The 126,590-nt window shown below is 45.4% G+C and overlaps 2 protein-coding genes across 8 annotated transcripts in view; one reads left to right on the top strand and one right to left on the bottom strand.

Annotated features, from left to right (window-relative positions):
• The window catches only part of LOC115473910 (arylamine N-acetyltransferase 2-like), a 9,624-nt gene extending 3,774 nt beyond the window's left edge, over window positions 1-5,850 (top strand). For 3 of the 4 annotated variants that reach the window (XM_030209106.1, XM_030209107.1, XM_030209108.1), the window contains exon 2: window positions 3,442-5,850. In XM_030209106.1, coding sequence (XP_030064966.1) covers window positions 3,442-4,278 — 837 coding nt within the window. In that variant the 3' untranslated portion in view covers window positions 4,279-5,850. Of the gene's footprint in view, window positions 1-1,141; window positions 1,288-3,441 lie in introns of all 4 variants that reach the window. The other variant, XM_030209109.1, reaches the window with a different exon arrangement.
• A 35,947-nt stretch (window positions 5,851-41,797) lies between these two features.
• Window positions 41,798-126,379, bottom strand: NFATC2IP (nuclear factor of activated T cells 2 interacting protein). 4 transcript variants are annotated; one of them, XM_030209103.1, is made up of 10 exons: window positions 120,167-120,486; window positions 95,037-95,156; window positions 92,214-92,301; window positions 90,964-91,087; window positions 81,567-81,647; window positions 80,976-81,144; window positions 63,289-63,433; window positions 59,965-60,080; window positions 42,708-42,856; window positions 41,798-42,636 (listed from the first exon to the last, which is right to left on the bottom strand). In XM_030209103.1, the coding sequence occupies exons 1-10, from the start codon at window positions 120,230-120,232 to the stop codon at window positions 42,627-42,629; spliced, it is 1,068 nt and encodes a 355-aa protein (XP_030064963.1). In that variant the 5' UTR covers window positions 120,233-120,486; the 3' UTR covers window positions 41,798-42,626. The 4 variants fall into 4 exon arrangements, 3 of the variants coding, with proteins under 3 accessions (XP_030064963.1, XP_030064964.1, XP_030064965.1); XR_003942775.1 differs by having other exon boundaries at window positions 41,799-42,574; window positions 42,646-42,856; window positions 120,167-120,484; XM_030209104.1 differs by having other exon boundaries at window positions 41,799-42,618; window positions 42,690-42,856; window positions 120,167-120,485.
• Window positions 126,380-126,590: the final 211 nt, after the last annotated feature.

Below are 126,590 nucleotides of genomic sequence, written 5' to 3'. Positions count from 1 at the left end.
ATGGGCATGGATTGGAAGGGCAGGACTCAGGGAGAAGGGAATTGCTGGATAGGGATGAATGGAGGGGACAGATGGGCATGGATGGATATGGATTGCAGAGCAGGCCTCAGGCAGAGAGGGGAAATGCTGGATAGGGAAAAATGGAGGGGCCAGGTGACAGATGAGCATGGATGGGCATGGATTGGAAGGGCAGGACTCAGGGAGAAGGGAATTGCTGGATAGGGATGAATGGAGGGGACAGATGGGCATGGATGGAAATGGATTGCAGGGCAGGCCTCAGGGAGAGAGGGCAATTGCTGGATAGGGAAAAATGGAGGGGCCAGGTGACAGATGAGCATGGATGGGCATGGATTGGAAGGGCAGGACTCAGGGAGAAGGGAATTGCTGGATAGGGATGAATGGAGGGGACAGATGGGCATGGATGGATATGGATTGCAGAGCAGGCCTCAGGCAGAGAGGGGAAATGCTGGATAGGGAAAAATGGAGGGGCCAGGTGACAGATGAGCATGGATGGGCATGGATTGGAAGGGCAGGACTCAGGGAGAGGGGAATTGCTGGATAGGGATGAATGGAGGGGACAGATGGGCATGGATGGATATGGATTGCAGGGCAGGCCTCAGGCAGAGAGGGAAAATGCTGGATAGGGATGAATGGAGGGGGCAGGGGACAGAGGAGCATGGATGGGCACACACACACACACTCTCTATCACACTGTGTCTCACATACACACTTGCACACACTCTCATTCTCACACACACACTCTCTCACAAACACACTCTCTCTCTCACACACTCACACTTTCACTCTGACTCTCACAGTCACTCTCACATACACTCTCCCAAACATACACACTCCGAGGAAAACCTTGCTAGCGCCCGTTTCATTTGTGTCAGAAACGGGCCTTTTTTACTAGTATATATAATAAAGAACCAAGGGCCCCTTTTACTAAACCACACTAGTGATTCTCAGTGTGGAAAATGTGATGCAGCCTATTCAATTTGAATGGGCTTCATCGCATTTGTTGAGTGGGAGTCACTAGTGCGGTTTAAGAGCCCTGAAAAATGCAAAGATGTATTGTACCCAAACTCTTTCTAAAGCTCAGACAGATTGCAAATGTTCAATGAAGTTTCACAACCACCAGGGTCAGCGTTTTTGGTTGTAAAAGGAAAAAGAGGACTCCTTGGCCTTAACACTTGTCCCTGAGGAAAGCGACTGAAACCCGCGGAGTTGGGCGGTTCCAGGGGAAGGCGTATCAGGAACAATGAGAATTCAGTAGTGTTCAGCGAGGTGAGATAAGTGCACAGTTCTTCACCATATATATATATATATATATATTTTTTTTTATTTGTAAGAAGTCTTTTATTGAAAATTTGCAATAAACAATGTACAATAATCATCGCTCTACATTGGAGTGTTTACAATATAGTCTCAGCAAGGTGAAGTCCAAGTAGAACAATGAACTGCTACCGTACAACAGTAAAATATAACGGTAGAAACTTCAACTTTGTATTATTATGTTTTAATAAGGAAACATTCCCCTCCCCCTAACCCTCCTCTCAACAGTCGCCCTTTCCAAAATTAAGACCTACCTAATCCCTCCCACCCCCTGTTTTCTTCCCTGCTTCATGGCTGTCTCACTCTGCATCATACAGATTTTTCCCGTGCATTTATGCTAGTAATTACCTACTGCAGTAGCAAAAAACTGCCATATATCATGCCACTTGTGCAGTTGATGTCTCCTGACTGCCAAGAGTCTTTCCATCTCACACACATGTTTCAGTTTATTGTGCCATCTCTTAACCGACGGGACCCCGTGGTGCTTCCAGTGCTGAGCAATGGTTACTCGTGCAACACACACCGCCTGCCTCAGCAGCTTATGCTGCGCTGCCGGCATGCCCTCTACTTTTACAGCAAAAAGAAACACCGTCGGGGCCCACGGAATGGGCGTTTGTAACCAGCTCTGCAACCTGTTTTGAACCGCTTTCCAGAAAGCTCTCACTTTATGGCAGTTCCACCAGAGGTGCCCCATCGTCCCCCTCATGCCGCATCCCCTCCAGCAGAGACCTGATGTGTTTGGGTATATGCGCTGGAGGCGATCAGGGGTAAGGTACCATCTGTATAGCACCTTCACAGCATTTTCCTTTAGCGGGACATGTGTGGAAACCTTTGTCGCTTCACGTTCTATTCTCTCCCACCCCGGCACATCCAGTGTCACCCCCAGCTCCCTCTCCCAACCTCTCCTATGACATTCATACACAGGGTGCTGCATAGATATATATATATTTTTTAAGTTGGTGTGAGTTTTATAGCACTATGGTGTTGGGAAGCAAAAGAAAATAATGTAAAAAAAAGTTTCCCTATACAATTGTAGAGTAACCCAATGAAAGCATTGTAGCAGCTTCATAGTCTGCAGTAATAGTGGAAAAATATCTGAGGGTACTCTATTTCAAAAAAATATATATGAAACTATATTGGTGAGTCCTGTGACGGAAGTTTTGTACAATATCTGGTGGCTTTCATTTCTGGTTTGTGTGTTTATATATTGGATGTTACCAGAGACATTGATATTATTCATTCGCTTTCTGTTAGTAAAAATGCCTACATTAAGGTAATGACTCGGGGACATTGTAAGTAAATCTGTTTTTGTCCTCTCCTTTCAACTGGCAAGAAACACCATGGAAGATTCAATCTAGAAAGCCATGACACTTCACTCTTTTAAACAGAAATCAGAAGCTTTCCCCCCATTCCAACCAGTTAATTTATTCTTCAATGTACAGAAAAAGTTTAGAGCCAAATCTTATTGAGTAAAGAAAGCAATTCATTGAGAAGGCTCCTCATAGTTTTTGAACTGCAAAGTTTCAGAAATGCATTTACAGAAATTGATTCCAAAGCTGGACCTTTTTCTATAGGTTACTTAGAGGCATATTTTCAAAGCACTTTGGGAGGCTAAGTTCCATAGGTCAGCTCAGGGGGTCTAAGCTGAGGCACGGAGAGAGAGAGAGAATTTTTTTTTTGGGGGGGGGGGGGGGAGGGGACTCTACATTCTGCCTAAAGTTCATAAGTTCTTCAATCTTTAGGGACACTAAGAGGCATATTTTCAAAGCACTTAGCCTCCCAGCTTTGAAAATATGCCTCTTAGTGTCCCTAAAGATTGAAGAACTTATGAACTTTAGGCAGAATGTAGAGTCCCCTCCCCCCCCCCAAAAAAAATTCTCTCTCTCTCTCCGTGCCTCAGCTTAGACCCCCTGACTCAATTAATCCAACAGCAATTTGTTTTGCAAGAATACCTTGATTGTGTATTCCTTAGAACAGGGATCTTATCCAAAGTGCATGTTACATACATGGCAACATTTTAAAACTAAGGAATCACTATGAAACAGATGCTGTTCTTTATTTGTTCAGGAATTTTAATTTTGAGCATCTGATGTTTCTCACCTGCAGAGAATGGACGTATCTCTGTACTTGGACAGGATCAGATACCGTGGCACCACAGACCCATCTCTGGAGACCTTACTAGGATTGCACAAGTGTCATGTCCTCTCTGTACCATTTGAGAGCTTGAGCATTCACTGTGGAGAGAAGATCACACTGGATCCTCCATCTGTTTATGACAAGATTGTGCAGAGGCACCGTGGTGGCTTCTGCTTTGAGAACAATAGTCTATTCTTCTGGCTGTTGAAAGAAATGGGCTACCAGGTCCAGATGGTGTCAGGCCACGTGCAGAACATCTTCACCAAGCGATATGGCCCTCCCAATGATCACATGGTGCTGCTGGTGGACTTGGGTAACCAAAGGTGGATCTGTGATGTTGGCTTTGGTGATGCCTTTAGAACTCCTCTATTACTGGAAGCTGACAAGGAACAGGTTCAAGACAATGGTGTCTTTAAGCTCCAGCAAGATGGAGAGAAGTGGTACCTACAGAGACTCTTGGAAGATGAAGGTACTGGTACACAGGAGTGGACAAGTCTCTATAAATTTACACAGAAGGAACAGAAGCTGGAAGATTTCAGAGGCATGTGCGAATATCACCAAACCTCACCTAGCTCCATTTTCTTCTCCAAGTCCTTCTGTTCCTTGCATGTTCCTGAAGGGAAAGTGACATACATGGGCTGGAGATTGATCATTACCACATTCACTGGGACATCCAGTCAGAAGACCACTATCCAGCTTCCTGAAGAAGAGATTCCCAATGTGCTGAGAGAGCGGTTTGGGATAGTGTTGACCAGCCAACTTATCCCAAAAGATGATGCAATCATTCCGCCTCCTCCCATCTATTAAAGCACAAGTGGACATTGATTATAGCACAAAAAGTAGTTTATAAAAGAGAATTTTTTTTATGTTGAAACATTTTATTGATGACTTGGCATTGAACAATAAACAATCCAAAACAAGTCAGCTTAATTTTACAGAACTATAACAACCCAGAGTACCCCTCCCCATCCCAGATATTGAAATCAAACAGAACATTGCAAGAGGCGTGGTTTTTTATTACCTTTCACCTGTAGTCACACATGAAATCATGAAGTATATCTATAATCCACCCTTTTCCTCCCCCTCTGTTATAATGTGATGAGTTAAATGTTAACTGACAATGAGAAAGAGAATGCACCTTCAAATTGGGGGCAGGGGTTATGAATTCCTCTGTAGAACTTTTGGGGGGGAATCTCAGTCCCTGCCGTCTTGTTCCCTTACCTCCTTTCCCCTACTCATCTATTTCTCTTCTAGCCTTCATGCACTTTGCTTCCTTCAGGCGTCACCCGAGCTGTGAAATATGTAAATGAGTTCATTGGACCAGCGATGTGCACTCAGGTAACATGGGTGTGCAGCTAGCATTGCACCAGTTGTCTCCAAGTGCATGGTGTTCACAAACTAACCTTGCCAAGCAGGCACTCTCGAACAGTATCGGATCTCCATGTAATTTTTATCTACAGCTTTTATCAGAATGAAGCCCAATGAATGTGGTGACTTTGGATGGGATAGAGTTCAGCATAAGGTTCTGAGCACCTGTGGAGATGTGATCCTCTAGTAGTGTCTGCTCAGGCTGTCTGGTTCTGGGATTGGTGATTGATTTGCATGTCCTTGACCTTCCAGGTGTATCAAAAGCTGTTGAGCACATCAATAAAACCATTGCCCCTGCTCTGATTAAAAAGATAGGAGTTTAACTAACCTGTAAGCTGTATTTTGCATTTATTTCCCCTTACATGGCCACTAGACCTCTGCTCTGTGTATGGCCAGGTGGAATAAATGTTGATATTTGGCTTAAATGCTCATTCTGATGCTGGAACAAAAAAGTCACTAATGGTTTAATGTATCCCCTCCTGTTCTAAATGTCCAGCGCACAGGTATGTCAAGGACAGATGACATGCTGGAAAGCAACATGAAAGTGAGAATTTTAGATTCTCCTAAAGGGGTCATGTGGCGTGGTTGCCAGTTCACATGGGAGAAACAAAATTTTCACATGCATTAGCTAAATAGCCTGTTTCAAGGGCTGTGTTGACACATTTTAGTGTTAATCATGATGGTACCAAATGTAGGAGCCTCTGATTTCAGAACCCAGCCACTGAACAGCAGCTTTCCTGGTGCTAATAAGATATTTAAGAGTTCATAGTAAAGTGCAAATTGAGTTATGTAATTTGCTTCTCTGGATTATAGTCATAAACCAGTATAGCTGGAATCATTTAATGCACAAAGCTGCAAATAATGGAAGGTGACAGACGTAGGGAAGGATGTTCTCTGGAGCTGGACACCAGGATCAGGCAATGCTAAACATTTGGGATCCCTTAGGAAAGGAAGGTAGTAGTGGTTGCTGAGGATGGGCAGACTGGATAGGCCACTTGGCCCTTATCTGCTGTCATGATTCTGTGTTTCTGTTTCAACATCTCAGAGGTATAACATAGCATCAATTAGTGGTCAATAAACTTAAGTTTAAACCTAAATAGGTCAGTGAAGTATTACTATCACACCATATGTCAAAAAGGAAACCAAAATAACTTGAACAACCAACAACCCATACACTTCCTCACTATGATCCTACCCACCCCTTATCCTCTCCCTGAATAAGAACAGTGGAGTTAAGTAGACAGCCTTTAACGCCAGCAAAGAAAGCTCAAGGGGAATTAATTGTGAAGATTACCCCATAAAACCTGAACAAGCCCCTAAAGGATTAAAGATTTGGCTATGGGCCCTTGATGCCAGAGACTGAAAATACAACCCCCCAAATGAGTAGAAATGTCTCTGATATTTAAAAATAAAATGTGTATCTCAAAGCTCCATTAAAAGCAAATCATATAGTTTATTCCTCCAATGCCAGTATGTTGGTGCTTCTTGTTAGGCCAATATTGAAGTATACACTTCTTACCCAGAATGCAAGCCTTCATGACCCAAAGTTTTATACTCTTACCTCTAATTCCCAAGGCTGACTGCTGACCCAGAAGAATACCCCCAGGAAGAAATGCAATAACTCATTGAAAGATGCGTTGTAAGTATCTAATTAAAGATCTACAAAACGACTTACCCACAACACATTCCCAGAAAGCATGATAAAAAGTATTAGGAAATGCCCCACACTTAAACAATTAGGGGTGTCAAAACATAAAATTGGCATTCCCTTAGTTCTGCACTATGCACCCAAGTAGGTATACTGCGGACACAGTGTAATAAATCTTTGGAACTCAGTTATGGTGAGGACAAGCACACAACAACCATTTATGCAATAATGAGATTGAAATGGGATTTTCAGAAGGCATATCAAATAGATATTGAAATTTGGAATTCAAGTCACTACTTAACTGAGACGAATCCAGTGAAAAAACATAATGAGAAAGCTGTTGAAAAGCAAAGCGATCAGCAAAATCCATCATCACTGGTCTGGTCTCTGAGATCACTCCCCTGCCATAAGAAAAGGTTGTAAAGTAGTAAGCCCCCTCTCCACCCATCACAGTATCCTAGGATTTTCCATAACCGGTGAAAAAGCTTAAGTTCCCCAGTATGGACAACAGACCACTGCAATGAGGATCAAAGGTCCATAACCAGACAAGATCCATCCACACCACTCTAATCAATCTTATCTGAATATTCTTATGTAAGTTGGGTGGAAGCGACAAATGTTTTGCATGTAAAGCATAAGGTGAAGGGGATGACAGAGAGCCTTCTCCATATTTATTTTATTATTTGTAGCATTTATACCCCGCTCTGTCCCGCTCAATAGCAGGTTCAGTGTGGCTTACAATGTACGGGTACAAAGTATCACAGAGATAATACAATGTATGGGTACAAAGTGTCACAGAGAATAACACAATTGTATAGAGAAGGACAAGAGGAAGAGATGTGGGGGGAAGGATTAAGGTATGTTAATGGTGTGGATTAGGTATAAATTTCCCCTTGGTAAAGCCAATCATATAGATGCCATCGATATAGTTTAAAATCAGGAAAACCCAATCCTCCTAGCTTCCAGTTATCCACAAGATTTTGAAATTTAATTTTTTTTCTTCCCTCCTCACCCCCCCCCCCCCAGCAGAACCTAGATACTACACTATAAAGACTTCTTTCATCTTTTTGAGTTAAATATAGGGCAGTAGTTGTAGAAAATACAACCATTTGGAGAAGACAACCATACTGAAAAGACTGATCCTTCCCATCAAAGACAGCAGGAGATCTGACCACGCTGTAACAAGTTTTTAGAGAATGAAAATAGTATGGTACCATTGGTAGAATATAAGTGAAAAGTGTCAGAGCATAGCTGAATTCCCAAATAGGTAAATGAATCATGTGCCTTCTTCAAGGATCAGCCCAACTCCTCCCATTCACCTCTTTCCAGATTTACCGCTAGGACTTCTGACTTAGAGAGATTTAAATGAAAGCCTGAAAAAATCTAGAAATTCTGACAAGTATCTAACAATGCTGGTAAGGAGGTCTTAGGCTCAATAATGTGGACTAAAAGATTGTCTGCAAATGCAGAGGTTTTAAAACTGTCTATTCCAATTTGTACTCCGCTATGTCCACATTACCCAATATATCCCTAATTAAAAGATCTTTAGTAAGTAGAAACAAGAGCGGGGAAAGAGAACACCCCTGCTTCGTAACCCTAGCTATATAAAAAGTGTCAGAAAGAATTCCATTTACCCAGATTGCTGCAGATGGGGCATGATAAAGAGCCTGAATAGTTGTTAAAAAAAAAAAACAAACCACAGATCTGCAGCACTTGACATAAAAGACCGATGAACTCTGTGAAATGCTTTCTCCGAAACAAAACTGATAAGCAGAGAAGGCACAGACAGAGACTTTACCATCTTTAAAGAAGCCAAATCCTCTTCACAGCCCAGTTTGGCCATTTGGGTAACCTGCAGAGGTTTGATGCTGTAGTGGTGCAGTTGTTGTTACCCAATAAGCAGAGCAGATGAAAAAAAGAAGCAGCCATCTACCAATCCATGGGTTTTCTGTTCAGTCCTCAGGAAACACCGAACCAGTCAGGTTTTCAGGATATCCACAATTAATATACATGAGATAGATTTGTATAGAATGGAGACAGTGCATGTAAATTTATTTGATGCATATTCCCTGTGGATATCCTGAAAACTGGACTGGCTAGGTGAAACCTGAGGACTGGATTGAGAATCTCTGTACTAGTCCAGCTGCAGTAGCAGAGGGCTCAGATAATACAGGCTCAAAACAGCTTCTCCTAAAGTTGCAATCATCTTCACTCACTGGTGCTGCATAGTTCTCCATATGTCTCATGCGAGATGGCATTGCTCGTTTAGGAAATTGAAGAGCAAACTAAGCACTCCATAATGTATGTTCTACATCAGTGATTCCCCCACATCTGTTCTGGCAACACCCACCCACACCCCCTCAGCCAGTTAGGTTTTCAGGATATCCACAAAGAATACAGATTAGAGAAAGCTGCATGCAGCAGAGGCAGTGCATGCAATCGCTCAAGAACATTCATTGCTAATACCCTGAAAACCTGAGGTTGGGAACTATTGCTCTAAATAAATATTTTGATTAGTTATTATGTAACTGATAGGCGTAATTGTTCTGCTGGAGTGGAGCAGTAGCCTAATGGTTATGGGAGTGGGCTGAGAACCATGGAATGAGCCCGCAAGGCCTGAGGAGCCTGCTTCCCCTGAAGCAAATAAGCTGATATGATGTCTCCTTCAGGCATCTAGCAATTTATTTATTTAAAAAATAAATGGGCTGTGATCTAGGGCAAGTCACTTAATCTTCTATTACCTCCTAATATTTAAAACAGTGCATCTTTTCTAGCAAAAAAGGTGCCGGTACTCAAATGCTAGGCCACCCTTCAAGGGTGGGGTGATCACTGAGGGATCCACCCCACAATAGCCAGGCCCTCTGCAACCAGTCACAGAACCTATGACAAGGCAGAATTGGTGTGTAGAGCCTGAGCTCTTTCATTAAAACTTGGGGTCCATGGGTCAATTATAGCAGACAATGGAAAAGGTGCCGGTACTCAAAAAAAGCCCTGATTTAAAACATAAAAAATTAATCTTCCATTGCCTCTGGTACAAATGAAGATTGTAAACCCTCCAGGGATGGGGAAATACCTACTGTACATGTTTGTAACTTACCTTGAGATGCTATAGAAAAGGTGCGAGCGAAATACAAATCCCCCCACCCTTTGTTTTACTTTCAATAGTTTCTTGTTACCGTGGTGTTTTCCCCCACCTGGACCCAAAGATTTTGTCTTAATCTGGCTTTCCTGATCAACACCTTTAAAAAAGGTAGCACAAGAAGCAGTGCATTATGGTATTAATCCTGTTGGATTATTTGTAGTAAATAATTAACAGATTTTAGTACACACAGCTTCAGCTTTAGAAATGTTAATTTCTTTCTTCATCTCTCTCTCATTCACCCCTGAATAATTCACTGCTGAGTCACTTTAAAGTTGAAGTAACAAAACATCTGTTTACTCACAGTTTGCAGTTAGATTATAATCAGACAGGCTTATATATACATATTACTATACATTTGTATTATCAGCTCCTTCCATGTGCTTAGATGGTAATGGATGCTCACACCACCATAGATCCTCTCAGGTTAGGAGAGATCATGAGCTCCATGTGCTCCATGTGCTGCATGTGCTGCATCTAACCCCCACAGGAAGTTGCATAGCTGTGTGACCTCTCTAAGTAATTCACATCAGAGGTCACAGAGTAATCACAGAGAAATAATAGGTGACAGTCAATGCATGTAAAATACAATTACATTCCAACAAACCCCTTCTCATGCATAACTGTCATGCAATTATTTATTCATACAAAGTCCAAGCTTTATACGCAGATTCACAAAATGTTCTCTGGGTAACGGTTTGGTCATGATGTCAGCTGTCATCTCACTGGTGTGACAATAGTGTAGACTGATGACCCCTTCTTTCGCCAACTCTCGCACGTTGTGGTATTTCGTTGCGATGTGCTTGGTGCGTGACTGAACCTTGTCATTCTGTGACAGTCGGATGCAGCTCTGATTATCTTCCATTATCTGGATTGGTCTCTGTTCAGCTATTCCGAAATCCAGCAAAAGTTTTTCAATCCACATCAGTTCTCTGCACGCTTCCGATACAGCCACATATTCAGCTTCTGTAGAAGACAAACTCACAATACTTTGTTTATGACTGGCCCATGAAATTTGTACATTTCCATACATAAACACATATCCACTTGTGGATTTATAATTAGAATGATCCCCTGCCCAATCTGAATCACAGTAACATATTAGTTTTGGATTACTATTGGCTGAAATCTTTAATTTACAATCAATGGTACCCTTTAAATACCTTACCATCCTTTTAACTGCAGTCCAATCTGATTTGGTAGGTGAGCTGACCCTTCTGCTCAAAATTCCTACTGCATTTGCTATATCAGCCCTGTATGTGGTAGCTAGATATAAAAGCTTACCTATGGCTGATCTATATTGGATGTTATCTGGTAAAGGTTCTCTTACTGTTTCATCCTTCAGAAAATCAGTGATCATGGGAGTGCTTACAACTTGGGCATCTTGCATACCTAAACTTTCAATAAGCTCATTTATTTTCTGCTTCTGGCTTAGAAGATAAGAACCATCATTTTGTTTCTCAATTTCTATACCAAGATAGTATGACACATTTCCAAGTTCTTTTATCTCAACATTCTGGTTTAAACACTTTACAATGTCCTTGTACTCTTGCTCACTTTTGCTTGCAATGAGCAGATCATCAACAAAAGCTAAAATGTATGCATATTGTCCATTTCTGCACCTAGTGTACAAACATTTATCTGCTTCACCTTGCTTAAATCCTAAATTTGTCAATATTTCATGCAATTTTTCATTCCAACATTTTGCACTTTGCTTTAATCCATAAAGACCTTTGTTTAATTTACACACTAGCTGTCTTTGTTTTGTATTTATGAAACCTGTTGGCTGTTCCATGTACAAGTCTTCAGTTATATCTCCGTGAAGAAACGCTGTTTTCACATCAATGTGGTTGACTTGCATGCCTTTTGAGACTGCAATGCTCAGAAGTGTTCTGATTGTCGTGTGTTTCACTACAGGTGCAAACACTTCATCAAAATCTTCTCCATATTTTTGAAGATATCCCTTTGCGACTAATCTGGCTTTATACCTTTCCACTTTTCCTTGTGCATTCCTTTTTAACTTGAATACCCATTTGCATCCTATAGCTTTCTTGCCAGGAGGTAATTTTGTAAGAATCCAAGTATTATTTTTATCCAATGCATCAATTTCTTCTTGTGCAGCTTTACGCCATTCAGCAGCTTCTTCTGCTGGCATTTTCTCAATCTCATCCCATGTTAAGGGCTCTTGAGCTTCTGCTGACTTTGTTAGGTAAGACAGTCTTGGGGGTGGAACACCTTTGTTTTCCCTGGATGAGCGTCTGACAACAGGTTGGTCTGACCTTTCCGCATCCTCTAAATCTGAGAGTTCTTCTCCAATTGATTCCCCTTCTCCAACTGTACTGTCTTCTTCAATGATCCTTTCTGTGTCTGCTTCCTCTGCCTGTTCCTCGTTAGATACAGATGAGTTGCTTTCAGACATCTGCCTTGGTATGGCATTTATATACACTGGCATGTCTATTATGGTTCTAGTTTCATATTCTGGATGATAAGGCTCATCTGGGATAATCCAGCCTTTATCAACCCTTTTGTTTTCATCAAAATATGTAACATGTCTTATGCCAACAATGCCAGTTTTCAGATTCAAAATTCTATATCCTTTGTGTCCTGGAGCATAGCCAACTAAAATGCCCCTTTCTGTTGTGGAATCCAGCTTATGCCTTCTTTGCTTTGGTACATGAGCATATGCTGTACTTCCAAATGTTCTTATGTGTGACAGGTTTGGCTTCCTATCATGCCATGTCTCATGTGGTGTGCGCTCAGCGCCTTTAGTTGGCATTCTGTTTTGTAGGTACACTGCTGTGAGAATGGCTTCCCCCCATAGTCTTTTAGGGAGATTGCTATCTGACAGCATACATCTGGTCATTTCCACAAGTGACCTAAATTTTCTCTCTGCAACAGAATTTTGTTCTGGTGTATAAGCTACTGTTGTGATATGCTGAATGCCTTCTTGTTCTAGAAATGTGCGCATGCTTTGTGAAGTGAACTCACCACCATTGTCGGTCTGAAGAACCTTTGGTTTTCTTTCAAATTTATTGCTCACCATGGCTACGTATTTCTTCAGCATGTCTGTGACTTGACTTTTTTCTTTCAGCAAATAGGCCACACAATATCTAGAGAAATCATCCAAGAATATTAGCACAAATCTGTTATTTCCCAATGATGGGATATTAAACGGTCCACATAAGTCACTGTGTATTAAGTCCAGCACTTTATTACTCCTATTTCCTGTGTATGCAGGAAATGAGGGTCTCACACCTTTTTGAGTAACACAGTCTATGCATTTCTCCATTTTACCAGCATCTGCACTTATCTGAATGCCGGTGGCCAGTTGCTTACTGTAAAGATCCTGGATCACCTTAGAATCACGATGTCCCAGGCGGCGATGCCAGATTTCCAGACTACATTTACCATCATTCTTCCTTACTTGCGCCATATGTGAGGCTTCACCTGAAATGTTCAGCTTATAAACATCATTATGCATAAAAGCTTCAGCATACACTTCATCATTTTTAGAGATTGTGCACTTACTATTTTCAAAATGAATCACAAATCCCTTCTTATCTAATGTAGATACACTAAGCATATTGCAAACTGCTTGGGGAATATACAAGACATCACTTACAGGAATTTCTTTAACTTCATTAGACACTTTGCATTTTAAGAATCCAATACCTTTTGCTTGGATCTTAGCAGTCCCTGCGTTTGCAGTTTTAAGAATACCTTCCTCTGGACACATTTCCTGAAAGAAATCTTTACAATTGGTTAAATGGCATGTACTCCCCGAATCCAAAATCCAAGTACTTTCATTTGAATTATTATTTACCATAGTCAAAGATTTTTCTGTCATTAGAAAGCCCTTGTGTTTATCTTTGTCCTTCATACATTTCCTGGTTTGAAAATTCTTTAGTTCCATTGGCTTAGGTGAGCTAGAGGGAGTGTTTTGTGTTTCCTTACACCATTTAGATACATGTCCCTCCTTTCCACATGAGTAGCAAATCAGCTTGCCCTTGGGTGGAGTTTTCTCATAGCTCCGCCTTCCTCTGTTCTTTGCCAAGAAATTTGTTTCATTTCTCTCTGACTTGCTTTGAGAACACATCTCCTCAGAATCATTTATTATGCATTCCTGCCTTAGTTTTGATGTTGCCTGTTCAAAAGATTGCCCTTCAATGGCCTCATTTACAGACCTAAAAACATCAAACTTCTTTGATAGTGAGGTAAAAAGAAATGCTCTTTTCAATGCATCACACATGGGAATTCCAGAAAGTTCTAGCTTTTGAAATGAAGACATAAGATGCATAATGTGATCATTACATTTACTTTTATTACTTAATTTGGTTTCATTCAACTCTGCTAACCAAATTGGTTGCTGCTTTGCATATGTAGTTGCATACATAGTTCTCAGTTTATATAAAATGTCCTTTGGTGTATCTTTTCCCTCCACTAATATGGCTTGTTTCTCTGAGAGAGCTTCCAAAAGCATGCACTTCACATAATAGTTTGCATTGTCCCATTCAGCCATATTTTCAGCTGTTCTGTCTTGGTCTAAGCATATATGTAATCCTTTTGCTCGAAGGAGACATATGAATCTTAGTTCCCACTGCTGATAATTAAACTCAGTTAATTTAGGCACCTTGAGAGAATAGAACAATGGTGAATTTCCTCCCTCAGCCATTTTCTTAGCCTTCTGTCTGCTATGTGGGGGGAGAGAGAGACAGACTGAATCTTTCCTTTAAAACTTAAGAGAAAAATGTGGCCTTTTTTTCTGCCTGGTAATATTTCTCTTCTTTTTCAATTCCTGGCCCTGGGCCCATAACCCTTTTGTTGGATTATTTGTAGTAAATAATTAACAGATTTTAGTACACACAGCTTCAGCTTTAGAAATGTTAATTTCTTTCTTCATCTCTCTCTCATTCACCCCTGAATAATTCACTGCTGAGTCACTTTAAAGTTGAAGTAACAAAACATCTGTTTACTCACAGTTTGCAGTTAGATTATAATCAGACAGGCTTATATATACATATTACTATACATTTGTATTATCAGCTCCTTCCATGTGCTTAGATGGTAATGGATGCTCACACCACCATAGATCCTCTCAGGTTAGGAGAGATCATGAGCTCCATGTGCTCCATGTGCTGCATGTGCTGCATCTAACCCCCACAGGAAGTTGCATAGCTGTGTGACCTCTCTAAGTAATTCACATCAGAGGTCACAGAGTAATCACAGAGAAATAATAGGTGACAGTCAATGCATGTAAAATACAATTACATTCCAACAAATCCAACCTCCTTTCAAGCTAAGACTAAACTCAAAACTCATTTTCCTACATTAGCAGAGTGATTTTAGAACACATGAACCCATGTTAGGATAGGCCCTTCACTTTAACTTCTTCTCCCATGTTGGGATTGAAGGAGTGGAACGCCGGTACTACCTGAATACTACTGAGCAACAGGACAACCTCATGTTTTGTGCCTACTGATGGACTTTTACTTATGCACTCTACCTCTGCTTTTGGCTGTTTGGCCACACCTTATTACTGCACTGGACATTTGTGCCTTATCCAGTTTTACTGTTTACTAACAAGACAAGTTTGCTGTTTACTAATGTACAGACAGAATGCGGGGCTATTAGATATATATATATAGCTTGTAACAGTAGTTTGCAAGGCCTATACAAGACCAGCTTGCACGTAGCAACGCCATCTGAATAGGCGACCTTGGAGGGTGCTGACACCCCCCCTGCATTCCTGAGCCGCACCTTATCTCCTGTGCTAGAAAGGAGCATTGTGTGTGTACAGAACAAGCTGCTAAGTTTCGTTTTTCTTGCCAGTATCATTTCAGTGTTATGACGTGTGTACGTACTGGGACTACAATTTTGTACTGTAAGAACTACAAATGTTTACTGCGCATGACAGGTATGACGTGTAAGGGGCCAAATGCGCAGGCCCAGTAGGGAAGTATAAATGTAAGCGTCAGATGATTTATGACACACAGTGTCCCGAGGCTACTCGGTGCTGTTCACTTGCTAGCAATAAAGTTGCCTTGTTTGGAACCAAAATTCGCCTTTCGTCTCCTGATTTCCCACCTGTTTCATTGGCGACCCAGATGGGACGGAAGTAGAAAGGGGAATCGGATTATATTCTTCCCCTCCCCCACTGCAGTCGGATCGGGTCATCGATTCCCACCCGAGGAGGTGGTGAGTGGCCACCGCTGATTTCAGCGTCCATCTCCCGGAGGAGGGCCGATCCACTCCGCCTGACTGTAGAGGGGGTTGTGTGGCTCCGACAAGGCACCTTTTTCCATTTCAGGGAGAAGCGCACGACGGCGCGGCCTGCGACCCCGGCGGACAGGCGAGTATACTCTACGTAGTGACCGGCCCAGTAAGGACCGAAGAAGAGGCGTGATCACCCTCTTTTAGCCAGTGACTAATACGGACTATTGGTATCCGACTAGGTCCCGAAACTCACTAGGCTCCGGCGACGAAACCGAGCGGCGAACGAACGGGGGGGGTTTCTTGTGGCGTGTGAAAGTGTGTGAGTGGGCTTGCAGTTCCAGGCCGGGCGACCGCGTCCTGGTCAGGCCGAGTGTTGACCCTTCTGTGTCTGGTGGAACGAGACCCCTTACTCCTCCACCTCCCCTTTCCCCCTTTGTCCGTCACCTGTCCTTTGGCACTCAGGTTAGGATGGGCGGGGGTGGGTCTTCACCGTTAGATTTAATGACGGAACACTTTAGCGAAGTGTTCGACCTAGATAAATGTAGCAGGGCCGGGATGATACAGAGATGTCAATTTATGTGGCCAGGGCTAGGAATTGCTGGATGGCCCCCGGAAGGGTCATTCGAGTATGAAAAGGTGGCGGCGGTCATGAATATTGTTATAATTGAGGGAAACCCAGGCTGTCCTGAGGACATTCCATACATAGAAGCGTGGTTGGATGTAGTCCGGGATCCGCCAGCTTGGGCCCAACGGAAGGTAGAAAAGGCCGCCCTTATGTTGGTAAAGCAGAGAAAAGGCCGGAAAACCAAGCTTAGAACCCTGCCGACCCATGCCTTCGCTCTTCAAAGCTCGGCAACCGCTGCCGTCCCGAAGGCCGCAGGGACCGCCCCCATACGGCCTACCGCCCCTAGCACTGAAGCCACTGAGACCACGCCCCCTGCTACCAGAGTTAAGGCAGGAACTACGCCCAGTACTACCAACACACTTTCTAGAAAAAAACCCCCAAAGAAGACCGCAGGGAAAGTTCAGGGTTTGGCCGAGAAGAAGCCTCCAAAAGCCCCGATACTTGCTACGGCGGAAGCATACGAAGACGACATCGCGCCGCCGCCCTATGCTCCTATGTACCCTGACCTTACGGGCCTAGCAGAAGGCCCCGCTGACGCCGAGACTTCCGGGTCAGAGTCGGATGCCGGGGAGACGTCCCACCCAGCCTCACCTGAGTCACCTGGCCTCGCAACCACACGGAAGAGTACACGGGTTGTGAAGAACATTACTCGGTTCCCCCAATCGAGTCCGCAACAGGCCCTTCCGTCCAGCCGGAAAGGGGGAACCTCCCACTTATTCCCAGTCCGACAGTCCACCACCTATACCCCTAACCCGGCAGAGGGGGGGGGCCAGCCCATCGAATCAACAGTCTATAGTCACGTTCCCTTCTCAAGTGCCGATTTGTATAACTGGAAATTCCATGGGCCGTCCTACGACCAGAAACCCGAGCAGCTGATAGAGCTGGTGGAAGGCATTATATACAGCTACAATCCAACTTGGGCCGACCTTAGGCAGTTGAGCGCCCACATCCTGACCTCTGAAGAACGCCGCCTTTTACAACAAAATATGGAGCAAGCCGTCCGGGATGCGAATCCGGCCCATGCCAATTTACAGAACCTACTAGAAACGGAGGCGCCCATCGCTGCCCCCACGTGGGATTACCGAACCGCCGAAGGCCAAACCTTTATCCGCCGATACCAACAGGCGTACCTGGCCGCCTTAAAGAAGGGGAAGCAGAAGGTTACCAACATGGGGAAAATCCACAATGTGGTCCAACAAAAGGACGAGAGTCCAGGGGACTTCCTTGAACGACTTATGGAAGCATTCAGAAGGCACAGCCCGATAAATCCCGAAGACCCTAAGAACCTCCCAACCGTGGTTATGAGTTTTGTTAGCCAGTCAGCACCGGATATACGAAGAAAGCTACAGAGAACGGAGGGGTTCGAAGGGATGAGCCTAAGCCAACTGAAAGCTATAGCTGATCGCGTATTCGGATATCGCGACCAGGAGGAGAAGGTGGAGGCCCGGAAGGAATCGACCAGACGGATGCGGGAGAAGGCAGATGTGTTGGCTACGGTGCTGGAAGAACGAATGAGGTCTAGACCAAAGGGGAGGGGCAGGAGAACAAGAGGAACGCGGTCCCCCATAGGGCGTAACCAGTGTGCAAATTGCCGACAAGAAGGACACTGGTGGGCTGATTGTCCAGAGGAGATACGGGACAACCCGAGAGAAGAGGAATCATGGGACCGGCAGAGAGAGGAGGAGACCGGCGACCGTACGGGGGCCCCTAGGCGAGGCCGTGGGAGGGGCCGAAGAGAGAGAGGACGGGATGACCGGAGGGAATGGCAGATGGCTGTGGACGCTACCCGAGACGGCTCAGCATGAAGAAACCGGGAGGGCAGAGTCCCCACTGACCCTCTGGTGGAAATTCGAGTGGGGACAGAATCTATGAAGGCCTTACTAGACACAGGGGCCCAGCGATCTGTTATCACCACTGCCATAGCCCCAGCCACGAAAGAAACTATACCAATTGTGGGAGCCTCCGGGAAATCCCTTGCGGCCCCCCTCCTCAAAGAGCGCCAAGTCCAGATCGGAGGGACGATGGTGTCCCATCAGTTCATACACATCCCTGGATGCCCGGTCCCCTTGATTGGTCGAGACCTACTCTGTAAGCTCCAGGCCACCTTGAAGTTCAAGACTACGGGTGAAGTGGAAGCTCGCTTTGAAGATCGGCCAGTAACACTTATCTGTCCAGTAAGAGAAGAATGGAGACTACATGTTCCCCCAACTGCGGGATCCGGCGACTGCCGTTACGACCAGAACACCCCTTTCGCCCAGCAGAGGCGGGCCATAATGGATGAAGTGCCTGATGTATGGGCAGAATTGAACCCCGGCGGACTGGCCGTAAACGCTATCCCCATCTGGATTGAGCTCAAACCGAATGCTCAAGTTGTTAACCAAGGACAATACCACATCCCCTATGCAGCCCGGCATAGTATGCACATACATCTACAGAAACTCCTTCAACAGGGAGTCCTTAAACCAATCAGATCCGCATGGAACACCCCATTGTTGCCCGTTAAGAAGCCAGGAACATCCGAGTACAGACCCGTCCAGGACCTGAGGAAAGTCAACAACCAGGTAGCCGACATCGTTGCCCTCGTACCGAACCCATACTCCATCCTGGCCCAAGTGCCATCTCAGACCAAGTGGTACAGTGTCATTGATTTGAAGGACGCCTTCTTCTCCATCCCTCTTGCTGTTGACAGCCAAAAGTTGTTTGCCTTCACGTGGGAAGACTTGCAGACGGGAACCAAGCAGCAATATACATGGACCCGGCTTCCCCAGGGGTTCAAGAACTCCCCCACCCTCTTTGGTGACCAGCTTGCCCAGGACCTGAAAACGTACCAAGACGAGTACGGGCCGGTCGTCCAATACGTGGATGACCTGTTGGTGGCCCGTGAGACGTACACGGACTGTGCAGAAGCCACCCTTTACCTCTTGAAAACCCTGGAAGCCCAGGGGTACCGGGCCAGTCGCAAGAAGGCGCAGATATGCGAGATCGAAGTCGAGTATCTGGGGTTTCGCCTCCGAGAAGGAACCCGAAGGCTCGGTATCCCCCGAACCCAAGCCATCCGCAACCAACCCACTCCTGCAAATAAGAAGGAACTACGGGCACTCCTCGGAGCCGCTGGATATTGCCGCATTTGGATTATCAATTTTGCCATCCTGACCCACAGTTTGTACGCCAAACTGAAAGGACCTGAACTCGAGGGCCAAAATCTCGAGTGGGAGAAACACGAACTGAAAGCCCTTCAGGACCTTAAGGATGCCCTTGCGGCCCCACCAGCGCTCGGACTGCCAGATGTGACTAAGCCGTTCCACTTGTTCATCGACGAAAAGAAGGGATTGGCACTTGGAGTCCTCACCCAACTGGTCGGCACCTGGCAACGCCCTGTAGCATACCTCTCCAAGAGCATGGACAACGTGGCACGAGGATGGCCGGGCTGTCTCCGAAGCATTGCAGCGGCCTGTCTCCTGATACACGAGGCCAATAAACTCACATTCGGCCAAACACTTTTTGTGACCACACCCCACACCATCCGCGGCCTACTCGAGAGCCACGGACCCAGATGGATGACCAACTCCCGATTGGTCAAATACCAAGCCCTCCTGTGCGAGAATCCGGAGGTGCGGATCCTGGACACGACCAACCTCAATCCTGCCACCCTCCTTCCGGCCCCTGAACCACCACTCCACGACTGCGAAGAGGTAATGGCCACTGTGCACTCGAGCAGACCTGACCTGAAGGATCAACCCTGGCAAGGGGGCATCACCCTTTTTACCGATGGAAGCAGCCAGGTGATAGAGGGAATTCGAAGAGCTGGCTATGCGGTGGTATCTGAGGACCATGTGATCGAGGCTATGGCTCTGACACCCGGAACATCAGCCCAGAAAGCGGAGCTAATCGCCCTCACCAGAGCCCTCCTGTGGGCTGAAGGAAAAGTTGTTAACATTTACACCGACTCCAAATACGCTTTCCTCACCCTCCAGGTGCACGGAGCCTTGTACAAGGAGAGGGGATTTTTGACAGCAGAAGGGAAAGGACTTGCAAATGCCGCTGAGATCTGCCAATTACTCGAATCGGTATGGAAGCCGAAGAAGGTGGCTGTGATGCATTGCAGGGCCCACACGGGAAGAACGGACCCTATCGCCCGGGGAAATCAGCGGGCAGACGACGCTGCAAAAAGGGCAAGTCAGCTCCCCTACTCCTCTCACCCTCCTGACCCCGTACTCGTCGTCCAGCTCCCTACGGAGACCCCTATTTACACCCCCCAAGAAACGGAATGGGCCCAACAAGAGGGTCTACAGTCACGCAATGGCTGGTGGATACTACAGGATGGGCGCATATGGATACCCGAAGCCTTGGCCTGGACGGTGGCCAAGGAGGCTCACGACCGCACCCACCTGGGAAGGGACGCCCTGGGGCGCTTACTTGAGAAGACCTACTACATCAACAAACTATCCCTGTGGACCAAAAACGCTTCCAGCCGATGCGCGACTTGTGCCCGGAACAACCCTCGAACGGGGCCCGGCCCTATGCCAGGACATGTTCTCCGAGGCACCAGCCCTTTCCACGTGTGCCAGATTGACTTCACACACATGCCCCCGGCGCGCGGCTACAAAGCTATCCTCGTCGCCGTGTGTACCTACACCGGATGGATTGAAGCCCAGCCTACTAGAACGGAAATGGCTAAAGAAGTTACCTCCCTACTGCTTCATCAAATCCTACCCAGATACGGCCTCCCCAAGCAAATAAATTCTGACAACGGCCCCGCCTTCGCCAGTGAAGTAACACAACAGCTCAGTACCAGACTGGGCCTCGATTGGAAGTTGCATTGTGCCTGGAGACCCCAAAGCAGTGGAGTAGTAGAGAGGGCTAACCGATCCCTGAAGAACCAGCTTGCCAAGCTATGCCAAGAAGCAAAAGCCAAGTGGCCCGACCTGCTCCCCCTGGCCTTGCTGCATCTTAGGTGTACCCCCAAGGCTACAGGCCTTACTCCTTACGAGATGATGTACGCTAGGCCACCACCACTGCCCTCCTTTCCCGACTCCTTGCAGATACAGGGTGAGAGTTCCTTAGTAAAACAGATGAGAGCCTTACACCAGGTAGTGCAAGACATCCAGCAGTACACTGAAAGAGTAGCTCCCTTGGTCCTCACCAATCCGACGCACAGGTTCAGGGTGGGAGACGAGGTATGGGTAAAAGAGTGGGATGAATCTGACTGCCTAAAGCCAAAATGGAAGGGGCCCTCCCTTGTTCTCCTAACGACCTCCACCGCTGTTAAAATTGCAGGAAGCCCAGTGTGGATACATTGGACCCGATTGAAGCCTGCTGCTCCCACTAGCGGCTCCCTGAAGCGTTGGACTGCGCACCAACATCCTGACGCTCCATTACGGCTGACTCTAAGAAAGACGTGAACCACCAGACTCATGCCTGCCCAGCAACAGGAACTCAGTTTCTGGACCCACTGCGTTTTTGGCTCTCTCTTTATCGCAGCCATAATCGTGGGCCTTATCATCTTCTTGCTGCAAAGGCTCGGATACCTTCCACCGCATATATGATGCTGAGCCTACTACTCCTCCTCTGCTCAGTCCCGAGCTATTACCCCTTGAGCCAGAACTGTACTGAATGTTTGCGCCTCGTGCGCCACCGTATAGAGGGAGGATATCACCTAGTCACTACCCTCATTCACCAGACGCAGCCCCCGGAAGGCGGTTGCCAGTTTCTCCCGACTTGTGCCCTCATCACTCCGAATGGCCTCCAACAGTTCCACAGATGCCTCCAAGGAAATCTCACTATCTGTCACAGCCCCACCAAACCAAGATACTACAATGTCACCCTCAGCGTAGGACTCCCTGCGTATGTGGCCGGACCTCCGGGAGTCGAGGGAGATGGCATTCTGTATTACATTAATTCCACTCGTATCCTTGTCGGTGGCATCCAAACTGTAGCAACCCTCACCTTCGACGTCTGTGCCGCCATGGACAAGCACCCTTGGTCTCGCAAGTGTGGTAGCCAGAGTTGGCGAGAGGCATACGTTAAGGACCACAAGTATGTCTGCCCCTTCAGTCCAGACATGAGATGCTGCTCCCCGTGGGTGTGGCTCCCATGCGCCGGCGATACTCGAGCCTCGGGCTGGGACCGAGTATGTGCTTATACGGGAGGAGGATATGCCGGATGCGCCGGCCTGGGCGAATTTCGTCGAGGTTCTGGTAACTATGTGTCCCTAGACTGGCCCATCCGAGGTTACGACATGCCCTGGAGAGGAACGTGGGGCCTCGGCATTGACGGCGGAGGAATGGATCCGTTGACATATATTACCATATATCAGAGTCTCGAAACGAAGCCTCCTACGCACTACCAGACTACTGTTGTCGGCTACCAAGACGTATTTGATGAAATTGCTCGTGCCGAGCAGACCGAGACTAAATTCCCCATTTCCCCAGAAGCCCGAAATATGTTCCTTAATTTGGCTGAAAACATCGCCCTCTCCCTCGGAATTGCCAACTGTTTCGTCTGTGGAGGCACCGACATGGGTGAACAATGGCCCTGGGAAGCGAGAGAGATCCGACAACACACATGGGATGCACTCAACACCACTAACATTACCTTTCCCCAACGGCCGAAGCCGTACGAATGGGCCCTGAGAACAAACATCATAGGTACCCTCTGCGCTAGTCGAGCGCCATCGAAGCGTTACTCTGTACCAGTGGGAGACTCTGCTTGTACGGGGGTTCTTCACTACAATGGCAGCCGGACGACCTGGTGGCAAACGGACAACCTGCCCGCCCCGGAGCCTATCTGGACAGAACCCACCTTGAACATGACATGGACCTACGGAGGGAACGCGTCCCTCAAGTGGGTAGCCCCGGCGGGCTACTACTATATCTGCGGACGCAGGGCCTATGAACAGCTCCCGACCCGCTGGTACGGTACCTGCCTCTTGGGCACGGTCCGACCTAGTTTTTTCCTTCTGCCCATACAAGTTGGCGAAACTTTGGGTATCCCCCTTTACGTGGAAAAGGGGCCTGATAATCCTACTCGACGACGACGGTCTTCCCCACCCGTCAAGCCCAAGGTCCAAATTGGAGACTGGAAAGACAATGAGTGGCCGCCTGAACGCATCATTCATTACTATGGACCGGCCACGTGGGCTGAAGATGGTACATGGGGATACCGCACCCCTATCTACATGCTAAATCGCATTATTCGCCTACAGGCCGTACTCGAAATCCTCACTAACGATTCTGCCCTGGCCCTCAATATCCTAGCTCGACAGAACACTAAGCTCATTACCGCCGTCTACCAAAATCGCTTGGCTCTTGACTACCTCTTAGCCCAGGAGGGCGGGGTGTGTGGCAAGTTTAACCTCAGTAATTGCTGCTTACAGATTGATGACCAGAGCCATGTCATCAGGGAGATAACTGACCGGATGGTCAAGCTAGCCCACGTCCCCGTCCAGACCTGGAACAGTGCCTGGGATTGGACTTCCTCCCTCACCAGCTGGCTCCCAACCTCCGGGAGCCTGCACGGCCTCCTCGTCATGGGTGGCCTGTTCTTGCTGTCTTGCCTAATAATACCTTTGTCTCTCCCCTTAGTTTTCAGGTGTCTCCGCTCCACCATGGAAAGCATCGCTGACCGCCGTGCTGCTGCTCAACTTATGGCTCTCCAGATGTACTCCCCCATCCCCCAGTCTGATGAAGCTGACGATGAAGCACCTTGTGGCTGATGTGCACTTTGAACCCCCTGAGTCACTCAATGGGCCATCACCCTTGTGCCAGCAAAAGACCGGCTACAAAGGGGGGGGGATTCCACTAGGGGCCCTCCGTCTCAACCCCGGCGAAGCGACCAACGGCTGCGCAAGGGCTTAGGGCTCGCTTGTTGCCTCCCTCTCTAACTATCCTTGTCCTTTCTTTCCGTTTCAGGGTTCGTGGAGGTGATACTCTCCACCAGAATGGATGTTCAAGTATCAAAAGGGGGGAATGAAGGAGTGGAACGCCGGTACTACCTGAATACTACTGAGCAACAGGACAACCTCATGTTTTGTGCCTACTGATGGACTTTTACTTATGCACTCTACCTCTGCTTTTGGCTGTTTGGCCACACCTTATTACTGCACTGGACATTTGTGCCTTATCCAGTTTTACTGTTTACTAACAAGACAAGTTTGCTGTTTACTAATGTACAGACAGAATGCGGGGCTATTAGATATATATATATAGCTTGTAACAGTAGTTTGCAAGGCCTATACAAGACCAGCTTGCACGTAGCAACGCCATCTGAATAGGCGACCTTGGAGGGTGCTGACACCCCCCCTGCATTCCTGAGCCGCACCTTATCTCCTGTGCTAGAAAGGAGCATTGTGTGTGTACAGAACAAGCTGCTAAGTTTCGTTTTTCTTGCCAGTATCATTTCAGTGTTATGACGTGTGTACGTACTGGGACTACAATTTTGTACTGTAAGAACTACAAATGTTTACTGCGCATGACAGGTATGACGTGTAAGGGGCCAAATGCGCAGGCCCAGTAGGGAAGTATAAATGTAAGCGTCAGATGATTTATGACACACAGTGTCCCGAGGCTACTCGGTGCTGTTCACTTGCTAGCAATAAAGTTGCCTTGTTTGGAACCAAAATTCGCCTTTCGTCTCCTGATTTCCCACCTGTTTCAGGATGAGGCCTCAAACTTAACCTCTTTGGATGGCAGAAAGCTCGACTTGTTTGTTCATCAAGCTTTAAAAACCTGGATACCCACATCTTAATTTAATCTAACTTTAAAACTTCTATTTCACTGCTTTTACTCAATCAGAGCCTACAGGGCAGATCACAACCAACATATCATCAATAAAAACATATAGTAGGCCCATGACAAAATGATAGCAAAATCAAAATAATCAAGAAGTAAAACATGACATATCCAGCCTTGGAGTCAATCTGTATTATGCACATTAATCTTCAGGGAGCAAGTTAATAAGCCAGGTTTGAGGTGATGGTGGAAAAGCTGGTAGCTATTTACCTCTCTCAGGGTTCCTGGTATCTCATTCCAGAGCCTTGGTGCTTAGCTACTAAATGAAATGGACCTGGGATTACCAAAGATGTGCCCTATTCAGCACATAACATTCTGGCATTTTTATATGCTGTTGTCCTTTTGAATCTGTCTGTATTTAAATTTCACTTTCTTGGGGTACAGCAGTGATACCCTTTGAGCACCTGGTGGACGACTACAAACTTAGGTTGGAAGACCGTTATGCATACTTACAGACTACACACTACATGCAAGGACCCACTTATGTAGGATGTATGAAGAGGGAGGCTCATCCCCTAGAGCTACTGTGTGTCGACTTTAAGACCACATGTGGTTTGATTGCTTCCTTATATCGACACCTAGGAGCCCGGCATAGACCTTCTAATACACATAGAAAGAGGTGGGAACAAGAGTTACAATTCACTCTGCCAGAGAAAAGCTGGGAACAGTTGGAGAAAGGTATATTGAAATCTGTAAGATCAGTAGCTTTGCAGGAGAATGTAGTCAAAGTCTTTTATAGATGGTACCTTAAGCCGATAAGGTTACATCACATGTATCCGTCGGTGACAAGGTTGTGCTGGAGGTTGTGTGGGGAGACAGGAACCATGGGACACATTTGGTGGACCTGTCGTAAGGCGCAGGCATACTGGAGGGGAGTTCAATGTAGGCTTCAAAAATGGGCAGGAGGGTCTGTAAGGTGGCAACCCTTGACTTTTATATTAGAGCAGAGGCCTGATGGTTTAAAGTCACACCAATGGATGTTGGTACAGGGAGCCTTGCATGCAGCCCGGATAAACCTGGCAAAGCATTGGAGGGCTTCGAAGGTCCCCTCACTGACAGAATGGATCACGAAAGTGAAATATATATGTGCGATGGAGATTGATTGCCGAGAAAAGGAGAACCCTTCCCAAACGGGAACAAGTGTGGCTGCCATTTCTGACTGATTGCTAGCTACAATAGATGATTGGTCTGGGAGGGGAGGGAGGGGGTAGGGAGTAAAAGGGGAATTAAGTACGTGGGGGGAGGGTGGGAAGGGTCCTAATAAAATGGCTAAAAAATTTAAGTATACAATGTGTTATTGGGGGTCTGACGATTCTATAAGGTAATTTCAGTTTTTTATTCATTGTTCTGGTTGGCTCACTTGGAATACGATGTTTAGAGCCATGTATAGCATATTATGTTTTATGTTTATTCTGCTCAATAAAGACTTCTAAAAATTAAAAATAAATTTCACTTTCTTGTTGACTTACACCCAGATGTCCCTGAGCAGAGCAGGCGGGGCAGTGCAAGAATATTAAGCAATCTAGGTAAAGTTTGAGCCTCACACTCCCTCAATTAATTTTCAAATCCTGACACCCCTCCAGAGATTATGATAATTAAACTCAATAATCATGATCACCCCAATGTCACCCCTCCCACAATGATCCTGTGAAAACATGTAATTGTACATCAAATGTTTCAGTATTAAACATTATGAGTTAACTAGGCAGGTGCATCTCCTGCCCAGTTAAACCCCACTGCACTGTCCGGCTGCTGATATTCAGTTGTGCCACTGAATACTGCCGCTAACCAGCCATTCCTTAAATGGGGCAGCCTGGAGGGCAGTGTCTCGGCGGAGCCACAATTTAGCCGGTTAACAAAAATATTCAGTCCGCTAACTGGCTATATATAAGTGCACAGAGTTAGCAAAGCAAAAAGGATGTCCTAGCTTTATGTGACAAGTTAACCAGGCACCGGTCTGAATATCGCCCGGTGTAGTTAACTTCTGGGTCAGCGCACATACCTGGATGTTCAATGCTGGGAACTGTGTATGCCCCAGCATTAAATATCTATGGTAGTTCAGCCTCTGGCTGTGAGTGGATTATATGCCACTTACTGCCACAGGCTGAATAATACCCGCTACATTTTTATAAGCACACACAGATAGCAATTTCCAAAAGCCATTTTCCCAGGTATGGAGAAATTAGGTCTTACCTGATAATTTTATTTCCATTAGTCCTTCCCATTATTCTAGAACCTATGCGATAGTTGTATCCATCAACCAGCATGTGGAGATAGAGAACTGAAAACTCAGCTGAGACATAATTCTCTTTGCATGCAGTCCTTCTCAGTATTTACGCAAACAGTAAGGAGAAACTCAGAATAAACATAACAACCTTAAACAACTTGCTAACCTAACACTAACCAAATGACCAAACATGTGTGTACCTCTCTTATCTCTGGACAACTTGTAGAGAACAAGAGATATGCAGGAAGAACCATGCAGTTATTAGACCCACTGCTTCACACTGACTAAACATCTCAAACCTCAGGTGGGCCTCTAGAATAGTAGGAAGGACTAAAGGAAAGAAAATTATCAGATAAGACCTAATTTCTCTTTCCATTACGTAGCTTCCCACTATTCCAGAACCTGTGGGATGTTCGAAAACAATACCCAGAGTGGATGGGATCCTCACGCCGCTGCCCTCAGGACCAAAGCCACAAAACTGGCTTCCAAGCGTGGTGCAACATCCACCCTGTAGTGCTTGGCAAAAATATGCATCATCGACCACGTCACCGCCTTGTAAATATCCGCTGGCGACAGTAAGGTAGTTTCCACCCAGGATGTCACTGTATGCCTCATAGAATGAGCCCGCAAGGCCTGAGGAGCCTGCTTCCCCTGAAGCAAATAAGCTGATATGATAGTCTCCTTCAGCCATCTAGCAATTATTTATTTTAAAAATGTATACACCACCTACAACTTAAGTGGTTTCCAAATCAACATACACAAATTAAAATCATAAAATCACAACACAAATACCTTACAATTTGCGAATATATCAGTGCTACTCCCTCTGTTTCAGCCTAAAACATAGCCATCATTACAAAAAGGCTTCCACAAAAAGCTTAAGTCTTCAGTAGCTTCTTAAATTGCAGCGCACTAGCACATAAACATATCTGACCTGGAAGTGTGTTCCACATCTGAACTCCTGCCACCGAGAGAGTTGAAACTCTCATATCATAATAATGTACTTTTGCCACTAGAGCCAAAGAAAACTACATAGCAGTCTCTGATTTCAATACTCTTAACGGATGGTAAACACGTAATGTCTCCTTCAGTTACAACTGTGGGCTTGAAAGTCATAAGGCCAAACCTCTGTTTACCAAAAAGTGCAGTCTTGTCTGATTTGTGAAACTCATTTGTGACTTCCAGATATCTAAAGAGGACTCTACGTGCTTCGAGAAGCTTCAAGGAAGAATACTGAAGCCTCTTTGTCCTCTCTGCGAAAGGATGGAAGCTCCACAGAATGGGGGAGATGAAATGTTGATGCCACTTTTGGAAGAAAAGAAGGAACCGTGTGCAAAGAGACCCCTACCTCTGAACAGCAAAGAAAGGGCCACCGACAAAAAAGAGCCTTAAGCTCAGAAACCCTACGTGCCAACACAACTGCTACCAAGAACGCTGCCTTTTTTAAAAATTATAACTTTTATTGGCAATCAGCAACCTTACAACATTTATACATTCCAAAACAAAGCCCAAAATACAATAATACAACAAAAACCACTTACCCCCTCCCTCTCTATCACAATGAACAATTCCCCCTCCCTCCCCTCACACATAAACAGCATGAAAAACCCCACCACCCATACAAATATATGTAGTCGTAATTGCTGAGTGACTAAAATGACAGCTCTCCACACTGGTCAGTTAATCAATTTTCATAAAATTTAGGATGTATATAATAGTTGGAGAAAAACCAGGACAATAGCTAGAGTGATAGGTCTTAACTGGACACATAGTCCCTCCCTATCCATCTTACATAGCAACAGTTGCAAAGAAGGTGTGTTGGATTGTTTCCAAGCTGTTGCAAGGGCTATTTTGCTTGCAGTAAAAAAGCTGGACGCTGATTTATGTTCTCTTTTTACTCCAGAGGGTTTGAAGTGCAACAAACAATACTCTGCCTTGGCTGGATAGTGTATTCCAAGTATCTGGTGAATCAAAGCCAATACCCGAATCCAATAAAATTACACTAGGGCAAGACCACCATATATGATACATATCACCTATTATTCCACACTCTCTCCAACTCAGTCCTCAGCCATGCTTCAATATTTTAAAAAGTTTATGAGGAGTGTAATACCACCTAATAGGATTTTATATCCATTTTCTACTAAGTGGCTATAGAGTGGATTCAATAAGTATCCAATGCTTATTTCCCATTGCCTGCTTTCAACAGATGTCCCCATATAGTTCTCCCAACAATCAGTATAGTGTGTCAACGGTGTGCTGAAAAAGAGTAGGGCATCACACAAATGAGTTATATACCCTCTGCCACTGCTTCCCCTCAGCGCGCATTCTAATAGAGTCTTGGATAATCCAAGCTCTCCACTTGTCCTGCATTGGAGAATCCTGAATTTGTCTATATTGAAAAAGGTGGTGTAATGACAACTGATATTCCTCCTGTAATTCGGAGAAGGGTAAAGTTTTCTCTTCTTCCCAAATGTGTCCTAATGTGACGAGTCCTTGCAATTCCCATATAGCAAAAACCAGGTCTAAAGTCCCCAGAGCAAATCCTACTGCAAAGTGTATTGCCAAATGCAGACAGAAGGTTCTATCCAGGAAAAGTTTGCTTGAATTTTATACCATGTCATAAGGGGGTGGCTCACTCTCAAAGGGGCTCTTTTAAAAATCTCCAACAAATGTTGCTTAGGGAGCCACAACACAGCCCAGAGTGCTTCAGTTTTTATCTAGTCTTGTTCTAATTCGACCCATATTTTTCCTGGGTTATGAAGCCACTACATTAATATCTGGAGCAAGGCCATCTGATAATATAGATAAAAAGCTGGAACTCCCATTCCCCCCTTTCTTTTTAGGTTGGCACATCATCCATGAACAGGAGGAGGGTGGTTTTTTTTCCCCAGATATAAGAAAAGGTTCTCCTCCAAAGCTGAACAAAAAAGCCTCTTCAGTATAGGCAAAGGCAGGGCCAAAATTAGATATAAGAGCTTAGGCAAAATCATCATTTTTTACAGCCTGGACTCTACCAAACCATGAGAGGTTTAACCCTTCCCAATTATCAAGGTCCTCAAAAAGTTCTCTCAGCTTCAGGGGAAGTTAGCTTCGTATAGGCCCTCAAGTGTCTTTGTCATATTAATTCCCAGATATCTAATATAACGGGTAGCCCAACGGAAGGGGAAAGAACGCTGTATATAGCATAAGATCTTTCAAGGAGGCCTTCTGGAGTGGCTCAACAGGAGGCTTGCAAGGTTCCACTCTGGACACAACGTATGAAAGGGAAGCCGCAAGTGGTCCATTCCCCATAAGATTCCAATGGTTTACGGGTGAGCTACAAGAGATGTCTTCTGTAGTCAGCCCCTGAAACAGACCAAAGCTGCAACCTGAACTTTTAGAGAACCCTATGCTAATTTTTTCTGAAGACCTGCCTGGAGAAACAATAGGATGCACGCAATCTGAGCAGAGAAGGGAGATAGTCTGCACTCAGAACACCAGCCCTTGAATGTCCTACATACCCTTACATACACCATGGATGTAGAGTGTTTCCAAGCCTGAAGCAAGTTAGCAATGTCTGAATCAGAATAACCTTTTTGTCTCAACCAATCCCTTTCAATGGCCAAGCCGTAAGACAAAGTACTGGACCTTGCTTCAGTAGGCCATATACCTGCAGAAAACAGAGAGGACCCCTGTTCAGCAGTTAAATCAGATCTGCGTACTACTACTACTACTTATCATTTCTAAAGCGCTACTAGATGTACGCAGCGCTGTACACTTGAACATGAAGAGACAGTCCCTGCTCGACAGAGCTTACAATCTAATTAAGACAAACAGGACGAATAAGGGATAAGGACGTACCACAGCCTCTGTGGCCAATCCAGGGACATGAGAATTATTCGACCCCAGGGCAATGTGATCCTTTTCAACATGCGGATTACCATGGGCCAACAAGGGAAGATATACAGTAGATGTCTCCGGCCAGGGCTGCAGTAGGGAATCGATCCCCATTGAGCTCGGTTCTTTCCGATGGCTGAAGAACTTGGGCACTTTGGCATTCCTTTTCATCACCATCAAGTCCAGAAGCACAGAACCTCATCGGGCCACTATCAGTTGAAACCCCTAGCTGGATAGTTCCCATTCTCCCGATTCCAAGGAGTGCCTGCTGAGAAAGTCTGCCTCCACATTCAAGGACCCTGCAATGTGAGCTGCCGACAAGCAGAGATTTTTCTTCACCCAACTCATGAGGGAGGCTGCTTCACCACCATCAGATGACTGCAGATTCTACCTTGTTTAATGACATAATCCACTACTGTTGCACTGTCAGAGAAAACTTGGACTGGGGCCCCCGCTAGAATGGGTGCAAAGTCATATAAGGCATTCCACACACTGCTCTGAGCTCCAAGCGACTTATCAACCAGATGGAACTTGTAATAAGTTCCGGCATCCGTTGTCACCACCTCCCATTGTGTTATCTGAAAGGGAGCTCCGATGGTAAAATTCCTGGGTGACAACCACCACTGCATACTCTGTCAGGCAACCAGTGACCAAGGAAGATGAAGGTTGTACTTCTGTGACACCGGAGACCAGCGGCTGAGAAGAGATTCCTGTAACAGCTGCATATGAGCCCTTGTCCATGGCACCACTTCCATCGCCACCATCACTGACCCCAGAACCTGGACCCATTCCCAGACCATGGGCCTGCCTTGACTGAGGAGAAGACAAATCTGTTGAACCAGCTTGGACCTCCTGTCCTCCATGAGGAAGATCCTCTCCTTTGCTGTGTCAAATAGAACATCCAGATACTCCAGCGTCTGCGATGGAGTTAGTCTGCTCTTCTTGAAATTGTTCGCCCAACCCAACAACTGCAGAAGATGGACAACTTTGATGCATGAATGAGCCAGTCGAGATACGGGTGAACTCTGATTCCCTGGTACCGAAGGAAGGATGCCACCACCACCACAACTTTAGTAAACATTCTTGAGCCGCGGCAAGACCGAAGAGCAAAGCCCTGAACTGGAAATGATGGCCCAGCACTGCAAAAAGTGGAAACCTCGGATGCAGCAGCAGCCATATGGATATCTGCAACTATGCCTCCTTGAGATCAAGGGCTGTCATGAAATTCCTAGCCACCCGCCTGGGGTTACCCCGCAGCCACTTAGAGGGTCTATCCCCAGCACAGCTCAGGTCCACCTGCACCTGCTACTTGTGCTGTACACTAGTACCCTCCTCTCACCGACTGGGTCACAACCGCCTCTGGGCGAGTCTCCCGCTCCCAAATTATCCCCAGTGATTTCTAGGTTATTGGAGGTCACACTCCCAGTGTTCACTCAGTTCCCAGAAAGCACTCTCAGACCCAACACACAAACCACCAGGATTCTTTATCAGTCCAGACAGGTAGCGGCAATAAACAATTACTTATTGTCTTAAAAATTGAACAATAAACAGAAAATGTGCAATCAGCAAACAATAACAGGTAACTGAAACATGGATCAATAATAACACTAACTAAACATTTGTATACTGTCTAAACAGTACCTGGGAAGATCAGGATATATAACTGTTCACAGAGCCTCAGGAATGAGATCTGTCTCTCTTTTCTCCATGGCTAAGACTGAAGCAACAGCCAGCAACTGCAGGGTAATTTGAAACTCCAGGCCAATCAGAGCCTAGTCAACAAGTTTTAAAAGTATACTGCTCACAGTAAGTGAATGATACATACCTGTAGCAGGTGTTCTCCGAGGACAGCAGGCTGATTGTTCTCACGACTGGGTGACGTCCGCGGCAGCCCCCACCAACCGGAAAAAAGCTTCGCGGGACGGTCGGCACGCAGGGCACGCCCACCGCGCATGCGCGGCCGTCTTCCCGCCCGTGCGCGACCGCTCCCGCCAGTTGAATGACTAGCAAAAGATGAAACACACAACTCCAAAGGGGAGGAGGGAGGGTAGGTGAGAACAATCAGCCTGCTGTCCTCGGAGAACACCTGCTACAGGTATGTATCATTCACTTTCTCCGAGGACAAGCAGGCTGCTTGTTCTCACGACTGGGGTATCCCTAGCTCTCAGGCTCACTCAAAACAAGAACCCAGGTCAATTGAACCTCGCAACGGCGAGGGTATAACAGAAAATTGACCTACGAAGAACAACTAACTGAGAGTGCAGCCTGACCAGAATAAATTCGGGTCCTGGAGGGTGGAGTTGGATTTACACCCCAAACAGATTCTGCAGCACCGACTGCCCGAACCGACTGTCGCGTCGGGTATCCTGCTGGAGGCAGTAATGTGATGTGAATGTGTGGACAGATGACCACGTCGCAGCCTTGCAAATCTCTTCAATAGTGGCTGACTTCAAGTGGGCCACCGACGCTGCCATGGCTCTAACACTATGAGCCGTGACATGACCCTCAAGAGCCAGCCCAGCCTGGGCGTAAGTGAAGGAAATGCAATCTGCTAGCCAATTGGAGATGGTGCGTTTCCCGACAGCGACCCCTAGCCTGTTAGGGTCAAAAGAAATAAACAATTGGGCGGACTGTCTGTGGGGCTGTGTCCGCTCCAAGTAGAAGGCCAATGCTCTCTTGCAGTCCAATGTGTGCAACTGATGTTCAGCAGGGCGGGTATGCGGCCTGGGGAAGAATGTTGGCAAGACAATTGACTGGTTAAGATGGAACTCCGACACCACCTTCGGCAGGAACTTTGGGTGGGTGCGGAGCACTACTCTGTTATGATGAAATTTGGTATATGGAGCGTGAGCTACTAGGGCTTGAAGCTCACTGACCCTACGAGCTGAAGTAACTGCCACCAAGAAAATGACCTTCCAGGTCAAGTACTTCAGATGGCAGGTATTCAGTGGCTCAAAAGGAGGTTTCATCAGCTGGGTGAGGACGACGTTGAGATCCCATGACACTGTGGGAGGCTTGATAGGGGGCTTTGACAAGAGCAAGCCTCTCATGAATCGAACTACTAAGGGCTCTCCAGAGATGGCTTTACCTTCCACACGAAAATGGTAAGCACTAATCGCACTAAGGTGATTCCTTACTGAGTTGGTCTTGAGACCAGACTCTGATAAGTGCAGAAGGTATTCAAGCAGGTTCTGTGCAGGACAAGAACGAGGTTCTAGGGCCTTGCTCTCACACCAAACGACAAACCTCCTCCACTTAAAAAAGTAACTCTTTTTAGTGGAATCCTTCCTAGAGGCAAGCAAGACACAGGAGACACCCTCAGACAGACCCAACGCAGCGAAGTCTACGCCCTCAACATCCAGGCCGTGAGAGCCAGGGATTGAAGGTTGGGGTGCAGCAACGCTCTGTCGTTCTGCGAGATGAGAGTCGGAAAACACTCCAATCTCCACGGTTCTTCGGAGGACAACTCCAGAAGAAGAGGAAACCAGATCTGACGAGGCCAAAAGGGCGCGATCAGAATCATGGTGCCGCGGTCTTGCTTGAGCTTCAGTAAGGTCTTCCCCACCAAAGGTATGGGAGGATAAGCATACAGGAGGCCGGTCCCCCAATGAAGGAGAAAGGCATCTGACGCTAGCCTGCCGTGTGTCTGAAGTCTGGAACAGAACAGAGGCAGCTTGTGGTTGGTCCGAGAGGTGAAAAGGTCCACCGAGGGGGTGCCCCACTCTCGGAAGATCTTGCGTACCACTCTGGAATGGAGCGACCACTCGTGCGGTTGCATGACTCTGCTCAGTCTGTCGGCCAGACTGTTGTTTACGCCTGCCAGGTACGTGGCTTGGAGGAGCATGCCAAACTGGCACGCCCAACGCCACAGCCCGACGGCTTCCTGACACAGGGGGCGAGATCCGGTGCCCCCCTGCTTGTTGACGTAATACATTGCAACCTGATTGTCTGTCCGAATTTGGATAATTTGGCAGGACAGCCGATCTCTGAAAGCCTTCAGCGCGTTCCAGATCGCTCGGAGCTCCAGGAGGTTGATCTGCAGATCCTTTTCCTGGAGGGACCACAGACCCTGGGTGTGAAGCCCATCGACATGAGCTCCCCAACCCAGGCGAGATGCATCCGTCGTCAGCACCTTTGTGGGCTGCGGAATTTGGAATGGACGTCCCAGGGTCAAATTGGTCCGGATGGTCCACCAGAGCAGTGAAGTGCGGCAACTGGTGGAGAGGCGGATGACATCTTCTAGATTCCCGGTGGCTTGGAACCACTGGGAAGCTAGGGTCCATTGAGCAGATCTCATGTGAAGACGAGCCATGGGAGTCACATGAACTGTGGAGGCCATATGACCCAGAAGTCTCAACATCTGCCGAGCTGTGACCTGCTGAGACGCTCTGGTCTGCGAAGCGAGGGACAGGAGGTTGTTGGCCCTCGCTTCGGGAAGGAAGGCCTGAGCCGTCTGGGTATTCAGCAGAGCTCCTATGAATTCCAGAGACTGGGTTGGCTGGAGATGGGACTTTGGGTAATTTATCACAAACCCCAGCAGCTCCAGGAGTTGAATAGTGCACTGCATGGACCGGAGGGCTCCTGCCTCCGAGGTGTTCTTGACCAGCCAATCGTCGAGATATGGGAACACGTGCACTCCCAGCCTGCGTAGGTACGCCGCCACCACCACGAGGCACTTTGTAAACACTCGTGGGGCGGAGGCGAGCCCAAAGGGCAGCACACAGTACTGAAAGTGTCGTGCGCCCAGGCGGAATCTGAGATACTGTCTGTGAGCTGGCAGTATCGGGATGTGAGTATATGCATCCTTTAAATCCAGGGAACATAGCCAATCGTTTTTCTGAATCATTGGTAGAAGGGTGCCCAAGGAAAGCATCCTGAACTTTTCTTTGACCAGGAATTTGTTCAGGCCTCTCAGGTCTAGGATGGGACGCATCCCCCCTGTTTTCTTTTCCACAAGGAAGTACCTGGAATAGAATCCCTGCCCTTCCTGCCTGGGTGGTACGGGCTCGACCGCATTGGCGCTGAGAAGGGCGGAGAGTTCCTCTGCAAGTACCTGCTTGTGATGGGAGCTGAAGGATTGAGCTCCCGGAGGACAATTTGGAGGCAGGGAGGTCAAATTCAGGGCGTATCCGCACCGCACTATTTGGAGAACCCACTGGTCGGAGGTTATGAGAGGCCACCTTTGGTGAAAATATTTTAACCTCCCCCCGACCGGCAGATCGTCCGGTACGGACACTTTGAGGGCGGCTATGTTCCCGTGGATCCAGTCAAAAGCCCGTCCCTGGCTTTTGCTGTGGAGGCGCAGGGGGCTGCTTAGGCGCACGCTGTTGACGGGAACGAGCGCGCTGGGGCTGTCCCTGTGCCTGACGAGGCCTTCGGGCCGGCTGGTTGTACCTACGCTTTGCAAAAGAATAGGGTGCAGCCTGCCGGGCCCGGGAAAAACGTCCACCTGCTGAGGTGGATGCTGAAGGCGCCCAGTGGGAGAGCTTGTCGAGAGCGGTTTCCCGCTGATGCAGTTGGTCCACCATCTGCTCGACCTTCTCACCAAAAATGTTATCCCCCCGGCAAGGGACGTCGGCCAGTCTCTGCTGGGTGCGGTTGTCCAGGTCAGAGGCACGCAGCCATGAGAGCCTGCGCATCACTATACTTTGGGCCGCAGCACGAGATGCCACGTCACAGGTGTCATAGATACCCCTGGACAGGAACTTTCTGCACGCCTTCAGCTGCCTGACCACCTCCTGATAAGGCCTGGACTGCTCCGGCGGGAGCTTCTCGACCAGGTCCGCCAGTTGTTGCACATAGGTCCGCATGTGAATGCTCATATAGAGCAGGTATGACTGGATGCGGGTCACGAGCAAGGAGGATTGGTAGGCCTTCCTCCCAAACGAGTCCAGAGTGCGAGACTCCCGCCCCGGGGGCGCCGAGGCGGTATCCCTCGAACTCCGTGCCCTCTTGAGAGCAGAATCCACGACCGCCGAGTCATGGGGCAATTGGGGCCGCATTAACTCTGGGTCGGAGTGGATCCTGTATTGGGACTCTGCTTTCTTGGGAATGGTGGGGTTAGTTAACGGTCGCACCCAGTTCCGAAGCAGTGTCTCCTTGAGGACATTGTGCAGCGGCACCGTGGAGGACTCTCTAGGTGGCGATGGATAGTCGAGGACCTCGAGCATCTCGGCCCTCGGCTCTTCCACAGAGACCACGGGGAAGGGAATGCTGATAGACATATCCCGCACAAAGGAGGCAAAGGAGAGGCTCTCGGGGGGTGAGAGCTTCCTCTCCGGTGAAGGCGTGGGGTCCGAGGGAAGGCCCGTAGACTCCTCTGAGGAGAAATATCTAGGGTCCTCCTCTTCCCCCCACGAGTCCTCATCCTCGGTATCGGACATAAGCTCATGTAGCTGAGTCCTGAACCGGGCCCGGCTCGACGTCGAGGCACCGAGGTCTCGGTGTCGTCGAGCGGTGGACTCCCGCGCCGGCGGGGACGGAGCTCCCTCCATCGACGTCGACTCCACCTGCGTGGCGGTCGAGACCGGCGCCGCAAGCGGCGGCGGTGTCGACGGCCCCGGCGCCGGGCTAGAGCTCACCGGCGCCACAGACATCGGCGCCGAGGGCGCAAGCACCCCCGGCGCCGGCACAGCCTGGCGCATCAGCCCTTCCAGGATCCCCGGAAGGATGGCTCTGAGGCACTCGTCCAGGCCCGCTGCCGGGAAAGGCGGTGGGGCCGGTAGGGGTGTCGGTGCCAGAAGCTGATGGGGGCCAGGAGACGGCACCGAGGTGCCGGAACCCTGACGCGTCGGTACCTCCACGACCGACGGGGACCTCTCCTCTCGACGATGACGCTTCGGCGCCGCCTCCTCTCCGATGTCCGGATGCACCGAGGGCGACCGGTGACGACGCTTCTTGTCTTTCTTCCGATGCGCGTCACCGGTGCCGGGAGGTATGGAGGAGGAGGAGGACGATCCCCCTCGGTCCCGGGGAGCCGGGTCAGACAGGGTTCGGTCCCGAGGGCCACGGGCTGAGGGAGTGACCGGGGCCGACTGCCCACGCGGCCGCTCACCTCTACCCTCGCCAGCGGACCGGCGGGCCGACGGGACCTGTTCTCCTGGGGTCGATGCCATCGGTGCCGATGTCTCGGGCATCGATACCGGTACCGAAGGACCGGGCGTCGATACCGATGCCGTCGAGGTCGACGTCGAGGGGCCGGCGCAAGTTCCAAAAAGACGGTCCCGCAGAACTTGCCTCGCAACCTGAGTCCGTTTCCGGAGACCGAGACACAGGGAACACGACTTGATATTGTGCTCCGGCCCGAGGCACTGGAGGCACCAAGCGTGGGTGTCGGTCTGCGAGATCGGCCGGCCGCAGCGACCACACTTTTTAAATCCACTCGGGACCCTTGAGGACATCGACGGAAAAATCGCGTCGGCGAAGTCAAAGTCGTCAATGGTGGCTGAAATCACACCACGAAAAGGAAAACGACCGTGCGGCACTAGGCCGCAACGCGGCGTCCCCGCTGGAAGCGAGGGAAAAAGGGAGCGCGTGCTCCACACGCGCAGGGTTTCTTTTTTTTTTTTTTTTTTTAAAAAGAAACCGGACGGTAACTAAACAAAGTTAAACAAAGAAAAAGCACGATCCGCGTAAACGCGATCGAAATCCGGCGGCTGAATCAGAGAGAGCGGCGAGGCACAACTCTCTCCAGACGCGGAAAAAAAGGAACTGGCGGGAGCGGTCGCGCACGGGCAGACGGCCGCGCATGCGCGGTGGGCGTGCCCTGCGTGCCGACCGTCCCGCGAAGCTTTTTTCCGGTTGGTGGGGGCTGCCGCGGACGTCACCCAGTCGTGAGAACAAGCAGCCTGCTTGTCCTCGGAGAACTGTAGATTCACTTCTTCACTGAGTGAAACTGAAAGAGGGCATTCACTTTTCTAGAACAGCTTTAACATAAAACATGCACCACTTGCTGGCAAACAAGGTTTAATAAAGGTAATTTTACAGGCTTAAAACACACTGTTTGTCACAAGGGCGGTGAGAAATTATCCCACTTGAACTGAGGTTATGACTGCTCTTAGTGTCTCTATACAAAAACATTACATTTGGAGGCAGCGATTTAGACCTTTGAGATCTAAGACCAGATGAAAGGCGCCTTCCTTCTTTGGGACAGTGAAGTAGACAAAGTATCTGCCTTGTCCCTGTTTGGCCTGGAGCACCAGCAAGGAATCTATGGTAGCCTGAACCGCCTTGACATGGAGACTGCAAGAAGTAACAAGGACACTGCAAGAAGAAAGGAGCAACTGGGCAAAAGAATTCCAACTTGTAACCTTCTGTAAGAAAATAACTCACTGGTCTGACATGATTTTGGCCCACTCCTCCAAAAACCGCTGAAGATGTCCTCCCACTGGAGGAAGAGAAGAGTGGACTAGCCTCGCATCATTGCATAGCTCTGGAGGCATTAGGCACTCTAGCTTATTTCCTGTCCACATGAACGGAAGACTGCCATGCCTGAAAGTGGGCCTTCCGACCATATTGCTGATGACCAAGCTGATACCGTCTGCTGTCTCTCGAAATTGAGATTGAAATCCCCTGAAGATGGCTGACCAGAGGCTTTCGACTTATCCTCTGGCAATTGCTGTGGCTTAGTTTCCCCCAGTTCTTTCACCAAGTTACTGAGATCTTCTCCAAACAGACACTTGCCCCCAAAGTGACTTTGACATTGCATCCACTGCCCAACGCCACAACCAGAGCTGCACACATCCTGTGACAGCCAAAGAAATACCATGGGCCATAACCCATAACATGTCATAAATAGCATCTGCCAAGTATGCCAACCCCTTGTCCAGCTGGGCATTATTGTGCCAGTCTTGCGCTGCCGACCACTGATGCCACTTCTGGCACACTCTTGCCACAAACGAGCTGCATACTGTTGCTTGAAGGCCCAAAGAGGCCACTTCAAAGGTTTGCTTCAATGAGCCTTCTAGCTTCCTATCCTGTAGGTCTTTTAGGGCAATGCCCCCTTCCAATGGCAAAGTGATCTTAGTCACTGTTGTAACCAGGGAGTCCACCTTGGGAAGCTACAATTAATCTTAGAGGCAAGCCATGGCTCTTCCCACTCTCAATCCCATGTCTGGTGAGACCCATTCTGCTGTAATCAGGTCCTGAATGTCTGGATTCATTGGGAAGGCCTTAGAAGGACCTCTAAGGCCCCTCAGGATCAACAAAGATGGAACTTCTGATGCTGAAGCAGATAAAGCACTGCCAGTGCCTCAGAAATAAGAGTACTGAGCTTCTCTTTATGAAACAACCTCAGTACTTTCAGATCATCCCCCTCCTCAAGATGGCTCCTCTGAATAGACCAAAGACACATCAGATAAGGAGGGAGAAGAAGATATAGCCTCATCTGCCCACCCCTGGGGGTCTAAATGAGATCTCTTAGGAGCTGGAGGGGCAGCATGGTGAGATACTGAAGCACCTTACTTCAACTCTGTCCCTGCTGCAGTAAATGGGCCTGGTGTAAGAGCAATATAAACTCCAGAGAAAACAAAGATCCAAAAGCAGCTGAATTCTCTGTCAAGCCCTGAGGCTGTAAAATGGTGGCTATGCTCCATGCATGATCATACAGAGGCTGCTCCTCACTGCCAACTAGCCCCAACAAAATGGCGCCCGTTCCCGTGCTCTCCTGCATCAAACTGCGCACCAACCTTGCTGGAGAGCCCAAAGACCTCATCATATTCAGATGCTAAGCCAAATATCAAGATGTGCTGCCACCGACCGTTTCTTCCACATCCTACAGGACATGGCTTATACACACTGCAACACCCCAACGCCAGCCAATGGGTCCCACTGCAGGAACATCAGGAGTCACCATACATCCCGACTGTCACAAGCTCAGCACAACATGTCCTAAGGGGTGAGTTAGGATCCTTCCACGGCACCAAATAGAACTTGCAGCCCTCCAAGCGGCTGAGTCAAATTTTAATCAGACTGACCACTGCCAGCTGCTCCCCCCAAGCTCACAATCTCCACAAGTCTTACCCTAGATGAGAAAGGCTCAGGACTGATGCTCTGTCCCATGCTCTCCAGCAAACCTCTTTCCTTTTCTATTTTTTTTAGGTTGTTGTGCAGGAAAAAGAGAGCTCCACAGGAACAGGGGGAAGTGACGGGAGGGAAGAAGTAAATTTGTGGGGCACCAGAGACATGGATCTGAAGACCTCCAAATATGACTCTACAGACTCAAGCCACCTACAAAGCTCAGCTGGGGGCCAGCTGACCAACTGGACCAGGAGCAAAGCACTCAGAACCAGAGTGTGAAAAGCGTGTCCATCTACCTGCTGGAGATAGAAAATACTGAGGAGTTGGACTGGATGCCAAGAAAGATATGTCTTAGCTCAGTTTTCAGTTCTTTATTTCCACCTGCTGGTTGATAGACACAACTATCCCACAGATTCTGGAATAGTGGGAAGCTACATAATAGAAAAGGCTATTTCAAAACTTGCCTACCCTCTGTGTCGGTAAAAGTACCAGCTGGTGTAGCTCTTTTGAGTTTGTGTGGCTGTTAGGACCTTCTTGTTTTGACATTAGCTGCTCTTTGCCTCCTTCAAAGAAGCTGCTGCTCTACATGACCACCTAGTCTGTCTTATGGTTAAGCTGACCCTGAGGGAAGGCATCCCTGCAACCAACTGCCTTACAGTGAAATCAGTATTTAAGAATACCACCACAAAATACCTATCTATACAACATCAATTAGTTTATTAATACAAAATCACAACAAACCAGAAATACACACACACACACAAAAGGAAAAATGTCCAGAATCTTATTTACAGAGGTAAAAACTATAATCTATATAGATCCCCCAATTCCTGCAGAGATAAACATTTCAAACAGGGCAAAGTGAACACTATCCACATATTTACAAAAGAGAGAAGTCCTAAATAGCAATCAAATCCTAGGAGTGACACCTGCATCACACACTAGTTAACTACTTGAATTGGCAGGAGGTAAACATGCACTCATCTAGACTTGAACCCACACCTTCTCTGTTTCTGCTGTCAATCTGGGGAAAGAGATCATCCTCAGAGCCTGTTCACACTCCATTGCTCTATGAGGAGACTGTCATCCCATAGTCTTCAGGAAGGGTTGGATCTTCTCTTTCCTCACTGCAGCAGTGCAAATGATTCCCTCCAATGACTATGAGGTATGATGAGGCAGAGGGAGGTAGGGCTGTAGCCTTTCTCTGTTCACGGCATATATCCAGTTCCAAACATTAAGTACCAACAGGATTAGACCCAGATTTGCAGCCTTTCTCTGTTCACGGCATATATCCAGTTCCAAACATTAAGTACCAACAGGATTAGACCCAGATTTCAATGATGTCTTCGTGCTCCATACCGAGCTCTGCTGGGGTTTTCCTACCAGTCAGCTTATGGCCTTCGAAAAGGAATGTGACCTTACGGTCCTGCAACCCCATGGCCTGCTTATACCGATCCATGAGCATCTTCAGTGGGTCTGTCTGCAAAGTTAGATAAACACATTCAAAGTCAGACTATGTAACGACCAGCCACAAATCAGATGTTCAGACAGAAGAAAAGCACAGTCCTGACAGCCCAATACATGAAAAATATCTTCCCATGCAAAATATCTTCATACAATTATAAAAGAAAGTAGTGGGCTACTAATCTAAGTCATGCAGAAGTCTCACCAGCAACTATTTTCACAAAAGGATACAACCCTGTGATCGGCTTCTATACATCCATGCGGGTCCAGTTGTAGTTTCATAACATAAAAGATAGGTTTTATAATTGTATACAGATATTTTGCATGTGTTGGGCTGTCAGGACTGTGTTAATTATTACTCCTGCTGAGTTAAAAGATTGTTTTTAGACTATTTAATTTTGATTTATCAGACAGAAGAAAAGTGCAGAATATAAAAATTCAATTAAACCACATAACACATATTCAGCCAGGGAATAAATCATGCCTTCGATTGCTTGTTTTATTAATGGAAAACAATCTTGTGCTCAGTATTGTTCTTTCTAGCTGACAATGCAGTAGTTTGAAGGATCGTATACCGTATTACTTGTGAAATAGTAGTATTCATAGAAACCTTTGGGAAGATGTAATGCTCTCTATCTCCTCGCAACTTGCTGTTTAAGGACAAAAGTTAACAGAGCCAGTGTGCGATTAGCATTTGTTCAAAGCGCCTTCTCGCCCACCAAGGCATCGCTAATCCAGCATTATTACCACAGAGGCTACTCAAAAGCAAAGGACATTGTATTACTGGAGGATCAGGGAAAACTAGCTTCAAGGAATATAGGCACATCCACATCTTGTTCCTCTATAAAAAACTGAACTACAAAACATGAGAGGTTCTGCTTGTCAGGCAGAAATAGTCAGTGAAGGCAGCCAGTAACGATGAAGGTTGAAGGGAGGAAGCTGCAGCAGGAACATAATACTCCTCATTTTTATAGAGCTACAGGATGAATGCAGTACAGTACAGTGGTTATAAATATTCAGCTGGAGTATGTCTCTACTGCAAGGTGCTTACAGAAGTGATCTCAGAAACTATAGATCTGAGCTAAATGTCAGGCAAAATAGTGGAAACCATCATAAAGCGAATGCTACATACCTGTAGAAGGTATTCTCCGAGGACAGCAGGCTGATTGTTCTCACTGATGGGTTGACGTCCTCGGCAGCCCCCTTCATCGGAAAGTTTACTAGCAAAGGCCTTTGCTAGTCCTCGCGCGCCCATGCGCACCGCGCATGCGCGGCCGTCTTCCCGCCCGAAACCGGCTCGAGCCGGCCAGTCCAGTAAGTAGCAAGACAATACATTTCAAGGGAAGAAGCAACTCCAAAGGGGAGGCGGGCGGGTTTGTGAGAACAATCAGCCTGCTGTCCTCGGAGAATACCTTCTACAGGTATGTAGCATTCACTTTCTCCGAGGACAAGCAGGCTGCTTGTTCTCACTGATGGGGTATCCCTAGCCCCCAGGCTCACTCAAAACAACAACCATGGTCAATTGGGCCTCGCAACGGCGAGGACATTAAAGAGATTGACCTAAAAAATTTACCAACTAACTGAGAGTGCAGCCTGGAACAGAACAAACAGGGCCCTCGGGGGGTGGAGTTGGATCCTAAAGCCCAAACAGGTTCTGAAGAACTGACTGCCCGAACCGACTGTCGCGTCGGGTATCCTGCTGCAGGCAGTAATGAGATGTGAATGTGTGGACAGATGACCACGTCGCAGCTTTGCAAATTTCTTCAATAGAGGCTGACTTCAAGTGGGCTACCGACGCAGCCATGGCTCTAACATTATGAGCCGTGACATGACCCTCAAGAGCCAGCCCCGCCTGGGCGTAAGTGAAGGAAATGCAATCTGCTAGCCAATTGGATATGGTGCGTTTCCCTACAGCCACTCCCCTCCTATTGGGATCAAAAGAAACAAACAATTGGGCGGACTGTCTGTGGGGCTGTGTCCGCTCCAGGTAGAAGGCCAATGCTCTCTTGCAGTCCAATGTGTGCAGCTGACGTTCAGCAGGGCAGGAATGAGGACGGGGAAAAAATGTTGGCAAGACAATTGACTGGTTCAGATGGAACTCCGACACGACCTTTGGCAAGAACTTAGGGTGAGTGCGGAGGACTACTCTGTTATGATGAAATTTGGTGTAAGGGGCCTGGGCTACCAGGGCCTGAAGCTCACTGACTCTACGAGCTGAAGTAACTGCCACCAAGAAAATGACCTTCCAGGTCAAGTACTTCAGATGGCAGGAATTCAGTGGCTCAAAAGGAGGTTTCATCAGCTGGGTGAGAACGACATTGAGATCCCATGACACTGTAGGAGGCTTGACAGGGGGCTTTGACAAAAACAAACCTCTCATGAAGCGAACAACTAAAGGCTGTCCTGAGATCGGCTTACCTTCCACACGGTAATGGTATGCACTGATTGCACTAAGGTGAACCCTTACAGAGTTGGTCTTGAGACCAGACTCAGACAAGTGCAGAAGGTATTCAAGCAGGGTCCGTGTAGGACAAGAGCGAGGATCTAGGGCCTTGCTGTCACACCAGACGGCAAACCTCCTCCAATGGAAGAAGTGGAGTCTTTCCTGGAAGCAAGCAAGATGCGGGAGACACCCTCTGACAGACCCAAAGAGGCAAAGTCTACGCCCTCAACATCCAGGCCGTGAGAGCCAGAGACTGGAGGTTGGGATGCAGAAGCGCCCCCTCGTCCTGTGTGATGAGGGTCGGAAAACACTCCAATCTCCACGGTTCTTCGGAGGATAACTCCAGAAGAAGAGGGAACCAGATCTGACGCGGCCAAAAAGGAGCAATCAGAATCATGGTGCCTCGGTCTTGCTTGAGTTTCAACAAAGTCTTCCCCACCAGAGGGATGGGAGGATAAGCAGGCCCTCCCCCCAATCCAGGAGGAAGGCATCCGATGCTAGTCTGCCGGAGGCCTGAAGCCTGGAACAGAACTGAGGGACTTTGTGGTTCACTCGAGATGCGAAGAGATCCACCAAGGGGGTGCCCCACGCTTGGAAGATCTGGCGCACCACTCGGGAGTTGAGCGACCACTCGTGAGGTTGCATAATCCTGCTCAGTCTGTCGGCCAGACTGTTGTTTACGCCTGCCAGATATGTGGCTTGGAGCACCATGCCGTGACGGCGAGCCCAGAGCCACAGGGGGCAAGATCCGGTGCCCCCCTGCTTGTTGACATAATACATGGCAACCTGGTTGTCTGTCTGAATTTGGATAATTTGGTGGGACAGCCGATCTCTGAAAGCCTTCAGAGCGTTCCAGATCGCTCGCAACTCCAGAAGATTGATCTGTAGATCGCGTTCTTGGAGGGACCAACTTCCTTGGGTGTGAAGCCCATCGACATGAGCTCCCCACCCCAGGAGAGACGCATCCGTGGTCAGCACTTTTTGTGGCTGAGGAACTTGGAAGGGACGTCCCAGAGTCAAATTGGAGCAAATCGTCCACCAATACAGGGATTTGAGAAAACTCGTGGACAGGTGGATCACGTCCTCTAGACCCCCAGCGGCCTGATACCACTGGGAGGCTAGGGTCCATTGAGCAGATCTCATGTGAAGGCGGGCCATGGGAGTCACATGAACTGTGGAGGCCATGTGGCCCAGCAATCTCAACATCTGCCGAGCTGTGATCTGCTGGGACGCACGCACCCGCGAGACGAGGGACAACAAGTTGTTGGCTCTCGCCTCTGGGAAATAGGCGCGAGCAGTCCGAGAATCCAGCAGGGCTCCTATGAATTCGAGTTTCTGCACTGGGAGAAGATGGGACTTTGGGTAATTTATCACAAACCCCAGTAGCTCCAGGAGGCGAATAGTCATCTGCATGGACTGCAGGGCTCCTGCCTCGGATGTGTTCTTCACCAGCCAATCGTCGAGATATGGGAACACGTGCACCCCCAGCCTGCGAAGTGCCGCTGCTACCACAGCTAGGCACTTTGTGAACACCCTGGGCGCAGAGGCGAGCCCAAAGGGTAGCACACAGTACTGGAAGTGGCGTGTGCCCAACTGAAATCGCAGATACTGTCTGTGAGCTGGCAGTATCGGGATGTGTGTGTAGGCATCCTTCAAGTCCAGAGAGCATAGCCAATCGTTTTGCTGAATCATGGGGAGAAGGGTGCCCAGGGAAAGCATCCTGAACTTTTCTTTTACGAGATATTTGTTCAGGGCCCTTAGGTCTAGGATGGGACGCATCCCCCCTGTTTTCTTTTCCACAAGGAAGTACCTGGAATAGAATCCCAGCCCTTCTTGCCCGGATGGCACGGGCTCGACCGCATTGGCGCTGAGAAGGGCGGAGAGTTCCTCTGCAAGTACCTGCTTGTGTTGGAAGCTGTAAGACTGAGCTCCCGGTGGACAATTTGGAGGTTTTGATGCCAAATTGAGGGTGTATCCCTGCCGGACTATTTGCAGAACCCACTGATCGGAGGTTATGAGAGGCCACCTTTGGTGAAAAGCTTTCAACCTCCCCCCGACCGGCAGGTCGCCCGGCACTGACACTTGGATGTCGGCTATGCTCTGCTGGAGCCAGTCAAAAGCTTGCCCCTTGCTTTTGCTGGGGAGCCGCGGGGCCTTGCTGAGGCGCACGCTGCTGACGAGAGCGAGCGCGCTGGGGCTTAGCCTGGGCCGCAGGCTGTCGGGAAGGAGGATTGTACCTACGCTTACCAGAAGCATAGGGACCAGTCTTCCTTCCCCCGAAAAATCTTCTACCTGTAGAGGTAGAGGCTGAAGGCTGCCGGCGGGAGAACTTGTCGAATGCGGTGTCCCGCTGGTGGAGAGACTCTACCACCTGCTCGACTTTTTCTCCAAAAATGTTGTCCGCTCGGCAAGGCGAGTCCGCAATCCGCTGCTGGAGTCTATTCTCCAGGTCGGCGGCACGCAGCCATGAGAGCCTGCGCATCACCACACCTTGAGCAGCGGCCCTGGACGCAACATCAAAAGTGTCATAAACTCCTCTGGCCAGGAATTTTCTGCACGCCTTCAGCTGCCTGACCACCTCCTGAAAAGGCTTGGCTTGCTCAGGGGGAAGAGCATCAATCAAGCCCGCCAACTGCCGCACATTGTTCCGCATGTGTATGCTCGTGTAGAGCTGGTAAGACTGGATCTTGGCCACGAGCATAGAAGAATGGTAGGCCTTCCTCCCAAAGGAGTCTAAGGTTCTAGGGTCCTTGCCCGGGGGCGCCGAAGCATGCTCCCTAGGACTCTTAGCCTTCTTTAGGGCCAGATCCACAACTCCAGAGTCATGAGGCAACTGAGTGCGCATCAGCTCTGGGTCCCCATGGATCCGGTACTGGGACTCGATCTTCTTGGGAATGTGGGGATTACTTAGTGGCTTGGTCCAGTTCGCAAGCAATGTCTTTTTCAGGACATGGTGCAAGGGAACAGTGGACGCTTCCTTAGGTGGAGAAGGATAGTCCAGGAGCTCAAACATTTCAGCCCTGGGCTCGTCCTCCACAACCACCGGGAAGGGGATGGCCGTAGACATCTCCCGGACAAAGGAAGCAAAAGACAGACTCTCGGGAGGAGAAAGCTGTCTCTCAGGAGAGGGAGTGGGATCAGAAGGAAGACCCTCAGACTCCTCGTCAGAGAAATATCTGGGGTCCTCCTCTTCCTCCCACGAGGCCTCACCCTCGGTGTCAGACACAAGTTCACGGACCTGTGTCTGCAACCTCGCCCTGCTCGACTCGGTGGAACCCCGTCCACGGTGGGGGCGTCGAGAGGTAGACTCCCTCGCCCGCATCGGCGAAGCTCCCTCCGCCGACGTAGTCGGGGAGCCTTCCTGGGAGGTGGCCGCGGTCGGCACCGCAAGCGGTACCGACGTCGGGGACCTCAACCTGGGCGATGGGCCAGCCGGCGCCACGCTCGACGGTACCGGAGGCGCAAGCACCGCCGGTACCGGAGGGGTAGGGCGCAACAGCTCTCCCAGAATCTCTGGGAGAACGGCCCGGAGGCTCTCGTTTAGAGCGGCTGCAGAGAAAGGCTGAGAGGCCGATGCAGGCGTCGACGTCAGAACCTGTTCCGGGCGAGGAGGCTGTTCCGGGCTGTCCAGAGTGGAGCGCATCGACACCTCCTGAACAGAGGGTGAGCGGTCCTCTCGGTGCCGATGCCTGCTGGGTGCCGAATCCCTCGGCGACCCAGAGCTCTCGGTGCCGACATGGGGAGGAGACCGGTGTCGATGCTTCTTCGATTTCTTCCGAAGCATGTCACCGGAGCTCCCCGGCACCGACGAGGAGGACGTAGAATCCATCCGTCGCTTCCTCGGGGCCGAGACCGAAGAGGGTCGATCCCGGGGGGGCTGTACCGCAGGAGCCCTCAGGGTAGGAGGAGACCCACCCGAAGGCTCACCGCCACCAGCAGGGGAATGGACAGCCCTCACCTGCACTCCTGACGATGCACCTCCGTCCGACGACATCAGCAGACGAAGTCTCGGTACCACCGACGTCGATACAGTCGCCCGATGCCTCGGCGCCGATGCAGAGGTCCGATGCCTCGATGTAGTCGATGGAGCGGCAGCCAAGGAAGATGGTCCGGACGCTGACGACGTCGATGCACTCGATGCCTCCGGTGCCGATGCCGACGAAGAGCCCGAGAACAAAACGTTCCACTGGGCTAATCTCGCTACCTGAGTCCGCCTTTGTAACAGGGAACACAGACTGCAGTTCTGAGGGCGGTGCTGGGCCCCTAGACACTGAAGACACGCAGAGTGCCTATCAGTGAGCGAGATTACCCGGGCGCACTGGGTGCACTTCTTGAAGCCGCTGGAAGGCTTCGATGTCATGGGCGGAAAAATTACGCCGGCGAAATCAAAAGCCGAAATGGCGAAAATTGAAGCACCAAAATTTAGAGGGAGAAAAATCTCGACCGAGGCCAAAAGAGGCCTACCCCGACAACGAAAGAAAACTTACGGGGCAAGAACTGAGAAATACGGGAAGGGCAGAAAACCCGAAAGTGTCTTCCGGAACACTACCGGAGCGCTTCCCGAACTTTTACAAGGAAAAAAGGACAAAAACACGTCGAAAAGGACGCGCGAGGTCGACTCTCTGGGGCACGAACGGCGTAACACGACCGTACCGAGTGCGGACGAAAGAAGACTGGCCGGCTCGAGCCGGTTTCGGGCGGGAAGACGGCCGCGCATGCGCGGTGCGCATGGGCGCGCGAGGACTAGCAAAGGCCTTTGCTAGTAAACTTTCCGATGAAGGGGGCTGCCGAGGACGTCAACCCATCAGTGAGAACAAGCAGCCTGCTTGTCCTCGGAGAAAGAACAAATACAGATAGTTATGACTTAATGGGACTGAGTCAAGGGAAGGCTTGCCTCACCAGTCTGCTAATTTTTTGAAGGTATGAATAAACACGTGACTAAAGGTGAGCCAGTTAACAGTATATCTGGATTTTTATTTTATTTAGAAAGCATTTAAATAAAAGTCCTCATGACAGACTCCTGAGGAAATTAAAAAGTCGATGTTCTACTGTGGACTGGAAACTGGTTAAAAGATGGAAAACAAAGAATGGGCTAAATGATTAACTGTCTTAATAGAGAAAGGTGAACAGTAGAATGCCCCAAGAATCTGTACTGGGACTAGTGCTTTTCAAGTCTGGTTTACGCCTTCCACCAGCCTTATTCTTGTCATCAGGGCTCATTGACAATCCTCTGTGGCTGTGGCCCAAGCGCCTTCTACCAAGGTAAAACAGTTGGTGTTCTTTCATAGAAACGCTTAACCCATCTGCCCATCCATGCCATCTACTCTCCCTTTCACTCCCTTAGAGATCCTATGTAACTGTCCCAAGCTTTCTTAAATTCAGATACAGTTTTCGTCTGCCCACCTCCACCAGGAGGCCATTCCACGAATTCACCACCCATTTCGTGAAGAAGTAATTTCTCAGATTACTTCTGAGGCCCAGATGCACTAAACTTAACGAGCCAAGTACTAAACCCTAGCATGCACCAAATGCCATTTCCCGATCACGGTAGCAGCTAACCAAAATGGAATGCAAATCATTATAATGAGCTGCAGTACCATTGCAAGGCTATTATAATGATATGCACTAACGTTTACCGATTCCCCTTATGGTGGAAACCCTAACGTGAGGTCTGCACCTCTCGTTAGGCAGGGGCTGCTGTGGGAAAGGGAAAAAAAAAAAGATGCGCGTCTGTGCCTAACATTGACGTCCTTCAAGGACGTCCCTGATGAGCACTGCTGTCCTTTTTCCCTTCCGACGCCCCCCCGCCCGAGGTTGCTGCCGCTCCCCCTCCCCCCTGCATTGAAAGAGCTTTCCGCAGCCCCAGCCCCCCCCCCGCCCGAGGCCACCACTGCTGCTCCCCCCTCTCTTGAAATGACAGCTTTCCCGCCATCCTCTGCACCCTCGCCCCTGCCCCTGAGGTCGTCGCTGCCACCGCCCCCTCCGTCTGCCACCGGGCCCTCACAGCGCCTCTCACCCTGTGTGAAGGCGCTGCACCGGCCGCAGCAGGCAACAGCTGATTGCTTGACTTCAGGACTTCCCTTCTTTCCTCCATGGCCCGCCCTCGTCTGACGTAAGTTACCTACATAAGTTACTTACGTCAGATGAGGGCGGGCCAAGGAGGAAAGAAGGGAAGTCCCGAAGCCAAGCGATCAGCTGTTGCCTGCTGCGGCCAGTGCAGCGCCTTCACACAGGGGTGAGAGGTGCTGTGAGGGCCAGGTGGCAGATGGAGGGGGGAGCGGCGGCGGCGACGACCTCGGGGGCGGGGCCACGGGGGTGCAGAGGATGGTGTGGAAGCTGTCATTTCAAGAGAGGGGGGAGCGGCGGCGACCTCAGGGGGTCGGGGCTGCAGAAAGCTCTTTTAATGCAGGGGGGAGCGGCGGCGACCTCGGGCGAAGGCCATCTATAAAGGCCGTCCATAGGCACATCGTTTTTTTTTGTTTGTTTTATTTTTTGACGTCCTTGGCATGCGCAGAGCAGCCAGCATAACGCTTGGCTGCTCTGCGCGTGCTCTACCGGCCGATTCTCCGACCGTTTTACGAGGGATTAGAGAATGCAAGTGAACTGCAATAAGCTCTTTTGCATTCCCTTTACTACTATTACTACTTAACATTTCTAAAGCGCTACTAGGGTTACGCAGCGCTGTACAATTTAACATAGTAGGACAGTCCCTGCTCAAAGAGCTTACAATCTAAAGGACACGTGAACAGTCAGTCTGATAGGGGCAGTCAAATTGGGGCAGTCTGGATTTCCTGAAAGAGTTAGGTGCCGAACGCAGCATTGAAGAGGTGGGCTTTAAGCAAAGACTTGAAGATGGGCAGGGAGGGGGCTTGGCGTAAGGGCTTGGGAAGGTTGTTCCAAGCATAGGGTGAGGCGAGGCAGAATGAGCGGAGCCTGGAGTTGGCAGTGGTGGAGAAGGGTAATGAGAGGAGGGATTTGTCCTGTGAACGGAGGTTTCGGGCGGGAACGTAAGGGGAGATGAGGGTAGAGAAGTAGTGAGGGGCAGCAGACTGAGTGCATTTGTAGGTAAGAAGGAGAAGCTTGAACTGAATGCGGTATCTGATTGGAAGCCAGTGAAGTGACCTGAGGAGAGGGGTGATATGAGTATATCGGTTCTGGCGGAATATAAGACGTGCAGCAGAGTTCTGAACAGATTGAAGGGGGGATAGGTGGCTAAGTGGGAGGCCGGTGAGGAGTAAGTTGCAGTAGTCAAAGCGAGAGGTAATGAGAGCGTGGACGAGAGTTCAGGTGATGTGTTCAGAGAGGAAAGGGTGAATTTTGCTGATGTTAAAGAGGTAGAAGTGACAGGTCTTGGCTATCTGCTGGATATGCGCAGAGAAGAAGAGGGAGGAGTCAAAGATGACTCCGAGGTTGCGGGCAGATGAGACGGGGAGGATGAGGGTGTTATCAACTGAGATAGAAAGTGGAGGAAGAGGAGAAGCGGGTTTTGGTGGAAAGACGATGAGCTCGGTCTTGGACATGTTCAGTTTCAGGTGGCGGTTGGACATCCAGGCAGCAATGTCGGATAAGCAGGCTGATACCATTGCCTGGGTCTCCACGGTGATGTCTGGTGTGGAGAGATACAGCTGGGTGTCATCAGCATAGAGATGATACTGGAAACCATGAGATGAGATCAGGGAGCCCAGGGAAGAGGTGTAGATTGGGAAGAGAAGGGGTCCAAGGACAGACCCCTGGGGAACACCAACAGATAGCGGGATGGGGTGGAGGAGGATCCATGAGAGTGGACTCTGAAGGTGCGGTGGGAGAGATAGGAGGAGAACCAGGAGAGGACAGAGCCCTGGAACCCAAATGAGGACAGTGTGGCAAGAAGTAAATCATGATTGACAGTGTCAAAAGCGGCGGATAGATCGAGGAGGATGAGGATGGAGTAGTGGCCTCTGGATTTGGCAAGGAACAAGTCATTACAGACTTTAGAGAGTGCTGTTTCTGTCGAGTGTAGAGGGCGAAAACCGGATTGAAGTGGATCGAGGATAGCATGAGAGGAGAGAAAATCAAGGCAGCAGCTGTGAACGGCACGCTCAAGTATTTTGGAGAGGAAGGGTAGGAGGGAGATGGGGCGGTAGTTGGAGGGACAGGTAGGGTCAAGTGATGGTTTTTTGAGGAGAGGTGTGACTACGGCGTGCTTGAAGGTGTCAGGGACAGTTGCAGTGGAGAGAGGTTGAGGATATGACAGATGGCGGGGGTGACAGTATGAGAGATGATGTTAAGTAGGTTGGTGGGGATGGGATCAGAAGAGCAGGTGGTGGATTTCGAGGAGGAAAGAAGGCGAGCGGTTTCCTCCTCGGTGATGTCGGGAAAGGAGGAGAAGGAGGCCTGGTTTGATTGGTTGAGGGAGAGGGTTGAAGGTTGAAGAGGAGGAGATTGCTTGGTAGTGAACTCAAGGTTGATCTTTTGCACCTTGTCGCGGACGTAATCGGCCAGTGATTGAGGAGAGAGCGAGGGGGGGTGGGAGCGGAGGGCACTTTGAGGAGGGAGTTAAGGGTGGCGAAGAAATGGCGGGGGTTGGAGCTTTCTTTGATGCATTGCCGTTCCTTACCAATTCGCTATGGAATTTGGTAGGGAACGGCTCTAACGACGACTTTAGTGCATCTGGCTCTGAGTCTGTCCTCTTTTACCTTTATCCTATGCCCCCTCATTCCAGAGTTTCCTTTCAATTAAAAGAATCGCCTCCTGTGCATTTATGCCACATAGGAATTTAAATGCCTTTATCATATCTCTCCTTGTCCGCCTTTGTTCCAAAATATACATATTGAGATCTTTAAGTCTATCCCCATACACTTGATGACGAAGACCACTGACCATTTTAGTAGCCGCCCTCTGGATCAAATCTATCCTGTTTATATCTTTTTGAAGGTGCGGTCTTCAGGACAGTATACAACATTCTAAATGAGGTCTCACCAGAGTCCTATACAGGGGCATCAGCTCCTCCTTTTTCCTACTGGCCATTCATCTCCCTATGGATCCTTCTAGTTTTGGGCGCTGTCTTTTCTACCTGTTTTGCCCACTCCTCTATTGTGCACAAAGTTCTTCATCCCCTAAAGTTACTGTTCACTCAGGTTTTTGCAGCCCAAATGCATGACCCTGAATATTTTAGCATTAAAGCTTAACTGCCAAATTCCAGACATTCCTTAAGCTTCACTAGGTCCTTCCTCATCCACACCATCAGGGGTGTCTAACCTATTGCAGATTTTTGTATCATCTGCAAAGAGGCAAACCTTGCCAGACAGCTCGTCAGAAATATTGCTTACAAAAATGTTAAAAAGAATCGGCCCAAGTCCCGAACCTTGTGGCACACAATTGGTAACATTCTTTTTCCTCAGAGTTTACCACTACTCTCTGTCACCTTTCACTCAACTAGTTCCTACTACTACTTATCATTTCTATAGTGCTACTAGACGTACGCAGCGCTGTACACTTGAACATGAAGAGAAAGTCCGTGCTCGACAAAGCTTACACTCTAATTAGGACAAACAGGACAAGCAAGAGATAAGGGAGTATTAAAGTGAGGATGATAAAATAAGGGTTCTGAACAAGTGAATAAGGGTTAGGAGTTAAAAGCAGCATCAAAAAGGTGGATTTTTAGCTTAGATTTGAAGATGGTCAGAGATGGAGCTTGACGTACCGGCTCAGGAAGTCTATTCCAGGCATATGGTGCAGCAAGATAAAAGGAACGGAGTTAGCAGTGGAGGAGAAGGGTGCAGATAAGAGACATTTACCCAGTGAATGGAGTTCCCGGGGAGGAATGTAGGGAGAGATGAGAGAGTAGAGAGGTACTGAGGAGCTGCAGAGTGAATGCACTTATAGGTCAATAAGAGGAGTTTGAACTGTATGCGGAAACGGATAGGAAGCCAGTGAAGTGACTTGAGAAGAGGGCTAATATAAGCATAACGACACTGGCGGAATATTAGTCATGCAGCAGAATTTTGAACAGATTGACGAGGAGAGAGATGGCTAAGTGGGAGACCTGTGAGAAGCAAGTTGCAATAGTCTAAGCGAGAGGTGATAAGAGTGTGGATGAGGATTCTGGTGGTGTGCTCAGAAAGGAAAGTGTGTATTTTGGTGATATTAGAGAGAAAGAAACGAGAGGTTTTAGCAGTCTGTTGAATATGTGCAGAGAAGGAGAGGGAGGAGTTGAAGTTGACCCCAAGGTTACGAGCTGATGAGACAGGAAGGATCAGAGTGTTAGCCACAGAAATAGAGAATGGGGGAGGAGGAGAGGTTGGTTTAGGGGGAAAGATAAGAAGCTCAGTCTTAGTCATGTTTAGTTTCAGATGGCACTGAGACATCCAGGCAGCAATGTCAGACAGGCAGGCTGATACTTTGCCTGGATTTCGGCTGAGATTTGTGATGTGGAGAGGTAGATCTGGGAGTCATTAGCGTAAAGATGATACTGAAAACCATGGGATGAGATCAGAGTACCAAGGGAAGAGGTATAGATGGAGAAAAGAAGAGGTCCCAGGACAGATCCCTGAGGTACACCAACTGACAGTGGGATAGAAGTAGAGGAGGATCCACTAGAGTATACACTAAAGGTACGCTGGGAGAGATAAGAAGAAAACCAGGAAAGAACGGAGCCCTAACCTAGTAAGTCACTTTGGGGCCCATACTGAGGGCACTCAGTTTATTTATTAGTCATCTATGTTGAACCGTGTCAAAGACTTTATTAAAATCTAAATACACCACATCTAGAGCTCTCCCTTGATCCAACTCTCTGGTCACCCAATCAAAGAAATTAATCAGATTTGTCCAGTGCATTTTATCTAGCAAAAAAGGTGCCGGTACTCAAATGCTAGGCCACCCTTCAGGGGTGGGGTGATCACTGAAGGACCCACCCCACAATAACCAGGGCCCCTGCAACCAGTCACAGAATCTATGACAAGGAAGAATTGGTGTATAGAGCCTGAGCTCTTCCATTAAAACTTGCAATCCATGGGTCAATTTTAGCAGACAATGAAAAAGGTGCCGGTACTCAGTACCCCCAAGTACCCTCTCAAAAAAAGCCCTGGATTTGTCTGACAAGACATGCCTCTAGTGAAACCATGTTGCCTCGGGTCCTGTAATCCACTGGACTCCAAAAGCATTACTATTTTCTGCTTTAAAGGTGTTTCCATTAATTTAAACTAATATGGGTTCCAAAAAACAAGGCAAGCGATCTGCAAAATCCAATATGGGAAAGAAAGCCAGCAGATCAATATAACTTCAGAAAGATTTTATTGAAGATACCGTATATAAACAAACTGCCTGACACAGGCCGTGTTTCGCCCACCAAGGGCTGCGTCAGGGGCTACAATAAACAAATAAATCAAATTTTAATAGATAAAACATGAAATATAAAACACCATACAACCATATTGTCACATATATCTATGAATAAACAAATAAATTATATATAAGGTATAAAACAATATACGTCCATAATAGAATATAAAACATAAATAGTTATTTAGTGTACCTAGAGAGTGTAAATAGTAATTCACCATCACATTTGGTAAATGAATGACATTATTTTATTTGATTTCGCTTTTTACATATGATCTTAGATGATTCCTTATGACATTACACTAAGAGGGTGTTGTTCATCTCCACATTTTGTCAGTCTGGGTAGTATAAAATGTAGTGGTGATCTGACACACTATTTTCAGCAATTCACTATTACATTTGGCAAATCAATGATACTATATTATTGTATTTGTTTTTTTCATTTTTTTCAATTTTTATTCTTTGGTCAATTGTTTCAGGGATCTGCTGTATGAGCTGGTTTTTTCGTCTATTATGCATTACAAGTGAGTAACCTCTTCATTGCATATGATAATTGGGTATTTTATTTTTATTATTTTTTTATTATTATATTTTTATTTCTCATCACTTTTGGTTTTTGTGTTTTCATTTATTATTTTTCTGGTACCACATATTTTTAATGTAATTGGTACAACATTTTTGTTTGATTGTACTCATTTATATATTCATTATTTCTTTTTTTTTATAGTTCCTTTCAGAAGGTTTCAAATTAGGTATATGTCCTCCCACTATTCCATTCTACAATTTTATTTGCTAGTTTGTTATATTGAATGAGATATATATATATATATATATATATATATATATATATATATATATATGTATTCTGTATTTTTCTAAATATATATTTTTACATATTTATATATATTCAAGTTGTAATGCTTATATCAGTGCCCATGCTTTGTTGTTTTTTATAAATATTTTTTTATATGTATACTAGTGGGAAAGGCCCGTTTCTGGTGGTGATGAAACGGGCCCTAGCCAGCACCGGACTCCCTTCCCCTCCCCTTACGCTTGTCTCCCTGGTGGTCTAGAGGTACCTGTTCAGTCGGGGCAGGAAAGAAAGAGCCCCCTCTTTCCTGCTCGTAGCAGTGCTGCTTGGTTCCTTGCTGCATCGTGTTGGAGTCTGGCTGTCGGCGTTTAAAAATGGCCGCCGTGAGTTCAAGTCTCGCGATGCAGCTTCAACTCTCGGCGGCCATTTTGATTCGCCGAGAGCCGGACTCAGACACGATGCAGCCGGGCAGCTAGCAGCACCGCTGCGGGCAGGATAGCGGGGTTTCCTTCGTTCCTGCCTGAGCGAACAGGTACCGCTAGACCACCAGGGATATTGGCGTAAGGGGATGGGAGGTGACAGGGGGGTGGGAAGGTGTTGAGGGGAAGAGTGTGTTACCGGGGGCGGGCCGGTACCTTCCAAGGTGCGGGGCGATGTGTTGAAAGGGGCCGGGGTGCTGGTCACGTCGGCGTTTGCAGCTGGGATTTGTTGGAAGGGGAAGAGTAGGGAAACACTGCTCTCCGTTCGTTGATTTGCTTTTTTTCGTGTCCCGCCCTTGACGTCATCACGTGTGACGTGAGGGCGGGGCCTGGCGACATGGTGAGTGTTGTGGCTTCACCACCATGAAGTTACGAACCTGTGTGTGAGTGCCTGCAGTGACGTCAGTGTCCTCAGAACGTTGAGGGTGCGTTTTATTATAGTAGATATTTATTTTTTATGTATATGTTGATATTTTTAACTAGTTAATTTAACTAATTGTCATATTACATATCACGTATAATACTTTTTTTATATACATATACAAATTTTTGATATTTTATAGCGTGTTTTGTGATGTGCTTATTTATTTATGTGCACCAAGTGCCTTTTCTGGTACACTCTCTATGTACATTAAATAACTATTTATTTATGTTTTATATTCTATTATGGACGTATATTGTTTTATACCTTATATATAATGTATTTGTTTATTCATAGACATATGTGACAATATGGTTGTATGGTGTTTTATATTTCATGTTTTATCTATTAAAATTTGATTTATTTGTTTATTGTAGCCCCTGACGCAGCCCTTGGTGGGCGAAACACTGCCTGTGTCGGGCAATTTGTTTATATACGGTATCTTCAATAAAATCTTTCTGATGTTATATTGATCTGCTGGCTTTCTTTCCCAACTAAGACGGGTTTACACGTTTAAAGTCCTGAGACCATATAGGATAAATGGGTCCCTTCTATGATGCAGTCCAGGCACTTTAATATCAGTTGATTGCCAAAATACGGGCAAAGGGAATGCGCTTATTGTGATGAGGTTAGTAACCAGGTCTCCAATAAGAAGCAGCAGCATCCGAAACTACAATACCCAGAACCCCTTGGGAGACAAAAGGAGAAAGGCAGGCCAGACAACCCAGAGTGGACCCTTAGCAAGGATAGGTGGGGAAGTAGCTCAGGAAAAGGTGGGCCCTTTACCCCATTCACATTAGAAGGAGCAGGAGGGAAGAAGCCCAATTTCCTTGGCTGCGAAAGGAGTATATAAGTCCACCCACCTGTGAGGAGAGCAGGGAGGATTTTCTGAAAGCTCTCAGAAACGCAGAGGCAGAGAAAGCCAGATCAGTGGAGAGCAAATCTATGGAATACGTGGAGGAGGAAAAAGACCTACCCCCAGAACAGACAACAATGGATTGGGAAAATATAAATCCAGAGAATTCCAGCATGTAAAGGCACAGTGGGAGGCCACAGAAGGATTTTTGCTGTGGAGTGGGGGGTGATCTGCCATTTGAATGCACAGATGACCTTTCCGAGTTAAACCGGCTGAACTGTTAATGAAAAAGTATAGTGTGGAGAACTGGTAACAAGGCCTCCAAGGGGCCCCCTTTTGGGGAGGGGGGAAGGAATCCTTAGGGGAAAACCTTATGAACTGAAAAAGAGAAAGTGCTCCTTGAGAGGATTGTTTGGGAACTGTGTTTTTCCTTTTCTTATACGTGCCGATAGTTGCTCAAGCCAATCTGAAACATTTCAGCAACTGGAATCTACCTAAGACCAGCCTATCTGTGAAAGCCAACTTCAGAAATTCCACATATTACCTACAGTCCTTCCTAATAAAATATCCATAGACCTTTTTTTAGACTCTCTTAACCTTTCCCTATTTCTTCTTACACTGTTCCTTCTATCCTATTTCATGTAATTGTATAACAACTGGTCTGGCTACAGCCTTATCAGTACATTGTAAGCCACTTTCAGTCTGCATACATATGGAAAAGAGTGGGGTATAAATGTGCATAAATAAATAAATAAAATCAGTTAAAACTGCCAGTACTCTCCAAAGCATTCTTACCCTGCGGATGGTAAGGGCAAGGTGTGATTGCTTCTCATTTCCCTGTACTCGCAAACTGATACTCTCTCCTGCTGATCCATTCTCCTGTTCATTGGACCCCGACAGCACCACACAATCTGGAAGGAGACGGAAAAGCAATACTGACTCAATTCACTTAGACCTACACTTATCACTAACTTTAATCCTCAGTCAGAGCTGAGACATATGCGGAAAGAAGATTTTGAGAGTAATTAGGTTGCGCCAAAAAGTATGCGTAGTGCAAGCTGGGGTATACTTGGGTGCAGAGTTTGGTTGAGCCGTGAATACACATGTTGTGTGTGCATACTTTTACACCTGCTCTCAAGCAGGCATAATATTTGCACCTTTAAACTAGGTTTGATTTCAGTGAATTTGTGCACGTAGTTTATAAAGACACATAAGCAGTTATGTGTCTTTATTTATAAAACAGATAAAAACTTGCCCAGGTTATAAAATTATCTTTATATGTGCAGAGACCTTTTGTTTTGCCAGTAAGACTTTCTTTATCTTGCAATCCTTGAAATGACAGGCAGATGACAGCCTAAATCTTTTCTGTTAGGGCTAGGCTGTAGATCAGCACCTATCAAACTTTCTGCAGCAGTGACCCCATTATCACAGTCATGGAAAACACATGACCCCCCTGGAGGTACAAGTCGATGACGTTTCTGTTTACAGCTCCTCCAGGTCGCAACCCCAAATTCAGGTTTTGAAACTCCATTTGGGGTCGTAACCCACAGTTTAGAAAGCTCTGCGGTAGATCTTGTTCTAATCATTACAACACTAACTCAAAATAAGACTCAGAAGCATATGGATAAGTTCCTTTCTTTTAGTCCCAACAGATCAGTCCAGAACTTGTGGGTATGCCCATCGATCAACAGATGGAGACAGAAAAAGTGGTTCCTAGAACACTCAGAATTTCAAATGACAAAGCAATGGAGCTGTATCTATGAGTGCATAAACAAGAAACATTGAATACTTTAGAAAGAAGGCAGTGAGAATATCAAGGTCCTTCAGAAATCAAAGCTATGGAAGCTGCCTGATAAAGAGGCAAGACATTGAATGATGGAACTGAAGTGATACAGAATTCATCACATAATGCAGTATGTGACGAAGGCTCCTGACAAGAAGCACTGGATAATGCTCCACTAGAACATGGATTTGATAAGACCCTTTCCATGTGAAAACACGAAATGTCATTGACCTCTCTCTTTAAAAACACCAAAACAAAGAAGCTTAGAAATCTGTCTCAAACTCTCATGGGAAGAATGTGCTCTTGGCATTCATTCAACAAGATACAACCACAAAAGAAAGTCTAGTGTGAAGACAGAAAAGGGTGGGCTTCTGGACTGATCTGTTGGGACTAAAGGAAAGAAAATGTATCAGGTAAGACATACTTTTCCTTTCCTAGAATCCCACAGATGGTCCAGAACTTGTGGGATATAGCAAAGCAGCTCCCAAATAGGAACCAAAGAAGCTCAGCCCAAAATAGAGAGATGGCTCAATCACTTGTAAAACAAATTACAGTGGAAAAGAAACAGCACAGATACCAAGATGGTGTAGCATTGTAGACAGACGCAAAACCACAGGAGAGCTGGAGAGGACAAAGGAAATCAGATGAGGGGCTGAGCCTCCCAGGCACAAGCAATCAATAATGGGAGATGGCAGACATACTGCAATTATAAAGTAAATCTAAGAGTGCCAGATAGAAGCAGTCAGTGAGAGTGAATCTGGAAGCAACTGAGACTGTGATGCTAATGTCCAGTGGCAACTGAGAAGTGAAGCAGAGCTTCTAGAGAAAGAGACTGAACCCCAGTCAAGAGCAGAGGAGGGAGAGATTCAGAAACCTATGTTTATTCCTCTTGGTGTGATATCCTTGCTATTGCAGAAATATCACTAGGCTCAGCTAGTATCCAGTTCTGAAACTGGTCCAGGAGCTGGCCTCAGAAAGACACTTCAACCCCCCAAAACCTCTCCTGGGTAAAAAGGAAGTGGTAAGAAAGTGACTTGACACCACCAAGTATTTCCCAGGCCATTTCCTTCTGCTGCAAGATGGCATGGAGAAGGTAAAGCAACTCCATCAATAACAAGATGAAGAAGTCAGACATGTAAGTAGGAACATAACCGATTCTGAGATAAGAACCTCTGCTTTTGAGAGGATATGGCAGAGACTAATTGCTTAGGCTAAAGCAGAGCTTAAAAAGCCAGATAAAGTAAAGTGTATTTAGTCAAGCTAAATACAGTTGATTTTGAAAGGCCAAGTACAGCGGAGTCTGTGAGCATGGTGGTAAGTGCTCCTCCCCCACATGGCCACGTGGTAAGAGTACTCTTACCACATGACCATTTTTTTTAGGGGGGCTTTTTACCTGCTGTGGTAAAAAGGGCCTTGGTGCACGGGAAAGACAACCCCTGCTGCTACTGCAGGGCCTTTTCCCCACAGCTTAAAAAAATGACCCCTAAGTGTTCTAAGGGCTGCATGATACTCTACAGGGGCAAATCACCAAGAACTACTTTCATTCTCTTTCTCCATCCACTAGTTGATGGGCGTAACCGAAATATTCTGGACTGATCTGTGGGACACTAAAGCATTCCCAGTATCCTCTGGGAGTTATAAATTTATAAAATTCTGTACTCTCATTGTACTGTTTTGTGCTCTAACTGTTTCTTTTGGACACAGTATGGGGCTCATTTTCAAAGCCTTCCAAAGTTCCATAGAAACCTATGGAACTTTGGAAGGCTAAGTGCTTTGAAATTATGCCTCCATAAGGACTAGCCCCAGGTTTGGTAGAAATGATTTCTGTATGGATCTGTTATTTTACCTGATGGTTGTTTACCAAATTAAATCTTACTTTTCTTGTTCACCATTTCCAACTGTTTGTTAAACTCTTCAGTTTATTAGCTCTATGTCTGTGACTGTTCAGCGGTCCCAAAATTGTTTTTTTTAGATTTGGTCTGTAGGTGAATTTCTCAGAACTGTGTGAGCCCTGGGTTTTGTGAAGGTCTCAATTTCCCTGGAAACCACTAAGGAATAGCTTGCAGGGTGGAGTTCTTGGCCATTTGATGAGCTGGTGATTACCAGTTTAAGGGCATCTGTGCAAGCATACGTGAACCTTGAGAAGTGCTTTGTGGGACCGTCCAAGTATCTGTGGGGTTAACCCTGAACGGGAACAGAAGTAATGCTAAAGGTACTAGATATATCCTACTAATAATGTTGACACAGAGATGCTCACAGTAGAGAGAAGAATAGTACAGGTATTTGAGCATCTAGGCTCAGAAGGGGAGAGGACTGTCATATTTAATGCATCTTACCAATAATGTCAGCCACAGTGAGTTTCAGGGCTTGAGGGCTCTTGCTGACAGGCAGTTCCTCATCTCGCAGCAGGAGGAGGATTTGGCCAGGATCTACTTGTAGCTTCAACGCCATTTCATCCACAAGCTTCTGCAAAGGGTCAGACTGCAGAAGCAGGGAAAGGACACAAAGTCAGCTGAAGTGTGTGAGAAAAAGGAATACGGTTGAGTGCAAGGAAAACAAATGTCACAGATACAGAAGGATCACTAAACATGACGATCCATTAGATTTCTAGGATTGCATCTTGGGAGATTATCAATACATAAACCCACCCATGTATAGGGAACAACCTGTCTAAAACACATGGTTATAAACAAAATTCCATGCTTCATGGTTACAATAATATTTATTTTACCACTGTAACACATTAAACTGAACAAAACCATCTTGTACAATCCAAGAACTGCTGAACTTCATAATTCTCTAATCGTTAGTCCAGGGGTTCTCAAGGCAGCCCTCAGAACACAACCAAGCCAGTCAGGTTTTTAGGATACCCACAATGAAAATGTATGAGATAGATTTGCATGTAGTGGAGGCAATGCATGCAAATTTCTCTCATACAAATTCATTGTGGGTATCTTGAAAACCAGACTGACTTGGTGTATTCCAAGGAATGGGTTGAGAACCCGTGCCTTAATCCATTTCCATTTTGGCTATAAAGACTCCATCACGAAACACAACTTTATCTTCCAGCCAATCCAGGTTCTACATTAAAGAGTATCAAGGCTCCAGGGGGTCCTCTTTCAGACTACAAGAAGCGTGCACACATCTAAACTCACATCTCTTCCTCAAATTGACAGTGTAATATTTACTAATTAATAGTGCTCAGCACAAGATATGCTACAAAGGCACGTTATAAAACCTCTCAGCTCTAACCCTCGTCGTCTCTTCGCCACCCTTAACTCCCTCCTCAAAGTGCCCTCCGCTCCCATCCCCCCATCACTGGCTGACTACTTCTGCGACAAGGTGCAAATGATCAACCTCGAATTCACCACCAAGCCCCCTCCTCCTCTTCACCCTTTAACCCACTCCCTCAACCGACCAACCCAGGCCTCCTTCTCCTCTTTTCCTGTTATCACCGAGGAGGAAACCGCCCACCTTCTTTCCTCCTTGAAATGCACCACCTGTTCTTCTGATCCCATCTCCACCAACTTACTTAACACCATCTCTCCTACTGTCATCCCCCCCAATCTGTCATATCCTTAACCTCTCTCTCTCCACTGCAACTGTCCCTGACACCTTCAAGCATGCTGTAGTCACACCACTCCTCAAAAAACCTTCACTAGACCCTACCCTACCCTCTAACTACGCCCCATTTCCCTCCTGCCCTTCCTCTCCAAGATACTGGAATGCACCGTCCACAGCCGTTGCCTTGATTTTCTCTCCTCTCATGCCATCCTCGACCCGCTTCAATCTGGCTTTCACCCTCTACACTCGACAGAAATGGCACTATCTAAAGTCTGTAATGTCCTGTTCCTTGCCAAATCCAAGGATCATTACGCCATCCTCATCCTCCTCAACCTATCCGCCGCTTTTGACACTGTCAATCACAACTTGCTTCTTGCCACACTGTCCTCATTTGGATTCCAGGGCTCTGTCCTCTCCTGGTTCTCCTCTTATCTCTCCAACCGTACCTTCAGAGTACACTCTCAAGGATCTTTCTCCACACCCATCCCGCTCTCTGTTGGAGTTCCTCAGGGTGTCCTTGGACCCCTTCTTTTTTCAATCTACACCTCTTCCCTGGGTTCGCTGATCGCATCTCATGGTTTTCAATATCATCTTTATGCTGACGACACCCAGCTTTATCTCTCCACTCCAGACATCACTTCGGAAACCCAGGCCAAAGTATCGGCCTGCTTATCCGACATTGCTGCCTGGATGTCTAACCGCCACCTGAAACTGAACATGGCCAAGACCGAGCTTATTGTCTTTCCACCCAAACCTACTTCTCCTCTCCCTCCACTCTCTATCTCAGTTGATAACACCCTCATCCTCCCCGTCTCATCTGCCCGCAACCTCAGAGTCATCTTCGACTCCTCCCTCTCCTTCTCTGCGCATATCCAGCAGATAGCCAAGACCCGTCGCTTCTTTCTCTACATCAGCAAAATTCGCCCCTTCCTCTCTGAGCACACCACACGAACACTCGTCCACTCTCTCATTACCTCTCGCCTTGACTACTGCAACCTACTCCTCACTGGCCTCCCACTTAGCCATATATCCCCCCTTCAATCCGTTCAGATCGCTGCTGCTCATCTTATCTTCCGTCAGAACCGAAATGCCCATATCACCCCTCTCCTCAAGTCACTTTACTGGCTCCCGATCAGGTACCGAATACAATTCAAGCTTCTCCTACTTACCTACAAATGCACTCGATCTGCAGCCCCTCACTACCTCTCTATCCTCATCTCCCCTTACGTTCCTACTCGAAACCTTTGCTCTCAGGTCAAATCCCTCCTCTCAGTACTCTTCTCCACCACCCAACTCCAGGCTCCGCCCTTTCTGCCTCGCCTCACCCTATGCTTGGAATAAACTCCCTGAACCCATACGCCAAGCCCCTCCCTGCCCACCTTCAAATCCTTACTCAAAGCCCACCTCTTCAACGTCGCCTTCGGCACATAACCACTATACCTCCAATTCAAGATATCTAGACTGCCCCAACTTGACATTTCATCCTTTAGATTGTAAGCTCCTTTTGAGCAGGGACTGTCCTTTTTTGTGAAACTGTACAGCGCTGTGTAACCCTAGTAGCGCTTTAGAAATGTTAAGTAGTAGTAAAACCATAACTCTTAAAGTTACGGTGCACAATTATGAAATACTGCTACACACTTCATAGAATAGACAAAACTGGAAGAAAAGAATTGTCTTGCAGTCAATATCCTACAACAGGCAGACTTTACTACTATTCTTACATTTCTGTTATTTACTGACATTGTTTCAAGTTCTTTTGAACTATCTTTTAGATAGCTGAAGTCTGGCTGTGAACAGGACAGCTGCATAGACACAAACATTCAACTAATTGGGGGAATAGTCTTCTTTGTTTCTTTGGCATGTCTTTCAGAAAAGTTGTAGATTTAAAAACGTTGACGTTTTCTTTTTGTTAATATTCTCACTTTTCTTTACGCCTTTTTTTTTTTTTGGAGAGTGTCAAGTGCAGCCAAGTGTACTGACAACAGTGGGCACCAACACTTAAATTATGACTGGATACTCAATGCTGGGCCATGTCCAATACAAGCCGACTGAATTTCGGTTTTGGTGCCAAAACTGGCTCAAAATCCTATTTCCTGCCCAGAGGTGGCTACTGACCCAGTCGGTGGGGGAAGTGTGCTAGTGTACAGCACAGGCAGCAGATGCAAGCTAAACTGTGCTGGGGATAAACCCTAAGTGGCTGTGGGGTAACACCAGGCAGGTGGCTAGGTGTTTTGTGACACTAGGACTTGGTAAACTGATTATAAAACCAACAGAAAAAGGTAGTTCTTGTGGTCATTGTTGACTGTGTTTATTATGTATTAGAATATGTAACATATGTAAGCTAAATGATGATGTCTTTTAGGTGTCCTGTAACTCTAGGGGATAGTTATTAAGGTGAAGGTTAGGGAGAAATTAGACCTAATCTGGAGGGACTAAAGGAAAGCAAATTAGCGGGTAAGGTCTATTTTCTCCTTCCTTAGTGTCTCTCTGGACCGGCCCAGAATGTGACTGATGGGAAGTAACAAAGCAGGACGACAATGGGAGGGACCCTAACAGCCTCGCTGTTAAAACATGTGCCCCGAAAACAACTTGCTGACGACTCAGAAGGTCTAATTGATAGTACTTAGAAAAGGAACGCAAGGAAGACCAAGTCGCCGCCCTACAAATGTCCTCCGGAGGCACCAGACAATGCTCTGCCCAAGAAGTTGCCTGACCTCTGGTAGAGTGAGCCTTAACTCCTTCCAGAACAGCTTTTCCAGAAAGAAGGTAAGCTGATGCAATCATTTCTTTAAGCCAACGAGAAATAGTGGGCATAGAAGCCATAAGCCCTTTGCGTGAACCTCCAATGAGAATAAAGTCATGACGGAAAAATTGTAAGCCACATTGAGCTTGCAAATAGGTGGGAAAATGTGGGATACAAATGCAACAAATAAATAAATAAATAAACAAACGATCAGACTGACAAATCTCCTCCGTAGACTTGACATAATGCTTCAGAACTCTTTTGACATCCAAATGCTTCAAAAGACGCTGCTCCTCCGACCCGGAGAAAGAACCTAGCACAGGCAACACCACTGGCTGAGATAAATGAAAATGAGTCAATACCTTGGACAGAAAAGGAGGAACTGGTCTTGAAACCACTTGATCTGAGCTGAATTCCAAGAATGGAGGCCTACACGAAAAAGCCTGTAACTCGGAAACTCTCCTAGATGAGGCAATAGCCACTAAAAACAATGCCTTCACGGTTAAGTCCTTCAAAGTACAAGAAGATAAAGGCTCAAAGTGAGGCTTGGTAAGAACCGAGAGTACCAAATTAAGATCCCAGAGGGGAAAAGAACAGCGAGGCAGAGGACGCAGAAGGTTAACCCCTTTTAAAAAATGGAGCACATCTGGATGGTTATCCAGTGGTCTCCCTTGAACACGACCTTGAAAACATGACAAAGATGCAATCTGCACTTTAAGAGAAGTCAAAACAAGATCTTTGTTGAAACCACGCCGCAGAACATCTAAAATTTGCGAAAGGGAACTATCCCGAGCGCCTCACACCAGGCCTCAAAAATCCTCCAGGTCCGAACATAATTCAAAGAGGTAGGATGCCGACGAGAACGAAGCATAATAGCAATTACGTTAGTGGAGTATCCTTTCTTTGTCAGTCTCGCCCGCTCAAGAGCCAGGCCGTAAGACAGAATCGACCCGGATCTGGATGAAACACCGGGCCCTGAGCCAAAAGATCCTGCCTGATCACAAGCCTGAATGGCTCCTCTATTAGAAGCCGCTGAAGATCGGTGTACCATGGTTTGCGAGGCCAATCCAGTGCCACCAAGATCAGACGGCCCCTGTGCATCTCAACTTTCTGAAGTAGACGCCCTATCAACGGCCAGGGAGGTAAGGCATAAAGAAGACCGGTCGGCTAGGGTTGAAGAAGAGCATCTACCCACTACGTCTTGGGGTCTTTATGATGACTGAAGAACAGAGGAAATTTTGCATTGAGAGCGGAAGCTGCTCTGCCAAAGGAACTGGACAAATAGCCCAAAGGTCGCGAAGTCTGCGTAGAGTGTCCCTGACATCCCTGGTCTTGAGCCAAGAACGGCAGGGAGAATCCACGAACGCGTCTGACAAAGGACGAGCAAACTCTTAAGGTGTACCCATCACGAATAACTTCTAGAACCCACTGGTCTGAAGTAATTTGGGCCCACCTCCCATAAAACTGCGCCAACCGAGCTCCTACCTGAACCGGAGGCTGGGCCTGCAAACCTTCATTGCTGAGGACGGGAAGAAGATGAGAAAGAACTTCCTGTTTCCCGACTGCCTCTGCAAGCACCCCGAAAGGAGTGGGTCCTCTGAAAAAACTTGGAACGTTGAAACGGAACTACTCTGCCTGGTCTATACTGACGAAAATCACGGCCCCTACCATGGCCGGTAAAAACACCACGTCCGGACCCCCTGGGACGATCCTCAGGAAGCCTCGGAACTTTAGCCTCACCCAGGCTACGCAGCAGCTTGTCCAACTCATCACCAAAGAGAAAAGAACCCTTAAAAGGAAATTTACTAAGCTTAGACTTAGAGGCCGCATTCGCAGACCAGCCACGAAGCCAAAGAGAGTGATGGGCCGCCACAAAGAGCCATAGACTTAGAAGAGGCCCAAAGCAAGTCGTAAAGAGCATCCACCAAAAAGGCCAAACCCATTTCCAACTTCACCACTTCGGCATCTATCGTTGAAAAATCATCAGAGGAACGGTCCAAGACCTTTTCAGACCAAAGAAAACAGGCTTTTGCTACCAAAGAACCACAAATAGCAGCCTGCACTGCCAGAGCAGAAACATCAAAACCATTCTTTAACAAGGATTCTATATGGCAATCCTGGACATCCCTCAAAGCTGTCCTGCCATCCACGGAAACCGTATTTCGTTTAGTGACTGTGGACACTATGGCATCCACCACTGGAGGGCGTAAAAGATCCTTGTCTGAATCCGGAACAGGATAAAGCCTGACCATGGATCTGGCAAGACAAAAGGCAGAATCCGGCACCTCCCACTGTGCCTGAATGATGACCCTAATATCCTGATGCATAGGAAAAGTCTTACCTGGCCTACGAATACCTTTCACCAGTAAATCCACCTTTCTGGATTCCGCCACCGGAGTCTCTTGCTCCTCAAAATGGAAGGTAGTGGAAACCAGAGAAATAAGCTCCTACAGGTCATCTTTATGAAAAATTCTCACCACTGAAGGATCCTCTCCCACAGGGAGAGGTTTCACACCATCTTCCAGTTGACTGAGGTCCTCAGGAAAACGACCTTCCAAAAAAACCTCTGTCTCCTCCAAGGACAGCATTTCTTGGTCCAAATCAGAAGAAAAAAAACCCTCTTCTAATTGCCAAAACTGCCTGGGCCGCTTAGCAGCTGCTGCTTAAACCTCCTGAGACCTCTTCACTGAAGCTTCTCCTGGAGCAGCTTTGTGCAATAAAAAAAGCATGGTACATTTGTGCCACAAATTCAGGCGGGAAACCACCTTCACCCGCTGAGGAAACAGGAGTCTGAGGCCGTGCTGGTAGAGAGACCGGTAAAGCAGGCAGGGATGCAGCATTTAGAAGGGAAGACAAAATGGCGGTGTTTCCCGCCGAAATCGGAGCTGCCAGCGAGGCTGACCCGACTGCACTCAAAACCACCGAATCGGACACCCCCCCGCCAATGGCACTGACATCTTTACAGCCCCTGCTCCGACGAAGCATCTACTGCGGTGCAAAACTTACAAGCACCGCTCAAGCCAATTCCCCGCCGCTGACAGACTGAACAGTGGCGGAGCTTCTCTGCCATCATGTCTGCTTAAACCAACCGCAAACCCAAACAGGAGCCAGAAAAAAACAACAGAAAACCGTCATGGAGAAAAACCAGAAGCTGTCTTACTCGTTTTTAAAGAGATAGTAAAGGGCAGAGAACCAGAATCAAAGCTTGTCTTATATTCTTTTTTTTTTTTTCGTGGCTGCCTTTCCCTGCCTCTAAAGCTCTTCCACTGAAGAGCTTGAGGAAACCGCCTTTCTGTGCTGAGATTTTTTTTTCAAGCACAGCTTAAAAGAATACCAGGGAGGACATGGGGGGAGGAGGCCTCTAAATAACAGGCTTTTTTTTTAAAATTTTCGGATGCACAGAAAAAACAAATTTACCCAAAGCAAGATATTAAAACCAACTAAAAGAATTACAGAAAGAAATAGAAAAAAATACAAGGAATGAGACTGAAGGGCTCACCACCTTCCACCTGCTGGAGACTAAGATTACTGGATCTTTCTCTAGTTGGCAAGGGCTCTTATTGGCTCTCTTTAGAGTCACAGTTTTTTTCTCAGTCTCCACCTGCTGGAAGGCATGCACAACCCATCAGTCACATTCTGGGCCAGTCCGGAGGGATGCTAAGGAAACAGCACGTTTATATAAGTCACTGAGGAATACACAACTAGATGAAAAACATGCCATTATTATGTACAGAGAATATCACAGCTTGTAGCAAACACTGCTAGCCTGATGATCCTGGGCTGCATCTTAAATGGACTGGGCATTAAAACGTCATCTCCCCCTTACCCAAAGTAGTCCCAATTATAATCCTCTCCTTGCCCTCAAAAGCCACTCCTTCCTCCACATGCCTCCTCAGTCCTACTTTAGAAATCCCTAGTGTCTAGGAATTCTGGAGCAGGAGCGATCCCTAGTCACTCTTGCCCCCATCAGCAGATTTAAAATAGTACCTGTGACCCCTAGCAGTAATCTTGCAGCACTACTGCTTGGGGTCAAGCTGCCATACATGGGATCAGTCCTGCCCCAAAATGTTGACACTTGGAATCTTTACAGGTAGGCATGGAGAGGAGGCCTACGGGAGAGTGTGGAATCTTTGGAGAAAGTGGAGCTCTTTGGTGGTTAGGTGGGGTTTGTGATAGGGGAAGATGAAGCTTTTAATATCTGACCCCTTAAAGATGAAGCTTGGAAGCATAGGGCTGCGGGCAACCAGCACGTTGCTCCTGGACAGTATGAATAAAACAGTTTGTGAGGTTATTGTAAGCTACGTTATTCATGTTCAGCTGGAGTCACTAATTTCAAAGGGGACACATAAAGCTCTGTATAAACAGAACGATAGAGAACTGGACCACTAGCCCTTTTTGGAGCTCTACTGCAATGGCACAGCAAGCAAGAGATGTTAACTATCAATGCATTAGTGCATATACATATAATCATTGTAGGTGCAGGACAGGAAGTCATTTTTTAACCAAATTTGCCAATGATAGCATTTAAAAAGCTAGAGGTGTAAAAAAAGTGAAGATAAAATTCCTTAACGACCAAGGCATAGAAATTTTTTGCTGAGCAGAGGGTTGTAATTTTCAAACAGGCCAATTCAACCAGGGAAATAGCTGTTTATCCAAGTAAATGGCTTTGAAAACTGCCCTTGTGGAGGATAATTTAATAACAGAAACCCCACGCAGTCAAGAAACATAGGCGCATGTATATGCCGGTAAGAGAGGTGCAGATATGTGTTTTTTTAAAAAATACAGGCTTAAGTGCCAAACCTGTACCTGTTCTGCCTATTTTTCACCAGTAGAACACCTATGCACATAGGGTTAAATTCTATAAATGATGCCTAAAAAAATCCACACTGAACCCCCCCCCCCCCCCACCCGCGTAAGCGGAATTCTATAAGCTACGTCTAAAGTAAGGCATGGTTTACAGAATACATGCTTAAGTAGAAAGTTGCGCATACATTTAGGTGTGGCCATTTGCACCAACATAAATTTACTTGCAGAGCACCATTATTTTGTAATTATGCACATAACTCGAAGCCATACCCCCCGTTCTGCCCCCAAACGCCCATGATCCTCCCATATCCATGCCTACTTTTTTGAACCACATGTAAATTTAATGTATTGGTCCCAATTAAATCTAATTAGTGCCAATAATTGCTTCTTAAAGAGCCAATTATTGGCATTAATTTGCTTGTTATTCAATTAAATTGCACTCACAATTTTTGGCAACCTTTACAGAATCAGGGGGATAAAGGGCAAGTTTATAAATGGGCATCCACATTTACACATCACTTTGCGTGCATAACTGTATAGAATACTGGCACTTTCACGGATAAGTGTACGCTTAAGTGTGTAAGTGGCAGCAGAACACCTAAGCGTTATTCTCTAAGGATGCATGTAAGGGACACAATGCATAACTGCAAGGGGGGAGTTCACATTGGCAGAGCATGAGAGGGACTTTGGCTGTGCTGCCACTTACAGAATGCTGTCAGTTATGTGCGCCCTTGCCACATGGTCTATGGCTGGTGTAACTGTGGCCGCCTAAATGTAAGGCTTGATGATACCATAACAGAATCTGGGTGCCCAGATGCTGCTACAGAATAGGTTCTCACCACGTAGCGTTGGGACACCTAGAGTCACCCACTTTGCCCCTATATTGTATAATTTAGCCAATATGATTTCTCTGTGCCTACCTTCAAGCATGTATACCTTGGGCAACTGTAGATGAGCCTACTTTACCACATAAACTGCCAGATTCTATACATCGTGCCTTAATTTCCATGTGGAAATAGAAGCGTATTCTATAACAATGCACATAACTTAATAGGTTAACTAGCTAATCAGCGCTATCAATTGGATGTTAACAAGCAATTATCAGCACTAACTGGCATTAAGATTTACATGCAGAACTCGCTAAGCATATGAGGGTAAATTCTAAGTCAAAAGTTGAAAAGGGGGCATAGCCATAGGCGGGCCGTGGGTGTTTCTAAAATCTATGCACATTGTTATAGAATACACCCGCTCTGCACCTAATTTATGTGTCAGGATTTACGTCAAGTAAAACGTGGCGTAAACGGCTGTGACTAAATTTGGTTGCGTGGAGAGGCGATTGGTGTAATTCTATATCTTCTGTGCGGAAATTTAAGCCTATTCTATAAAATTTAGGTGTACTTTAGAGAATAGGCCTAGGCATATTTTTTTTCTGCATGGAATTTTCAGGCGCCATATATACAATCTAGCCCAAAGGGAGAAATTCTATCGATGGCACCCAATGTTAGGCACCAAAAAACTAATTCTATAACAGCAGAGTTGGGTGCCAAATCTGTTCTAGAATACTATCATAGGGCCGCACATGCCAAACTTTAGGTGCCACCACTTACACATGGTTGGCATAAATGCTGGCTCCTAAAATCAGCAGTTGGGCACATAACTGCAATTATCCTATAAAGCGCGCACAAAAATAGAAAGCCCCTAGCATGCCCATACTCCTCCCACAATAACACCCCCTTTGCAGTTTTGTGAGAGAGCAGTTAGGCGCTCAGTTTACAGAAATAGGGATGTAAGTCAGTTTTGTGCGCAACTGCTAATTATGTTAATTAGTGCTTGTTAACGCCAATTATTGTTACTCATCTCCAATTAAGTGCCAATTAGCTAATTATGTTATGCGAGTAGCCGACCCTATTCAATAACTGGGTGCGCATTTGAACACCTAACTCTAGGCAACATTTATAGAATTTGAGGGAAAATGCTGTTCTGCATGCTCAAATCTCTTATAAAATTAACTTTTAAAGAGCCTGATTTTATAACAGGATGTTGACATGTGAAGTCCAAAAAGGCCAGTATATTACTTTATAAATCAGGCTCCCAGAATCAACCCCAAAAGCACATAAATGCCAATGCACACATTTACATCTACTCTGAAGCAGGTGCAAACATGTAAGGTAATAAAAGGGCACCTGGTTTGAGAGGGCAAGTAGGTGCCTATTTAGATGTTTATCTGTCTTTATAAAATACTAGCGCAAGCGGCAGAAAGCACACCTACCTTGCAGGCACAGACACTTTCACTTGCTCTGCATAAATTAGCGTATTTTACAGTAGAGACACATACTTGCCCTCCCTATATGCATCTATCTGTAAAGCACAATAGCCCAGGCGCTTGTAGTTAAATGCTGGATTTCATACAATTCCAACCAGAGGTAGCTACTATACTTCATAGACCTCCATATACTCCAGTAATAATAGACAGTGTGAGCCGGTAAACCTCAGTAACAATGCACTGTGTTAAGTCGTCCTATACATAGTGTCTTATTTATTACAGTGGTTTCTGGCCACCACTACCACCCTATGCTATTATCTTACAAATTTTCATTCAACTATTTAAACCACTTTATACTTTTCATAACAGTATACTCATCTTTAAAGTAAAATTATGTATCATACCTGATAATTTTCTTTCCCTTAATCATAGCCGATCAATCCATAGACTGGTGGGTTGTGTCCATCTACCAGCAGGTGGAGATAGAGAGCAATCTTTTGCCTCCCTATATGTGGTCATGTGCTGCCGGAAATTCCCCAGTATGTGGATATCAAAGCTCCATCCGCAGGACTCAGCACTTAGAGAATTACACCCACAAAGGGACACTCTGCCCAGCTCACCACCGCCGAAGCGGGGGAGGGGAAATATTCCAGCGCACCACCGCCGGGGCGGTGGGCAGGAAACCACACCCGCCAACGCGGGGGGAACTGGCTTATCCTGCTACCGCAACCGCGGGAGGAGCTGGCTTACCCTAACACCGCCGAAGCGGGAGGGATACAAAGCTACCCTATAGCTGCCCGAAGCGGGAGGGAGCGCCGGCATAATTTAGTTATCAATCCAGCCACCGCCGAAACGGGGGGAGAGGAAGCAGCAGCTCACTGTAACACAAAATCGTCTCAACTCGAAGAGACTTCAATTGGAAGAACTTGAACACGAAGTTTTCGTGAACAGGAAATGAAGACTGAACTTGGAGTGGAGGAGTGGCCTAGTGGTTAGGGTGGTGGACTTTGGTCCTGGGGAACTGAGTTCGATTCCCACTTCAGGCACAGGCAGCTCCTTGTGACTCTGGGCAAGTCACTTAACCCTCCATTGCCCCATGTAAGCTGCATTGAGCCTGCCATGAGTGGGAAAGCGCGGGGTACAAATGTAATTAAAAAAAAAAAAACCTGAAATATAACCAGAACACAAACAATACAGATATCTGGGAGGGGCTATGGATTGATCGGCTATGATTAAGGGAAAGAAAATGATCAGGTATGATACATAATTTTACCTTCCCTATCATCAAGCCGATCAATCCATAGACTGGTGGGATGTACCAAAGCAGTACTCACCCAGGGCGGGACATGGAAATCCCTGAACGCAACACTGAAGCCCCAAACTGGGCCTCGGCCCGAGCAGCCACATCCAAGCGGTAATGTCGTGAGAAGGTATGAGCCAACGACCAAGTAGCCGCTCTGCAAATCTCTTCCAAGAAGACAGATCTGGACTCCGCCATCGAGGCTGCTTGTGCTCTAGTAGAGTGTGCCTTCAGCTGAATAGGCGGAATCTTCCCTGCCGCCACATAAGCTGCCACGATTGTCTCCTTGACCCAACGTGCCACCGTAGGCTTAGATGCCTGCAGACCCTTACAAGGGCCTGCGAACAGCACGAACAGGTGATCCGACTTCTGGAAATCATTGGTCACTTCCAAGTATCTGATGATGACCCGTCTAACATCCAGGTATTTGAGTGCAGGGTACTCCTCTGGGTAATCCTCCCTACGAAAGGAGGGTAGGTAAAGCTGCTGATTCACATGGAATCGAGAAACAATCTTGGGCAGGAAGGAAGGCACTGGGCGAATCGATACTCCTGCCTCAGTGAATCGCAGGAACGGCTCTCTACACGAGAGCGCCTGGAGCTCGGAAACTCTTTTGGCTGATGTGATAGCCACCAGGAAAACCGCTTTCAACGTCAGATCCTTCAGCGATGCCCTTGGCAAGGGCTCGAAGGGCAGCTTCTGCAAGGTCCATAGCACCAGATTGAGATTCCACGTAGGCACTATCGAGTGCAGAGGGGGGCGCAGGTGATTAACTCCTTTGAGAAAGCGTACCACATCTGGCTGTGGAGCCAGGGAAGCCCCCTTCCGACAACTCCTGAAGCAAGCTAGAGCTGCCACCTGGACTTTCAGCGAACTGAGCGACAGGCCTTTCTCCAGCCCCTCTTGCAGGAGCGCTAACACTGAAGATATTGGAGCAGTGAAGGGCGATACAGAGCCTGCCTCGCACCACGATGCAAAGGTATGCCAAACCCTGGCATAAGTGGTAGAAGTAGAGCGCTTCCTCGCTCTCAGCATAGTGGCGATGACCTTGTCTGAGAAGCCCTTCTTCCTCAGCCGCTTCCGCTCAAGAGCCAGGCCGTAAGACCAAAGGGGGAGGGATCCTCCATCACCACGGGACCCTGATGTAAGAGGTCCCGCTCCGCTGGCAGCCGGAGAGGGCCGTCCACCGAGAGTCTGACTAAGTCCGCATACCAGGGACGTCTGGGCCAATCCAGATCCACCAGGCTCACCCGGCCCGGATGCTTTGCCACCCGGCCTAGCACCCTGCCCATCATGGGCCAGGGCGGAAACACGTAGAGAAGCTCCTGTGCCGGCCACTGCTGGAGAAGAGCATCGACTCCCAGAGATCGAGGGTCCCGTCCTCTGCTGAAAAAAATGCGGCACTTGGCAATTGGCCGAGGACGCCATCAGATCCAGGCTCGGCCGGCCCCAGCGTTTCGTGATGTCCAAGAACGCCCGAGCAGACAGTTGCCACTCTCCGGGATCCAAGGTATGGCGACTGAGAAAGTCCGCCTTGACATTCATGACTCCCGCAATGTGGGCCGCCGACAGCTGTTCCAGATTCGCTTCCGCCCACAGGCATAGCCTCATGGCCTCCTTGGCTAGAGGGGCGCTCCTGGTACCTCCCTGGTGATTGACATAGGCCACAGCCGTGGCATTGTCCGACAGGACCAACACAGGCCTCAGCACCAGTACCGGGAGAAACTCTAGAAGCGCCAACCGAATGGCTCGGAGTTCCAGGAGGTTGATGGACCATTTCGTCTCTGCAGGAGACCAGAGCCCCTGCCCTGTCCGTCCCAGGCAGTGGGCTCCCCAACCCGTCAAGCAGGCGTCCGTCGTGACGACAACCCACTCCGGGGTCGTAAGAGGTATTCCTGCGGACAGCTTGCCTGGCCTCAGCCACCAGCTCAGCGCCTTTCGCACCGCTGGATCCAAAGGAAGGCGTATGGCGTAATCCTCCGAGACTGGAGTCCACTGCCGCAGAAGAGAGTGCTGTAGTGGTCTCATATGAGTCCTGGCCCAGGGCACTACCTCCATCGTGGCCGTCATGGAGCCCAACAGCTGCACATAGTCCCAAGCTCGAAGAGTAGGAGGCGGCTAGGAATTGGTCCACCTGGGTCCGAAGCTTGACGCTCCGGTTGTCTGGCAGGAACACTCTGCCCACTTGGGTGTCGAATTGAACTCCCAGATACTCCAGGGACTGAGTCGGGCGCAGCTGGCTTTTCTCCCAGTTGATGACCCATCCCAGGGAGCTCAGAAGAGCAATGACCCTGTCTGTAGCTCTCCCGCACTCCACATAGGAAGGGGCTCGGATCAGCCAGTTGTCCAGATAGGGATGGACTTGCACTCCCTCCTTGCGGAGGTAGGCCGCGATGACCACCATTACTTTGGAGAAGGTCCGCGGAGCTGTAGCCAACCCGAACGGGAGGGCTCTGAACTGGAAGTGTCGGCCCAGTACTGCAAAACGCAGAAAGCTGATGAGGCGGCCAGATGGGAATATGTAGGTAAGCTTCCTTGATGTCCAGGGAGGCCAGGAATTGTCCCTTTTTCACCGCAGCTATTACGGAGCGGAGGGTCTCCATACAGAAGTGCCGAACTTTCAAGGCCCGATTGACTCCCTTGAGGTCGAGAATAGGCCGAGCAGAGCCTTCTTTCTTTGGCACCACAAAGTAAATGGAGTAACGCCCCTTGCCAAGCTGCTCTACTGGCACCGGGACCACCGCGCCCAGGCGGATCAGGTTGTTCAAAGTCTGCTGCACGGCAGCTGCTTTGACCTGGGACTTGCAAGGAGAGTTTACAAACCCGTCTCTTAGGGGTCGGCAGAACTCTAGCTTGTAGCCGTCTCTGATGACTTCCAGAACCCAAGCGTCTGAAGTTACCCTGGTCCACTCGCCCAGAAACGAGGACAACCTTCCTCCTATCTGCACTGGGCCATGGACCAGGTCCCCGTCATTGGGTACGCGACCCTGGGGGCGGGCCGGAGGACGAACCTCCGGGACGGCGGTCCCTGCGAAAGGAATGCTGCTTGGGGGAGAAGTTCCGTTTGAAGGAAGCGGAGGCAGAGGAGGCCGACTTGCCCGGGCGATACCGACGGGCTTCCTGGAATCGACCCTTAGAGGAACCAGGACGGGCACTGCCGGCCCGAGTCCTGACCTCCGGCAACCTCTTGCCCTTGGACGTGCCGAGCTCCGTCACGATCTTGTCCAGCTCTTCCCCAAAGAGCAGCTTGCCTTTAAAAGGCAACTTGGCTAGGCGAGATTTAGAGGCATGGTCAGCAGACCAGTGCTTAAGCCAGAGCCACCGCCGCGCAGAGACCGTCTGAGCCATACCTTTGGCCGAGGCTCTCAATACATCATACAGCAAGTCTGCCAAGTAGGCCAAACCCGACTCCAGGGTCGGCCATTCCGCCCTCCAGGAAGGATCCGAGGGGGAAGCCCGCTGCAAAACAGTCAGGCACGCCCTAGCCACGTAGGAGCCACAAACGGAGGCTTGCAAACTCAGAGCGGCCGCCTCAAAGGACGACTTTAAGGCTGCCTCCATTCTCCTGTCCTGAGCGTCCTTCAGGGCAGTGCCACCTTCCACCGGCAGCGCCGTTTTCTTAGTCACGGCACTGATTAAGGAATCTACCGTGGGCCAGACAAAGGCTTCCCGTTCCCCCTCAGGCAAGGGGTACAGTTGGGACATAGCCCTGGCTACTTTCAGGCTCGCTTCAGGGGCATCCCATTGCGCTGAAATTAAGGTCTGCATGGCTTCATGAACGTGGAAGGTTCTAGGCGGGCGCTTCGTTCCCAGTATAATGGCGAAGCCAGTAGAGGCTGAGAGAGGGCCTTCTTCCGGAGAGGCAATCTTCAAAATGCTCATGACCTGCACAAGCAGGTTGGGCAAATCCTCTGAGCGAAAAAGCCGCGCAGCAGAGGGGTCGTCCGCTCCATCTGAGCGAGGATCAGTCTCTTCCATACAGTCTGCTAAGGATCTCTGGGAGAACTCAGACATGCTGCCGTCATTCACACCACAGGAGACCGAGTCCCCCGGGGGTGGAAAATCCACCCGAGGGCGCTTAAACATAGAGGCCTCACCACCCCTATCAGAGAGGTGAGCAGGGGCAGTGTTCTGCATAAGAAAGGCCTGATGCAGCAGCAAAATGAACTCAGGGGAGAAACCTCCCAGTCTGTGCATTTCTGCAGCCTGTGCCGCGGCCCTAGAGGCGCCCTCCATCTGCGCTCCCAGGAGCGGGGGAGAGGCGTGTTGCGCGTCCAAAATGGCTTCTGGCGCGAACTCCGAGATGGAGCTGCGCGGGAAGAATGGCACTTTAATTTTGCCGACTTTTTACCGTCGCCCGAGTCAAGGATGACCAAGCTGTTAACGTCTCCCCCCTCGAGGGCGGCCCAAGAAGACGCCGTCCGAGCAGCGTGGCCGGTCACGATCGGAAGGGCAGCCAGCGGGGGATGGGCGCCTAAGGCGGGAAAGGCCGCCGCACCGGAGGAAAAACCGGGGAACTCTCCCGGCTCCAAAAGGGCGCCCAAAAAAGTCGACTCTACCTTCGAGTCCCCCGCTTCCCCGCTAGGCGCGCGAACGCGTTCCGGGGTGCGTCTTTTCGCGCCCTTGCCTTCCGAGGCCATAGCCACGTGGAGACCGTTCGGGGAACCCCCTGCCCGCTAGTAAAAGGTAAAAATTACCTGCTTCTTCCTCCAAGCAGCGACGACTTGTTCCAGTGAGCAGCTGCAAATGGATGTCCTTTTTGAACGTTTTTAAAATTTTTTTTTTTTTTTTTTTTTTTTTTTAAACGGAGCCAGCGGGAGGGGGGAGAAAAAGAGGGACCTGGCACCACCAGGTTTGCACTTGCTCACGAAGAGCCCTCAACCCTAGGTACTCAACAAAACCTAAACAATTAGGCTTGAAGACCTAGCCAGAGCTGCTGCTGTGCGACCACACACCAGCTGAGATAGAGAACATACTGGGGAATTTCCGGCAGCACATGACCACATATAGGGAGGCAAAAGATTGCTCTCTATCTCCACTTGCTGGTAGATGGACACAACCCACCAGTCTATGGATTGATCGGCTTGATGATAGGGAAAGTATTATGTTAAATCTAGTCGGCTCAGGGGCCTCTTCCAACACGGCACATGTTTCGCTATGTAGCTTTATCAAGGAAGACCCCTAAACAATAGCCTCCCATCAAATCATCCTGCCGACTTTCACAAATGGAGTAATTTGCTCGTAACTCACCATAGTCTGCCGTGTAACATACACAGTTACGTGTATAAACAAATACAATCTACAGCCAGATGTGGAATGTACAGTGATCATTTTGTAGTCAACATACCATCTGAAGACTAATACGGAAGAGACTGGACCGCCTGCGCACTTTGATGGTGATCTCTTGTGACACATTTGCATCGACAAAGATAACATCACCGTCACTCTCCTCCTGCGAGGATGACTTACGTGGCGACATGACCTTATCCAGATCCTTCAATGTCTGATCCACTGCCCTATGCAATAAAAATTAAAAACAAAAAAACCCCACTGTCAGCACTCAAGAACAAGAACACTCTCACCCACTTGCCTATGCAACTGTAAGCAAAGATACTATTCGTTCTCAGGAACAGAACCTGTCACCCCCTAGCCTCTGTAATCAAAGCACAACTCTTGCCAGTTTTTAGAGAGAGGAACTATCTCAACTAAGCCACAGTCAGCTCTTAAATACAAGTACCCTCTCACTGTAAATTTATTTTACTGACTTATTTTAAAAACTAACTCACTGTATCATACAATTCACAGCAACTACAAATAAAACAGGTATAGGACTCCTCTCACCCAACAATGTGTGTAAATATGCTTGTCAGTTCTCAAGGACTGAAGGGAAGGTTGGAGAGGGACAGGACACTCCCAATGCAGCTTCTGGGATACAGACCTGATTTTCTGATAGGCTCGTCCATGCTTCTTTTTGGGTGTCTCTGACAATGGAGGCGGTGAAGGGGACTTATCTCGAACCCTAGGAAAAGTATTAAAATAGGAAAATACTCATGACACACAGGAGGAAAAGGTATGGCACAACAATTACAGCAAAAAAAGTTGACCAAGTTGGCTCTTACCTTTCCTTAGCATAAAAACACTGATGGAACAGTCAAACCAATAAAAAAAAAATATGGACAGCTCAGAAATACAGGATGGCTGAGTTTTTATTTCACTGTTGCTTTAGGGATTTCTTGTGCAGAATTTTTTCCTGCATAGTATAAAAATCATAAAGTTCCAAAAATCTGTATCTACAATAGTCTAATTCATATTGTTTATGTGAAGCGGAGGCAGGGTTGTGATGTACGTGCGGAGCATGTGTAAATTTGTGTGTGGACATCTGCATGCTTTTGGGGTTGGTTCTGGGATCCTCCTTTTTGGACTTCACACATAGGGTAATTTTGTAAGAGAACATCTATCAAGTTCTTCTATTCAATATAAATATCACATTAATTTATGGCATCCCCTTTCCATGTGAAATGTCCATTTAAAAGGTCACCTCTGCCTGGAGGAACCATAGTAGTCAGGTCAAGTCCTACTTCCCACCTTGGGTTCTCTCTTTCTTGCTGGAGTCCTGAAATTAAGCATTCTTGATTAAAAAAGGGCACACTGTAGATGATAAATACAAAGCAGGGGAAAGGCATAATAGACTAAAACAAAAAGTCATAGTCTTGGGATGGAAAAATTCTGGACTCCCACACCTAAATGTCAATACTTTGAACTACTCCAAGGGAGGAACAATGTATAGTCCAATGCTGTAATCTTCTGTTAGGCCATCGAATAGTGGAGAGGGACAAAGAGACACTGACTATGAGAAGGAAAAGAAGATTAGCAGGAGGAGAAAGTGGCTTCAGAGATGAAGAACTGAGTGGGAAGAGCAACTTGCTGCAGAGACAGCAGCAGGGCTTGTAGGGAAGACTGAAGGGGAAAGAGGCTGAATAGATGGAAGGAAAAGGAGAATGGAGAGGGAGTGAAGTAAAGCTGAGAAGTAAGTAAAAATGCCCCAAAAAAATGAAAGGGAAAAAAGAGCTAATAATATAAAATTACCCTCTTTAATAAATTAACAGGACCTCTATGTAAGAAGTTCGAATAGGCTTCCAGAACCAGCTCTAATAGCATACAAATGGCCTAAAAGGCTGCATTCCGTTTCACCCGAACATCCAATGGATTACACTGCACCAAAGAATGCAGCGACAACCAAGTGCCTGTCTTACGTATTTCCTTTGGTAAAACCAAACTAAACTGTGCCCAAGATGGTACCTGCACCCTGGTGAAATGTGCTCATAGCCCAACGTGACCCTGAGCAATGTATGCTGATACAACAATCCCTTTAATCCACCAGGCCACAGCCACCTTCGAGGCTGCTCATCATTCCTGGGCCAACTGTACTGCACAAAAAAATGATCAGACCTACAGAAATCTCCTACCTAAAAAGGATTCTACAGAACCCTACATAGCTCCGAAGGGTCCTACGCACATATAAGCAATGGAATTCTTCTAAGTCACTGTGACCCTTCATGTCTCAAAACTAACAACATTAAGACCATATGATTAACATGAAAAAGAAATGCTGCTTTTTACAAGGAAGGTACCAGCTGAATCACCACTCAGTCCTCCATCATCACCAAGAAAGGTTCCTGACAAGACAGGACTTGCAACTCCAAGATCCTCCTTCCCAGCTTATCATCTCCAGAAACACTGCCTTCAGCATTAGGTCCTTTAAAGAAGTGTTTTGAAGTGGTTCACTAAGGCGGAGATGATAAGATTAAGGTTCCATGGAGGCATTAGCGGATGCCAAGGAGGCCATAGATGTCTCACATCTCAAAAAACAAATTCACCATCTGACAAGAGACTACCTTGAATAGAACCCTAAAAAATGCTATGGCCATCACCTAAATCCATAAGGAAATCAATGCTAACACCCTATAAAAAGGCTAGAAGTTCAGGAAGAAATGCCCCAAAGAAACAAAGGCCATGATTCTGACACATCTCAAAGATCTTCCACATTCAGCCATAAGTTTGAAAAGTGGAACCTTCCTCAACTGTAACAAAGTTACAATCACACGGTTACAACAGCCTCTTTTCCAATGCCTTGCTGTTTAAAGAGCTCAGCTTTAAGACTGAATGACAATGCATCCCGCATCTGGATTAGTCCTTGAAAGAAGACAACCCCAGCTGCCAGGATCAGCAACAGGCTTTCCATTTTCAGCCTGATGAGATCCAAATACTATGGCCTCCTTAGTCAATCTGGGGCCACTAAGATTGTGAAGCCCAGGTGGCACACTGCCCTCCGAATTACTCTGCCCATGAGCGACCATGGTGGAAACACATACAGCATTTCTTTCCAAGGCTACTACTGCATAAAAGCGTCTAGACCCTCTGAGCAATGTTCCTTCTTTTGGCTGAAGAATTTGGACACTTGACTTTTCTACAGCTGCCATGAAATCTATGATCAGACTTCCACACCGCTGAACAATGTGGAAGAATGCCAAGTTCACCAACCACCACTTTACATCACATTTCAGCTCAAGAAATCTGCCTGCATATTTTCCCAGGGCCGCTGAGAGACTGAGCTGGGCCCGGGGCAAGGCCGCCCCCGGGGCCCCCCCAATCGCTACCACTGTCGCCTCCCTCTCCTGCTCTCAGGCCGCCGGCGCCGCAGTCCTCAGTCTCCACTCGTCCACCCCCAGCCCCCTTCCGTCCGCCACCAGGCCCCCTGCATTCAAATCGGCAGCGCCTCACCTCCGTGTGAAAGCGGCAGATTGCCTCCCTTCATGCCCTTCCTATGTCCCGCCTTCGCGGAAACAGGAAGTTACATCAGACGAGGGCGGGACACAGTGAGGGAAGGCCCAAAGGGAGGTGATCTGCCACTTTCACATGGAGGTGAGGCGCTGCTGATTTGAATGCAGGGAGCCCGGTGGTGAACGGAGGGAGGTTGTCAACAAAGCCGAGGGCAGACAGGTGAGACCGGGGACTGCAGCGCCAGCAGCCTGACAGCATGAGAAGGAGACAGACCCCAGCGCCGGACCCTCCTTGGAGGCCCAGGCCCGGGGAATTTTGTCCCCCCTGCCCCTCCCTCTCGGCGGCCCTGCATTTTCCACTTTGGCCACATGGACTGACAATAATGCCGTGAAGCGTTCCTCTGCCCAGCACAAGGGAGAGCCCATTTTCTCTGGGATGTGATGCTCTTCATGCCACCCATTTCTTTATTTAAACCTCCTGAAAAAGCTTTATTACTATTATTATTACAATCATATATCCCCCAATTACCAACCAGTTCAGGGACCCTTTTACAAAGCGGCGGTAAACCCAATGCGGGCTTACCGCTCGCTAAAAAGGAACTACTGCTGGGCTACCGCAGCAGCCCAGCAGTACTTCCTACCCCCATTGTAGCACCGGTGTGTAATTGGGCAGTGCTGTGTATTGCCCGGTTACCACCAGGTTAGCACGGGAGCCCTTACTGCCATCTCAATGGGTAGCGGTAAGGGCTCCCCCCCTCCCAAAATGGACATGTGGCAAGTGCTTTACTTGTCACACGGCCATTTCCTGCAGAAAAGCAAGACCTACCTTTTACCCGCTGTGGTAAAAGGGGGCCTTGGCACGTGTCAAAAATACGTGCTGCCAGCACAGGCCCCCTTTTGCCGCAGCTTTATAAAAGGGGCCCTCAGTGTGGGTTACAATCCAAGACACTGAAGCTTTATTCAAGAAGTTACATACCAAATGAAACAGAATATATCAAATACAATAAAATCATAACAGTAATCATTCATGGTTATAATACTTTGTAAAAAGAAAGGTTTTCAACAATTTTCGAAATAGTTTATATTATCCAGTTGCCTAAGAGAAAGAGACAACTTGTTCCAAAAAGTTGCGACTTGATAAGAAAAAGACGCCTTAAGGGGGACAAAAAGCCTTTATTTGTTTAACAGCAGGAAAAGCAAGTGAATAATAATTTCTAGCTGCTCTTAAACCATTTCCGTTTAAAAACGAGACATGATCTGACAGATATGCTGTCAGATATGTGTCAGCACCTTAAATTCTAATCTGGCCTGCATCGGTAGCCAGTGTGGTTGTTTTATCAATGAAGGAATGGGATAATGTTTATGTGCCACAAAAAGGACTCATACGACCGCATTCTGTACCCTTTGCAACTTACCGTTTAGATTCTTCATACAACCAATATATGAAGTTACAATAGTGCAACTGAGAAAGAATTAAAGATTTGTACTATCAAACGGAACATCTCCTGATCAGAAAGTTTACGAATAGACCTCAATTTTCTGAGAAGATGAAAAGAATTCTTCACTACTTTATTGACCCAGTAGCTTAAGGAAAATTAACAATCCATTTCCACTCCTAGAATCTTGGAAACAGTAACTTCAAGATCTCCCAGTACAAATACAGGACTAGATCTTATCAAGTCCTGTGGGCCAACCCATAAAAATTTAGTTTCATCCTTGTTCAACTTTAGCTTAAAAGCTTAAACCCATGTTTCTACCGTTGATAAACAGCAGAGAAGATTTTGTTCATGAAGCAAATTTCCTGGTGTAAATGGAACAACAGAAATGTCTGCATGGATGTAAAACTGCAGTTTAAGTTTTTCCAAATGGCAAGCTAAGGGTTGCATTAATATATTAAATAGAGATATATATAGTACATAAGTAATGCCATACTGGGAAAAGACCAAGGGTCCATCGAGCCCAGCATCCTGTCCACGACAGCAGCCAATCCAGGCCAAGGGCACCTGGCAAGCTTCCCAAACGTACAAACATTCTATACATGTTATTCCTGGAATTTTGGATTTTTCCAAGTCCGTTTAGTAGTGGTTTATGGACTTGTCCTTTAGGAAACCGTCCAACCCCTTTTTAAACTCTGCTAAGCTAACCACCTTCACCACTTTCTCCGGCAACGAATTCCAGAGTTTAATTACACGTTGGGTGAAGAAAAATTTTCTCCGATTTGTTTTAAATTTACTACACTGTAGTTTCATCGCATGCCCCCTAGTCCTAGTATTTTTGGAAAGCGTGAACAGAAGCTTCACATCCACCTGTTCCACTCCACTCATTATTTTATATACCTCTATCATGTCTCCCCTCAGCCGTCTCTTCTCCAAGCTGTATAGCCCTAGCCTCCTTAGTCTTTCTTCATAGGGAAGTCGTCCCACCCTGCTATCATTTTAGTCGCCCTTCGCTGCACCTTTTCCAATTCTACTATATCTTTCTTGAGATGCGGCGACCAGAATTGAACACAATACTCAAGGTGCGGTCGCACCATGGAGCGATACAACGGCATTATAACATCCTCACACCTGTTTTCCATACCTTTCCTAATAATACCCAACATTGTATTCGCTTTCCTAGCCACAGCAGCACACTGAGCAGAAGGTTTCAGTGTGTTATCGACGACGACACCCAGATCCCTTTCTTGGTCCGTAACTCCTAACGTGGAACCTTGCATGACGTAGCTATAATTCGGGTTCTTTTTTCCCACATGCATCACCTTGCACTTGCTCACATTAAACATCATCTGCCATTTAGCCGCCCAGTCTCCCAGTCTCGTAAGGTCCTCTTGTAATTTTTCACAATCCTGTCGCGATTTAACGACTTTGAATAACTTTGTGTCATCAACAAATTTAATTACCTCGCTAGTTACTCCCATCTCTAAATCATTTATAAATATATTAAAAAGCAGCGGTCCTAGCACGGACCGCTGAGGAACCCCACTAACCTTCTCCATTGTGAATACTGCCCATTTAACCCCACTCTCTGTTTCCTATCCTTCAACCAGTTTTTAATCCACAATAGGACATTTCCTCCTATCCCATGACCCTCCAATTTCCTCTGTAGCCTTTCATGAGGTACCTTGTCAAACGCCTTTTGAAAATCCAGCTACACAATATCAGCCGACTCCCCTTTGTCCACATGTTTGTTCACTCCTTCAAAGAATTGAAGTAAATTGGTCATGCAAGATTTCCCCACACAAAAGCCATGCTGACTTGGTCTCAGTAATCCATGTCCTTGGATGTGCTCTGTAATTTCTCTTAATTGTTAGATCAGTTCAAGCTTTCCGAGGAACTTTAAATGAACAGTGGACCCTGATGCAGAGCAGTTGCTTGAAATACAATTGTATCGATTATTGCGCGATATATTTTTGAAATAAGTACTATTTTATACCTTAATAATGATACACTTGTGGTGACTTTCCAAACATATTTGATTTTATATTTTTGAATAAAGATATTTTTAATAAATATAATTAAAATGTTTTGTGATTCTATGGACCAAAGTATTAAAATGCCGAAACTACTGTTTGCTATATTTGGCCTAGAAATACTTCTGATGGCCCATTAGAAATATGAATACAATTTTTTGAGGTTATAGCATTGGTGATTACAATTTTTCCTCAAATTTTGGATTTTTTTGATTGACAGATCTGTATTGTGTTGACATCATGTTTATCATGTTAGAGGAATGTTTTTAATATACTCTATTAAAATGTTTCATTTGTATATTATGATGTATCATTTGTATGATTGTTTTACTGTGCTGTTTTAATATGCATATTTCTGACACTGGATCACGTTATTCCTATTATTAGGATTCAATTTGCCTGTATCCCAGTTTACCTCATTTTTGTATTTATGCTTACATTTGGTCATTTTTACTATTGTTTTGCTGATAACAAAATAAGTTTTATGTCAAACTGTATCTGCTGTACACCATCTTGGGAGAATCTCTTCATAAAGGCAGTTTAAATCAATAACCCATTATACAGGTGATGACTGCCTCTCAACTGAGGGGCAAGAGACTGCCTGCACTGGATCTGCACTATTAGAGCACAATGAATTTTGCACTGGAATACTCTGTTTGCGATCTGTGCTGGTCTGTCACGATGACTGTGTTGACAGAGGAAGAAACTGTTCTGAACAGTCCAGCTGAAGTCTCTTCGATAGTGAACAAGTCTAGGCTTCGAAGTGCTTTAAGCGACATCTTCACTAAGATGTTTGCACTTCCCTGGTGCTTTAAAAAAGAACTGTCAAGGATTCCTTATCCTCAGAATTTAAAGGACAGCTTTACTTTGGGCCTGGAAACCTCCAAGAAGTTTTATACAAATTTAAACAACAGGTACTGCATCTTTGTGGCTGAACTGCGCAGGGAGGAAGGGGCATCTAACGCTGAGGAGATGGTGCTGAAATATGCAGCTTCAATTAATCTCTGTGCAGAGAATGCCCTACTTGTTTTCTCCTTCTGAGCAAGTCAGAGTCTTTTCTCTTCTTCAGAGCGATTTCAGAGCCTGTTCTGGCAGCCTTTCCTGTCTCGTGGAAACATCCTTCCACAATGCTTGTAGTCAGCTTGATTATAGTCCGGGCCTAGACAAATTAGGCACTTGCTGAAGTTCTAGATCTCTCTCCAACACAGGCAAGAATAGAACCCTGATTTTGGATGGGACATTGCCATAAAATAACAAAAACTAATAAAATAACTTATTTCCTTAAAGAAAAAGATGAAAAATATGAGGCAAAAAAAAAAACTCTTAACAATGAGACAGTTGTATTTTCAAATCCATTTGGCAGAGCAGAAAAAAAAAAACCTGAGGGACTAAGATCACTGCACATGGGAAGAGCTGCACATGCTCAGAAATTTATACCAGTTCTGAACTCTGGGCAAGCTGTTCCATCTTGGTGCTGTCAGGTGACACCAACTGATTATGTGCCTGATCAATCCTGTTTGCCAGTGGAAAAGTCTGGTGGAAGCGGAACTCTTTACAATGATTCTTTCTGCATATATTCACACACCTCAATTCTGTAGTAGGATCCTAATATGTAATATGTATTTTTAGATGTGGGAGCTTCATTTCAGCGATTTGAATGTGAAGCACTTACAAAAATCCGGATATTTTTTCTTTTGTAAGCGATAGGTGTAAAAAAGATGTGTCACACAAGAGTCTGAGAAAATTCAGTAAAATCTTTGCAGCAGCATGGAGAACGTTAGCTTTGCTCAGATGATCAGATCTTTTTTTAAGTTTTTAATCCAGCAGAAAACCCTACTGCAACCTAAACATACATTGGCTTATTAGGACTTTATATTTGTCAATTCCACATGGAGGATTTTGAGACTTCAATTATATAACAGCTGTGTTCAAAGATTAAAAAAAAAAAAAAAAAAAGCCTGCACAACAAATAAGAAAACCTACAGTAAAATAAAAAACTCATATCATTAGGATTTTATGAGCTACTCATGTTGGCTTACTGCATTTTTAGCAGACTGGTTCCCCAGACATCCCAGGAGAGCAATGGGGTATCCTAGGGGGTACTGCTGGACTTCATATAAATGCTCCCAGGTACACATCTCACCATTGCTCACTTATCTTATCTGTGGAGCCCTCCAAAATCTACCCAAATCCCACTACCCCCCAACTGTACACCACTACAATAGCCCTTATGAGTGAAAGGGGCACCTATATGTAGATACAGTGGGTTTCTGGTGAGTTTTGGAGGGCTCACAGTTTCTACCACAAGTATAACAGATAAGGGGGAGGTATGGGCCTGGGACCATCTGTCTACAGTGCACTGTACCCATCACTATACTACTCCAAGTACCTGCATGCTGGATCTGGCTATAACATCTGAGGCTGTCATAGATGCTAGTGAGTACTATTTTTATTCACATTTTTGGGGGGTGGGAGGGGTCAGTGACCAGTGGGGAAATAAGCGGGGGGGTCACCCCTGATTCCTTCCACTGGTCACCTGGTCATTTAGGGCACCTTTTTGTGGCTTATTCATTACAAAAACAGGTCTACATCAAAAACGTGAACTTTTTGCTCTAGACGTTTTTATTTTGCTCCATTATGGCTATAAAACATTCAGGTGAAAGGCATGCCCTATTCCGCCTGTATCTTGCCTTTCAAATGCCCCAACACACTCCCTTGTGATTCGGACACATTGATAAATGTCTGCAAAGTAGGTTTCAAAAATACAGATTTGGACGTTTTGAGAAGAAATCCATCTAAAGGGTGCTTTATGACACTTTTTGGACGTTTCTCTCTTTCAAAAATGAGCCCCTAGGTTTGTTTTTAGTTTGTTGGAACATATAGACAAAGGAAAAACATGGAAGGGAAGACAAAGACAATAACATAGAGAGATACATATGACTCAGAGAGGGAAGACAGCCCTCAAAAAAGCCACCTATCAGCAGAGTGAAGCAGCCACACGATTCATTCAAAGAAAGAAGAAAGCTCTCTGGGTAAAGCACCTCTCTGCAGGTCCTCAATCCACCTTCCCCCTTACACACACTTACAGTTCTGTCCTAGTTCCCTTTTGTCCAAGTTCCTCTTCGGAGTCTGACAGTATACATACTGCTTCCATGGAGACCTGATTTTCAAAGGACTCTGGGCAGGAGCCAAACCCATCGCTGTCTAAATCTTAAGAATGAAAAGAAATTAGTTATCCTTTAGCACTGATGCACACACAGACAATTCTATCAATGTACATTTGTCATGGCTGTGCAAAGTGGGAGAAAAGAAGAAGTATGAGGAAGGATCAAAATATTTAGGGTAACGCAATAGGGAAGGGAATTGAGACTTGATATACCGCCTTTCTGTGGTTTTTGCAACTACATTCAAAGCGGTTTACATAGTATATACAGGTACTTATTTTTATCTGGGGCAATAGAGGGTTAAATTACTTGCCCCGAGTCACAAGGAACTGCAGTGGGAATCGAACCCAGCTCCCCAGGATCAAAGGCCACTGCAGTAACCACTAGGCTACTCCTCCGCATGACATAAGTCATTCATAAGCCACCTACTTCTGCACATTGTTGCTGCTTCTTGCCTTCTCAATTACAGGCTGACCAAATTTTGGTTTTGGTGCCAAAACTGGCCCAAAACCTGGATTCAGCTATGTTTTGGACAAGAATGCAGGCTCATTTTTGGATGAAACCAAGATCCCCCCCCCCCAACACAAGGTGAAACAACTTTCTACTCTCTGCTCCACCCCCCTCCCCCAGACAAAAAGTACAACCACTCTCCCTAGACCAAAAGCAGGTACCCTTACACTATCTGTAGGCCATCCCCAGGCCTACCTTAGAAGCCCTGGCATAAGCAGGAACAACTGGTGATCGCTCCTGCCCTGAGGACACCAGATCACTAGGGCTTCTAAGGTAGGCCTGGGGAGGGCGGTGGCTTTTGATTGGAGGGGGTGGGGGTGTTAACTGGTCTTGAAACTGTCTGGCAAATTTTGGCTGCACATTCAGTTTCAGCTGAACCCAAAAACCTCAGTTTTGGTCGCCTTTTATGCTCGATTATATAGATTGTATGTCTCTGTGCATGTAAGCTCCTTTGGTTACAGGGGCCAGTGAAAAACTGTATGTACTCAAGTTCCCTCTGATTACAGGGGCTGTAAAAAACTGAATGCAGGGGTTCCTCCCCCCCCCCCCCCCCCCCCCGATTACAGGAAAAATGGGGTGTTGTAGCGGGAGACAATGTGCAGAGCTGATCAATCTTGAGGAATCTGTGCTTACTGTTTGGACGTGGGACATCCTTCTCTTACCTTCTGGCCCCTGCACCTTCTTTAGCTGCTCTGTGAGTTCTCCCTGCTCTTTTGGATTATCCGAGTACAGCTTCAAGCTGCTGCTGACCTGAAACCGTAGTTGAAATTTAACTTGAGACTGCACATACCACCCTTCAACAAAGCCAACAGAGCGGTTTATAATAAAAAAACAATTGAAAGGAAATCAAAATGAAAATCACATTTCTAGATAAAAAGAAACAACAAAAAAATACAAACAGATAAAGCAAAATACAAAGTGACAGAGATCAGGAAACTGTATGACTTTTGCCCCATACATCAAAGACCTCTGATGCCACCCTTCCTCTTTCTCTTCCTTCTAATCTCCCTAGCTCTAACTCTACTGTTCCCCGGGCCTCCCTTGGCAATTTCACCCCTGTAGCCTATTGGACTTAGTAAGCTTGGAGGAAGTGACATAAAACTGAAGGAATGGCTGTTTAGACCAGGAGCTCAGTGCAGTTTCCCCCCATCTTTAATTGGTATTAAGTGAGTAGTTCGAGTTTACCTGCAAGTCGGGCTGACAGTGACTTTGAAATGCTTGGAGAAATTTAAATTTGCATCAGCCAATGAAGATACTCAGGGTTCATCAGCAGTCAAGGCTCCCACAGCGGGAATGGTGGTGCCTGTGCGCTTGGACTCCAAGGAGGATGACCTTGTGACGCCTGCTGCCAGTGATGGAAAGGTGACGAAGCAGGATGTGGCACACTGGACTTAGTAACCTCATGGCCCTTATGAAACCCTCTGGTTCTCCTCTTGATCCTGTCCCCCCCACCCCCCCACACACACACAAGGTTTCTTAAGAAGGGATGGTCTGTCCTGTTTCAAATTTTGCTAGAGTTGAAAAAAATCCAGTTTACAGCAAGGTGTTATGCCTTCAGTCTGGAAGTCAGCTGTTGTCAGGCTACTGTCAAAAAAGCCCACTATTGACCATTCTAACTCTTTAAAGGTTTAGTCTGATTGCCATGCTGCCTTTCCTGGCAAAACATACTGAGAAAGAGGTATTCCAGCAACATACCCACTTTTGAGATGCCAAAAAATCTCTTCACCATCTTAGTCTGGTTTTTGGGAGGGCCACAATACAAAGACTGCTCTCCTAAATGATCTTGTCTGTCATCTGGATGCTGGTATAGTTATCCTTTTGATACAGTTAGACAAGTCAACTTTTGACACAATTCATCACTCACTACTTCTGTCCAAACTTTGCAAGACTGACCTTAAGGGTACCGTTCTTAATTGGCCTTGCCTCTACTTTTCCCTGTGCATTTTTCAAGTTTCCTTTAAAGATTCCTTTTCTAGCCCTCTCCCATGTTCCTGTGGAGTACCACAGGGTTCTATTCTGGCTTCCACTCTGTTTAATATCTACCTTGCTCCTTTAGCTACCCTAGCTCAAGATTTAAGCATCTTTCTCTATATCTACGCTGATGATTTTCAGCTTCTGATACCTGGGACCAAGTTTTACAGAATCTCTCTCAAGTAACTCAGAGCATATCTCTTCCTGGTTCAAGTAACAAATTGTTTCACAGTCCACATAAATGTGAGGCTGTTTGGTTTTCTCTCTGTTATATCTCTCTCCCCCTTCCAGCTGTTTTTCAACAGTGTCCATTAAAAATTCCATCGTTATTAGGCATCATCCTCAATTCTGAGCTTTCCTTCTCCCTTTTTATCTCTTAAGATTGTTGAAAAATATTTCTTTGCCCTGAGAAAGATTCACTCTCTGAAACCTTATCTGGACATACGAGCACTCTGCACTTTGATTCATGCCTTGGTTTTAAATCATTTGGCTTTCTGCAATTCACTCGCTTGGTCTTCTTGCCTACTAATTTTGTCACCTTCAGCTTATTCAAAATTCCTATGGGGAAGCTTCTTCATAATGCTAGAAGACATGATAATGTTTCCCCATTTTGAACACTGGTTCCCTGTAGTTTATCAGATTTGATTCAAGATACTACTACTAGCTCACCATGCTTATTACTTCAGTGCACCTTTATTTCTGGCCTCCCTCCTAATACCTTATCAACCATCTCATTCTCTTACGTAGGTGAACACACATTTGCTGTTGGTCCCCATTGTCCCTCATCTGTGGCTTGACTGCTCCTGTGAAGCAGCTTTTTGTTGCTTAGCTCCCTCTCTTCAGGGAGTGGAGGAGTAGCCTAGTGGTTAGTGAAATGGACTTTGATCCTGGGGAACTGAGTTCAATTCCCACTGCAGCTCCTTGTGACTCTGCGCAAGTCACTCAACCCTCCATTGCCCCTGGTACAAAATAAGTACCTGAATATATGTAAACCACTTTGAATGTAGTTGCAAAAAACCTCAGAAAGGCGGTATATCAAGTCCCATTTCCCTTTCCCTCTTTGGAATGCCCCTGATCTTTGTGCTCTATCAGTTCATCTTAAGACCTGGCTCGTTAAACAGGCCTCTGTTTCCATTATACTCCGAGGCGGCCCCTTTTCCTTTTCCCACTACCTAGTTGATTGCAGGTACATGTCTAGTTTTATTGTGTGCAAGGATTTTTATTGTTGGGCTATTCACATATTCTCTCCTTGTGTACCTGTCTTGTGCTTTGTCGCGGTTATCAGGTTTTCTGTTCCATTTTACAATTTGGTACATAAACTGCATTGATGTTCAAGGATGATTTGATGGTATACAACATGTACAAATAAACAAACATAAAATAAGACAGATTAAAAAGGGAAATTTAAATGTAAAAGAAATAATAAACACTACATAGAAAGCCTTTCCAAAATAATGAGGGGTGAGAAGAGGAAAATCAGTACCCTAGGGGGGCCGTTGTAACAAAGCCATTACCTTGTTGGAGTAGACTGGGACAAGGGTGATTTTAGTGGTGCTGGTGATCCTTTGGCGCTTGGGACGTGGAGCACCTTTTGGTTGCAAAATCTCCACGTCACTGTCACTGTTCTCTGTTTCCTGCAGGGCAGGAGAGGGAGGTGGAAGAAGAACAGAAAGAAAGAAAGAAAGAAAGAAAGAAAGAAAGAAAGAAAGAAAGAAAGAAAGAAAGACCATTACAGACAGCAATATGGGCTGTATAAATGCCAAAAGCGCTCCTGGTTTTATACTGTCACTGAAGGTTCTTTCATGATGCCTATTACAGTATCATTTGTATTCTGCACAATTGTTTTACAGTGCTATTTAATGTGTATATTTCTGATACTGTATCATGTGAGTCCTATTCAATGTACCATCTCCAAGTTTAGCTCATTTAATGTATTTATATTTTATTATTGTTAAGCTGTGAACAAATTTGTAAGTTGTGTGTCAAGCTGCACCTGCTGTACACTGCCTTGGGTGAATTTCTTCATATAGGCAGTTAATAAATAAATCAGATGCAAGAAATGAGCCAAGAGGTCCTCTCCAATCCCTCTCTCCCTCCCACTATAAAATCTTAAAGGTGGAATTTTACTTAATAAATAAGGGGATGACTTATCCCTATTTCAGACTTAGGAAATTTCCCAGCAAAACTGTGTTGACTAATGGGAATACAGTTTATTTGTATACCAAGTGTTAAAAAAAAGCTGTCAAGAGAATCCATATACAGAAAAGCCTTCAAGATTGTTTTAGGCAGGACTCTGCTACTTGGCATTTAATACATCAAGTGTAGGCACTCCAGTCCTTAAAGAATTCAAATTAGCCAGGATTTCCAGATAACCCTAATGAATATGCATGAGATTATTTGCATACACTAGAGACTGGGGAAGCAAATCCTGGCCAGTTTGTAGTCCTTGAAGGTTGGCATACCCACAACAATAAATACATCAGCAACTTCATTGCATTATAAATCAAAGTCATGCATTAAATTAAATTAAATTCCTTTTCAGGCATGCAAGGACTCTGTTAACATCAGTAACATCAGGAATAAGGAGGAGATTCACTAAGCTTACCAAACTGTGGGTTGGGACCCCAAATGGGGCCACAAAACCTTCATTTGTGGTCCCGACCTGGGTGGTCTCTCCATAGGAGCATCATTATTCTGCATCCCTGGGGGAGGATCACACAATTTTATTTGGCTGTGATCCTGGGGTCACAGCCACAAAGAGATTGACAAGCACTGTCATAGAGCATGGTCATAAAGTGACAGCAGTACTGTCTAGGAGTAAAAAGCCAAAAATATTTGTCCACACTTCATTCACCACTCTTGTCACATCTAACTATGTTCTAAAATATTTGTACACCCCTACCACATAGGAGATAGGGGAAATGGAAATGCCTTAATGGGGCATTTCCACAACAAAATATTTTTTCCTACCTAAGCAATCTCCCTTTCCCTTAAGGACAATTGGTACAATAGTGGCACCTCAGATAGCAAACAACACCTTTCTCTTATGCGGAGTCACTAATAATCCCTCCTCACTGGACAAAAGAGCAAGATGTGAAGGGAAAGGTAGGAGCATTGAGAAATGGAGTTTCATATGAGCTGCAAAACAGCTCCATTTTTGTCCAACCTATCTTTCAGGACAGCCTCCTAGACACTCCCAACAAGAAATAATGTACCAGAACAAGTTGTCACAGTATGAGGTGCTAGGAGGATAGCCTCAGATGTAACACCCGAAAATACAGTATTTCTTCATGAAAGGGTGGAAGATGCACAGAACAAACTCTCACAGTTGATGGAGAATATAAAAATGGTATCAGAATTCAATAAAAGTCTTGGATAAGCACAGAGAATCCCTCGTGGAAAAAAACAAATAGTAAAGAAACACTGGGGATTTGGTCTAGCTAAGGGATGGGCAAACTCGGTTCTCAATGGCCGCAACCCAGTTGGGTTTTCAGGATTTCCCCAATGAATATGCAAGATATTTATTTGCATACAATGGAGGCAATGCATGCAAACTGATCTCATGCATATTCACTGGGGAAATCCTGAAGGACCGACTGGGTTGCAGCCCGTGAGGACCAAGATTGCTCAACTCTGGCCTAGCTAAGGGATGGGCAAACTCGGTTCTCAATGGCCGCAACCCAGTTGGGTTTTCAGGATTTCCCCAATGAATATGCAAGATATTTATTTGCATACAATGGAGGCAATGCATGCAAACTGATCTCATGCATATTCACTGGGGAAATCCTGAAGGCCCGACTGGGTTGCAGCCCGTGAGGACCAAGATTGCTCAACTCTGGTCTAGTTATTGGTCTGCTTGGAGTAGAAATTACAACCCCAAACAGCAAGTTGCACAGAACGGTGGTACAACCCTAAATAAAGAGTGTTTAATTTTTTTTTTTTTTTTTGGTTTACTATGGGCTTCTTTTCCAAAGCCACACTAGCAATTCCCACGCGGCAAATGAGAGGAAGTCCATTCAATTCCTATGGGCTTCCTCTCATTTGCTGCAGAGGAATTGCTAGTGCGGCTTTGTAAAAGAAGCCCTATATAAGACATTATAGGGAATAGGACTTGATATACCGCCCTTCTGTGGTGTTTGCAACTACATTCAAAGCGGTTTACAAAGCATATACAGGTACTTATTTGTACCTGAGGAAAAGAAGGGTTAAGTGACTATGGACTGGCAATTTGTTATTTGATGAAATGTTTTATTCTCGCAGTACCTACTAGATCTTTTAGAAACACTAATTTAACATAAGAACAAGGGGTAGGAAAAGACTTAAACAACTGGAAAATTTGTTTTCTTTTCAGTCTGCAAAGTTTGGTAGGGAAATTCTTTTGTATGTTATTAACTGCCATTGATTATAGGAATTTTAGATGTCAAATTAAAACATATTTATTTTGAAAATCCTTATTAGAGAAGGATTAGATCTGTTTTTATATCAGGTCATTTTTATAATTCCGACTCTACATACTGTACTTAGATTATGTATAATGTATGGGGTTTTTTTGTGACTTTTGTAATTCCTGGTTATAGCCAGTTTTTCTCTTTCTGATTGTTATCCAAGGTGTACTGTAGAATGTAAGATAAATTGTTATGTTATGACTGCATTGGCATTTTAAGAAGGTATTGAGGTAATCTGCATGGGCAATGTTAAATAGTAGTAGTAGTAGTAGTAGTTACAGTCCTAAACAGCACTGATGTGACTGCATTGGGCTTCTAAGTTTCAAGTTTATTAAAATTTGATATACCACCACAGAGAAAACACCATAAGAGCGGTTTGCATAATAAAAATATAAGAAAGTATTAGAGGTTTAACTCAAGGCAGTGTACAGCAGGTTCAGTTTGACACACAATTTACAATTTTGTTCACAGCATATAACAATAATAAAATGATCAAATATAAACACAGATACAATCAAAATGGTCATATTTTAGATTTAATTTGTGTAGATACTAGGAATATTAATCAAGGTACAGATGTGAATACAATAAGGCAGGTTCCTTGGTCAGATCACTTTTTGATAAATTTTAATGTGGAGTTTTTTTTAGTAGTAAGACGAGGGAGAAACCTGTAAATTATTATGGGCTTCTTTTACAAAGCCACGCTAGCAATTCCTGCGTGGCAAATGAGAGGAAGCCCATAGGAATTGAACGGGCTTCCTCTCACTTACCGCAACGAGAATCAGTAGCGCGGCTTTGTAAGAGGTGGAAGGACTATGAATCAACTACCCTGAAACAGGTAAATTGGTATGGATAGATTCATTAAGTGTTGAAGGTATCGTCGATAAATGCAATATGGCTTTATTAGAAGCCTTGGATGAGGTAGCGCCTTTTACAAAAATGTTGTAGAAAGAGGAGTTAATGAAAATGTACACAAATGTGAGCACGAATGGAGAAAATATCCATGAAGAGTAACTTTAGAGAATTACCATTTAAAGCTTCAACAATATAATACAGCAGCACTGAATGCAAAGAAGGAATTTTTCAATAAGCTGATTGAGGCTGCTCCATCCCAATCTAAGGATTTATTCACAATAGAGCACAAACTAAGTATTTTAGAAAGCAGTAGTTGGTGAACAGCTGTCCTGTAATGATATTGCGATAGGATTCAATATGAAAACACAAGTAATCAATAAAGAGTTGGAAACATTACTGTTACCTAATGAGATTGTATGTATGTTATCTGAGGGTGAGCAGTGGACTCTGTTTTCTAAAATTAGTACCTCTTGGATTAAGGATCTTTGTAATAGGATTAAAACTTCTCACTGTGTTTTTGATTGTCAGCAAAAAAACAAAAAAGGTAGAAGGTACCAAAGCAACAAATCCAAAGAACAGAAGTCCCAAAGACAAACAGTAAAAATGTTCCAAACTGATTATTTTCCGAAAGTAAATACAGGCAGAATCCAACATGGGCCGTGTTTCGGCATGCTAGCCTTCATCAGGGGTCTTGTAATGCACCGATAAATATTCAACTGTGAACTTTGTCCTGTAAAGTACCGATAAATATTCAACTGTGAAGTTTGTCACTTTTCACATAAGTTCAACAGGATTGGAACAGGCAAAACACTGCACACGCTTAAATGAGAAATTCTCCAAGCTCAATACTAGCGTTGCATCTGACATCCAATGTTCAAAGGCTATCAGAAAATAAACAGTTTGAGAACATTTTTACTGTTTGTCTTTAGGACTTGTGGCTTTGGTGCCTTCCACCTTTTTTGGGTTTCGCTGCAGCTTTCTTGTGAAAGTTTTTATCTTTTGGTTTTTTGATTAGTGTCAACCATTGATGGTGAAAGCTTTGAAGGAGATATCCTTGGTGCCCCCTTGTGCTCTGAACATACTTCTGAAGGACTTCATAGAAAAATATCTAAAAAAAAGGTTTCAAAAATACTGATTTGGATGTTTTTGTGAGAAAACTGTCCAAATGCTGCTTTATGCCACTTTTTAGATGCTTTTCTCTTTCAAAAATGAGCCCCTAGGTGTGACTGTTGAATCTACTCTTATGATGAGAGATCATGTGAAGAAAATGGTGAAGAGCATTTTTTATAAATTGAGAATTGTGAGGTATTTGAGAGAGCTCATTTCTAAAGAAAATTTCAGAATTTTAGTACAAAGTGTTATAATACCACGTTTTGATTATTGTAACAGTTTATTGACACAGGTACCAAAGAAAGAATTAAGGGCTTTACAGTTGGTGCAAAATGCAACTGTTATGGTTCTAAGTGGTTTGTCCAGATTTGATCACATAACTGGAGTATTAGACAATCTACAATGGCTACCAATTGAATTTAGGATTAGGTATAAGATTTTATTGTTGTTTTTTTAAGGTTTTGATGAATGTAATGCCTTCTGTAATTGCAGCAACTTTTCATTTAAGTACATAAGTATTGCCATACTAGGATAGACCGAAGGTCCATCAAGCCCAGCATCCTGTTTCCAACAGTGGCCAAACCAGGTCACAAGTACCTGGCAAGATCCCAAAACAGTACATTTTATGCTAATTATCTTAGAAATAAGCAGTGGATTTTCCCCAAGTCCATTTTAATAATGGCTTATGGACTTTTCTTTTAGGAAGCTATCCAAACCTTTTTTAAACCCTGCTAAGCTAACTGCTTTTACTATATTCTCTGGCAAAGAATTCCAGAGTTTAAATACACGTTGAGTGAAGAAATATTTTCTCTGATTTGTTTTAAATTTACTATTTTGAAGTTTCATTGCGTTTCCCCTAATCCTAATATTTTTGGAAAGTGTAAACAAGCGATTCACGTCTACCCGTTCCACTCCATTCATTACTTTATAAACCTTTATCGTATCTCCCCTCAGCCGTCTTTTCTCCAAGCTGAAGAGACCTAGCCGTTTCAGCCTTTCCTCATAGGGAAGTCGCCCCATCCCCTTTATCATTTTTGTTGCCCTTCTCTATACCTTTTCTAATTCCACTATATCTTTTTTGAGATGCAGTGACCAGAATTGCACACAATACTCGAGGTGCAATCTCACCATGGAGCAATATAAAGGCATTATATAATGTCCTCATTTCTGTTTTCCATTCCTTTCATAATAATAACTAACATTCTATTTGCTTTCTTAGCCACCGTCGCACACTGAGCAGAAGGTTTCAACGTATCATCAATGATGATACCTAGATCCATTTCCTCCTAATGTGGAACCTTGGATTACATAGCTACAAGTTTGGCTTCCTCTTTACCATTTGGATGCCCAGTCTCCCAGTCTTGTAAGGGCCTCTTATAATTTTTCACAGTCCTCTCGCGATTTAACAACATTGAATAACTCTGTGTTGTCAGCAAATTTTATTACCTCACTAGTTATTCCCATCTCTAGATCATTTATAAATATGTTTAAAAGCAGCAGTCCCAGCAAAGACCCCCTGGGGAACCCCACTATCTACCCTTCTCCATTGAGAATAATGTCCATTTAACCCTACTCTCTGTTTTCTATCTTTTAACCAGTTTTTAATCCACAATAGGACATTTCCTCCTATCCCATGACTCTTCAATTTCCTCTGCAGTCTTTCATGAGGTACTTTCTCAAATGCCTTTTGAAAATCCAGATACACAATATCGACTGGCTCACCTTTATCCACACGTTTGTTCACCCCTTCATAGAAATGTAATAGATTGGCGAGACAAGATTTCCCCTTCACTAAATCCATGTTGGCTTTGTCTCAATAATCTATGCTTTTGAATATGCTCTGTAATTTTGACGTCCGGCTCACCGGTCTATAATTTCCCGGATCACCCCTGGAATCTTTTTTTTTTTTTTTAAATCAGTGTTAAATTGGCCACCCTCTAATCTTCCAATACCAGGCTTGATTTTAAAGATAAATTACATATTACTATAGTTCTGCAAGTTCATTTTTCAATTCTATCAGTACTCTGGGATGAATGCCATCAGGTTCAGGCGATTTGCTACTCTTCAATTTGTCAAATTGCCCCATTACATCTTCCAAGTTTATAGAAATTTCATTCAGTTTCTCTGACTCGTCAGCTTTGAATACCATTTCTGGCACCGGTATCTCTCCCAAGTTTTCCTCGGTGAAGACCGAAGCAAAGAATTCATTTAATCTCTCCACTATGGCTTTGTCTTCCCTGAGTGCCCCTTTTATCCTTCGGTCATCTAGCGGTCCAACTGATTCTTTTGCCGGCTTCTTGATTTAATATACCTAAAAAAAATTTTACTATGTGTTTTTGCCTCCAACACAATCTTTTTATCAAAGTTCCACTTTGCCTTCCTTATCAATGTTTTGCATTTGACTTGACAATCCTTATGCTGTTTCTTACTATTTTCAGTCGGATCCTTCTTCCATTTTCTGAAGGATTTTCTTTTAGGTCTAATAGATTCCTTCACCTCATTTTTTAACCATGAAGACTGTCATTTAGTCTTCCTGCCTCCTTGTTTAATACGTGGAACATTTGGCCTGGGCTTCTAGGATGGTATTTTTAAACAGCATCCACGCCCGATGTAAATGTTTGATATTCGCAGCTGCTCCTCCACGTTTTTTTTTCACCGTTCTTCTCATTTTATCATGGTCTCCTTTTTGAAAGTTAAATGCTAATGTATTGGATTTCCTATGTGTATCTACTCCAAAGCCAAGAGGCCCCAGCACCATTGCCTCCTGCACCAGATCATGCGCTCCACTAAGGACTAGATCTAGAATTTTTCCCCTTGTTGGCTCCTGTACCAGCTGCTCCATAAAGCAGTCCTTGATTTCGTCAAGGAATTTTACCTCCCTAGCATGCCCTGTTACATTTACCCAGTCAATATCGGGGTAATTGAAATCACCCACTATTATTGTGTTTCCCAGTTTGTTAGTCTCCCTAATTTCTGACAACATTTCTACAGATCTGTCTGTTCATTCTGGCCAGGTGGACGGTAGTACACTCCTATCATTATCCTTTTCCCCTTTACACATAGGGATTCCAAGATGTGTTTTGTTTCCTGCAGAATTGTCAATCTATTTGATTCAAGGTCCTTCTTAACATACAATGCTACCCCCTCCACCAATTCGATCCACCCTGTCACTACGATATAATTTGTACCCTGGTATGACAGTATCCCACTAGTTATCCTCCTTCTAGAAGGTCTCAGAGATGCCTATTATATCTAATTTTTCATATAGTGCAACATATTCTAACTCTCTCATCTTATTTGTTATGCTTCTAGCATTCGCATATAGACATTTCAAACTATGTTTGCTGTTTCGATTTATTTATTTTATTTATTTACTAGTAAAAAAGCCCCGTTTCTGATGCAAATGAAACGGGGGCTAGCAAGGTTTTCTTCTGTGTGCATGTGGGAGTGTGTGTGTCCCTGCCCTCTGCCCTCTCTCCCTTCCCCTGTGCTGTCTGTCCTCTCCCCCCTCGGAGTTCAGTCCTTCAGTGTAAAGTTTCCTGCTGTGCTGTGTTTGTGTTACAGAGATAGTGAGGGCTTCTGCCCTCTCTCCCCTCCCCCCTCTGAGTCCTTCACTGTTACAGAGAGAGCGATTTGATTTTGTGCTTTGCTGTGTTTTCCTTCACTGTTTGTGTTACAGAGAGAGCGAGGGCGGGGCAGACACTCATGGGGAAACCGGATATCTCTCCCCCTTCACACTTCCGGCTGGAGGCTTCATTTAGAACGTTGGTGGTGCCTTTTATATATAGAGATTGCATTTGTATCCCACATTAGCCCACCTTTTTGCAGGCTCAATGTGGCTTACAATGTATCGTATTTGGTGGTAATGGATTAGAACATAATCACTTATTGTTACATAGAGATTTTGAGTAACATGGTAGAAGTTTAAAACAAGCAGAGATAATAAAATAATTACATATTGTTACATAGAGAATTTGAGTAACATGTTAGAAGTTTAGAACAAACAGATATTATAAAAATAGGTCTGTGTAAGGTAAAGGAGATGCATGCATTTATATTTGTTGTTCTGTGTGGTATGCCTTATTAAAAAGATGGGTCTTCAGTGATATTCGGAAGTTTGTTAGTTCGTCGATCTTTCTCAGGTTGTGCGGCAGTGCGTTCCATAGCTTGGCACTCAGGTAGTTAAAGTTTGCTGCGTGCGTAAGTTTGTATTTTAGACCTTTGCAGCTTGGGAGATGAAGATTAAGGAATGTGCTGGCTGATCTTTTGGTATTCCTAGCCGGTAAGTCTATCAGGTCTGACATATAGGCTGGGGCATCTCCATGGATGATTTTGTGAACTAGAGTACAAACCTTGAACGTGATGCGTTCTTTGAGTGGGAGCCAGTGCAACTTTTCTTGCAGTGGTTTAGCACTTTCATATTTCGCTTTTCCGAATACAAGTCTGGCTGCGGTGTTCTGGGCTGTCTGAAGTTTCTTGATTGTCTGCTCTTTACATCCGGCGTAGAGTGCATTACAGTAGTCTAGGTGACTGAGCACCATTGATTGTACCAGGTTACGGAAGACTGTCATTGGGAAGAAATGTTTTGCTCAGCAGTTGGCAGTATTAACTTGCAATCTTTTGTCTGCTTTTTCTTTAAAGACACGTGGTCTACCATGGTCTCTATTGCAACCTCGCTATCAGGATACCCTATCTTCCCTGTTTTGGTAATATCTTTGAAAGATACCTTGTTCCGAACCATGCACTTTTGAACGACTGTCGGCCTTCACTCAGGTTCTAGTTTAAAAGCTGCTCTATCTCTTTTTAAAATTCTGATGCCAGCAGCCTGATCCCACCCTGGTTAAGGTGGAGGTCATCATTCTGGAATAGGTTCCCCCTTCCCCAGGATGTTGCCTAGTTCCTTACAAATCTAAAACCCTCCTTCCTGCACCACCACCAACTAGATATCTAAGGTCAGCTTCATTGAATGTATTAGATGTACCCTTTTTTTAGGTTATCCGTTTAGAGGAATACAGGTTTTCAATTTTTTTTACATCATTGGGCCCAGTTTGTGGAACAGTCAGCCTTTACCACTGAGGTTAATTACAAAGTTAGATCAATTTAAAAAGGCTTTAAAAACATATTGGTATCAAAGCACGTTTCAGCAAAGTTATTTGAAAGGCCCATGATATTGAGGAATTGAAGAAGTACAGTATTGTTTTCAGAGTTATTGTGTTTTGACAGTGATGTATGTGGTTGTATAGTGTTATATGTATGATTTGTACCTATAATTGTAAACCACTTAGAATTGTAGATTATGCAGTCTATAAATTTTAAGACATAAATAAATACATTTGGTATAGGACAGAAAAGATAAGTAAATGGGAGTATCAGTGTGCTAGTATACACGGTCATGCAGTGTATCGCAGCCAACACCTGATGTGCCATAATGCTTGTACTAAGAGTTGCATAATAAATTAAGAATTATAGGTGTCTCTGAAAAGAATATGAGGAATCAATAACTGTAGTTGAAGGGGTAAAGCATTCTAGAGAGTAAGGCATATGACACTAAAGGCTCGAGTGCAAATAAAGTCATAGCATACTTGCTGAAGACAGGGGATATGTAGCAGATTAGACTGACATGACCACAGGGTCCTAGAGGGATTATATGCAATTAAATATCTAACGAGATAAAGTGGACTACCTAAGTGATAGATTTTATGAATAAGGGTAAGGATTTTAAAAGAGACTTGATATGTTACAGGGAGCCAGTGTTCCTGTCTGGGGAGAGGTGTAACATGGTCATATATTTTTCAAGCCTGTCAGCAATTTTATAGCCATATTCGGGACTAATTGGAGTCAATGCTGTTCTGAGAGATTTATCCCATGTACAAGGCTGTTACAGTAATTTAAATTCCAAGATGGTTGAGTTAAGTTGCCTGGAGGGACCATGATTAAAATCACAACTTTAATGACCTTGGGAGACTGGATTTAATTGGCTAACAGTTGGATTAATTTTGATGGCTCAGGGGAATGATTACAAAACAAGCCATGGAAAAGAGCCTGGTGTTTGATTAAGTACTGATCTTATAAGAATGAATGCTGAAGCCCTAAAATAGTTCCATTTGATTGATGCGATGTCCTCACCTGGACCTTTGATGCTGTGGGTTTGTTCTAGCTGTTGCCTATGATTCAGCCTAGGTATTGGGTTCTTCCTTATTCCAGGAAGCATTTGACCATGTCAGATGGTAATTTAATAACAGGGCACCTTAATACAGTAGAAAAATGCTTATTTTATAGTTAGCTATGATTCTTTTATAAAATCCTAGCACAAATCCTGCAGAAATAGCAGGCCTAAATCTTATCATGTGAAGCACATGTGTAAATCACATCTCTGTTGAAGTTCCTCCCCTGAACACACCTACTCATCAAATAATGCGCCGGCTTATGCTGCACATATTTTTTAGATGTGATTTAATTTTTATAAGAAGCCAAAAAGTTGTACAAAATTACCTTGATAAGGCTAGATTTACTAAAAGACACTAATGCCATTAATGCACATAGGGGCCCTTTTACAACACTGAGGTAAAGCTACCACAGCGTTGGCGTGCGACAATTTGGCACTACCGTAGGAACCGGTGGTAGTACTGCCCCCACCGCATGCCATTTCCAGCACGATAGGAAATTTTCTTATTTTTAACACCGGGGGGGGGGGGGGGGGGGGGGGGGCTTACCCGGCGGTAACTGGGCAGCACCATGAGCAGCCTGATTACTGCCAGGTTAGAGCGGAATCCCTTACCGCCTCCTATTTGGCTCCCCCGGGAAACTGCTGTGTGGCAAGTGTGTACTTACCACACAGCCATTTCCTTTTCTCTGTAAAAGAAGCCTTGGCACGCAGCAAATCCATGTGCCGGCAACACCACAGGCCCCCTTTTAATATAGCTTGGTAAAATGGGCCCATAATTAGGAACCGGGTCCCCTAGGGTAAACAAACATTTAAGTGTGTTAGTAAGCACTTAGGGCATCTTTTACTAAGGCGCACTCACGTTTTATGTGCGCGCTAAAATTGTGGGCGTGCTAAACGTTAGAGACACCCATAGAAATGCACTGGCATCTCTAACGTTTAGCGCGCATGTGCCTTAGTAAAAGGCCCCCTAAAGTAGCAGTGCCTTTCAATAAATCTAGGGTCCAAGAAAACAGCAAGGCAAACGATCTGCAAACTCCAAGATGGAAGGACAAAAAAAGCAGATCAATCAAAGAAAATAGTTTATTGAATGACAACCAAATAAACAAATCAGCCCGACACTGGCTGTGTTTCGCCCAACAGGGCTGCGTCAGGGGAGTTATGGAAGTCTAAAATCATGAATCTTCCAAAATGCAGTAAAAAACAGCATGAACCGAATGAATCATAAAAGATAGTGACGTGAATACCGTCCTGAACCTTCACAATTCTAGAATGATGAAAAACTAACGGTATTCACTTCTTTGATTGATCTGCTTTTTTTGTCCTTTCATTTCAAGGAATCTAGCCCATAATCTGAAACAGATAAGTTATCTATTTAAAGTTATCCCTGCCATTTCTGCAGTCCAACTTGGACATCTAAGTTATCCATTTTGTGGAAGAGTATCATTGTTCTAAGGTTAACTTTAAGCCCCCACCCCTTGCTTGTCCCAAATCCTGCTCAATTTTAAAACAGGTAACTATGGCCATTTAGGGGGAAAGGGAATTGGGACTTGATATACCGCCTTTCTGAGGTTTTTTTTGCGACTACATTCAAAGAGGTTTACATATATTCAGGTACTTATTTTGTACCAGGGGCAATGGAGGGTTAAGTGACTTGCCCAGAGTCATAAGGAGCTGCAGTGGGAATCGAACTCAGTTCCCCAGGATCAAAGTCCACTGCACAAACCACTAGGCTACTCCTCCACTCTAGCAATCTAATTACTCAGCCAAAGTTATTCATACAAGTGTCAATTTTTGACACATATGAACAAAAACAAAACATTTCTATGGTCACTACCACTGACAGCATAAGTACTTCTGAATAGTGACATGAGTGTGTTTTATCATTTCTTGTAGGTACAATTGTGTGTGAGCAAGAGCGCATAGATATGTCAGTGCATGTACTGCTACTGCATATGTTAGAGAATGTTAAAATGAGATCTATGTGGTAAACAGTGGTGAAATATTGCAATACAAGTGATTGCACAGGAGAGGAAGGATAGACAACCCAACACTTTTATAACATGGCTATTATGGACCAATGTAGCTGGGAAAATATCTACAACAGTAGTGTTACTACTCAGGAAGCACTTAAATCTGGGAGAATGGAGTAGTCTGCTACAAAGACAGGCTGAAGTACTCCTCATTTTACCTCACTATACAAAGGATTCATAGCGTCTGCTGCTTTTCTTAGGGAAATCAGTACGCATATCTACTATAATAATTTGCACCTTCAACGTTCTGAAGCTGACTCCGTGGCAGACTGCAGTGAAGGGTTCGTAACTCTGTATCCATCTCTCTCTGTCCCACCCTCGCGTCAAAACGTGATGACGTCAAGGGTGGAACAGTGAGAGGGAAGGGAACGCTGCAGAGTTGCTAAGCAAAGGAACGCGACGTCGAGGGAACTCTGTATAGCTGCCAGCCCCCGCGCCTCCCTCCCTCTCTATCTCTGCCCTCCAAGCACGACTTGTCCTCCAGCAGCCCCTCGCCTTCGTAAGTGCTGGCTGTATTTTAAAAATTCTTACCTTGGGGTGCGGCGTCCACAGTGAAGGCGAGCGGCGCTTCACACTGCCTTCGCATGTGTCTCAACTCTGCCTCTGATCCCGCCCTTCCGGAAACAGGAAATGAGGCCGGGACCAGAGGCAGAGCTGAGACACATGCGAAGGCAGTGTGAAGCGCCGCTCGCCTTCACTGTGGACGCTGCACCCCAAGGTAAGAATTTTTAAAATACAGCCAGCACTTATGAAGGCGAGGGGCTGCTGGAGGACAGGTTGTGCTTGGAGGGCAGAGAGAGAGAGAGGGAGAGAGGCGCGGGGGCATGGAAGTTGGAGGAGAGGGGGGTGTAGACCTCGGAGGGAGGGGGCATCCTGCAAGTCGAAGGGGAGGGGGGTCGTCATGGGGGTGTGGAACTCGAATGAGAATGGGGGCATGGAACTCTGAGGGGAGGGAGGGGATCCCGGAACTCAAAGGGGAGGGGGGAGGGGTACTGGAACAAAGGGGAGGCGGGGAGGGGGGTCCTGGAACTCAAAGGGGAGGGGATCCTGGAACTCAAAGGGGGAGAAGGGGTCCTGGAACTCAGGGGGTCCTGGATATGGGTGGATGGAGGAGAGGCCAGGGGACAATGCAGAGTTGATGCATATGTAGGGGGGAGGGCAAGGGACAGAGGAGAATTGCTGCACCACGATGGATGGAGGGGCCAGGGGAGAGATGCTGCACATGGATAGATGAAGGAGGTAGGGTACAGAGGACGTTTGCTGCATATGGATGAATGCAGGGGAGACAGCATAGTTGGTGCAGACGGGACACACACTACACTCTCCCACTCACACAGACACACACATTCTGTCTCTCTCTGACACACACTCTTTCTCTCTGACACATACTCACTCTCTGACACATACTCATTAACTCTCTCTCACACATACTAACAGTTCCCTTAAAAACATAATTGCCATTAGAGGATAACCTTGCTAGCACCCGTTTCATTTCTTTCAGAAACGGGCCTTTTTTTTACTAGTAATGGTATAAAAGCAGTCCTGGCAAAGCGTCAGGAGAGGTGTATGGGTTTGTTAGTGTTGCCACCATACCAATTTTGGGGTATCACATTTATTTATTTATTGCATTTGTATCCCACATTTCCCCACCTCTTTGCAGGCTCAATGTGGCTTACAATACATCATGAATAGTGGAAATATATAATAAGATAAACAATTAGTATTATGGAAGGATCTTGGGTAACATGATTACGAAAAAGTATGATATTAGTATAACAAGCAAATATAATAAGACAATACTGGATATATGTAGAGGAGTTCACATTTGTTGATCTTTGTGGTATGCCTTGTTAAAGAGATGGGTCTTCAGTAGTTTGCGGAAGTTAGTTCATAGATTGTTTTTAAGTTGTGCGGCAGCGCGTTCCAGAATTGTGTACTCAGGTAGGAAAAGGTTGACGCATGCATTAGTTTGTATTTTAGACCTTTACAGTTAGGGAAGTGAAGGTTGAGGAATGTGCCGGATGATTTTTTAGCATCCCTGGGTGGTAAGTCTATCAGGTCTGACATGCAGGCAGGGGCATCTCCGTGAATGATTTTGTGGACTAGGGTACATATTTTGAACGTGATGCGTTCTTTAAGTGGGAGCCGGTGTAGCTTTTCTCGTAGGGGTTTTGCACTTTCATATTTTGTTTTACCGAATATGAGTCTAGCTGCAGAGTTCTGGGCTGTCTGAAGTTTCTTGATTATTTGCTCTTTGCAGCCAGCGTAGAGTGCGTTGCAGTAGTCTAGATGACTGAGTACCATTGATTGTACCAGGTTACGGAAGACAGTACTTGGGAAGAAAGGTCTTACTCTTTTTAATTTCCACATTGAGTGGAACATTTTCTTGGTTGAGTTTTTCGCGTGATTTTCAAGTGTTAAGTGTCTATCAATGGTAACTCCAAGAATTTTTAGGGTGTCCGAAATTGGAAGATTCAATTTTGGTGTGTTAATGGTGGTGAATTTGTTCGTGTTATGTTGAGAGGTGAGAACGTGGTACGGGCGGTTAGCTTGACGGAGTTTAAAAAGGGGTTAGATAGATTCCTAAAGGACAAGTCCATAGACCGCTATTAAATGGACTGGAAAAATTCCTCATTTTTAGGTATAACTTGTCTGGAATGTTTTTACGTTTGGGGAGCGTGCCAGGTGCCCTTGACCTGGATTGGCCACTGTCGGTGACAGGATGCTGGGCTAGATGGACCTTTGGTCTTTCCCAGTATGGCACTACTTATGTACTTATGTACTTATATTAGGCACTGGGTTTTTTCTGCATTGAGTTTCAGCTGAAATGCATCGCCCATGAATGCATGATATATAGACTTTGGTTGATGGCATTGGAGATTTCCTTTAAATCTTGTTTAAATGGGATGTAGATCGTTACGTCGTCTGCGTATATGTATGGATTGAGGTTTTGGTTTGATAGTAGTTTGGCCAAGGGTATCGTCATTAAGTTGAATAAGGTCGGTGAGAGGAGGGATCCCTGTGGAACTCCGCATTCAGGTATCCATGTGGCTGATGTAGTCGAATTAGATGTCATTTGATATGAGCGTGCGGTTAGGAACCCCTTGAACCAATTGAGAACGTTGCCTCCAATTCCGAAGTACTCGAGGATATGTAGTAGTATTCCATGATCAACCATGTCAAAGGCGCTGGACATGTCAAATTGTAGACGTAGTATGTTTTTGCCAGTTGCGATCATTTGTTTGAATTTTGTCATTAGAGTAACTAGTACTGTTTCAGTACTGTGGTTGGACCGAAATCCTGACTGGGAGTCGTGTAGTATTGAGAATTTGTTTAAACAGTTTGTAAGTTGTTTGGTCACCATTCCTTCCGTTATTTTGATTATTAAGGGAATGGATGCTACTGGCCTGTAGTTGGTTAGTTCACTAGCACTTTCCTTTGTGTCTTTGGGTATGGGGGTGAGTAGAATGTTTCCTTTCTCCTTCGGGAAGAGTCCATTTTGTAACATATAGTTCAAGTGGTTCGTTAGAGCTGTTATAAACTGTTGAGGGGCAGATGCCATTAGGTTGTTTGGAAATATATATAATTTGCAATGAGATCTGGCAAATCTTTTGAGCGTTTGGGAGATGGGATCTTCCGATAATATCTCGAAGTTGGTCCAGGTTCTGTCTGCTGGGTATACACCAGGGTCTGGGTCTAGACAGTCAAGGAGTTCGGCGTAGTCAATGGTGCTGACAGGTATTTTAAGTCGTAATTGTACGATTTTCTCATTGAAGTATTTCGCGAGATTGTCTACTCCTGGTGTATCTTTGTTGTTGGTTGTGACTGGTGTGATATCAAATAGCTTATTCACGAGTTGGAAGAGTTTGTGTGTGTCTTTGTAGTTTGGTCCAATTTCAGTTTTGTAATATAATCTTTTGGTTTGTCTTATGGTGTATTTATATTTTCTTTGAAGTTGTTTCCTGGCGTTAAGTGTAGGGTCGTCTTTCTTTTTATTCCACGTTCGTTCTAACCTTCTAACTTGTGTTTTAAGTTTTTTCAGTTCTTCATTGAACCATGGTGTTGATCTCTTTCTGGGTGAGGTTCTGATTTGAATTGGGGCAATTTTGTCTAATATTGAACTACATCTATCGTCCCATTCTAGCAGGAATTGGTTTGTGTCTGCCTTCAGGTGGCAATCTCTAATGTTTATTCCCCAACTGTGCTAATCTCTGGTCCCCTCAACTCCCTGCCCCAGCAATCTCTAGCCTCACTTGGCTTCACCCTACATTAACAGGAGCTGAGCAGTGGTTCACATCGCTTATGCCTCTTTTGCAACTTGACTGTATTCTCACAGTTAGTCGTGGAGTGCCTCACAGATCTTGTGGAACCAGCTGGCACAACACAATTAAAACCATAAGTCTGCAGCTAGACAAGAGGCTGGATATGAGCATGAAGTGCTGCTATTTTTTTGCTGGTCCAGAGCGAGGAGGTGGGCTGGGAATAAACATCAGCACTGGGCAGGGTATGGTTGCCTATTTACCAAGTCACACTAATCCAGTCTGTGTTTTTCCACTGCAAGCCTGGTATTGCAGCTCTGATTATCATAGAGAAATAAATAGAATAAAAATTATAACTCCATTCATGACGCAGGCCAAAAACAGGATCTGGGGTGCATTTGTAGTCCTGTGGTAGGAGATGGATTGGGAATCAGCAACTGTGCTGAGAGCACCAGAAATAGACAACACTGGTAAGAGGATACCAGAAGTCAGCTGGTTTTAGAGGGGCAGGAAATAGGACCTGACTGCGAGAGTATGGGACATGAAGCAGAATGTCCTTTTATGATCTGTGTAAAAGGTTGTAACTCACACTGAGCTAATTCTAAAAAAGACAAACCAAATCCAATCAAATCCAAAATACGATGGCTAAGGGGAGCTGGGGCACTATTCTCCCTGGTGGGTGGGGAGAACACACATAATCCCATTCTATACTCTCAGCTATAGAAAGGAGACTATATAATAGTAACAGGCTTCCCACAGCCGCCCTGGGGATCCTAAAGCCAGCTGTATTTTCAGGATATCCACAAGGAAAATGCATAAGATAAATTTACATGCGTGTACAAATTGCTCTACACATTTACTGCACAGAGCCTAAAAACTGCTTAACCTGTCTCACCAATTTGCAATATAAGAGAATTTAACCAACTTGGGGGGGGGGGGGGGGGCACTAGAGAACGGTTAAAGAATAGCAGCATGATTAAGGAGCTCCTCACCTCCATGGCTTAATAACACGATTTAACCTTCTTTTTCTACAAGTAAGAAGTGTATATTTGCTTAATAACACTTCATTAATGGCTACTAGCAAACAATCGAAGAGTGAGTCGACTCTTACAATGGGTTCCAGCTCTAAACGATCAAAACCGGATCTATCATCGCCAGAGAAAGTTACAAGAGACAAGCCTGACGTCGTTGCTACTTTTGCTTTAATAACGGAGCAACTTACCTCGATAACCGGAATGCTCAATGAGAATTCTTCAGATGTAAAATTTATCAAGGCAAAGGTGGCTCGCATCAATGCGCTTCTTGATTTGTTTGAAGGAAGAATGGATCAGTTAGAACAACACCTTAGCTGCATGGAAGATCAGGCCCTAGTATTTCAACGTGCTACTAAAATGGTGCAGGATATGCAACTAGCCATGGGCGATGCAGGGAATCAACAGCATTGGAACAATATCTGTCTGCTAGGTCTTCTGGAGCATTCAGAGGGGGAAAATCCCATTAAATTTCTTGAGGAATTTATCCCAAAGCTACTGAAGATCTCTTTTCAGCATTCTTTTGAAACAGAAAGAGCACACAGAATTGCATCTGGTAATTTTTCTTGCAGGAAAACGCCACGCCCTATTATAATGAAAATCCTTCATTTTCTTCAAGTCTCAACAGAATATTAAGTGGAATGGTAATCACCTTCAAATTTTTACCGGACTTCACAAAAAATACAGTAGATCTTTGAAGGAAATTTCTAAATCTTCGTCCTCATCTGAGGGCTTTCAATGCCCGATTTGGTCTTTTAAGCCCTGCTCGTATGAAGGTGAAGCATCTTGAAATCACAAAAATTTTTACTGATCCTGTTATTTTGGAAAAATATATTACTGAACACGAAGGGGCCCGTATGCAAACAACTACGTGACTCATGTAAAGCCGTTTTGTAATCTTTTTCATGAGATGGTATATGTGTGTGTATTATGTATACCATGAACTGTAAGTAGTTGTGCACTTATATTTGAAGGTTAATAGTAGCTAACATTTCTCTTTTAGGGAGGGGGATGAGTTTTTCTTTTTCATCTCCATTCACACTCTCACCTCCGGGAGACTCCTAAGGGAGATTCAGACTCTTTTATTGTCATTTTTACACCATGCCTACTGCTATGCGGGAAAATGTAGGATACATGTAATAAATAAATAAACTGTTCTGTTTTTATTTTTCTTTGTGTTAATGTAATATCCTATACAATGCAACAGTGTTTGACGTCATTTGGGTGCCTTACTGCAAACGTATATCCTCTATCTTACTATAATGAGTAATCATATGAAGTGTATCTCTCTTAATGTCAAAGGTATACTGAATCCCATAAAAAGGAAAAAAATCTTGTCCTATTTACAGTCTTTTTCTATATCAGTTGCTTTTTTACAAGAGACACATTTATCTGCTTTAGAATCTGTAAAATTGAAATCTAAATGGTTTACTTGTTGTATTTTTCTCTCCTAGTCTTAAAATGAAGAATGGTGTTGCTATTTTATTGGCTAGAGACTTGCAATTTTCTCTTACTAACCATCACACAGACTCAGAAGGCAGATGGATTATTTTGGTGTTGAATATTCAAAATGTTACTTATGCATTTATTAATGTGTATGGTCCTAATCTTGATTGCCCACAATTTTTCACGGACCTATCTCACCAGATTTCACTTCTTACTGTTGATCACATCATTATGGGAGGAGATATGAATATTCCTATAGACTATGTTCTTGATAGAAAATCAACAGTTAAATATAAAGTTACCAATTCTTACAAAGCTCTTCATGATCTAATAGCCCAATATGGCCTGATTGACGCTTGGAGATTGCTTCATCCGGACACACTGGATTATATGTTTTTCTCCAATCCTCATAAATCTTACTCAAGGTTGGACTATTGGTTTCTCTCTAAATCACTTATTGACACTTTGTCTACCTCATCTATTGAACCAATACATATTTCTGATCATGCTGCTATTACGTGTTCTCTGAATATTAATTCTGTGATGCAGAAATCCACAATGTGGCACTTTAATTCATCTCTATTAAAGGAAGAAGCCTTTCTTCAGAAAATCACAGATCATACGGCAACGTTCTTTGAACTGAATAACACCACAGATGTTTCTCCCTTAACAATATGGGACTCATATAAGGCATATATCCGAGGAGCCATTATTGCTCATTCCGCATTTATTCACAAGCAACGTAAGAATGAGATACTCCAACTTGAAAAAGAAATATCTTTGTCTGAACATCAGTATATGTTATCTGGTCTGGCGGAGGATCTTAGTAAACTTCAGAATCTCAAATTTAACTTTAATAAAATACTCTCTGCTCAATCTGCTGTTTACTTTGCTGGAATGAATAAAATTGGTAGAATCTTGGCCAACTATCTGAAAGGAGCAAAGGTACTGTATTGACTAAGCAAAAAGACATTTTAAACTATTTTTTGGATTTTTATAAGGACATATATTCTTCTCAGCATAATGTCTCTTCTGAACAAATGAGCTCTTTTTTACACTCTTTACAAGGCCCAAAACTTGATATGCAATCTCTCTCCAATCTGGATGCTGATATCTCCATACAGGAACTCAAAAAAGCAATTTCTTCATTGAAACTCAGAAAATCCCTGGTAATGATGGCTTTACTATAGAATATTATAAAACATTTGCTTCTATATTAATGCCTAGGTTATTACATTTATATAATCATTGTATTAATAACAAAGAGTGTTCTCCCTCTATGTCAGAAGCTGTAACTATTCTCTTAGAAAAACCAGGAAGGGATCCTCTTTTGGCCGGTAATTACCGTCCTATATCTTTGTTAAATTATGACTGTAAAATATTTGCAAAGTAACAGAGAGAGGGAACCAAGTACAGAAAAAGTCCCAGCAAAAAAAAAAGCACAAAGGGCCTTTAAAAACGAAAGGGAACAACGTTCTTTCATCAAAAAAAACCTTTTTAATAGTGAACTTTGATTGAAAGAACACCTGACATGGGCCGTGTTTCGGTGCTACCGCACCTGCGTCAGGGGTCACACCAATGACAAAGGAGGCTTCAAAAGACTAATTTCAAAAGGATGATGATTTCCAAAATTGTGTGATGTGTTCCTCCAAATAAAATGCAAAGCTCACACACATCAACAGTGTAAGTTCACTATTAAAAAGTCTTTTTTGATGAAAGAACGTTGTTCCCTTTCGTTTTTAAAGGCCCTTTGTGCTTTTTTTTCCCTGTAAAATATTTGCAAAAGTATTGGCTAATAGGTTAACATCAGTAATTGGTCATTTAATTGCTCCTGAACAAAATGGTTTTGTGCCTAATAGATATGACTCAGACAATTCTAGAGTTTTTAGTCATATATTACACTTGTCTAAACAACTTGACATTCCAACTTGTGTAATTTCTTTAGATGCTGAAAGGGCGTTCATGCTGAATGGCCATTTTTATTCCAAGTTTTGAAATGGTTTAACTTTGGTAACCATTTTGTTGATATGGTATCTGCTTTGTATTCATCACCGACTACTAATTTTGATAAATTCTTCACTTTCAGACTCGTTTCCTCTCTATAGAGGCACTAGGCAAGGATGCCCCTTATCACCTTTACTATTCCTCCTGGCATTAGAACCTCTTCTCATAGCTATTAAAAGTCAGTCAGAAATCCAGGGTGTTCCTGTTGGGAATACTTCAATTAAACTTTCTGCGTATGCAGATGATATCCTTCTGTATATCTGTAATCCAGAAACATCTCTTCCTTTTCTATCCAACTTGTTGGAACACTTTGGTTCTCTTTCTGGATATAAAGTTAATTGGTCAAAAACTGAATTAATGCCCTTGAACATACATTGTAATAAATCACACATAACAGCCTGCCCTATAAGATGGTGTCCAACTCAAATTAAATACCTAGGAGCATTTTTTGGGGTCTCTTGGGAATACACAATCAAAATCAATATGGATTTACTTTTAAAAAATACTCGAGACACCTGTACTATATGGTCTCCCTTGCATCTTAGTTGGTGGGGGAGAATTGAGACCATAAAAATGGTCATTGCTCCACGTATTCTGTATATAATGAGTATGCTTCCATTCCAATTTCCCAAGTCCTTTTTTAAGGTTTTAGATAATATTATTTCTTCTTTTCTATGGAAAAATAAGCCTGCTAGAATTTCACATGCCACGCCATTTAGGAGGTTTGAAATTGCCAGACTTCTTTTTATATCAACAGGCATTTTTACTAAAAGGAGTAGTGGCATGGCTTAATTGTTCTAGTGTGCCTGCTCCTGTATGGCTTCTTTTGGAACAAAAGATGGCTCATCCTCTTTCATTAGACTTTCTACCTTTATTGTCATCCTCTGCCATAGTTACCTCATGGCCCATTATTAATGACACTCTTAAGGATCTTATTTTTTTTAGATTCTACTTGTGAAATATCCTTGTCCTCTTCTCAGATGGCATCACTTTGGAGCAATGCTCACATAAAAATTGGTTCTTCTTTTATTTGGAAGGAGTGGATTTCCTGTGGAATATATTGTATAATTGATCTGTGTTCTCGCACTAATATTATCTCTTTTAAAGAGCTAATGCAAAAATTTCACCTGCCTAATACTCAATATTTTAGGAATCTACAATTGAAGTCTGCACTTGCCAAATGGCTGAGGAAGTATTATAATGCACAATTAAACCCTGGCATTTTTCATATATTTGACTCTATAACTAAAACAAAGGGAATAGCCTCACGATTTTATTCTGTACTCCTACCATCTAGTCACTCGAAAATTGTGGCTCTTCAAGATATATGGACAAGGGACACTAATCATGCCATGTCTGATAAGTTATGGAAATGGTTTTGGATTAAATCTATGAAACCTATTGCTTCTGCGCCTATATTGCAATCTCTTTTCTTACTTTCACATAAAGCATTATTGACCCCAGTTAAACAACATAAGGTGGATTCTACATCTTCAAATTTGTGCTGGTCTTGTGATGGAGATATAGGTACATTAGAGCATATGTACTTTTCTTGCCTGGATCTTCTGAATTTCTGGTTATCAGTTTGGGACAGAATTTGTGCAAAGAAAAGCTACGAGAATGGTATGGGATTTGCGTTACAAGACGTATGAGACTTGCTGAACTAAACATGTATACTCTGGAGGAAAGGAGAAACAGGGGTGATATGATACAGACGTTCAAATATTTGAAAGGTATTAATCCGCAAACGAACCTTTTCCGGAGATGGGAAGATGGTAGAACGAGAGGACATGAAATGAGATTGAAGGGGGGCAGACTCAAAAAAATGTCAGGAAGTATTTTTTCACGGAGAGAGTAGTGAATGCTTGGAATGCCCTCCCGCGGGAGGTGGTGGAAATGAAAACGGTAACGGAATTCAAACATGCGTGGGATAAGCATAAAGGAATCCTGTGCAGAAGGAATGGATCCTCAGGAGCTTAGTCAAGATCGGGAGACGGGGCTGGTGTTAGGGAGGCGGGGATAGTGCTGGGAAGACTAGTACGGTCTGTGCCAGAGCCAGTGGTTGGGAGGCGGGCGGGGATAGTGCTGGGCAGACTTATACGGTCTGTGCCCTGAAGAGCACAGGTACAAATCTAAGTAGGGTATACACAAAAAGTAGCACATATGAGTTATCTTGTTGGGCAGACTGGATGGACCGTGCAGGTCTTTTTCTGCCGTCATCTACTATGTTACTATTTGAATCTCCCTCTTTCATTCCATGTTATAGTTTTTTGTTCTGCAGGGTTAAAACAAGCAGGAGTTAAGTGTAACTATAAATTATTGATGCACTATTAGCGGTAGCAATTTCTACTATTATAAAAAATTGGAAAAATCATAAACTGGTTTCTTTTTGATTTAGGTGTGCTACTGTATGTATGACTTTTAAATATGAAAGAATACTAGCTGAACGTACCAATTCTTTACAGGTATTTCATAAAACGTGGGAACAAGTAGCCAAATTTTGTCAAATTTCAACTGTGAATAACTCCTTGATAAGTAAACCTGTTTTGTTCTTCTTTAACCGTCTGTAATGACATTCTATATTTAAGGATATTGCATTGTATAGAAATTTTTATGACATCCTGGTTAGGACTATGTTTTTTTTTTATTTGTATATTTTTTGAAAACTTAATAAATACATTCGAACTTTAAAAAAAATTAACAAACCTGAAACCCCCCCCCCCCCCCCCCACTGTCTTTGAGGCTCCCAATCCAAGATTGGGAAACCCCTTATAGTCACACGCTGGTTTAAACTAGGCCTGGTTTTAATCCACTTCATGCTCGGCCTTGTAGTTTCCAACTTTTCTGAACACAGAAGCAGAAACTACAATTTCCAAGCTGCACCACGATACAATCAGACCTCCAGTAATTCATCAACCTGTTCTAGATTATGCAATTTATACCATAAAAGGAACACAAACCTACTCAAACCATAAAGCTATCTGAACCCCAGTCCCAATAGGGTAACTACAGTAAGACCCTTGTTCGACTGAAACCACCACACACACACATTATGCATTGTGGGCTTTGTAGTCTTTTTTTGCTGCTTCCGGAGGATTTTAACACTACAAATCCCAGAATGCAAGACGCAACTATTCCAATAACAGAAGCTCGTCCCCTCAGACAGGACCAACGTTTTCCCGCCAGAGGAATTACACGGCAGTCACAATTCGTTTTCTCGCCACATTCGCAACTGCCTCAGCATCTAGAACTTAGGGTCGTCATGCCAGACACATTACCTCCCCTCTCTCACTCTCACCTGCTCCGCCATCGCGCACTGTAACAGCCTTAGAGACTCTACTTTCTTGACGTCACAAGGTCCCATTCATCATGACGCTATTTCCTGTTCTTCCTTCATTGGTGAAGAACGGGGAACGCTACTACCACAAAAGACGTTACCGTGTGCAGGGAAGGGGTGGATTGTGAAGGGTGATGTCACTGGTAAGTCATTTTCCAGCCAGTGTTACCGATTCCAAACTGAACTAGTTTTGAAGGCCGGCGACGGGAAATTTTTAGCATTGGTGGGTTGCGATTTTACTTTCTTGCAGTGTGTGCGGGGTTTTTTTGGGTGGGGGAGAGGGGGCAATATCAACGATTTGACCAGTGAGCGTGCTAACCTGAACCTTCAGTTTTGTTCTTTCGGATGTCTCTCTCTGAATTCCAAGCCGTCATCCTACTCTCCAATAGTTTCAAGCCTCGTTCTGGGGCTCCGGACCTCGTTGCATTCTAAGTCTCATTCTAATCCAGTAGCTTTTCTCAGTGCTTTCCAGGCCTCACTCTGAGTCTGGCGCCACCAAGGAGGTTTAATACACAGGCGACCAAGTGACGTCAAAATGTTAAAACCAATTGGGTCAGTCTCAATTTTCTCTTCCCCGGGCAGCCGTTATCGCTGTACTCTCAAAACAAAGCAAGCAAACCTTTGAGTTGCTGAAACCACGATGTCGCACTTTATTGTTAGTAGCATTTGTATTTAATGAATCTCACTTATATTTTCAAACATGCCGACTCGTGCAGTATACGGATGTACACAGAAGTATAATAATGGAATATACTCTTCATAGAGCAGTGATTTGTTATAAATCATAATCAGTGTTCATTTGGGGGGGCTAGTTATAGGGACACCCTAGCACATGTTATACGCGTGCAGAGATTTTTTTTCTCCATTATGAAGATCAGGTGCGCAACATTCAGAGTTTCTAATCTGTTTATTTATGACATTTATCAGTGCTTTTCTTATAGGAAAAAATGTACCTGTACTAATTATGAGCCTGGTCACCAGCTATGGTTCCGCCCCTATAGTAGCTACACCCCTTATACCAGCCATAGTTTATAATTGAAAATGCTATACCAGTATAGTAGAAAAAAATAACTTTTGATTTTTTTCATTATAAATAATTTCTGTAAGCTGTTACAGGTCCAGTATACCCAGTGCAAAATCAGACAGCAGATGTAAATTTTCAAATTGGACCGCAACCTTACACTTGAGAGCCAAGTGAACTCCACAACAAAGAAAATGTTCCACTCAATGTGGAAACTTAAACGCGTATAACCTTTCTTCCTGAGGGAAATATTCCGTAACCTAATACAATCAATGGTACTAAGCCATGCAGACTATTGCAACGGAATCTATGCGGGATGTAAAGAACTCACAAAGAAACTCCAGACCACTCAAAACACAGCAACCAGGCTGATATTTGGTAAAACAAGATTCGAAAGTGCCAAACCCCTCCGAGAAAAACTGCATTGGCTCCCAATCAAAGAACGTATTACCTTCAAAATCTGCACCCTGGTCCACAAAATTATCTATGGCGAAGTCCCAGGCTACATGACAGACCTCATAGATCTACCAACCAGAAACACAACCAGACCATCACGAACATACCTAAACCTCCACTACAAAGCAACCTACACATCCAGCTTCTCCTATATAAGCACACAACTATAAAACTTACTGTCAAAAGCTGTGAAAACAACCTACGGCCATCTAAACTTTAGGAAATCACTAAAAACCAACCTGTTCAAAAAGGCATACCCTACCAACCCAACATAAATACCTACACTCTGCAACACAGCAAAACCAAAGCTCGTAGTGGATACTGTATAACCTCTCCTCTCTTCGATCCCCATTGTGCCTGAACCTTAATCGACCACAATATCACCATGTATTTGTTTCTCTACTGGACTTGGCGAACGCCTTTACGGTACTATGTAAGCCACATTGAGCCTGCAAATAGGAAAATGTGGGATACAAATGAAACAAACAAATAAATAAATATTACAAACACTAAAATGAAAATAAAATGATTTTTCTAACTTTGTTGTCTGGTGACTTTGTTTTTCTGATCATGTTAGTCCCAGTCTCTGTTTCTGCTGCTCTCTATCTGTTCCCTTAACTATGTTTCTAGGGCTTCCTTTCCATTTATTTCTTTACTTTCCTCCTTTCTTCTTCATTTCTAGCCCTACATCCATAGGTAAAAGCTGGGTCCTCCACAGACTTGACTGGAGGAGGTATAGAGTGAATCCAGCTTTTATTTTCTTCATCCATGTACAGTTTTTCTCTTCTTTTGCCTTTCCCTCATGTCCATCAGTATGCATATCCTTCCTATTCTTCCCTCCCCTCCATCCATAGGCATCTCCTTCCTCTCTCTTCCCTCCCATCCATCCATGGCCAGCATTTTTCCTCTCCCCCTCCATGTCCAGCATTTCTCCTCTCTCCTCCCCTCCATCCATGTTCATCTCACTTCCTCTCTCTTCCCTCCCCTCTATCCATGTCCAGCATTTCTCCTCTCCCCCTCCCCTCCATCCATGTTCATCTCACTTCCTCCTCTTCATCCATGTCCAGCATTTCAACTCTCTCCTCTCCCCTTCATCCATGTGCATCTCCTTCCTCTGTCTTCCCTCCATCCATGTCCAGAATTTTCCCTCTCTCCCCTAAATCCATGTGCATCTCCTCCTCTGTCTTCCCTCCTCTCCATTCATGTCCAGAATTTCTCCTCTCCCCCTCCACTCCATCCATGTGCATCTACTTCCTCTATCTTCCCTCCCTTCCATGTCCAGTATTTCTCCTCTCTCCCCCTCCATTTGTGTGCATCTTCTTCCTGTCTTTCCTTCCCTCCAACATTTCTTCTCTTCCCTGCCCTCCACTCCATCCATGTCCAGCATTTCTCCTCTCTCTCCTCCGTGTGCATCTCCTCCTCTGTCTTCCTTCTCCTCCATCCATGTCTAGCATTTCTCCTGCCCTCCCATCCATCCATGTCCAGCAACTCTCCTCTCTTCCCTGCCCTCCCCTCCCTGTTCAGCGATTCTTTGCCCCTATCCTTCCCTCCGATCCATGTCCAGCGATTATCTTCTCTCCCCTGCCTTCCCCTCCCATCCATGTCCAGCAATTCTCCTCTGCCCTCCCCTAACCATCCATGTCCAGCGATTGCCCCTATCTTTCCTTCCATCCATGTCCACTGATTCTCTGCCCTCCCCTCCGTGTCCAGCGATTCTCCTTTATCCCCTACCATCCCATCCATGTCCAGTGACTTGCCCAGCCCCACCTATCCACCCTGAGCTCCCTGACTTTCCATTCCTGTTGCCCGCCTTGCCTTGAAATCTTTTATTTTACCTGCACAGTGGCGAAGCAGCAGTGAAGGCAGCAAGCAGGCTTGCCTCCTCGCTTCCCTTCCCTCTCAGCATCCCGGCTTCCTCTGATGTAATTTCATTTCCGTGAGGGCGGGATGCTGAGAGGGAAGGGAAGCAAGGAGGCGAGCCTGCCTGTTGCCTTCACTGCCGCTTCGCCGCTACGACTTCAGGTAAAAGAAAGGATTTCAAGGCAGGGTAGGCGGCAGGAATGGAAAGTCGGGGAGCTGAGGGCGGGCAGGTGAGCCGGCCCTGGGAAAAAAGGTGCCGGTTACCAGCGTGTACCAGCACAAAAAAAGCACTGACATTTATACCCCACATTAAACATGAATTAAGTTGAAACCTGGGAGCATTTTAAATCTTTTTTTTTCCTGTGCTTACATCAAAATAAAAAGATGGCATGTGGTAACTTGCTCCTTTTGTTTTGTGGATTGCAGAGGTATATCATAAAAATGCACTTGATATTTTTATTACTATTATTTAAAATACAGATATTGAATAATGAGGACAGAGCTACCTTCATGCAGAAGTCCAGAGTCAGTCTAAATGTGCCAACATTGTCCAGTTCAGCACACTTAGCCACCAAGTTCATACAAAGTTAATTATGTTCAGTGAAAAATAAATCTGTTGGCTCAGGCTGCCTGCTATGTGAATATTTCATCGTTTCATTATTGCCACCACGTATTACATATGGGCATTTGCTTTAAACTGATTATTTTAATTTGTGTATCCAGACCTTGGATAGGCATGGTTTGCTTTTTAAAACCAAAGGTGAATCCTAAGGATGGTTGAACAATTAGGTATAAACTGTGTTGTTTTGGAGTGCTTTGGGTCCTGTACATCTGCTGTCTGGAATTTTGGAAGATGGAAATAAGGAAATAAAAATAAAATTTTGGATGTACTCTGTAGAAGTTGTTGTTTACTTTTGCAATGTGATGGATGCCTATTCTGGTGTGTGCATATGATAATCTTTGAATCACTGTCTATACTTATGGTTATGATTTCTGAACACATGGTATCATTAAAGGACAAACTTTTAAATGCCCAGTTGGGTATATATGCTAATCTCAACTTTGCTAAATGTTTCAGATATATCCATCTATTTGCTCCCATAATATAACTGAATTCTTTTATTTTGTCTCACTGTATTTTCAAATGTAAGCTTGGGATAATGTGTGATATAAATGTAAAAAAAAAATCCTTTATACGCCACCTTTTAAGACACTGCCTACCTGCTGGATAGTGATGGCATAAGGGAAGCAAGTTTGGTCCAGTGAAGACTAGTACTCAAAATAACCTGTTCCTTAGCTGGGCCCTAGTTTTACCATATTAAAAATGCCTCTGTGGTTATGTTAAAACGATTAACTGGATTTCTTGAAAGGATTAAATGAATGTAGGATGCTTGACTAGGGACACAAGCATACACTTATTTATTCAATATCACAATTCCTCATGTACAGCTACATAACTTCTTAGGGTGGATAATGTTCCTTTTATTATCGACCAGATAGAGATAAGAGTTTTCACTTTTGGCACAGTATAAGTCATCACAAGAACAAAATATAAGAAAACCAATGGACTGCATTAGGGGCTTATCGCCCATTAATGTTTGAGATCTGCATGAAACAAAATATTTATTTATTTTTATTTTGACTTATAAAACCACTTGCCCCTGAAACATGTTCAGAACAGAATAATCCATTTGTCTATCTAAAAGGTAAACTTCTACAAAACAGATGAAGTTGTGATTCCATGTGCCCCAATAAAAGGAGAGTTTAATTCTACATTCATTTAATTTCAATATATTCTATCATCTTTATAACACCAGGCTTCCCAAGGCAGATTACAACTACAGTTAAGATGAACCCATCAGGAAACAGGATATTCTCAGTGGAATCTGGCCATCTGTATTGTATAGAAGAACAGTGAAGTTTCTACCAGCTACAATAAATTTTGAAGCTGTTTTAGTGATATTCAATTGTTATTTCTTTTCTCCTCCACCTTTTAAGGCACTGCCTATCCAACTGAAGAGCTTTAGACTAGTTACAGATGGCCAACAATAAAGAACGACAACATGGATGCAGCAGCTGAAAGGTTTGCTTGCTTTGTTTTGAGTGAATGGCAATGATGGCTGCGCAGGGGAGTGGAAACAGAGATTAATCAAATTGGCTTCCTTGCTTACAGTGGACTAGATAGCCTCACTTCCACTCCTGTCTATTAAACTTCCTTGGGCGCCACCCAACCTACTCGCCCCCCCCCCCCCCCCTTGTGGTTCCTAATTGCTCTCCCTTGATAACGTGAGGTATGCATGCAGCTAGCGCAGAGTTTAGAAGCAAGAGGACACATAGCTGTGTAGGGCTTTTGTTTCCTGTGGCCAATGAAAGAGCACAGGCTGTGCACACCAATTCTGACTTTTCATAGGGTCTGGCTTTTTATAGTTGGTCTCTGGTTATTATGGGGGTCGTGGGTCCCTCAGTGATCACCCCACCCCTGAAGGATGGTCTGGCAACTGAGTACCGGCACTTTTTTGCTAGAAAAAAACCGCACTGATAAGGTGTAAGAATAAATTGACTCTTCTGTTGCTAGCTGCATTGCTCTCAACATTATATCCCCAGTATCGGTTCTCTTATCCCCTTCCCCACATTCTTCCAACTTTCTTCCCCTTTCCCTGTATCCATTTCCCTCTGTCTTTCTTTCTCCATCCCCTCCAGCATCTGCTCCCATCTGTGCTCTGGCATTTCATTGCTGTAACAAAATTGCCCCCCCCCCCCCCCTAAAAAAAAAAAAAAAAAACAATGTAAAAGTCAAAATACCTTAAACATGAGTACAAAGTACAGTAGAACGCCAATTATCCAAACACCAAACATCCGGATTTCCAATTAGCAGGGCCCATTATCTGCCAATACCTTCCTAGCCAATCCTCCCAGTCTGTGCAGAGAAGATCCCTGCCCTTTCCTTTTCCAACCCTTTCCTGACTCATACGCAGCAGAAGAAAGCCCTTTCTGCCTTGCTCTTGTGGGAACATGGCAGAGGAAACAGTCTTGCTATCGCTGCTTACG

Source organism: Microcaecilia unicolor, chromosome 7 (assembly GCF_901765095.1).
Source record: "Microcaecilia unicolor chromosome 7, aMicUni1.1, whole genome shotgun sequence".
NCBI lineage: Eukaryota > Metazoa > Chordata > Amphibia > Gymnophiona > Siphonopidae > Microcaecilia > Microcaecilia unicolor.
The sequence above is the reverse complement of the archived record's forward strand: the minus strand, read 5'-3'. Positions and strand labels throughout refer to the sequence as shown.

What these genes read in the sequence shown, in the direction of transcription:
- NFATC2IP (XM_030209103.1), bottom strand. Translation starts at nt 120,232, where the DNA reads ATGGGACCTTGTGACGTCAAGAAAGTAGAGTCTCTAAGGCTGTTACAG. An exon ending in AAGGGAACTAGGACAGAACT is followed by an intron (nt 81,648 to 90,963) that starts GTAAGTGTGTGT and finishes TACTTTTCCTAG; the next exon opens with GGTTCGAGATAAGTCCCCTT. An exon ending in CACTGTGGCTGACATTATTG is followed by an intron (nt 60,081 to 63,288) that starts GTAAGATGCATT and finishes GTCTCCTTCCAG; the next exon opens with ATTGTGTGGTGCTGTCGGGG.